General features: G+C 43.2%; 2 protein-coding genes across 6 annotated transcripts; both read left to right on the forward strand.

Moving 5' to 3' along the window:
* Positions 1-13,200: 13,200 nt before the first annotated feature.
* LOC147639735 (polypyrimidine tract-binding protein homolog 2-like) lies at positions 13,201-81,085 on the forward strand. Of its 5 annotated transcripts, none has more exons than XM_086773418.1 (11): positions 13,213-13,566; positions 45,424-45,633; positions 45,882-45,939; positions 46,491-46,553; positions 46,714-46,787; positions 46,895-46,990; positions 47,242-47,299; positions 47,409-47,513; positions 80,106-80,187; positions 80,264-80,376; positions 80,468-81,085. In XM_086773418.1, exons 2-11 carry the CDS (start codon positions 45,608-45,610, stop codon positions 80,969-80,971), a joined length of 1,179 nt encoding a protein of 392 aa, XP_086629544.1. In that variant the 5' UTR covers positions 13,213-13,566; positions 45,424-45,607; the 3' UTR covers positions 80,972-81,085. The 5 variants fall into 5 exon arrangements, with proteins under 5 accessions (XP_086629533.1, XP_086629551.1, XP_086629544.1 ...); XM_086773422.1 differs by having other exon boundaries at positions 45,885-45,939; XM_086773407.1 differs by lacking the exon at positions 45,882-45,939 and having other exon boundaries at positions 13,201-13,566.
* Positions 81,086-98,380: 17,295 nt separating this feature from the next.
* LOC147639736 (uncharacterized) lies at positions 98,381-100,296 on the forward strand. The gene has a single exon (XM_086773432.1). It carries the CDS (start codon positions 98,509-98,511, stop codon positions 99,892-99,894), a length of 1,386 nt encoding a protein of 461 aa, XP_086629558.1. The 5' UTR covers positions 98,381-98,508; the 3' UTR covers positions 99,895-100,296.
* Positions 100,297-120,850: the final 20,554 nt, after the last annotated feature.

Raw genomic sequence — 120,850 nt, forward strand, 5'->3', positions numbered from 1 at the left:
GTCTTCTCACATTACTGGAAGAGGCCATGGTGGTAAGAAAAGAGAAGAAGGGAAAAGAAAAGCTTGTTATTATTACAATAAAGGAGTGGAGAGGAGAGAAAGTTCAAGGTTTTTAGTGCAGCAATGGAAAGCTTAAAAGAGGGCTGGAGTTTGAGAATAGGCTTCCTAAACCTAGAGTAGACTAAAGAGGGATAGAGTTTCTGCAGCAATGGAGAGGGAGGGAGCTTGAGAGAGAGAGGAGCTTGCGGAGGGAGAGCTTGAGAGGGATGGAGTTTCAGCAGCAATGGAGAGCTTAGAAAAGGAAGAAGAGGGAGAGGGAGAGGGAGCTTGAGACGGAGGGAGTGCATGAGAGGTATGGAGTTTATGCAGCAATGGAGAGCTTAGAAGAGGAAGAAAGAGGTTCAAAATGAGCTTTCCAAACCTAGAGTATGTTGGGGGGAAGTTTGAGAGGGAAAATACACTTTTGGGAAAAAAAATTAAAATTTTTTAATTTTTAGGGTTTTTAATCTACGCGATTCTAGGTGGGGGGACCTCTAAGTTTGGGCCCAAGAGGTAGGGGGACAAGAGTAGTAATTAGGCCCCATTAGCAAACCAAAGCCTTGGGTGAGTCAGCATTATCCACTGGAGTTATCACTATACTAGATTAATTAGCTTTAGCCCTTGTGACTACCAGGATGTCTTAAACCTCTGTTAGCATGTCATCCAACTGCATCATGTTGGCGCTTAGTGGATTTTATTTTAATTGCATCAATTCCACCTATCTTTCCTCATCATGCTTTTTCTTCATGGCACATTCCACCTTGGTGTGCCTAGGCTGTTGGCAATAGTAGCATGTGAAGGTGGTAGATCCACCAACATGTCCTTGGTTTCTCCTTCCTGTGTAATTTTCGCGACCTTTGCTCCCATACCTTCCTATTCCCCGGGGTCTCCTTTCCACTCCTTCCATGCTGTTCATCATGGGGGTTCTATTTTTCATGCTGTACTTGCAGTTCCATGTACTATTATTATACATGTTACAAATGGTGCATGTGGTGGCACTGTGCATTTCTCCTTGAGGTGGCCTTCCTGTTTGCATTGAGAGTAGAACACATTTTGCGGAATTCTAAGCTTTTGCTCTTTTTTCATTTCTTGCATCAGCTACTTCACTTGTAGCACAAGTTCTCCGGGGCTCATTTTTGCCTTCACGGATTTCTTCTTTTTGTCCTTTCTTTTCTTCACTACACTGGGGTGTCCTATGAGATGTCGCTTGAATAATCCTCCTTAGTTTGTGACACTTTTCCTAGGCTTCCTCTTTTGCCCTTTTTCATTTCTTGCATCAGCTGCTTCACTTGTAGCACAAGTTCTTCGGGGCTCATTTTTGCCTTCACGGATTTCTTCTTTTTGTCCTTTCTTTTCTTCACTACACTTGGGTGTCCTATGAGATGTCGCTTGAATAATCCTCCTTAGTTTGTGACACTTTTCCTAGGCTTCCTCTTTTGCCTTCTTTCTTGGCTTCTTTTATTTTACCATTTTGGCCAGCTCAACCAGTTCCTCAAATGCCTCTTCAGTTTTAGTCTGCTTTGTGTTGACCACTACATGGATGTCCCGACTTAAGCCCTTGGACAAACCAATCTGCAACTATTTGCATCAAGGGTTGGGTTTGTTCTGCCACTCTCTGCCTCAAGCTTAGTAGTTTTGTCGCATAGTCTTCCACATCCATGTCTTCTTATCCGAGCTCTCTCATTTGATCCAAAGTTGGGTTGCAGACTGTCTTGCGGAATCTCCTCAGAAAAGCAGTCATGACCTCTTCATAAGTCTGGAAATGGTTGTCTTAGTATCTTGATATCCATTCCATGGCTCTGTCTTTGAAGGTGTTCATGAAAGCATCTCTACTACGGATTTCACTCAGCTCTGGCTCTTCCACATCCCGAGGTCTTGGCTACTTTCCAGTATTGCTCAAACCTCCCTTACATGCATATCTACATCTTCCCCTTTCTCTCTTGAGAACACCGAGAAATTTTTGGCTAATGATGCCATGGCTCCCTTGAACCTTTTCTGGGGATTTTGTGTTGTGGATGTTCTTCTGGATTTTGTTGCTCCACCCTTCTTGGGCTTCTTAGACCTGGATTGTGCACAGCTTCTAGCTCCTGGCACTCCTTTTCTTGGTCCAAATTATTCTTGAACCCTGAAACTCCCTCTTGCTCATGTGGTGTTGTGCATTATCTTCCTGGTTGGAACGGTGCGAGGCACTCCCAGTTGCGAGCTTCCTAGAGGGTTTCTTGGAAGGCATTACTTTTCTCCATTCTTAGGTTCACCATCATGCAAAAGGCATGCCTAAATCCATTCTTTGCTTGTTGGGTAGTGTGGCAAAAGGTTTTCCGTGCTAACCTTCCAAGAAAATTCCCTCCATGTTATGGCTTCTCCACAGGCTTGATATAGAGTCAATTGTGCAGAACCATAGTTTTCCTTTTCAGAGTTTCATTTTCCCCTGAAGGTGCAAAATGCTACTCAACGGAGATTTTTTTGCTTCGCCCACCACGGTATCCCACAAGGGAGAGTAGAGATCTTTTAACAGGAAGTTTTCCAATGGGTTTGCAATAGTAAATCCCCAGCAGGATTGCCAAGTGTTTCTCGCTGTTTTCCCTCTCATCAGAATGGCAAGACAGTAGTCCGAGGTAACAGACCAGTCAGGCAATGCCATGGGAGACATGTAGCCACCCGCCAGAGCTTTTGGATTCGAACACCAACGTTAGTGTGGTCATGGGGACACTCAGAACACCGCTCGGCATTGGAACTTCACACACTCATGCTCTGCTCTCACACCACCACATAACTCTCTCTCTCTCTCTCTCTCTCTCTCTCTCTCTCAAGTACACAACATGTTTCTTAAGACTAAGATACAACATTCCACTACAAAGATTACACAAAGATAAAGGGAAAAGCAACATTGCTCTTGTATTACTTCCAGAACCAATACAAGTTCACAATTGAGCAACTTCTCGACACAAGACTAAAAACATGCACTTCTACATTCTTCAGTTGGCTCTCTCTCTCTTTGCGCTGCTTGCCTTGTGCCATCTTTTTAAGCTCGGTCTTCTTGATCTTGGCAACAGCTACTCCGGTGGTTATAGCTTCCCATCTTCACACGTGCAGTATCAAGGTGGTGCTCATGATGTGGAAGGTGGTCAAACTGATCAAACTGAGTGCTCTATCGCCACTAAGTTGATGGGCGCTACCACTGAGCTATTGGGTGCAACACTCCCAAATCGCAAAAACGGCACACAATTTGTGCTCCCAAATGGCCAGAGCCTTCATGAACCCTACAAAGCCATTGCCTCGCTTAACACCCTCATTGTAAATGTAGCTCCACATGGTGAAACAACCACCCTTAGGGTCTGGGATAGATTTTCCCTTTAGCACAAACATGCAATGAAAGGGTGCCCTGTCTCCCACAGCTAGCCATAATCTTTTGCCATGGGAAATATGGGTCTCTTTGGGAAAACTTCCTCTTAAAACTGCCCATGCCAAAGTTCAATTGCATGGGAAATATGGGTCTCTTTGGGAAAACTTCCTCTTAAAACTGCCCATGCCAAAGTTCAATTTCATGGTGGACAACGCATACAAAGCCTTGGGTCCTTTACACAAATTGTACATACTATATCTAACCCATTGGATTGTAAGTTTTATATGGTTCCCAAAGGTGAAACAAAAGAAGCAGTTGTCCTCGGAGGAAGCTGGTCCAAAATGCTACAAGTACAATTCACTCCGCAGAGAACACAACCACCCTCAAGCTTCCCCAGGGCAAGGTAACGATGATCCTCTCGAACGGGGAGTGCATCGAGGCCAATCCTCTACCCCCACCAATTGCTCCACAAAGGGTATTCTCAAAACCCCCCACAATAACTGGTAAGTCTTCCACTGCCACTAAACTACCACCAGAACTCAACCCAGCAAGAATATGGATTGGACTCCCGACCGAGAATGGTCTACAATGGTGGCAACCCACATATATCCTATGGTCCACACCAATCTCAAATTCTTGGAGGCGTGGAAAGCTCTTGGAAAACCCACACTAACAAAAGAAGACACTTACATTCAAATATCACATGAAATGCATTTAATGAGTGTTGGTATTTCTTTCCTAAAATATCTATTGAAAATAACCAGTTGGAGTGCAGATTTCATGTTATAGATGCACGAGCACTCCAAGGCCGGATTATCATTGGAAAAGAGTGGATCGATGCCACTCACAAATCAATTGGTGGTAAAAAAACGGCCACCATGAAAATCAATGGCCAAAAGGCCACGGTCCTCTTGTGTCCCCAAAAGGAAATCATACACACCCTCGCCCCCGACTACCCTTCCCCCTCATGCCCCATCCTCATCACCAAAGTTTCCCCTGTGCCCACACCCCATGCCTCCAAAGCTAGTCGATCGACCACTGTCGACACCATCCAATGACATTCAAGCCTCGTCGCCGTCGACATTGCCCCTCAACTCTACAACCTTGACCACCCACACTACAAGCACCCCGACCTCATATCTTTATCATGACAATCAATGGTGGGTGCCCAAGAATCTTCTTGCTGCTCAAGGATTCTACAATGGCTACACATAACTATGGATCCCCAAATGGCCATTTCTAAAACCCAAGTGCAAAAAGTCAACTAAGCCAACAAAAATGAACGCTAAGCCAAAGCTTCAACGTTGGCTTGTCCCCGACCGCATGTTATGAGCACAAGGCTACTATGAAGGCAACACTCGCCTCTAGCTACCCAAGCATGCCGCCTGTGCTCATTCCCCATAGCAACTCCTCAGGAAGCCGCGACAAAATGTCCCACAACCATGAGTTAGGCAACCCCAAACTCAGAGGTAACCTCACAAATCTAGCCACATGGGCCCAAAACCCTCTTTAGGAGTGCTGACCAATAAACAAAAAAAAAAACAGAAAGAAAGAGAGTCTCTAGGTGATTAGGATCTAGGTTATTAGGACCACGAGGACACCTGTTGCCCTCGCCCATGCACAACACCTACAAATCTCACTGGGCTCTATCCTATGCGCACACACTATACAAAACTTCATCATTGACAGCCATCCAAGTACATCTCTAGATGGGGGGACCATGGTAGGCGTAAGCCTGGTCAATGGTCCTTGGATCTTCTTAATCACCCCTGCTTCACCTGAATAATTATGCTTTATGCCTAATCAGTCCTACCCTTAACTTCTTCTTCAACACCACATGTCTGGATCCTTTCCATCGAATACCACTCCTATCAACACAAGATCCCAGAGTTCCAATGAGACAGAAGAAGACAAAGCACAAAAAGAAACAGAGAGAACACCGCACCTTAATGACTCAATATCCATGGGAGCCAAGATACCCATTGCGGTGTCTTGACAAAGATGCTAGAGCTTCATGTACATTGACATCAACATATAGCATCTTGGAGCACAAGCAATCTTCATGTGTGTTGCCTCCTTGTCCCTCTCGAATTTCCCCCTCACCACTTGCTTGCTAACACTATTGTTTTACTAACCCCTCCTTAATAATACCACCTCCCACTTGGACACTGGTCAGTATTTTGTGCTAGTCTACTCATTCAACTCTCTGACTCCTCTAATGAGGATGTCCCACCCACAAAGGTGACAAAAAAGAAAAACACGAAAAATAATGGTGTGCGTAGGGTTAGGGTTTGGGAGTGATTAGTGCTAATCACTTGTTTCCTCTTGCTTCCTCTCTCTCTCTCTCTCTCTCTCTCTCTCTCTCTCTCTCTCTCTCTCTCTCTCTCTCTCTCTCTCTCTCTCTCTCTCTCTCGTGATTAGGCTAACCAATGGGATCCTCTTCCCCGTGGAGATCCCACATGATTTTTGCGAGAGAGCTTGCATCACCCGTTGGATTAGAGAAACTGCCTTGGTATGACAACGAGTACGGGAGGACGGCTGTGGTTGACGAGTGGCTATGGTAGAGGTCTTAAGCCTAGCTCGAGCTCGGTGGATAGGAAACCTCCCATGACATGTTAGGGTAGGTTTTCCTTAACAGGTTAAAAAACCATTACTAGCTATCCAAGCCCCAACCCCATTGGTTTCCCTAGAGCTTCTACATCACAAAATGTTACAAAACCATTGTTAGATATCCAAGCCCCAACCCCATTGGTTTCCCTAGAGCGACCCACTACGCAAGTACAAATTACCTTGCCACAACAAGTGTCAACTCCATTGCTCATCAATAGAGAACCCATAAGATCCATTCGGTCTTATGAAAGCCCTTTACTGCCATTAAAGCTAGATATTGACATGCCACAAGTCAGGAAGGGCACTCCTAGATCGCAAAAATCCGGGTGTGGTTGACGAGTGGCTATGGTACATATTGACATGCCACAACAAGCAACTGATGGAGCAAAGTTGGAAGGGATGGTTACAAAACATCTACAATACCTTTCGTAAATTTAAGGTATGATAGGAAGAAGGAAGGGGGGACTTTTGCTAATATCATTACTTTTACCCCCTACATTCTGCTCCCCGATAAATTTCATGTCCATATCAGGAGGGAGCCTATCAGAAAGCTAACCCATGACAATATAGCTTACACCAACATGTACAATAATATAGCACCTATACACATACTAAAAATCTGACTAACCATAAAAATAAAAAAGATGATGAGAAATAGCACATATCAAAATAAAAGAATGAAGTACGACTGTGTTGTTACTAAAGGCCGTGAGCATGGACTTTTTATGGATTGATACGAGTGACCCTATCCTGGAACCAAAATGTCTAGATTGGTACTATCAAGGGCAACTAAATATTCCTTCTTTCCAAACCCGGAATGTCTAGATTGGTACTATCAGGGAAACTAAGTATTCCTTCTTTCCAAACCCACTCATGATATTGTTATGTACCATTAGGGGAGAGATATTGTGAAGCCACCTTTGTGGACTTGTTCTACCTATAGTTTCATCCCCTTGTACCATGTTTTAGTTGTTTGTGAGTATCGTATGTTATCCATAGCATCCTACTTATGCTGATATTGTAGAACTTATTTTAGGCACTATGGTACATGACTCTTGCAGTCCATGGTAGGAGAGACTCCACAATAAAAAGATGATGTGAGTGTACTTTACCTAGTGGGAGGACCCTATCAAGTAAGGAATGCACACGAAGAGCTTTTAGAGCAGGGAGGAGGGACGCATTTACACTGCCATCCTATGAAATAAGTTACTAACTCTTTGTCCCTTTTGGAGCATGGTGGGTCATTTCCTAGATAGCTTCTAGCGGTAGCTACTTAGCTCACGTGTCTATAGTACCCATGCCATATCACAATAAGGATGCACTTAACCTATTGCCTCATAGACCAGAGAAGGCATGTATATTAGAATCAAACCGTGAGGATGATGAGCTTAGTGACATTGAGTTTGATTGTATGTAAATTTCAATTATTTTCCACAAGAACACCTTACTCGTTATACCATGTTGCTTTGCAGACCTTACAGCCCCTTCGTCATTTCCAATGCCAACATGCATCCAGCACACAACCTTGATGCATCTTCGTTGACATATTTTGAGGACAGAATCTGCATCAAGAAGAGGGCTATGTTAACCCTTGCCAGAGACCTCTATGGGGTCGATGTCAGCCGTCGTATCATTTTCACCACCTTTGGGCCATAGGTGACACCAAAACGGCTGGAATTCGCTTGAAAACCATGTATTGTATATTTTACATGTGTGCTCACCGCTTGTCTATTAAAGGCATACCACATGATTTTAGGAAGAGAGTACTATTTGTGGATTAGGTGTTTACACAAGCTAGAGTGGCCGAATGAGCCCTGGGACCTAATTTTTGACTTTGGCCGCCCAAGAGTGTAAACCCTAGCAGTAAGAGGCAAAATGTAACTCTCACAACTTATTCTTTTATTCAAATTCAATAAAGTTCTCTTCTTCTCTATCTACTATCTTATGCTATTAGTTGTTTTCTTGTTTGAGCTCTTATGTGTGCTTGCTTGCTTGCTTGCTTGCATGTAAGAGAGTGAGTGTGAGAGATTAAGTTGTGAGGAGGGTTGAGCTTCCCTTGGAGTGCGAAAAAGTAGAGCTTTTAGGTGCGGGTGCATGGGAACATGGGAACATCATCTCCTACGAGAATCCCAAGCAACAAAGTAGAGCTTTTAGGTGCAAGTGCATGGGAACATCATCTCCTACGAGAATCCCAGGCAACAAGCTTTCATGAGGTGAGTGACAGACCCCCATTGTGCATTTGTGTGTTAGGCCATGGTAATTTGGTTTCTCAATTGAGCTAATTTTACTCCTGAGTGTGGTTGGGCAAAGCCCCACGACATTGTATATATTCCAAACAACCAAAACACACGTGTTCAACCTTAGCTTTTCTATTGAACCAATCTTCATAAGGAGTGATGGTTTTCAAAGCTTTAGTGGGGCACCTATTCAACACATAGGTAGCACAAAGAACTACTTTATCCAAAACTTATGTGGAAGATATTAACTTTTAACCATGTATCTAACCATCTTGAGAGTCCTATTTCTTCTCTCAGCAACACCATTTTGCTATGGTGTATAAGGAGTTACGCATTGAAGCTTAATGCCTTTTTGTGCTAAAAAGATTTTGAAAGCATTAAACAAACATTCCCCTGCTCTATCTATATAGAGGGTTTGGAATTTTAAGCTAATCTCATTCTCAACCATACCAAGAAAGTGTTGAAAATGAGAAAATACCTCTGATTTTGCTTTCATGGAGCCAAATTTATTATAATCATCAATGGAGGTCACAAAGTAAAGATTATCTCCCAAAGACAAAGTCCGCATTAGAACACACACATCACTGTATATGAATTACAATTTGTCGTCAAGCTTTATTCATTGCATTCTTTGGAAAAGGTTGGCAGGAGAGTTTGCCAAGGATACATCCTTCGTCACAAATAGATCTGGGTGGGGGATCAAGTTGAGGTAGAACATCCTATGTTTCTATAAAAGCATTAAACCACCAATAGGTGTACAACCAAACCTAACAAACAAGCATCATCACATTTGTCATATACATGTCCAATTTGTACAAACCATGGTTGAGAGTTCTAGTAACCATAATTTTCCTATCATGTCACACAGTCAATGCATTTATCATCTGCAACTTTAACATTAAGACCCCCCATTGTTAGAGTGGAGACTGAAAGCAAATTCTTCTTTATACCTATGGAAAAAAAGTACATTTTGAAGACATAGATCCTTACTCCTAGCAGTAATAAGCCAAATCTCACCAATACCTTTACCTAAATAGAAGGCATTGTTAGCACACATAATAGTGTGACCAACCTACATAATTGTTGCGTGAGTCAGTTATCAGAGTCAGTTGTTGGAGTCAGCTATCGAAATTAGCTGTCGGAGTCAATTGTCGGAATCAGATCTTGTTCCACATTTATTCTCATGCATATCTAATTTTGGGAGGGCTCATTACTTAAACCCACATAATAGTTTAACTTAAGTTCAAAGAATTACTTATTGGCTCCAACTGACTTTGAGAAAGTAAACTCGAAAAAGAAGCAGGTTGTTGATTGTCAGCAACACGTCATTGACTATTAGCAATAGGTCATTGACTGTCATCAAGTAGCAGCAGGTCGTTGCTATCAGCACCAATAGATACATGTAACAACACATGTGGCGACTATCACAGCAGTAGGTCATTGGTTGATTCCACATTTGGATTGTAACTTGATACTAGTACGTTTGATCTCAAATGCCGACTAAAGTCACGCATCGATTAGAAGACAAGGTGGCGCATGGAGTTGACATGACGCGACGTAGACAGACGACACCGTGGGGTCAGAGAGACCTATGCTGGAGATACGCATAAGCAACCTGGTTGGATGAGTCAGCTGGGGGATGGAAAGATGTCCCACAATAGTTGTGGACACCCTAGTCAAGACAAATAGGGCACGTGGCCTTTGTGTGGCTGCAGTATAGGGAGCTTTACTGTTTGTAGAGCTGATGAAGAAGCCGGTGTGCATCGTGAAGTGTTGCGCAGCAGCAAATGTAAGTAGGGTATAGAAGAGTAGCGGAGTGGTGCGCCAATTGGCGAAGCAATGGTGACTAAGCTAGTCAATAGAAGTGGGCTCTACTATGGTGTCAAATAATGGATATGTGCACTAGTAGACGTAGGCACTTTGATGGCATGCAAACCACTGAGCGATGACAGTAAGAGCAGAAATGAGACGACATTAGATAACCTAGCTCTGATACCATGTTGAAGTTCATGGTGGATCAAAGACAAGCATTAGCATGGTGGATTAGGCCTAAGTATGCACTTAATTAAGTGATTAGTAAATAAGCAAATTAATTAGCAAATGACTAACATAATGATATAAAATGTGAGAGTTGTTTATTCATGAATGTGAGCCTCATTATATAGGCTTTGAGTACATGTGATTAGGTAACCCTAATCTTGCTTAAATCACTAAATGAGATGCTTCCACATTCTCTCCTTGATTCTAGCCCGTAAAGTGAGCTATCAACTAGCTATATTCTCTCCTTGATTCTAGCCCGTAAAGTGAGCTATCAACTAGCTATATTCTCTCATCCATGATCTCTCACCTACCTGATTCCCCATGAGTTAGTTCTACCTATTTGGATGAATCCTTTTGAGAGTTTACTGCTTGGTGATTACAAATTCGACCTTTGCACACATTTTGCCTAAGGTTATGCTTCATATATTATCCCTCACCCCCATGTATTCATCAATTTTATCCAACACCAGTTTTGTGTGGCAAGGTGTGTGATAATGTGGCGCACACTTTTGTGCGATGATGTGGCACACATTTTCTTAGTGTGTGTGGGTGATGACATGTATAGTATGTACGTGTATGTGATCCAAGTTTATAAAATGTGTGTGTGTATGCGATCCAGGTTTGTGTGGAGAGCAAACCAAGTCTCCTCCACTCTCCTCTTTTGTTCATCCTCAAACCCGTAGAAAAAGGACAGAGCGAAATTTTTGGAAGATGATCCTCTAGAGTAAGAAATTGAGGGATGGAGTCTTGGTGGCTACAAAAAAAGCTTAGTTTCTATGAAACCATGACCTTGGGGAGTCATGGGTACTCCACTTAATAGAAGTCTTTTTAATCCTTGGAGTGTGGCCCATTGAAAATAAGTTAACAAGGTTTGATCTGCACTAGAGGTTTGCTTAATCTATTGCTTGTCCTATTGTTGAACCAAGTTGGAGAGGCTTAACATTGGGGATGTGGGCCACTAGTCTAGGATGCTTTATAAGGTGCGCTCTATAAAAAGGAGACCTCTTAGTCATTAAGCTAGAACGCATTAGATATCTTTGCTGAGATCCCTTCGAGTTTGCTTTCCTAAAATACTGGATGTAGTGAAAGATGGACATCATTTTTCGACCAGTTTTTTCATCCCCCTCGTCAGTTAAGTGTTTGAGCTTGTCACATGGGTATTCACACTCTCATCGTCCAACTTGTCACATGGGTATTCACACTCTCATCACATGTGCAGGAGCAGACCTTGCATTGTGTATCACCTTTCCAAGTTTATCTGCCAAGGATGAGCATACATCATAGGTCTTCTGCTAGACATGCAAACTTGGTTTTATCAGCTGCAGCACTAATCCTTCTTGATTTAAATGGTCCTATCTCAGGAAGCATGCAAACTTGGTTTTATCAGCTGCAGCACTAATCCTTCATAGATCTAACCATCTACATAGACCACTTTTTAAGCTGAGTTTCTTGGCAAGCTTGGGGCTTTGTCTAGCCTTGGTTCACCATATGCATCTAGCTAGTGAGGCATCACCTTTGAAGGACCTCTGCCTCACCTAGCGTAGCTCTGGTAAACCTCTTTCCAATAGTCCACAATGCCTTGAGTCCTTATATACAACAATGGGGGGAAGTAGTAAGCCAGGCTCTCTAAACGAGCCTCTTCCACACTTGTCTGGCAATTCTTTTGATTGGGCAATGAGGTCTTACATGACATAACACCATGGCTAATCACCATATGGGTAGTAAGAGCTAAGCCATTTGGCTGGATACTGAGTCCTCCCTTGTCCTTTAGGGTGCGTACTTAGTAGTGGTAATACTCTTTTGATGAGGTGAGGACCATAGGAAAATTATGGACAACTTCTCGACCCAATCCCATGTAGTTTTGCTGAAAACGTAGATAGAAGCAACAAAAACCATGGAAGAGGAGAGCACACATTGTATAATTGTGATCTTCCCCATCGTAGAAAGCTGTGTCGAGTTCCAATATGTTAGCTTGGCCTACATCTTCTTAATGAACTAGTTAAACCTCTATTTAGCTGTGAGACACATCCATGCTTGACCCGGTTGAATCCATACTTAGTAGATCATGGCTCGTGATTAATCGAATATAGTAGTAATGCTTCGACTTTGGCCAGACTGTTGGCCATGTCGGAAGGCTCATAAAATTCATCGAACACCTGCACTAACTCGAGGGGGAATGTGTGTGGGAATGTCGACCACTAATTAGCTTGAGGGACCTCTAGAGTCCTACCATCAGGGTCAACCACTTCAGTAATGGCCCGTCTTGTTCTCTTTCCTTTAAAAACTCTAAAGAAAAATTTGGAAGGGCAGTTGCCTTCTTTTAGCCGTCTCGCCTTGGATCAAATTCTGGCTCCTTCCATCCTGAGTTTTTCTCCTTCCACTTAGGTGATCTTCAAGGGAAGAGAGTAGGGCCTTGACTATGTCATCCCCAGGGGATGAGATGGCCGCGCGCTATAGAGATAGGTTCTTCCTCAACTGCTCTAGCCTACCCTAAGTCTCTCTTCTACTCCTGGTCTCAGTTCTACCAGTTTTTTTACAGAAGTTCACGACTTAGCTGATGATGCATCAGTCCCATCACTCCTGAGAGGATCCTCCCGCACATGTCCAAACATGTTATCCTTGCATCCCTAAGTATCTTACATTTTGCATCGGTCCCATTGGTCATGAGAGGATCCTCCCAATGACCTTGTATATGCCCAAACATGTTTGACGCCTGCGTCCCTAAGTACATTTAGCATGTAAGGGGGAAGGCCTCATGAGCTAAGTTTCCAACCTTATATCTCACATTGAAGGATAAGGTTGTCCCTCAACAGAGCAATCTTGAAGGACAACCTTACATCCAAGGGGGAGATCCACCATCCTCCATTAATATGGAGCATCCGTCCATCATAAGATAACATATATAAGTTATAACACATCATCCATCATAAGCTATAACACATCTTACATTCAAAGTGGGGAGAGGCCATATCCATCCACACAAAGGAAATCAGTTTGGCCGTTGTGTTCGTAAATTCTTCTTCTTCTTCTTCTGCGGCTGCATTCCCAAGCCGCCACAACTTCAATCTCTGTTATCGCTTTGCTTAAAGATAGTAGCATTTGCTTCACACCATGACCTCCAGCGCAGGGCAGCCGCAGTTCCGGTACACGCAGCCCCCTTCCAAGGTCCTGCACCTGCGGAACCTGCCATGGGAGTGCAGCGAGGAAGAGCTCATCGAGCTCTGCAAGCCCTTCGGCAAAGTGGTCAACACCAAGTGCAACGTTGGCGCTAACCGCAACCAAGCTTTTGTCGAATTCGTATGTCCCTGTAACCCTAAACCTAATTTTCGTTATGTGAATCGCTAAATTTATTAACCCCATACCATGGAAAATAAAACTCGGGTTTTTTAGACAAGGAAACTGAGATTGGGGTTTCTCAGACATGGTAATTGAAACCGGGGCTTATTAGCATGTAAAATAATCATACGATTGGGCCGATGAAGTGAGAATGCCTTCTTTAAAACCCAGTTTTACACCCTTTCTTGGTGCAACGGACTGTTGGTCTGACTCTATGTCTTTGGTCTTTGCTTCACGGTTATGTAGTGTTATGTCAGGTTGTTTAAAGAACAGAGCCGCCCATCAGGTAGGGGCATCATGATGCCCTGTCATTGATGGACGTCCAACTCTCTAGCTATCCAGCCGGCAGGTGCAATGTCTGCAGGATGAGGCTCATCACCATTGACATAGCCCCACAGGCCCTTGGCAACCAACAAGTTCTTGACCATCAGCCAAAGGAATACATGTCCCGAGAGAGAGAGGGGAGAAAACCTCGTATGTGAGGGACTGCAACAAACAATGCTAAGCAAGCAGTGAAAATGAGGGAGGCAAGCCAGCTATATATATGCCAACATGAAGGTAGCCGACTAGGGAAAAGATCGTCCACGACTAGGGAAAAGTGCCCTAAGACTCCATAAAATGGGGATAAAATATGGGTAAAATAAGTGAGGGGTGACCAGCCCCTCAAGCTAACATGGTCAGCCCTAGAGGCTAAAATAGGACACCAAACATGAAGCCAGCAACCAGGAGATGATGTCTAACACCCCCTCTTAGCACCGGATGTTGAGTGAACTCCAAGAAGCCAGAGACGCCATCCTCGATCAAAGATGAAAGATTGCAGAAACAGGCACTAAGAAAGCTCCGCAAACAATCTCCTCGGCAACTCAGTTACAAAAGCAAAAGAACAAGCTGCCAGGTACACCGCTCCTTTGGAAGAAAACAATCATGTAGGCTATGACATGCTGCTCCAAATAATGGTTCCAAACCCAAGTGTAAGAACACTCTCCGAAGTCAAATGTCGTGTATCCAGTTTTGGAGAAGGTATGAAAAACCTCAAAACCAACCAAGATCAAATCCTGTAGATAATCAATCATGGGAGAAGCAAATTGCTCCTCACTAGAACCCTCAGAAGAAATAGAGTCAATCTGCTCCAACTCTGTACCAAGAGTAGCCAAATGTTGTACAAAAGCATCCTCTGAAAAGGTCTGCATCGCAAGATGTAAAGACTCTGTAGAAAAGATGGGGTCCATCTGCTCAAACTCCGTACCATGAGTTGCCCAAAGCTGTACATAAGCACACTCCATTGAGGTGGGCATCGCCAGATGAAAGGACTCCACATCCCTCTCTGAAAAAAGATGTCGTCGGACTGGTACAAGCCCAACTTGATTCTGATCCAAATCCAAAAGACTCTGGAAGTACCACTGTGCCCCAGGCACGGTTAGCAACCACTTATCCAAAGCATCCCACTGGGTCCAAAAGTCCATCCTCGAAAACAACAAACTTGCAAAACTGGCAGGGGAGAGGCATCCTCAGAAGCATCACAAAGAGAGACAGAGTTAGACTCCTCACAACGAGGAAGGGAAGCAAGAATATAAACTGCAGTGGTAACAAAGTCCTCAAAAGCATCACTGAGAGCAGAAGACTTGCTCAGGATCTTTGAAAAGATCACTGCGCTCCTCCAAAATCTATAAACTCCTGTCACATAAGAAAGTCTCCACAGATACAAAACAGCTCCCGAAACTGATCCTCAAGTGAAGTAGTTGGAGATAGGCCCCCTCCGAGTGTAGAAAATTCCTTTGGGAAGCAAAACGCAGACAAAACACTGCTGTCCAGCAAAAAACAACACTCCATCGCCAACAGAAGGCAAGGAACATGAAGAAACTGGGTAACTGTGTAGGCTAGGAACAAAACACAGGTATAGATGCTCCAAAATCAACAAAACGCTGACTGAAATCAGGAATTCAGTATTCTCCGCAAGTACCAAACTGCCACCAAAGCCACAATCCAAACAAGAAACCCCCTTTGCAAGTGATCTGTGTCCACCAAAGAAGAAAACGCAGCCGAACAAGAGGCTACAAACCTGAAAATTCAGGCCAACCAGTGTCCACACCTCCTATGAGGAGAAACGCTGAAGAGAAGGTACCTTCGGGTCCAACGGATGAAGCCCAGATGAAGGTAGAGCTACCAGCAGAATCAATTCAGAAAAACGCAGCAACCATGGCTGCAAATCTGAAAACGCAGAGGTATTCGGGGCAATAGAAAGGACAAAATCTGGAAACGCAGAAGAAATAGGTACACCCAAGTCTCAGATCAGTAAATCATTGGATCAGAATGGCAAGTTGAGTGCAGATTCAGGAGAGATTTTGGAGGATCCTGCTATGTATAGGCGTATAATAGGAAGTTTGATCTACTAAGGAGGAGTAGAGTAACAATGCATAAAACACTATTAAGCTTTTAAAAAGGGGGAGGCTTCTATTTATAGAAAAATGTAAGATTCCTCCCCCACCCCCTTTTTGATGTCTAGTATCTTTCCTTGTAATCAATCCCTCTTCAGAAATATAAAGACCTTGTTTCTAACTATTTTAACCTAGAGAGAGAAAATATTCTAGAGAGAGAATATTCAGATTTTGAATATTTTTGGATAGAAAAATATCTCTTATAATTAAGATGAATTCCCCTGAAACAGAAATTCAAAAAGAATTTTCCAATGTGCAATTGGAATTAATTGGAAATGTGAAAACCTATAGGAGAAAAAACGGAGCATGTAGGCTATTGCTGTCCTGCACAGATTAGGCGGCCAGCACTACACGGGGAGTAGATGCTTTTGAATACTGAAGACTTGTTGCAAAACTGCTGTAGACAACCACCTGTAGAAAAACACAGACAGGAGGAAGAGGAGGGAGCATCCAACATTGTAGATCACCGGTGCTCTAATACCATGATAGAATGTGCAACGGAAGAAGGGAAAGTGGAAACACAGGAGAGAGAGTGTCATGTGCACTCTGCACTGTAGTGCACGGTGACAAGCTGGCTCATCATCATTAGTGCAACATTGTACAGTAATAGCACCTTTTAGGATGATAATTGTCGTATGCTGTGACCCCATACGTAGGTCATTCTCAGCCTTAGACAGTCAGTCGGTCAGTCCAAGTCCCTTAACCCACTTGAAGAGATGCATTCATGCATGTAGAGTCAGTAGAAGCCTTAGAGTTTGCATCAGGACATGTGTGCATTTATGCATAGCATTCATTTCATATGCATGTAGGCTATCTAGACCATTGCAGAAGCCTTCAGATATCATCTAGCAGCCATTAGAATTTATCCAGTATTATTTCCATATGTTACAGCATTTATTGGGCATTTTTTACATCATTTATATATTTTTATTGGACGAGTGCAGTCGGCCAGCCCTGTAGCCAGCCGACCAGCATCCCATGTCCATATAAATAGCCCAGCATATTATCCATTTATTCATTCATAACTTATTCAGCCTTGAAGACCTCATCGCCTAGAGCCTTTAACACAAGGAGCATAAAGCGATTGCAGAATTCAGCACCTCATACCTCAGCGTTTTCCTCATCAGCATCAACGCTTGAGCAATTCAGCCTCTATGCAGTAAAACACAGCATCTACAGCATTCAGCCTTCAGTCCCCTTTGCGTTTTCAGCATACATACAGTTTTCAGCATTCATATCTTCATCGTTTTGCTACTGCCACTTGGTGAAGGTAAAACTCAGCATTCATATTCATTTACAACATTCATACATAGCCTAGAATAGTCCCAAACAACCCCTATCTCAGCCACAGATTTGCAGCCTTCCCTCATTCCATTGGAAAGAGTGCATAGGCTCGAGATTGGACATCATTGGTGTTTCTACAGCCGTGTACAGGTTAGCCCGACGCTTGGTCTTCCTAGATCTTGCATTTGGCTTATCGTCAGTCCAATAAAGCAATGCTATTCCAGTAACGGGCTAGGGGGCTCTTCAGTGGGTAATTCGGGACCCCATACGGTGTACAGTTTCTCTCTCTCTCTCTCTCTCTCTCTCTCTCTCTATCGCTTAAAGTTTGAAGTCTTAAAGTGGATTGCTAAACTCGCGAAACTCAAGATACAGAAGACGGTGTGAGCATTTGTGTGACAGGATCCTCAATTACGAATACTTCCGCTGTATGTTACAGAGAGTGAGAGAGAGAGATGGAGAGGAAACACAGGTGAGAACCTGCTCTCAATATCATCATCCAAAGGAATACATGTCCTGAGCAAGAGGGGAGAAAACCTCGTATGTGAGGGACTGCAGCAAACAATGCTAAGCAAACAGTGAAGAATGAGGGAGGCAAGCCAGCTATATAAATGCCAACATGAAGGCAGCCAACTAGGGAAAAGTACCCTAAGACTCCATAAAATGGGAATAAAATATGGGTAAAATAAGTGAGGGGTGACCAATCCCTCAAGCTAAGAGGTCAGCCCTAGAGGCTAAAATAAGACACCAAACATGAAGCCAGCAACAAGGAGATGATGTCTAACACATAATACTCCACAAGGAGTAATTTCTCCCATCATATTTATCCTCTTGGGATAAAACATCAAATACATCTTGTGGCATTCTTTGTCATTTTGCAAAATGCATAACGAACAAGAACCGAGAAGAGGCACAAGCATCTTGTATGCAACCCAAATATACGCTTATGTGCATTGCCAGGCACAATGAGCACAAACTGCCACCAATTGCAATCACATGTTCTTGTCTTGCGCAAACTTGTTTATGTGCACTTGCGAGGCACAATGAGCATAAACTGCCACCAAATGCAATCACATGTACTTACCCTCTGCAAACTTGCTGCAAGATATCGAAGGAAAGAGTGGAAAAAAGCCTCGATTTTACACTTACATATGTAATTTGTCGACACCGGAATAGTGTTGTGTGTAGATAGCCAATGTCGGGAAGTTTAGAACCCCAAAATAAAAAAAGCCCCAAATTTTGGTAACTTTTGCAACTTCGATTTTGTGTGTGTAGGTACAAAATGTGACTTCTCAACATTGTACGATCACCTCCAAAAAGGTTAAATTTTGCAGAGGTGATGTATAGAGTGTTGGTGTTGGACTGACACACACACACACACACACACACACACACACACACAAACCTGCACATTAGGGTTAGGTGCAAGAAGAAGAAGCTCACACAGAAATGAGAGAGAGAGAGAGAGAGAGAGAGAGAGAGAGAGAGAGAGCCAAGAGTGTGGTAGCCACAAAATGCAAGTCAACCCTTGCATGTGTCAGATCCATATAATATAGAAGTACAAAATATATTATGTGGAGTGTCCTTTCACACTTGATATCCAGGGGGAAAAACCACATGGGAAAAAGGTGCCCTTGGTTAAGCCCTATTCACACATAGCACTACCATAAGTGAATATATGCCTACAAATCCCCCTTGTAGTGAAAGTGTGAACCTGTACAAGGTAGCAAGTAGATCACTCTCTGTATGAGAGTAAGCCCAAAGCTTTGCGGAAAGCTTCAAACTTTTCTCGAGGTAAAGCCTTTGTGAATAGATCTGCAACATTATCTTATGGAGGGCAGTAAGATAAACTGATCTCCCCTGCATGTAACCTCTCTCCGACATAGTGATAATGAATCTTAATGTGCTTGGTACGTGCATGAAATACTGGATTTCGTGCCACGGCCATAGCACTCTGGCTATCAGTGAGAATGGTGGTGGGTGTCTGGTGACACTCACGAAGATCAGCCAATAATCTCCTCAACCATACACAATCTACTGTAGCTGTGAAGACTGTCCTGTACTCAGCCTCACAAGTAGATGTGGCAACTGAGGGTTGCTTTTTGCTCAACCAAGATATGCATGAACTACCAAGAAAAAAACAATTCCCACTGGTGGATTGCCCGGTATCGTAATCACTAGCCCAATCTGAATCACTGTATGCATAAAGCTGCAAGTTGCCCCCCCCCCCCCCGGGATAGAACAAACCAAGATCCAGGGTACCCTGAAGATAACGAAAAATGCGCTTGACAGCTTGCCAATGCTTTGTGCTTGGGCTGTGCATGAATTTGCTCAACAAAGACACCCCAAAAGATATGTCTGGCCTAGTGTTACACAAGTAAATGAGGCATCCCACTGCCTGGCTGTAAATGCCGGCCTCAAAAGGCTCTCCAATATCATGCATAGTAAGCCGTACACCTGGTTCTACTAGAGTAGAAATGGGCTTACATTCAGCCATGGAAAACCTTTTTAGCAAACTTTTTATGTGCTTAGTTTGCTGCATAACAATGCCATCATCTGTATGCATAAACTGTATGCCGAGATAGTAGTGTAAAGGCCCCAAATCTGACATATCAAATTCAGCTTTCAAATCTGAAATTTGTGCTTTGCTAGTACCTGTAATGAGCATGTCATCTACATACAAGATGACTGTGAGAATATCGCCACCGGTTTTCTTCACATACAATGTGCTTTCAGCTGGACTATTCACATAACCTTGGCTGGTTAGATGAGCATGTATTTTATTATACCAAGATCTTGGAGCTTGCTTTAACCCATACAATGCTGTATAACCTCCATACTTTATGTTCCTCACGAGGAACTACAAAACCAATGGGCTGATTTACATATACTTCCTCTTGTAAATCCCCATTTAAGAATGCAGTTTTGATGTCCAATTGATGCACTTTCCATCCTTTATGTGCAGCCAATGCAATCACTGATCTTATTGTGGTCATTCTCGAAGTAGGAGCAAAAGTCTCCTTCATAATCTATTCCCTTTCTCTGGGAGTAGCCTTTAGCCACAAGTCTTGCTTTGTACCTGTCAATAGTACCATCGGACTTCCTTTTGACTTTGTACACCCACTTTGTACCAATGACATGCTTGCCTTTAGGCGATTCCACAAGATCCCAAGTATTGTTCTTCATGATAGAAGAGATTTCAGCTTGCATAGCTTGCACCCAATGCTCATTCTCATGTGCTTCTTCATAAGAAGAAGGCTCTTCTGAATCAAAGAGACCACCCATGGCTAATGCAGACTCCCCATGATGCATATTCAATGCATGGCTGGAACTAGCCCTTGTTCTACTTGTGAGTGGAGCTGCAAGTTTACTTTCTTGCAAAGTTTTCAGCAACCATCTTGGCACTGACTTGGCTGTCTATGGCTGTTTGCTCTTCCCTGACAAGATCTTCCACTTCTTCCATTGAAGGGAGCTGAATGGCTGGCTGTTCCACATGTTCTACATGACGATTTTCTTGTGTAGGGGCTGGCTGATCTGAATCCCCCCTAATTGCAATGGGTAAAAGTCCATCAAACATGTCCTGTATGCTTGTATCATTACTTTTATACAAGCTGTACATGGGTTGTTCTGAATTTTCAGCAAATACCACATCTCTACTGACAAAAATCCTTCGTGTTGTTGGATTATAAAGACGGTATCCTTTGCTCTCATTGCTGTAGCCCACAAAAATGCATTTCATTGCTTTATCATCCAGCTTTGTTCGGAGTTGTTCTGGCACATGTGCATATGCCAAACACCCAAATGTACGCATATAATCCACTGTTGGCTTTCGACTATACCAAGCCTCAAATGGCTTTTGTTGGACACCTGTTCAACACATGAGTTGCACACATTATAGCTTCCATCCAAAAATTGTGAGGCAACTTTGTGCTTTCACCATGCATCTTGCCATCTCCATGAGAGATCTATTTTTCCTCTCAGCTACACCATTCTGCTGCGGTGTATAAGGCACAATACATTGGTGCTTGATGCCCTTTTGAAGCATATAATCCTTGAATGCATTTGACATGTATTCTCCACCTCTATCTGAGCAGAGTGTTTTGACTTTACATCCACACATATTTTCAGCCATTGCTACAAAGTGTCGAAAGCATGTAAACACCTTTGCTTTCGCTTTCAAAGGGTAAACCCAAGCAAACCTGGAGTAGTCATCAATGAATGTGACGAAGTAAAGATGCCCCCCTATGGATGGTGTCCGCATTGGACACATACATCACTATGTATGAGCTGTAATTTACTTTCAGCTCTAACAGCTCCATCTTTGGGGAATGGTTTTCGTTGCATCTTTCCCAAAATACACCCCTCACATACATGTCTTGTTGGAGACTCAAGAGGCGGCATATTATCAACCATATGATGCTTCTGCAAAAGCATCAAACTCCAAAAATTTACATGCCCAAAACGAGCATGCCATAGCTCTGCATCATGCATAGCAGGAGTGTGGGCAGCCACTGTATTTGCATCATAAGTATGCTTGTCATAGCTGTCCAGCTTATACAAGCCTTTGTATCGTGTTCGAGAAGTGACTATTTCATAACCCTTTGATGGGTCTTTTACCAAACACTTCCCATCTTTAAATTCGACCTTTAAACCTTGGTCATTTATGGCTGAGACGGAGAGCAGATTTTTCTTTATCCCTAGAACATACAATACATTTTTCATACATATATTGGCACCATTGGCTGCAATAAGTATGACATTGCCAATTCCCTTTACTGGATATGTGGTATGATCTGCACATGATACAGTGCGGCCATTTTAAGCATAAACCAAGTCCTGAAATACATCTTTGCATGAAGTGATGTGGCTCGAAGCACCACTATCAAAATACCATTGTCAGATGCAATGCAAGACATATCATTGTCTGAAGCACTTGGTGTGTAACTAGTGCATGTGATCCATCTAACTTGTCCTCTTGGGTGAGCACACCAAATACATCTGTAGCATTTTGAGCCATGTCAACAAAATATACCTGCAAGCAAACCAAGCACCAATGTGCACTACCAGGCAACCAAATGTCCTGTGTAAGTTTTTGCCTGCAAACTGAAGCAAGTGTAAACATGCACCAAATTGTCCAATTACACACAATGTGTATACATATGCGACAAATCGCAGCTATAATACCCAATTACATGCTCCAATCTGAAAAGCCCCAATTTTTATGCACTGCAATTGCTTCAATGTGCAGTTAATTGGCCAATTTTCACAAAAGCCCCAAATTTCTGCAAATGAAAGAGACCCAATTTACTGATTTTGACCTCAATTTGGAAAACCCCCAAATTGCAAGCAAAGCAACATGTCCAATTTTTCAATTTGGCATCAAATTGAGAAATCCCTCAAATTGCCTGAACCTTGGACCACCTGCAATTTTCAAATTTTCCTGGCAATCCCCCAAAACTTGTTGAACCTGGAGTAGAGTGCCTGCAAAGCTTTTCCCCCTTTTATTTATTTATTTATTTTGAATATTTAAATTTCCTGGAATACAAGTACCTGCTCGTGGAGGGATAGTACGGATGTGCAGGTGGAGGAGTTGCAGGCGAGAAGCAGAAGTTGGACGGGGACCATTGATGTCCAGGCGAATGAATTGCAGGCTGCACGATGCCCTGTCTGAGTAGAATTGCCGGGAGGTCAACGGCTGGGCAGAACTGTCAAGGCACAGTCGCCAGTTTGCAGGCGGGAATGAAGGCACAACATTGGGCGTTGGAGGTTGGCCGCTGCAGACGGTCGGAGTCAAGCGCAACCAGGAGCAGAGCAATCCGTGACAGACGGCGGCAGCTGAAGTCTGCGCAGGAGGCAGATGAGCCGACGGAGGTGGCCAGCGCGATGATGGAAGACGCGTTGGACGGAGCTGTTTGCCAGGCTGGAACAGGAGGGTTGGACCGCAAGAGGCGGCGGAGCCGTTGGGTGTGGTGTCATTGATTCGTTGGGCAGTGTCGCGGCCGTCTCTGGGCGTCTGAATGGGAGGTGCCGCCCGTGGGTTGAGCGGCGGTGGTCCTCTCCTCACTACTGCCGCCCAGAGGCAGTGGCTGAGACGGGCAGAACAGAGGCGGACGAAAACCGCCAACGGACGGACTGGTTCCGGCGACGGATCTGATTGACGGAATTCTACGGGCGACGGACGGACTGTTTCTGGCGACGGAATTTCACAATTGTCGGTTGGAAACTCACAGTTTGTTGCAGATTTCAGGGACAGAACTCCACAGGCAGCCCCCAGCTTTGATACCAATTGTTGGTGTTGGACTCACACACTCACACACACACAAACCTGCACATTAGGGTTAGGTGCAGGAAGAAGAAGCTCACACAGAAATGAGAGAGAGAGAGAGAGAGAGAGAGAGAGAGAGAGAGCCAAGAGTGTGGTAGCCACAAAATGCAAGTCAACCCTTGCATGTGTGTCACATCCATATAATATAGAAGTACAAAATATTATATGTGGAGTGTCCTTTCACACTTGATATCCAAGGGAAAAAACCACATGGGAAAAAGTGCCCTTGGTTAAGCCCTGTTCACACATAGCACTACCATAAGTGAGCATATGCCTACATAGAGGAGAGCAAACACATGTGTTGTTGTAAGGACTCCTCCGCAAGGATCGCCATCGCCTAATACATATATATAAATAAGGTCAGTACAAACAACATAGAAGGGTGCGGGCAAGCTCACCATCCAAGCGTAGCTTCCATCCGGAATCTCCCTCAAGCTAGGAGCTAAGGTTTCACTCCCACAGGTCAAAAAGAGTAATCCCCTCCGTTTGTGTATTCTAAAAGTGTTATTTTCATTCTATGCATAGAAAGATACATATTGGAAATATTTTTAGTATAAAAGCATTATTTTCATTAGAATTAATTTCTATACATTGAAAGACGCATATTGGAAATATTTTTATTATAAAAGTATTACTTTCATCAATATTGATTTTTATGCATAAAGTGATGCATAAAAGAATTTTTTTAATTATAAAAGCCATTTAGCCTTGGCGTCCCATACTACTAGAGCTTGCCTTAAGAGATCCTCGACAAAGACCGCTTGTGATCCGCCATGTTTATGGCAAGAGTAGAACTACTTTGATCCAAAGCTCAAACCAATAACAACCAATAACACTAAATAACCCATGGCCTCGCGTATATAGTGATGACTTAACTTTTTATGTGTGGCACCCATATTGGGGTAGGATGCAGCGAGTGTTTGGGATTTGTGCCGATTTAGAGTTGTAAACTTGTCAATATGAGATCTCGACAATGTCATCAAGAATCTAACTGCCACGATTTTCACCTAGAAATAGAGGTTGTGATTTGACAAATGTGCATTGTGTGCACTCTACAAAATACTTGGACTCTTTATCACCCAAGAGTTAAGCTTCAGAGGTTCTAATTAATTTCAATGGCTAAATGGTCGATATATAAATTTTGACTTAAAAATACTGGTGAATAATGTGTTTAAAATCATTGTGCGGTTTTGGGGTGGATATAGGTGGCTATGGCCATGTTCCTTCTATCAGTACTTGTCAACCCCTTTTGTAAAAACACAAAAGATCCCAACAAGAAGTACTTCCAAGTTTCCAACTCATTAGTTATGGATTCTTGAGAAATTATTGGAATGTCACATGTCCTCTGCATGGTAGTGCATGGTGATAAGATGGCTCATCATCAGTGCTTCACTGTACAGCAGTAGGATCCTTTAGGATATGATATTGTCGTATGCTGTGGCCCCATTGTAATCCTCAGTCCAGGATATGTCAGGCACGAGCTACGTAAGTCATTCCTTAGCATTAGAGTGTTAGTCAGTCGGTCAAGTCCCTTAACCCACTTGCAGAAATCATTCATGCATATAGAGTCAGTAGAAACCTTAGAGTTTGCATTAGAAAGCATTATGCATTTGCATAGCATTCATCCCATATGCATATATACATCATTGCAGAAGCATTAGAATATTATTCAGCATTATTGCACATTTTTACCGTATTTTCTAGCATTTTATATACAATATTTCAGCATTATTATCATTATTCTAGCATTTATTCCATGATAACAAGTCGTGTAGCATTTAGGATGCAGTCGGCCAGCTCTGTAGCCAGCCGACTAGCATCCAGCTCATATAAATAGCATCGCTTTGCTCATTCCATTCCATCTCATCAATAAAATAAAAGCGATTCAGTCCTCATCACTTGGGAGCATCATCACTTGACCATGTAGGCATTCATTATCAACAAACGCATCATCTACAAACAACCAAGGTGGAAAGCGCTTCAGCCCTTGCGTCTTCAGCCTCCAAGCAGTTTTCAGCATTCATCCATCACATCGTTTGCTCCAACAAGATAAACGCAGCATGTTCATTCATTCATAGTGCATATACTCAAAATCGAACAGTCCCAAAGCAGCCCATCTCTCAGCCACAGTTTGCAGCCCTTCTACATTCCCTTGGAAGAGTGCATTGGCATGGAGATTGGTCATCATTGGTGTTTGTACAGCCGTGTACAATTCAGCCCGACTCTTGGTCTTCCGAAGGTCTTGTGTTTGGCTTATCTACAGTCCAAAGTTAGTTACACAATAATTCTCTTCAAAGTAATAGAAGCAAATACTCCTAGCAATAGGAGGGGATCCTTCAGTGGGTAATTTGGGAACCAATAAGGTACACATCTCTCTCTCTCTCTCTCTCTCTCATCTCTTAAATTGTAAAGTGATAAAGTGAATTGCTAAAGACTCGCGAAACTCAAGATAAAGAAGGCGGTGTGAGACTTTGTGTGACAAGATCTTTCATCTTCGCATAATTCTGCTGCATGTTACATTGGTATCAGATTCAACTTGTCCGCACACACCGCATCCTAGCGTGAGAGCATCACATCAATAGGAAGACGTCTCCCTTGAAGGAGTCCATGCTCTTACACCACCCGCAGATGCCATGGCTCTACTTCGAGCACAAAACCAGCTTCTCATGGAGTGTCTCCAACTCTTGGAGGCTGTTGGGGAAAAGGCATTATGCCCACCCTTATAGTGTGTACAAGCCCATAAGTTTTATAGTACATAGTACACTTAGTACATTAAAAGTACTAAGTGCACTATGTGCACTAGAGCAAATATACATGTGTGATAGGGGAGTCACACACTCATACTTTGTGAGTTGACTTATCCACACATGTCTCTCTCTCTCTCTCTCTCCCTTCTTCTCTGTGTGTGTCTCCCACATGAAACCCTAACTGTTTCAGCTGAGCTTCTTTAGCTCCTTCAACTTGTATCAGAACTTGATCACCTCCCTCTTCTCACAGTCCCCTATTGATTACTCTATTGGTCGCTTCCTACTGGCCGTACCATCTGCACGTGATCACTCTGTTGTTGGTCGCATTGTCTATTGTGCGCCTGCTGGTCTTACTTAGCTGGTCGAACAGCCCTGTCTATTGCTGGTCGTACTGCCCTGGCTGCCCAACGTAGGCAGCCAACAGACCACGCAGCTGAGCCAGGCGTGCCCAACCACAACGTGGGCTGCTCAGCTGCTGCCCAGCAGCAGCCACGCTGCCCAACCAGGCAGCCAACAGCTGTTGCTCAGCCAAGCGCACAACAGCGCAGCAGCAGCATCCTAGCGCAGCCAGCTCCCAGCCTGCACAGCAGCAGCTCTCAGCTCGCAGCACCAAGTCCAGCAGCAGCAGCTCCCTTCAACAGCCGTATAACACACAGCAGCATCTGTAGCTGCACAGTAGCAGCAGCAGCACACGAGTCAGCAAATACGACGCCCTCCTTCTTGCAACAGAAATCAAGAAATTCAGTCTGCAAAATCGCAAGAAATCAGAAATTTCAGAGGTATTTGCTTCAATTTTGGGATTTGCATGTCCATTATCATCAATTGAGCAGGTACAGGTCCTAATGGCTCAGATTTGAGCACAATTGGTAACATTGGGTGACATTGGTCACATTCCGAGTCAATTGGCAGGAAATTGCGTGTTAACATTTGGGGCTTTTGATGTAATTGCGTGTTAACATTTGGGGCTTTTGATGTAATTGTGCCATTGGGCATTCATACATGCTGTATGATGTGAGCAATCTCACATTCGGGGCTAAATTGCAGGAAATTGGAGTGCAAATCAAAGGGCTTTTGTGCCAATTGGGTTGATTTGCATGCAGGCACTGGCATTTGATGCTTTGGGCAATGTGTTGATGCCTGTCAAGCACTCAATGTGCCAGTAAATCAAGGGGCTTTTATGTATTGGATGTATATGTGGCCAGGGGGAAGTATTGTGAAGACTCTGGATGCCTTCATGTGCATTAATGTACCATTCATGATCAGAAATTGATCTTGAATCAAGGGGCTTTTTCAAGATTTTGTGCTTGTTGAGCTTGGCAAAGCAGCAGGGAAGACTTTTATGCCTTGAACCCTCAGTAATCCACTTGCAGTCAAGGGGCTTTTGCCCAATTTCTGTCCGGGACTGTTGTATGCAGTGGTGGGGACTGTCAAGGTCTGATTTTCACTCATTTGGACAGCCAGGAGAGCATTTATTGCTATTGTACTTGCTGGTACAGATTTGGTACAACTTTGTACAAGTTTTGGCATGGCTGTACATTGATTTGAGTGAGGAAAAGGCTCATTTTCAGCTGCTGTAGTTGCCGGTACAGATTTGGTACATCATTGGTGAGCACTTAGTACTGTTGTACAGTATTTTGGAAGGGGAATAGAGCACATCTAAGGTGCTGTCATAAATCTGCAGCAACCAGATTTTGGTGATTTTATCACATTCAGTGGGAGGAGAGTTGCATTCGTGCTTCCGCAGTGGGAGATAAACTTTGGGAGAACAACTGTGTGCTTTGGTGCAGTGTTTGCACATCTTGCAGGGAGTTAGGCATTGACTGTGTCAAAGGTTGCATATTGCTATGGCAACCACAGGTGAGAGCTCTTCATTGCTTCACATCAAGAAGCTTGAAGGCTCACATAATTATGACATTTGGCAAACCCAGTGCTATAATGTGTTGCTCCAGAAGAAGCAGCACAAGCCCATCAAAGAAAGGGGTGTAATGCCCGCTTCTCTTATTGCTGAAGAATGGGAAGATATGGACGAGCTGGCAAGATCCACCATCATGTTGTCTGTGTCAGATTCTTTACTTTTCAGCATACGTGAAGAGAAGACAGCTTGGGGAATGTGGCAAAGATTGCAGGACTTGTATGCCTAGCAAAGTGCCTCAAGCAAAGTGTATTGGTTGAAGAAACTCATAGGTCTTCAAATGAAGGAATAGGCGTCTATGACAGCCCATCTAAATGAGTTTAATGGTGTTGTCAGCCAGGTGATCAATCAAAAGTTGGCAATGGACGATGAGTTCAAAGCCACCTTTCTCTTATGCACTTTGCCAGAGAGTTGGGACACATTCAGGACAGCCACTAGCAATTCAAATGCTATGCTGTCATATGCAGATGTGGAGGGTGCTCTCCTTCAAGAGGAGATGAACAGGAAGAACAACTCTGTTGGAAGATCCCAGCAAAGGGGTAAAAGCCAAGAACGGGGAAGGAGCAAGTCCCGCTCCAAAAAAGACTTGGAATGCCATTATTGTGGCAAGAAGGGACATTTCAAAAAGCAATGCTAGAAATGGAAGAATGATCAGAAGGAAAATGGCAAAGGCAAAGACAAAGACAAAGATGAAGCCGAAGATGCAAAGCCAAAGGACAAAAGTGGAGTCAAGATTGAAGAAGTCAATGTGTCACATGCAGGTGACAGTGAGGATGAAGTCCTATTCATGTCTTCACTTGATGCCCATTCACTCCATGCAGGAGATGGTCATGGTATGCACTCATGGATCATTGATTCAGGTGCCTCCTTTCATGTGACAGGTTGTAGAGACTTGTTTGTCAGGTATACTGCTGGCAATGAAGGAGTAGTTTATTTGGGTGACAACCATGCATGCCAGATTCTTGGCAGAGGTGATGTGAGGCTTGTGTTTTCAGATGGCTCACAGCTTATGCTCCATGATGTCAGGCATGTGCCTGAGATCAAGAAGAACGTGCTTTCTACTGGACAGCTTGATGATGCTGGTTATGTTACCACATTTGGTAGTGGAAAGTGGAAGATTAGTAAGGGCTCACTGGTTGTTGCCAGAGGCTCTAAGGTGGACACTCTTTACTTCATGCATGCTGGTGTTTGTTACCGAGCTGTCGGAACTCTCTATGTGGCATAGCCGGTTGGGACACATGAGTGTCAAAGGAATGGAGCAATTGTCTCGTTTTGGTTACTTGCCTTCTCTAAAGTTCTCAAGTTTTCAGTTTTGTGAGCATTGTATATATGGCAGGCAACTCCAGTGCCCCCACAAGAAAGCTCTTGGACAGAAAGATGCTCAGTTAGAGCTTGTGCATATAGATGTATGTGAGATGCCTCAGCTTTCTTTGGGAGAGGCAAAATATTTTGTGTCTTTTATTGATAATGCCACACGCAAGGTGTGGGTTTATCCTCTTCGTTTGAAGAGTGATACATTCTCAGTGTTTGAGAAGTTTGTTGCTCATGCTGAAAATCAAACTGGCAAAACACTGAAGGCTTTGCGTTCCGACAATGGTGGAGAGTATATGTCCAAACAGTTTCAGGACTTTTGTGATGCTAAAGGCATCAAGAGGGAGCTCTCTGCTCCTTATGATCCTCCACAAAACGGGACAGCAGAGAGGATGAACAGGACCATTCAGGAGAAGGTCCGTTCTATGTTGTGACATGCTGCGTTACCTCATGGTTTTTGGGCTGAAGCTGTTATGACAGCCGTTCATCTTATAAACAGGTCACCTAACACGAGGCTTGGTGGGAAAGTGCCAGAGGAAGTATGGACAGGGAAACCTCCGTCCTACAAGCACTTGAGAGTGTTTGGTTGCGTTGCGTACGTGCACATACGCAGGGAAATACGCACCAAACTTGATCCTAAGTCTCACAAATGCATATTCCTAGGATATGGTTGCAGAGGTGAAATGGGGTATAGACTTTGGGATCCAGTGAATAGAAAGATTATACGCAGCAATGATGTCATTTTTTGATGAAACATGCATGTATAAGGAGCCTGCAAGGCAACAGGAGCCTGGCAGAGTCATCTTTGATGATGATGGACATCATGGACAACAACCAAGGGCTGTAAATCAGCCATTACAGCAACAAAACCAGCCCTTAAATGGTGCTGAAAATGGTCCAAACGGACAGCCAGAGATGGCAGAAGATATCCGTATGGATATCCCACAGTTAGAGGAGATACCGGGCATGATCTTTCAACCTTATGGCATGGAACAAGAGCCACCAATAGGTGATATGCAGGCTGGACAGCAACCTGCAAATGATGATCATTGGGTACGGAGTTCCAGAAGACCCTCCAGACCCCCTGACAGGTTTGTTCCAGGGTTGACTACTTGATGCTCACTGACTGTGGGGAGCCCTCTTGTTATAAGGAGGCTTTACAGAGGGCAGACAAGGCTCTTTGGGAGCGTGCTATGAAGTCAGAGATGGATTCTCTGCACAAAAATGGAACATGGGAGTTGGTGCATTTGCCTACAGGCAAGAAGGTTTTGCCATGCAAGTGGGTTTACAGGCTCAAAGTTGCACCTGATGCAAAGCCAAGATACAAAGCCAGGTTAGTGGCTAAGGGCTTCAAGCAGGAATATGGTGTGGACTTTGATGAGATCTTCTCTCCAGTGGTCAAAATGACCACACTTAGAACTGTATTAGCTTTGGTTGCTCATGATGATCTGGATTTGATTCAGATGGATGTGAAGACTGCTTTTCTTCACGGTGATCTCCATGAGGAGATATATATGCAACAGCCAGAGGGTTATGCAGTGAATGGAAAGGAGAAGCTTGTATGCAAGCTGAAAAAGAGTCTTTATGGGCTCAAACAGGCACCAAGGGAATGGTATCATAAATTTGATACATTCATGAAATCCCAGGATTTCAGGAGGAGTGACATAGATCACTGCTTATACACCAAGAAAGCTTTGGATGGCAGTCTATTGATCCTCATCTTGTATGTTGATGATATGTTGATTGTCGGGAAATCTCGTAAAGAGATGGATGCCTTGAAGAAGAGGCTGCATCAGACCTTTGATATGAAGGATTTGGGTGATGCAAATCACATTTTGGGTATGCGGATACTTCGGGACAGAAATCAGCATGTGTTGTATTTGTCTCAGAAGGAATACATTGGCAAAGTTTTGCAGAGGTTCAATATGGAGGGGTGGAGGAAGACTAGTACTCCTTTGCCTCCATATGTGAAACTCAGTGCTATGGACAGCCCACAGTCGGATAGTGACAGGGCTGATATGGCCAAGATTCCGTGTGCTTCAGCTTGTGGCAGTCTCATGTATGCCATGGTTGCTACCAGGCCGGACATCGCATTTGCAGTGGGAGTGGTTATTAGATACATGGCCAACCCTGGCAAGAAGCATTGGGAAGCAGTGAAAAGATACCTGAAGGGCACACAGGATATGTGCATCTGCTTTGGCAAACAGGATGCATTAGTGCATGGTTACACGGATTCGGATTATGCCGGTCATCTAGATAACCGGAAGTCTACTACCAGTTATGTGTTTACATTCACAGGAGGTGCTGTATCATGGATATCCAGGATGCAGAAGTGCATTGCCTTATCTACTACAGAGGCCGAGTATATTGCAGCCACAGAGGCTTGCAAGGAGGCATTATGGCTATCTCGGTTAGTGGTTGATTTGGGTTATAGAGGGGATATTCCATTGTTGCATTGTGACAGTCAGAGTGCCATCCAGTTGGCAAAGAACCCTGTCTTTCATGCAAAGACGAAGCATGTGGATGTGAAGTATCACTTCATCAGAAAGGTGATAGAGGACAAGCTGATTCAGCTTGTCAAGATTCATACGGATGACAACCCGGCTGATCTGTTGACAAAGAGTTTGCCTCCAGAGCGGTTTGCTCATTGCAGACACTTGATGGGCATTGGATGAGGCCAGTTTCAGCCTTGATATGGCCTTGTATATTATCATGTACACGCTGATTTTTTCTTTTCCTTCACTTAAGGGCACATTGCCTTTAAGTGGGAGGTTGTTGGGGTAAAGGCATTATGCCCACCCTTATATTGTGTACAAGCCCATAAGTTTTATAGTACATAGTACACTTAGTACATTAAAAGTACTAAGTGCACTATGTGCACTAGAGCAAATATACATGTGTGATAGGGGAGTCACACACTCATACTTTGTGAGTTGACTCATCCCCACATGTCTCTCTCTCTCTCTCTCTCTCTCCCTTCTTCTCTGTGTGTGTGTCCCACATGAAAGCCTAACTGTTTCAGCTGAGCTTCTTTAGCTCCTTCAGAGGCGACAGTAGCAAAATCCACTCCTCCAGCTATCCCCGACTTCATCACCCTCTTCTTTCAGATGGAACAACAAAGACGAGAGGATGAGGCTAAATGGCGGGAAGAAAAAGCTTCTCTCATCTCTTAAATTGTGAAGCGATAAAGTGGATTGCTAAAGACTCGTGAAACTCATGATAAAGAAGGCGGTGTGAGACTTTGTGTGATAGGATCTTTCATCTACGCATAATTTCGTTGCATGTTACATAGCACATGGATTCTATGAAGGTAATGAAGATCTGTGGATCCCAAAGTGATCCAAAAGATCTCCTCAATTTCCCAAAGGAAGCAATCTCATCAACAAAGGCACAAATCTCCTCATCGTAAGATCCGTCAAAAACGGGTGTCTACATGCCTACTCATTGCTCAAGGGTTTTATGATGGTAATTTCACCATCTGAGTGCCTAAGGAAAAAATAGCCTTGCCCCATTGACTCTTGCATCAAGAAGAAGGGCACCCACATCAAAAATGGTGTGGTGGCCAAAGCAACAACAAGGAATGAACTGAACCGAAGTTGCTGCTCCAACAAACTATCCACGTGGAAACAAGACAAAAACTAGAACCTACTCTGGTTCTTAAAGAACATAAACCATCCTTCAATTCTCCTACTCATGGAATGGGAAACCTAAAATCACCGAGACAACTATCTGCTAACTGCAACATAATACTCATCCTTTCTAGGATGTGGTATCCCCTTGTACCTAGGGGATATTGTACCTCCCTCTCAGAGACTCCTAAAACTATGAGGCACCACAGATTGTGTCTCCCTAAAGCTATTAAACTGTTAGGGAATCTTAGGGTTTAACCCAACTCCTATGAAACACTTTAGCTATTGCTAGAACTATATGCTCAGGAGCGTCATAGGCAAACTCGGCCATAGGGATATACCTCTCGCAATAAAACGGTCGCTTGGAGCTGTATGCATAAAGCATAATCTCCAAAACTTGATCCATCCTCTTCGTATGCCCATCTGATCAAGGACGATACGAATAAAACCACGAGTCCATTGAATCTCCGGTTGTCTTGCAAGAGGAGCGTCGACAATCATAAGAGATCTCTCCTCTAATCTCGGCACAATTTGGCGCACAGACTATATCATCACAAAACAACAACCGGTTCTAAAAAAAGGTATTGACTACCTTCCTCGCTAACAAGTGGGATGACCCCTAAGTCCTGGTCTAAATCAATGGAGCTCCTTGCCTGGACCCATTGCTAGTACGGAATGAAATGCTCTTTGGTCTGACATAGCCCTCTCAAGAAATCATAGAAGTAAGCATCAAACTGCAGTGAAAGACTCACCTCCCAAGTTTAGCAACCTCATCCAAATTACCCTTCTGATTTTCTTGTGAAGTCGTGTAAACTTTGTCTATTGTAGGGTAACTACCTCGATAATGATAGGACATAACAAGGTTAGAAAAACTCTACATACTACAGATCCTAGCATCCCATACCACTAGGATACACACCATATTAAATCTCCTTGAGACTTCTAAAACTGAATTAGGGTGATCAATCCTTTCCCAATAGGTCTTGGTGCACTACACCTCCATGTCATGGTCCAACCTAGTAGTAAACCTCTAGAAGAAATAGTGAAATAATTCACACATGTCCACACATTCGACAACTCTCGTCCTAATGGAGGTCCCACAGAGAAATTTACCTCGTGATTAGTCCCAATTTTGAGATATTGTGACTACAGACTGACAATCTCGTCCTCCCCCAGCTGGCTGATTCTAAAAGATGCAATACTCACAGGTGGAGACCTTGGGATCCACTCAATCATATGATCATCCAACCATCCAACTAGAAGACCACAAACTAGCTCAACAGAGAAAACATCTTCGAAACTCCACACCGATGCTTCCTAATCCTATGTCCCCCAAACATTTAACTCAACCGTTATCAATCATAATTAACATCAGGTGAAAAGGTATAAAACACATTGAAACACTTCATAACAAATATTACAAAGTCTTGCTGAATTTACAAAATAGAAGATGGGACTGCAAAATCACTCTTCAAACATTCTTGAGCATTTTCCATTTCAAAGGACAAGATATGGGCCTTCCAATCTACACTAACGTCATGGTTGACCGTCTCCAATTTTTTTTGTCACAGTATGTATTTAACTCCCCTAACCTTGTTTTTATAAGTTAAAAAAAACACATGTGCTGCTTTCCACCGTAAAAAAAACAATAGGGCCGACTTTTATGATGCGCCAAGGTAAATATAGCCTCGACCACAGTGTTAAAAAACAAAAAACAGCCCTTGTGCTTTTTTAAAGGATATAGCACTACGCTTTCCTAAAAAGTAAACGCCCCTAAATTCACATGCATCCTCACTTGCTGTTACGGTCCTGCAACTGCCTTGCATGGGCCCTCTCCTCCTCGCGTACTGTCATGCTGTCGCCTTTGTTCTCTTGCCTCCCTGCTGTATGGCCAACAACCTTGACCTCTGTATGGCCAGCAGCCCCTGCGCCAGGCCTTTAGAACGGCCTGAACAGGCGGTTTTCCAGCCTACTGCTGTACAACCTGGCTGTTGGGGTAAAGGCATTATGCCCAGCCTTATAGTGTGTACAAGCCCATAAGTTTTATAGTACATAATACACTTAGTACATTAAAAGTACTAAGTGCACTAGAGCAAATATACATGTGTGATAGGGGAGTCACACACTCATACTTTGTGAGTTGACTTATCCCCACATGTCTCTCTCTCTCTCTCTCTCTCTCTCCCTTCTTCTCTGTGTGTGTCTCCCACATGAAACCCTAACTGTTTCAACTGAGCTTTTTTAGCTCCTTCAACTGGTATCAGAGCTTGATCACCTCCCTCTTCTCACAGTCCCCTGTTGATTACTCTACTGGTCGCTTCCTTTTGGCCGTACCATCTGCACGTGATCACCCTGCTGTTGGTCGCACTGTCTATTGTGCGCCTGCTGGTCTTACTTAGCTGCTCGAAGAGCCCTGTCTATTGCTGGTCGTACTGCCCTGGCTGCCCAGCATAGGCAGCCAACAGACCACGCAGCTGAGCCAGGCGTGCCTAACCACAGCGTGGGCTGCTCAGCTGTTGCCCAGCAGCAGCCACACGGGCAGCCAACAGCTATTGCTCAGCCAGGCGCACCACAGCGCAGCAGCAGCAGCATCATCATAGCGCAACCAGCTCCCAACCTGCACAGCAGCAGCTCTCAGGTCGCAGCACCAAGTCCAGCAGCAGCTCCCTTCAATAGCCGTACAGCACACAGCAGCATCCGTAGCTGCACAGCAGCAGCAGCAGCATACGAGTCAGCAAATACGACGCCCCCCTTTCCTGCAACAGAAATCAAGAAATTCAGTCTGCAAATCGCAAGTAATCAGAAATTTCAGAGGTATTTGCTTCAATTTTGGGATTTGCATGTCCATTATCATCAATTGAGCAGGTACAGGTCCTAATGGCTCAGATTTAAGCACAATTGGCAACATTGGGTGACATTGGTCACATTCCGGGTCAATTGGCAGGAAATTGGGTGTTAACATTTGGGGCTTTTGATGTAATTGTGCCATTGGGCATTCATACATGCTGTATGATGTGAGCAATCTCACATTTGGGGCTAAATTGCAGGAAATTGGAGTGCAAATCAAAGGGCTTTTGTGCCAATTGGGTTGATTTGCATGCAGGCACTGGCATTTGATGCTTTGGGCAATGTGTTGATGCCTGTCAAGCAATCAATGTGCCAGTAAATCAAGGGGCTTTTATGTATTCGATGTATATGTGGCCAGTGGCAAAGCAGCAGGGAAGACTTTTATGCCTTGAACCCTCAGTAAGCCACTTGCAGTCAAGGGGCTTTTGCCCAATTTCTGTCCGGGACTGTTGTATGCAGTGGTGGGGACTGTCAAGGTCTGATTTTCACTCATTTGGGCAGCCAGGAGAGCATTTATTGCTATTGTACTTGCTGGTACAGATTTGGTACAACTTTGTACAAGTTTTGGCATGGCTGTACATTGATTTGAGTGAGGAAAAGGCTCATTTTCAGCTGCTGTACTTGCCGGTACAGATTTGGTACATCATTGGTGAGCACTTAGTACTGTTGTACAGTATTTTGGAAGGGGAACAGAGCACATCTAAGGTGCTGTCATAAATCTGCAGCAACCAGATTTTGGTGATTTTATCACATTCAGTGGGAGGAGGGTTGCATTCGTGCTTCCGCAGTGGGAGATAAACTTTGGGAGAACAACTGTGAGCACTTTGTGTGCTTTGGTGCAGTGTTTGCACATCTTGCAGGGAGTCAGGCCTTGACTGTGTCAAAGGTTGCATATTGCTATGGCAACCATAGGTGAGAGCTCTTCATTGGCAAAGTTTTGCAGAGGTTCAATATGGAGGGGGGGAAGAAGACTAGTACTCCTTTGCCTCGATATGTGAAACTCAGTGCTCTGGACAGCCCACAGTCGGATAGTGACAGGGCTGATATGGCCAAGATTCTGTATGCTTCAGCTTGTGGCAGTCTCATGTATGCTATGGTTGCTACCAGGCCGGACATCGCATTTGCAGTGGGAGTGGTTATTAGATACATGGCCAACCCTGGCAAGAAGCATTGGGAAGCAGTGAAAGGTGTCATGAGATACCTGAAGGGCACACAGGATATGTGCATCTGCTTTGGTAAACAGGATGCATTAGTGCATGGTTACACGGATTCGGATTATGCCGGTCATCCAGATAACCGGAAGTCTACTACCAGTTATGTGTTTACATTCACAGGAGGTGCTGTATCATGGATATCCAGGATGCAGAAGTGCATTGCCTTATCTACTACAGAGGCCGAGTATATTGCAGCCACAGAGGCTTGCAAGGAGGCATTATGGCTATCTCGGTTAGTGGTTGATTTGGGTTATAGAGGGGATATTCCATTGTTGCATTGTGACAGTCAGAGTGCCATCCAGTTGGCAAAGAACCCTGTCTTTCATGCAAAGACGAAGCATGTGGATATGAAGTGTCACTTCATCAGAAAGGTGATAGAGAACAAGCTGATTCAGCTTGTCAAGATTCATACAGATGACAACCCGGCTGATCTGTTGACAAAGAGTTTGCCTCCAGAGCGGTTTGCTCATTGTAGACACTTGATGGGCATTGGATGAGGCCAGTTTCAGCCTTGATATGGCCTTGTATATTATCATGTACATGCTGGTTTTTTTTTCTTTTTCCTTCACTTAAGGGCACATTGCCTTTAAGTGGGAGGTTGTTGGGGTAAAGGCATTATGCCCACCCTTATATTGTGTACAAGCCCATAAGTTTTATAGTACATAGTACACTTAGTACATTAAAAGTACTAAGTGCACTATGTGCACTAGAGCAAATATACATGTGTGATAGGGGAGTCACACACTCATACTTTGTGAGTTGACTTATCCCCACATGCTATACATTGATGAGGTGGCTGACTTCATTACACGGGGAGGCGGAGATGGAGTTGATTTAGCAGGTACCTCAGTACATATTATGCTCTATGCTGATGATATTGTATTAGTGTCTGAGTCCCCAGGTGGTCTACAGGAGCATCTACATGCACTCCATGATTTCTGCACACAGAGGGGTCTTACTGTGAACCTTGGGAAAACCAAGGTTATGGTCTTTCATACATCGAGACAGGGCAGGAGTCAGCTGACATTCACTCTCGCAGGATGCCAGGTGGAGGTGGTGACATCATACGTGTACCTAGGGGTTACCTTCTCTGCAGCAGCCACACGCTTTACCATGGGTTCAGCAGCCAGAGCTAGATTGACACGGGGATATGCAGCATTGGCTATGCTAGAGAGACAGTGCCACCAGGCGCATTTTCAGGAGCCCCGGACGAAGGGGTGGCTATTTGACACATTAGTCACACCGGCATTGATGTATGGAGCAGCAGTATGGGCGCCAGGCCTTGCTACCCATTGGTGGACACAGATAGAGAGACCACAGGCCCTCATGATGGCACGCATGATACGCAGCAAACCGTCAGTACCTCATGACATTATCCGAGCAGAGTTTGCTGCGCCTCCTATGATGGTAGAGGCCATATTTCAGACTATATGCCTGCTAGACAGATTCAGAGAGATGCCACAGGACAGATTATCATACAGAGCTTTTCAGGCATCTAGACAGTTGGCTGAGGCAGGAGACAGAGGATCATGGTATGCACAGGTCACACATTGGTTCTCACAGCATGGCCTAGACATGGATCATCTACCACCATTCCAGTATGACAGGGATGCACCACATATCCGTCTCTCTCATAGTGAGAGGAACAGAGTATTGAGACAGGATCTATGGCAACTCTATACACGAGAGACATGGATATCGCCTACACAGCCTCTTCCACCGAAGATGCTATACTACAGAGATCACTTCATGAGTATCACTGATGATGGATTTATAGAGAGGCCTAGATACATGGAGGGCTTTTTACCACACGGCTCCCGAGTGGCTATTGGTCAGCTCAGAGTTTCATCACACCGATTGGAGATTGAGACTGGCAGAGCAGCACGGATCCCCCGAGAGGAGAGGGTATGCAGATTGTGCAGAGAGGAGGTGGAGAGTGAGGAGCATTATGTATGCAGATGCAGAGCATATACAGCCATCAGAGAGAGATATCCCATTCTATTCAAAGAGCCACATTCCCTACGCCAGATCTTTGAGGCAGCAGACCAGCGCATACTGGGGAGATACATTCTAGACATACAGCGCCACAGAGAGACATTATTACAGGCTCAGACAGCTCCAGAGGGGGGGCGACAGACACAGATTACTACATTTTTTCAGAGATCCATACCCCTCCCAGCCCCTACACGGCAGGGAATTACTCTCCAGAGAGCAGAGACACTTAGAGCCCGCAGGAGACAGAGGACACCTGGCTTTCGGACACCACGCCTATACCAGAGAGAGATGACAGAGATCAGAGCTCAGTTTCACAGAGAGGGTGCGGAGCGACTGGCTCGCTTCAGAGCACACCCAGGCATGTTCTTCAGGGAGCTGTGGACACCCCCTTCACTGATGTATACCATTTTATACCCCCAGTATGGTACAGGATGGAGCTAGCTAGGTTGCATATCATGATTGTATACTCCATGCATATAGCTTTGCATTCTCCTAGTAATAGAGCTCCATCCCCTGCACACCCAGATTCAGCTTTTTTTTATTCAGTACTTTTTCATTTTGTTGGGATGACAGAGGATACCCCATACATGTACTCCGATTTGTCTCATAGGCCGAGTTCGGTCTTTTGGAAGACGTTAATAAAATCTTTCTTTCTTTCTTTCTTTCTTTCTCTCTCTCTCCCTTCTTCTCTGTGTATGTCTCCCACATGAAACCCTAACTGTTTCAGCTGAGCTTCTTTAGCTCCTTCACTGGTCAGGTTGAAACAAGTGTTATATCCGCTTTGGTAAACTCTGGATCTTTAAAGAAGTCCATCATTGGTGTCCCTGCCTAGGAGGGACCTCATGTACCTGCCTAGGAGGGACTCCTATAGGTGCTTAGTGTACTTGCACAACCCTTCTAGCAAAAGCAAAAACGTTTATGCGGCATCTTTCCGACATTGGTTAGGAACATAAAATCTAGGGTTTCTGGAACAGCATAGCCTACATACCCTCTTGCACATCAACGCAACCTGCCCACCTCTCTCATCTAGAATCTCTCTCGAGCCAAGGGCCAAGGTTCCACTCCCACAAGCCAAGCCATTGAGCCTTGGCGTCCCATACCACCAGATTCTGTCCAAAGGCACCCTCGGCAAGACCGCTTGTGATCCGCCATGTCCATGGCAGGAGTATGACTACTCTTATCTAAGCTGAGACCAATAATAGTCAATAACAAGAAAAACCCATGGCCTCTCTTATATAGTGATAACTGTCGCCATAAATAACCATTCAATCATAAATAGTCAAATTCACATGGATTTATTAATAATTAACCCTAGCCACTTGTATTCGCTTGCTCTTTCCCTAATCTTAGGGTCTCCTAACCATGCGAGATTAAGCCCTAATACAAAGGATTAGTGTTAGGTATATAACACGTGTAGACGAAACTCGATCAGGGGCTTGGTCGTACAATTTACGAGCAGGTCATATGGTTTTGAAATTAGGGCTTGTTGATTTTGTGTCACATGCACCATGCACTGAGGTGCAGTGTATCAACAATGCTTTACTTATGTAGAAATTTAGTTCCATTTTTAGGAATATTTTTCGTGCCCCATGACCCTATTGTGAGCCCCAGCCCAGACATGTCAGGCACGAGCTATGTAGGTCAGGCTCGAGCCTTAGATGTCAAGTTCAATCCCTTAACCCACTTGGAGAACAAGCATTTAGGTCATCTAAGGATTAGGGCATGTGAAGTCAGTCCATTAGGTGCATACATAAAGCATACACAACCTTGGACATGGATAATCTCATCATTAGTCTTGGATTTGATAACGTTTTAGGGGAGATTTAGGGGCAAATTTAGAGCTGATTTTGCAGCCCAATAGGCTCTTGAAGTGCCCAAGACATACACGCATATATGGGACCCCCTTTTGGGCACAATTTGGACACAAAAGATGACTTTTTGGATGAAGTCTTAGGGGTTGGAAAGCAAAACTGATTGGATTGCGAATTTTCCTCTTCTCCCTATAAATAACCAAGCAACATACAACAGCATGTAAGCATAGGCCCATTGGCCAGTTCAACGGCCTTGCCTACTTATAGGGTAGCCCTTAGACCCACCCTAGGGGCCAAAGAGGCCCCATGGCCGAGCCCAAACATCCCATGGCGGGCTGGGCTGCCTGTCGGCCAGCCCATAAGGGGCTGGGCATGTAGTTGGCTAGCCCTACCAAGCTTGGGCAGCATGGTGGCCAGCATGAGATGCACCAAATTCTAACACCCCCTCTGCAGCTCAGTGTGTGCAAGAGTCTGAAGAAAATAAGCTGATAAAGATGCAACCATGGACCCTGCAGCACCGCGAATACTGGAATCACCTTGGAGAGAGCGCCCGCTAACCTGTTTCCTCGAAACAAAATGCCACCACGAACAGCAAAAAACTTTGCGTGGCTACGAATTCCCACACAAGGGTGTAGTGAACTCCAAGAATAGATGATGAGCTGCGGGACAAACTGCGCCCATAATCCCCAACAGTCGAAGGAAAACACACTACGTCCCAGAAGTCTCGAACAATGAACTCGGAACAGATCCAGTTCATAATCTTTGCTACGCAAGATAACAATGTCCTGCCCAATGTTTAATGCTTGGAACTTCGAATCATGGTCCCCATGCACTCCGTCCACAAGCCTCCTCTGGCTGGAAGCACATAGGGGAAACTGCATATATACTAGAGAAGTACACCATCTGGGTCCTCTTGAGCCGGAAGCGCCTTGGGAGCCCTAGAAGTGTTACTAGAAGAATTTGTATCACTGTCGTGTGTTGTGTCTTTGCCCTTGGCCTTGTCCTTCTTCTTGGACAAACAATCCTTGGACATATGTCTTCTTTTCTGGAAATTACGTAGTCAGAATTGTTGACAGATACCTTCACCTACCCTGGGAAATGAGGATGGACTCTTCCTTCAAAAGTAGGGAGCTAAGATCATCAAAATCCAACTGAGTGGATGTGACTTGGTACCGCAAAGATTGAGAAATCACGTCATAGTCCGGGTGAAGCTTGGTGAGGATGAGTGCAGCCGGTTGAGTAGAGGACATAGCAGCACCCATACCCAGTAACTGGTCATGGATAACCTTGGCCTTCATGAGGAACGACCCCATGGAACTGTTGGAATATGCAGCAGATATGAGACAAACTGCTGAGAGAATAATGTAGCAAGACACCATGAAGAGGATGAGCAAACACAAGAGAACCACTAGCCTGAAAAACGCAGGGCTGTGTGGAGAAAAGCAAACGCAGAAGAGAGAGTGAAGCTGTATGAACTCTGCAGTATGTACAAGATCCGGTACAATACCCAATACATACAAGTGTGGGGGGCAGGCCACCTATATATATGGCCCTGGGCTGCTGATTGGCCAGCCCAAAATAGGCCCGATAGCGGCCTTGAATGTTCACGACCAGAGAAAAGGGGAGTCAGCCAGATCACACTAGTCGTCCAACACTGAAAACAGTCAACAGCAGCACATCTATGGTCCCTTACATAACTTCTACTGACTTCTACCTTGTTGAAATGATGAATGAACTGATTGTGATGATGATGATGCTGATGCTGATGCTGATGCTGATGATGCTACTGCAAATGATATTGATGCTAATGTTGATGATTCTATTGCTAATGACATCGGTGGGTCACCTTTCGGACCTAATCATGTCTGTTGCTAGGCCTTTGGAACTAATATGAGAGCTTAATGATGTATTGGTTTTGAGTACATACCCTCAAGGAATGCTGCCCTCTAGCTTCGCGTGTTGCAGACCACTCCATCTGCTACCTTGTTGCATTCTTCTGTTGGATTTGTGCACCTCCTTGGGACTTATGCTTAGTGGCTGAACCTAAATGCTTTGATACCAATGTTGCATGCACGGAAGCCTTGCTAAACTGATCCATAGCACATATTTCCCATAAGGCTCATTTGAATTCAAGGTTCGGAAGGCCACATTTCAATGAGACTTCTTTGTCTCACCTCTTTTGGGGTGTGATATGATTCTAGGGAGTATGCACCCATTCCTAATTGGAGGCAAGACACTTTCACGATTGTTGATGGTGTTCTCGAGCTTGTCCTCATTCGCGGGGATAGGAGCATTCGAAGCATCCCACTCATCTCCCATATCCAAGCCCAAAGAGCCATCAAAAAAGGAGCCGAATGTGCTTTGATATATGTCAATAGCCAGCAAGCAGTCTGCTGTTCAACTAGCAACTTCTTTGAAGTGAAGGATGGAAGATCTCCTTGCACATAATCAAGATATTATATGTTGAGGGACGATCTCTCGTCCTAGCTCCCACCCAGTTGTCATGAGGATCATCGCATTGAGTTGGTCCCCGGGACAAAACCACACAGTCCCAATTACTCGGAGCTAGATTTATCCGGTCCTCCACCTCGCCCTTAACTGTACCTATTTTGTTTGTGCAAAAGAAAGACAAGTCTGCAAAATTATGCATGGACTATAGGGCACTTAGTAAGCTCATAGTTAAAAACAGGTTTCCAATGCCCAGGATTGAGTATATCCTTGAGCGACTCGGTGTTAAGTTCTTTTCAAACTTTATGGCTAACATTCCAAAAATAGCCTTTAGGATTGAACGAGGCCACTACAAGTTTGCGGTGATGCCATTTGAAACGTTCAACAAGATGATGTCTAGGATTTTTGTGGAGCTCATAGGAAAGTGTGTTTATCTTTTTAGATAATGTACTAATCCTTTTTGCCACTATGGAGCAGCATAAGCAGGATGTTGAAAAGGTCTTGCAACTATTACGGGACAATGAGCTCTTTATCAATGCAAAGAAGAGCGAGGTTGGAGTAGTAAAAATCCACTATGTGGGATATATATCATTAGAGCAAATGGGATTATTAGCCTTGATCTAGCAAAGGTAAGCAAAATTCTTGAATGGGAAGTTCCGAAGAATGCTCACGAGATCGGCTGTTTTGTATGTCTTTGTCAAGGTTACCACATGGACAAATTTTCCGAGCCTGCAACACCTCTCACAGGCTTGCTCAAGGGCGTGAAGTCGTGTCATCAAAAGGTGTCCGTTATGGGCAAAGCACTCAAGGCATTCCATGCAATGAAGAAAATCGTCTCCGAGTCTTTGGTTCTCAAGTTGGCTTCATGGGATGATCCTTGTGAGGTGATTATTGATGCTAGCAATTTAACCCCATAAGAGCTGTCCTTCGGCAGGAAGGGCGTCCAATGTCTTATTATAGCTGGGAATTGAATGAGGCAGCTTGGTGTAATTGTCGAATCTGCCTGCGTTGCTCCCTTTTTCTGAGCTACTTGTATGGTGCCTATTGAGCCCTGTTGTTGGGCTTTGCAGCCCATGTTAGTGCCCACACGGCTTGATGCTCCTGCTGTGCACCTTCGTTCTGTAGCTAGGCCACAGTTATCCTAGCTATAATTGTATAGCTGTTCTTATTCTAGCTCTTTGGCCTTTCATGGTAGCCCATGCTAGTGCCCACACGGCTCGATGCTCCTGCTGTGCGCCTTGGTTCTGTAGGTAGGTCACAATTATCCTAGCTATAATTGCATATTCAATCTTCACTAGGATGTTCTTATTCTAGCTCTCTGGCCTTTCATGTAGCTTTAGATATTTACTTCTTGTTTTAAATCATAAACTATAGAGAATGAAATCACAGTTATGGAAAAATTTCACAAAATGTGGGTTGCTTGCATCTCTTTCGCTAATGTGGTGTAGGGTTTACCAAGCCTGCTCCTGTCTTTATGATGACCAACAACGCTAAAAACCTCAGATATGTGAACTTGCTAGCTCATCGTCTAGTTATAGCTCCTGCTAGAGCACTCCATGATGCTGAGGCTTGACCACCATCAGACCTAGCTGTCTGTCCAAACGCTGGTGTCCCACACCAACATAGTGCATTATTTGAGTGTGGCTAGAGCTAGGCCAAGTCCTGGTTTGGGGCCCTTTACTCTTGGCAGGAACCCTGATTATGAGCAGTTCACTCACTTATACAGACATTGGGTCAATTATAAAATGCTTATCCTCAATTGTAAGGTATTCTATATTGTCTCTCTAATAAACAAGTAGTAGCCTAGTAATGAGTTCAGTCTTCTGGTGGTTTGTTTGTAATGGCATGGATTACGTCTTGCAGGGGGATCTGAACCAGGCTATCTCTATGGTTTCCTATTACGCCTCTTCGTCTGAACCAGCTCAGATCAGAGGAAAGACAGTGTATCTGCAGTACTCAAACAGGCAAGAAATTGTGAACAACAAGAGTTCTGGAGATGTTGCCAGCAATGTTCTCTTGGTAACATTCGAAGGTGTAGAAGCTGGCGATGTTAGCATTGATGTTTTGCACTTGGTAAGTCCGACATTTTGGTGTCCCTTAATGCATTGGATATGAACACAAGGGTTGCAATATGGGAGCCTATGTATGGGATGAAGCCCTAACACTTTTTTTTTGAGTGCTGCCTATCCAATAATGTAATTCGAAAGAGTAGCAAAGGAGAAGACAGTTCTTTAACAGGGTTTGTCTTGTCATTTTCAGTTTATAAGCAAGGGCTGTACTTCATGCTTGGCTTTTGTTTAACATACCGCTGCATGCATCAGCAGGTCCATGTTTCGGACACATCTTCGATGGCAGACTTCTTCATGGAAGGAAGCGCACGTGTGTTTGTTTCGTTCCCTTTCTGCTTAAACTCTCCTCTCAACCCTTTCCTGCTCCTAACCTTCCTCCATGAGAGTTGAGGTTGTCAGCATTGAATTTTTCTGAGTGATCTCTCCCCAAAACCCCTCTTAGCTTCACAGGAGCCTAAGATAGTTGATCTTTCACTGTTGAATTGTTGTTCTTTGGTGGATAGCATTAGCATGCGTGTTTGTTCAGTCTAGTCCTGTGCATGCAATGGTTAGAAAGTTGTGTCATGCTGCTTATCTGGTCTGGTTCTTGTGCTAAAAAATGTTCATACTTTGCTTAAGTATCTTGTTAGTAGCTTTCAGCCTTTCATTTTCTTTTCTCCATTTACACACTATTGTAGGTGCATTTTGCAGAGCCTTGCTGTTAAAATGGTTTTACAGCTATTGCTAGTATGGGCTTTTTGGTTGATATTTGAATCGAGAAATTATGTGTTTTGTTTTGTTTTTTTGGTGTTCATGATATGCAGCCTGAAAAACTCGAATAGATAAAATTTCTAACGGAAAATTGGACTTTTTTTGCTGCAGGTATTTTCAGCTTTTGGTTTTGTTCACAAGATAGCGACATTTGAGAAGACTGCAGGGTTTCAGGTCGGTCTTGTGTGATCATTATCTTCCGGTTCCTTTACACACGCTCCCCCCGTCCCCCCAAACCCAAAAAGAACTCTACAAAAAAGGAAAGCTCTTTTGTGCACACATGCAAAACAAATCAATTGTGTAACTTGTTGATGTGGCTACAATCAATCACCAGGCTCTTGTTCAATTTAGTGATGCGGATACTGCTTCATCTGCACGATCAGCTTTAGATGGCAGAAGTATTCCCAGGTATTGTGATGGAGAAAAATCCAATGAGTAAAATGCCTTAATGTCACGTTTTAATAATCTGAGTGTTATTCAAATTTGGAGGAATTGAAAAATCAAATTATTTTCAGGTATCTACTGCCAGATCATGTTGGGACTTGCCACCTGCACATTTCTTTTTCTGCCCATATGGATTTAACAGTGAAGTTTCAAAGCCATCGGAGCAGGTATCAATTCTGTTTCTACGAGTGTGTGTGTGTAGTTGCTCTGAGTGCACTTGCCTGCTTTTAAGTTTCTTTGAAGTCGGTTGTTTTTCCATCTTATAGATTCAAAAGAAACTGGATTTGGCATTATTTCATGCTTGCAAATTTCATTTACTTATGGCATTCTTCTATAGAGGACTCAAGCCTACTTTCAAAGTATGTGTGGATTATATTAATGGTTCTTCTTGATACACTTCGGTGTGTGTGACATGCAGGGACTACACAAATCCTTACTTACCTGTGGCTCCCTCTGCCATTGATGGCACTGGACAGGTTAAAAAAAGATGTTTTGTGATAGTCTTTATGTGTCACCTTTGGTGCTTTTGTGAACGCTATGATTTTCTAAGGTTGGGTTTATACTGACAATTTTTTGTCATTTTAGTTTGCTGTAGGAACAGATGGAAAGAAGAAGGAGCCAGAAAGCAATGTGCTGCTTGCATCGATAGAGAACATGCAGTACGAAGTGACCATTGAGGTGTTGCACACAGTAAGTGGCCATTGAGGTTCTGCTGTTCAATATGGCATTCATGTTTCTTGTACTACAATAATTCAAAAGGTCAAGCTGTCAGGAAATGATAATGATGCTGCATCCTGCTTTGTTGTCAATGTTGGTATGTGCAAGAGAATTGATGTCTCTCCCAGTCTTGTATCCCCACCTGAAACATGCACAAAGAGGATCACAAGACAACTTGAAGCAAGACATATGGAATGAAAAACTGTTGCAAACCAAAGTTACAAACTCATGGCGTCTGCCCACCCGTGCGCTCCAGCAAGGAGCTGCAGGGAGGTGTAATGAGAACAAATCCTCTAAAGGGGTGGATATATAATAATACAGGACCATTTTTATCCATGTTTTGACCTAGGCAGCTTAATGGGGGCCGACTGTATGTAGGCCTAGACCCAGAAGGATGAGGGTTGTGGACGGTTATGGATGGCTAGCCAGATGGTGAGGTGTTTACAGGAGTCAAGGTCGTGAGGGACCTACACCTTGACAGTTTACCGATGGCTAGATTATGGCCTGAATGGGAAACTGAGGTTGTGGACATGGTGGTATCTTTCGTCTCTGGTATACGGATTGAACTGGCCTGGCCCTAGGTTGGTCTGGAGGTTTGACCATGACATCCAAAGGGAGGTTTGGTTGAATCAAGGTCCAGCCTTTGGGGGAAATTGGCCCTTCCACCTTAGATTTGTGTGCTTAATGGAGGTTTTACATGGGATATGTTCTGGTGGCATGGGATGCCAGAACCTATGGCGCATGTAAGGTCTGTCTTGATCATGGCAATTCACCAGGGTTGTGTGAACCTTTAAGAATTCTGGTCAAGATGATTCTTGAGCCAGTTAGTGCTTTGACTGGATTCATCACTCTCTTTTCACCGACTTTGTGATGCTTTTTGCATGTCACGTGCACGCCCGTGGTGGCTAAACCTTAGCATGAACTGTCTTAATCCATGATGATTAGTATAGCAGTTAGGATAAGCATTCAGGTCACCAGCACAAGCATCTTGCTTAGCATTAGAATCATCATCATCAAGATCATCTACATCGCATCATCATCAACATCATCTGCAGCAGCATATCATCTTCATCACCAAGAGGGCTTGAGACCACTGTCGGCAAACCTGTGTCGGCAGCCAGCAGAGAGACCCAGGCAGCAGGCAGTTTAGCATCAGTAAAGGTCAGCCAGATGTGGGCAGGGCAGAGAGCAAAGCACAGCATTTAATGCCTTTTTCTCTGAATATTCCTTGTCCAATATTGGCCGACAGCAGTTCAGCTGCCAACCAGCACCTCAGGGACATATATGAACATTCAATCATTATTCAGTTATTCATCAAGTTATCATTCATCCATAAATCATCAGAACTCAGTCTTAATCATGTGTTAATCAGCATCAATGTTCTTAATTAGGCTTAGTGTCATGGCCCTGTGAAAATGGAGCAGGACAAGTGTGGGCATGGTGGTTGCAGAGTCAGAATATTTTATGATTCACATGGGGGGTGCCCGGACAGTGTTTAAGATGTGTGGACATCCCTAGGTGTGAAGGGGGAAACTAAAAACATTAAGTTTTAATGTTTATTGAAGTTTGCCCCTAGGCCTTAGTGGCCCTAGGAACTTATTTAAGTTGGGGCCCTAGGGATTAAATTGGGGAGGAGTTTTCTCTCTCTTCTCTCTCTCTCTTCCCTTTTTGGGGAATCGTGTAGTAAAAGGGGAGTTTCCCTCATGCGCTTGAGAACAATCGTGGAAAAGCTCAAGAGAAAGGAGAAGGCGACTGATTTGCTCTGTGCTGTAGCTGTTTTGCTGAGTAGAATCAGCCGTACAGCACTGTACGGCCAGAACTGGGCACACTCTCTCTCTCTCTTTCTCCTCTGTTGCTGGCGGCGCACAGAACTGCTGCTGGTTTGGCTGCGCAGAAGCCCAGTACAGGCTGTACAGACTGTTGTCCAGCAAGTACAACACTGTACGGCTGCCGTACAGTGTACGGTCAGCCAGGTACAGCAAGTACATCTGCTGCAGGCTGTGCAAACAGGTGCTGGACAGACCTGAATACTCTGATTCAGGCAGGTACAGAAGTGGACAGCAGGCTGTTTATGCAAGTACAACGCCTGGCACGTATCCCGAGGCGGTACAGACGGGTACTGTGCTGATTTTCAGATCTGTACTTTTCAAGGACAGCATAGGAGTGAGCATCAGGAGGAGGATACAGGCAAGAGCAAGCACACGTGTGAAGCAGGGTTGTGGATTCAAGTGCCTGCAGGCACAGATTGGTGCTGTTGCTTCCTCCAGTGTTGTTTCACGAGCTGAACTTGGTAAGCTCTGTTTCTGTTCATCTATCTCTCTTTCTATTGCTTGATGTCTGTTGCAGATATGTGTTATCTGGCTCCTTGTGAGAGGAGGAGTATAGCAGATTGACAAGAGATTAAGACAGAGATTGGACAGCACATGTATGTTTGAGCTGAGAAGATGTATCATGCTCTTGAGTTATGCCAGATGTATGCCCATGGCTGGCCTGCTTTGTGATCTTGGCTGATCAGAGGGAGGCACAGTGTGTTGCTTGAGGACACAGATCTGTGTGCATAGATCCTCTGTGCTGAGAAGGATTTGTGGGCCGTCAGATTGGACTTACAGGTGTAAACTCTTGGCTGGTCTTTGTGTTGTACTCAGCCATACATATTATTTTAATTGAATAAAGAAATACCGCAAGGGGCGCCAAGCTTTGGGGCCAACAGGTGTCGCTGTGTTTTCAGATTTGGGCACCCTAGCCCCAATCTGTGTTTGGTTTATCATCTAGACTACAAGTGGACGGGTGATTGCTCCTACTGCACTCTGGTTTCCTATCAGAGGCCGGTTTCAAGGTTCCGTCCCCGGGACCAATCATCAACTTTCTGAAGGGGGTGAGCTCGTGGTTGCTTTGGAGAAAGCCATCGCTGAAAATTCAGCAATCATGTCTGATACAGAGGAAGAGTACTTCTATCAAGAAGAAGAAGAACAAGAGACTTCTCCTGAAAGAGATGTATCTGAGGATATTTTTGCAGGAGAACAGGCTGCAGATGTTGAGCCTTATGAGGATGTAACATAGCCAGAAGATGTGCATGGTAAAGAGGATGATGATGCTCGGTTCAAAGATCGCTTGGCTAGTGTTATGGATACGTTTATGCAGCTCACACAGAGTGAGAGATTTGCTGAATTTTTGAGATCTCGCTCAGAGCCCCGCACAGAGCCCCAGAAAAAGAAGAAGAAGGTTCGTTCGAAGAATCTTTCTCAAGGTCATAGTGGTACCACTCCACAGGATCCATCTCCTGCCCAGTTTCCGAATATGCAGCATGCTTTTGGTGCTAACCCACAGAGTTCCTTCTATGGACAGCCACCTATTCCTCAGCAGAACATGCATCCAGGGTACTTTGGTGGTGGCTCGGTGTTTCAATCCATGACTGGGGGTTATCCTCAGGGAGGCATGGGTATGTATGGGCCTTTTGGAGCCAATTTTCAGCCTGGCATGCAAGGGAATATGTATGGTGGTATGCAGTCCGGTATGCAAGGAAATGTGTTTGCAGGCATGCAACCTGGGATGCAAGGCAATATGTTTGGTGGCATGCAGCCAGGTATGCAGCATGGAATGTTTGGAAACATGGCTGGGATGTATGGTATGCCTGGTGTTGGAATGGGAAATGTTGACCCAATGATGGGTATGAATGTTGGGGGCAGCAATCTTACAAAACCACTTCCATATGATAATCTAACGCCTATGGGAAAGGCGAAGGATTACAAGGAAGGGGGAGCTGCAGTGAAGTTTGACACTTTCAGTGGGGCCAAGGATAAATTGAAGGCACTTACCTTTTTACAGCAGTTTGATGCTGCTTTTTCTGGTGGGAATTACACAGAGTCCTCAAAGGTGAGGAAAGCTGCCACTTTTCTCAAGGGCAATGCTTTGCAGTGGTGGTCTACTCTTCTTTTGCAGGGCATAGCACCCACCACATGGGTCCAATTCAAACAGGTTTTCTCTTCCGTATGGCTCACATCTACATTTGAGGTGGATGTTATGACCGCATGGCACAAGCTGGATGCTTCAAAGTGTGATAGTTTGGAGGATTACAACAAGAAGTTTTGGGAAGCTCTACTCCCAGTGACTTCTTATCGTGCCGTGCCATTATCTGAGCAGGTTGAGAAGTATTGTTGTGGGCTGCCCAAGGAGGTACGAGATTACTGTATAAAGACAAGAGTAACGAACATGTCACAGATGATTGAAAATGCTATGACAGCTAATGCGTTACTCACAGGTGGTTCATCTGGGTTTAAAGGCAGTAAGAAATTGGGCAAGAAAGCTGAAAAATTTGGGCATGCTTCTCGTGATGCTAAAGGGTCTTCAGAGACAAAGTATAAGAAGTTGCCAATGCCCAAAAGGACTTCTGAGGAAAGACAGGCTTTGAGAGATGCTCAAAAGTGTTTTTACTGTACTGAAGAGGGGCATATGTCATTCAATTGTCCCAAAAGAACGTCCAAGAAGGACCCTGACAATAAAGGAGAGCCCAAGCCAAAGAAACAAAAGCCTTCTGCAGGCTTAGTTCCTGATCTTGTGGGTGAGCAGCTAAGTGGTGAAGCTACAGAGTTGTGCAGGGCATGGGGCAAAGTGAGAGATCAGAATGCTTTGATCTTCTTTGACACAGGTGCTAGAGCCAACTTCATTTCACCAGATTTGGCTGGCCGATTGGGGATTCGCGCAGAGGAGATGGGGCCGTTACATGAGGCAAATATGGCTTGTCCAGGGTATGCAGAACCCGTTACTCCTATCATTGGGAAGCTTCGGCTTCATTTGCAGGGTTATGTGGACAGCGAGGAGTTCTTCATCATGCCTTTGGATGGCTGTGATGTTTTGTTGGGGATGCCATGGTGCCACAGGGTACATGCGGTGGTGGATACTTACAATAGGAGAATTACTTTGACTCATAAAGGGAAAGAGCATGTATTGGATGTAAAACTCAAAGGGGAATCTGTTCCTATTGTATCCACTTCGGCGATTTCATCAGTAATGAAAAAGCATCTTTCCGCGTACTTGATTTATGTAAAGGATGCACAGGATGATGAGTCTAAGTCTAATTTGTCAATGTTAGATAAGGACAGGGCTGATTTCTTAAGTGAGTTTCAAGACTGTTTTTCCGAGTCATTGCCAGGAGAATTACCTCCTGAGAGGCCAGAAGATCATGCCATAGATCTGATTCCTGGTAGTACTCCACCGAATAGACCGCCGTATCGTGTTAGTGCAGCCCAACAGGAAGAGATTATGAGTCAGGTGCAGGAGCTATTGAATAAGGGGTTGATTCTGCCTAGCTCATCACCCTTTTGCTCACCTGTGCTCTTAGTGCAGAAGAAGGATGGTTCTTGGCGCATGTGTATTGATTACAGGGCGCTGAATAAGAATACCATCAAGAATCGATTCCCCATACCGAGGATCGATGACATCTTGGACCGCTTACAGGGCTCCACAGTTTTTAGTCGTATTGACTTGAAAAGCGGGTATCATCAGATACGCATTAGACCCGAGGATGTGCATAAGACAGCATTCCGAACCACATTTGGGTTGTATGAGTTCTTGGTTACGCCCTTTGGTTTAACGAATGCGCCTGCCACATTTAACAGAATGATGGACAGGATTTTCAGGCCTCATAGAGAGTTTGTGGGCACATTCTTTGATGATATGATTGTGCATTCACAAAATGAGGAAGAGCATAGAAGGCATTTGGCCATTGTGTTTGCAGAACTCAGAAACCATAGGTTGGTGGTTAATGGCAAGAAGAGTGAGTTTTTCTTGCAGGAGATACATTTCTTGGGGCATATTGTGTCTGGTCATGGAGTCCGTATGGATCCAGCAAAGGTGGAAGCAATACTTAATTGGCCAGCTTTGAGGACCGTGCATGATGTACGCAGTTTTCTAGGATTGTGTTCCTATTACAGGCGTTACATACGGCACTTTGCTGAAATTGCTTCACCTCTTCATGCTTTGACGAAGAAAGCAACTCCGTTTAGATGGGCTAATCGGGAAATTACAGCATTCAAAAAGCTCAAAGAAAAGCTTACTTCGGACCCAGTATTGGTGTTACTGGACCTCCGAAAAGCTTTTGTTGTCCAGTGTGATGCATGTGGAAGTAGCATTGGTGCAGTTCTCATGCAAGAGGGACATGTGATAGCCTATGAGAGTAGAGTTTTGCAAGATGCCGAGAAGCATTTGCAGGTGTATGAGAAAGAGATGTTGGCTGTAATTCACGCTCTTTCTACATGGAAACACTACTTGCTTGGGGCTGATTTCACTGTGCAGACAGATCATGCGATATTTCCTCACGCAGACTAAGCTTTCAGAGAAGCATATGCGTTGGGCAAACTTTTTGTCAATGTTTCACTTCCAGATTGTGCATGTGGAAGGCAAAAAGAATGTAGTGGCAGATGCTTTGTCACGCAAGCCACAGGTCTCTGCAGTTTCACTTGCTTATCATCATGAGCTTGATGAAATGAAAGAGCAATATGCCCATGATGAGGACTTTGAAAGGTTGTATGATCAGATGTCTGAGGGTCAGCGGCATGAGCATTACACTCTCAGAGATGGGTTTTTATTAATGCATGGCAGACTGTGTGTTACCAGGCCATTGCGACTCAAGGTTATGATTGAAAGTCATGCTCCACCGTATGCAGGTCATAGAGGTATTGACGCCACGGTAAAAGCAGTGGAGACTTTCTTTTATTGGCCAACCTTGAGAAGAGATGTTGATGCCTTTGTGAGGCAATGCATCGTATGTCAGAAGGTAAAGTTTGACCGTCAGAAGACACTAGGGTTATTACAGCCTTTACCTATTCCGGATAGACCTTGGGAGAGCATTGCCATGGATTTTGTATTTGATCTTCCACGGACACAAACGGGAAATGATGGCATCTGGACTATCATATGCAGGTTCAGTAAGCAGGCTCATTTCATTCCCGTGCGGAAGACAATTAAAGTGGATCATATGGTGAAGTTGTTCATGGCGAACATCTTCAAGTATCATGGCTTGCCTACGTCTATCATTAGTGACCGTGATCCACGGATGACGAGTTTGTTTTGGAGAGGGTTGTTTGACAACATGGGTACAACTCTCAAGTTTTCATCGTCATTTCATCCACAGACAGATGGTCAGTCAGAAGAGGCTAACTCTACAGTGTTGGATCTTCTCAAGTGTTATGTGTCAGAGCACAAGCAACAATGGGAAAAGTATCTTCCTTTGGTGGAGTTTGCATATAACAACACTGTACATAGCTCGACAGGCAAGGCGCCTTTTGAGATTGTAGAAGGAGGGAAGAAGGTACCACCCATTTTGCATACAAAGGATAAGATCTTTGAGGCTGATCAGTATGTGGAGAGCTTGGATGAAGCTTATCGGAGAGTTAAGTTGGCCCTCCAGAAAACTCAGCAGAAGCAAAAGAAAGCCGCAGACCGTCACAGACGTGATTTACAGTTTGCATTGGGTGATTGGGTTCTTTTGCGCTTTGAAAAGGCTAGACTCAAGAAGATGAAGGGTAAAGAGCGCTTATTCCCTAAGTTGAGCATGCGATATTATGGGCCTTTTCAGGTTTTGGAAAAGATTGGTGAGGTAACCTATCGACTGAAGTTACCAGATCACTGGAGGATTCACAATGCTTTTCACGTGAGTCTTCTTAGACCTTTCCGTGGGGATGTGCCTGAGGATGTATCAGATGAGGCTCAGCCGGAAGTTGAGGAACTTGATGAGGTTCTGATTCCAGAGCAGATACTGGCACATAAAGAAAGGAAGGTACGAGGTAAAGTTTCCCGTCGCTATCTTGTGAAGTTCAAGAACTATTCACCAATGGATGCGAAGTGGATGGAGGAAGGTGACTTAACAGATTCACCTCAGGTTTTGCAGCTTTATCTCGATGCCTTTGAGTTAGAGCCGACTCTTATTGTGGCTCATTCAGGTTCAGCAGAGCATGGGTCTGGAGCATTACCTGATGCTCAAGAGGGGGGTAGCACCTCCACTCCCTTGGTACAGACAGGCTCAGATGACATCTAGAGGTCGCTTGGTGCAGATTTTATCTCATCCGAAGGTACTGAGGCTGACAGTACATCTGTTTATGGGACTTCTATGATATATGTGTACTAGTCACATGGAGATTTTTGTGGATATGTATGGTTCATAGTGGTATACAACTTGGACTATTACTATGCCATTGGTTTGCAGTGAATGTTGATACATGTGTATGGCTCAGAGAGATTGGGACGCTGATCTTGCCATATTGTATATTTCACTTTGGACATTTTGATGCATCACCAGAATGCAATCGAGGACGCTTGCCATCTTTCAAGAGGGGGGTATGTCATGGCCCTGTGAAAATGGAGCAGGACAAGTGTGGGCATGGTGGTTGCAGAGTCAGAATATTTTATGATTCACATGGGGGGTGCCCGGACAGTGTTTAAGATGTGTGGACATCCCTAGGTGTGAAGGGGGAAACTAAAAACATTAAGTTTTAATGTTTATTGAAGTTTGCCCCTAGGCCTTAGTGGCCCTAGGAACTTATTTAAGTTGGGGCCCTAGGGATTAAATTGGGGAGGAGTTTTCTCTCTCTTCTCTCTCTCTCTTCCCTTTTTGGGGAATCGTGTAGTAAAAGGGGAGTTTCCCTCATGCGCTTGAGAACAATCGTGGAAAAGCTCAAGAGAAAGGAGAAGGCGACTGATTTGCTGTGTGCTGTAGCTGTTTTGCTGAGTAGAATCAGCCGTACAGCACTGTACGGCCAGAACTGGGCACACACTCTCTCTCTCTTTCTCCTCTGTTGCTGGCGGCGCACAGAACTGCTGCTGGTTTGGCTGCGCAGAAGCCCAGTACAGGCTGTACAGACTGTTGTCCAGCAAGTACAACACTGTACGGCTGCCGTACAGTGTACGGTCAGCCAGGTACAGCAAGTACATCTGCTGCAGGCTGCTGCAGGTGGTGCAAACAGGTGCTGGACAGACCTGAATACTCTGATTCAGGCAGGTACAGAAGTGGACAGCAGGCTGTTTATGCAAGTACAACGCCTGGCACGTATCCCGAGGCGGTACAGACGGGTACTGTGCTGATTTTCAGATCTGTACTTTTCAAGGACAGCATAGGAGTGAGCATCAGGAGGAGGATACAGGCAAGAGCAAGCACACGTGTGAAGCAGGGTTGTGGATTCAAGTGCCTGCAGGCACAGATTGGTGCTGTTGCTTCCTCCAGTGTTGTTTCACGAGCTGAACTTGGTAAGCTCTGTTTCTGTTCATCTATCTCTCTTTCTATTGCTTGATGTCTGTTGCAGATATGTGTTATCTGGCTCCTTGTGAGAGGAGGAGTATAGCAGATTGACAAGAGATTAAGATAGAGATTGGACAGCACATGTATGTTTGAGCTGAGAAGATGTATCATGCTCTTGAGTTATGCCAGATGTATGCCCATGGCTGGCCTGCTTTGTGATCTTGGCTGATCAGAGGGAGGCACAGTGTGTTGCTTGAGGACACAGATCTGTGTGCATAGATCCTCTGTGCTGAGAAGGATTTGTGGGCCGTCAGATTGGACTTACAGGTGTAAACTCTTGGCTGGTCTTTGTGTTGTACTCAGCCATACATATTATTTTAATTGAATAAAGAAATACCGCAAGGGGCGCCAAGCTTTGGGGCCAACAGGTGTCGCTGTGTTTTCAGATTTGGGCACTCTAGCTCCAATCTGTGTTTGGTTTATCATCTAGACTACAAGTGGACGGGTGATTGCTCCTACCGCACTCTGGTTTCCTATCAGAGGCCGGTTTCACTTAGGGCTGTGGATCAGTACAGCAAGGCTTCCACACATGCAACATTGTGTGAGGATCCCACAAAGTTCAGTGATGCTCCAAGGAAGGTGTAGTTCCATTGATGCATCTGGTGCTCCATAGGTGGATGGAAATACATGGAGCTTGTGTGTTTCTCTTCAGACACAGACACACAGTGGAGTGGGAGTGGAGTTTTATACTCGCCCCAGGGTTAGGCTGAAGGTTAAACCTTTGGCTAATGGAATTTTTTACTTTTGTGAGTAAGATCTTTTGTAGTCCCAAACATTCAATCAGTTGCGTCCTTAAGGAACAGCTCTTAGAGCTGGTTGGCAGGATCTCTTTGATTTGGGGACTTGTGGTACTATCTTGGGGAGTCTCTGAGTGTTGTTGAGATTCCAGTAACCAGTGACATGAAGAAGCTTATGTTGAAAAGCTTGCCTTAAGTTCACGCCCAATTTGGGGGGTGGAGAATAGCTTGAGCCAGTTTGTCTATGACAGTGGTCAAGATAGGCTATTGGAGAGCAAGTAGAATCCAGAAGTGCTTACTGTCTTCATTGTGGATTGTTGTGGAAATGCGTGACGACTCCAGGATATTGGATCTTGATGGCTATTTTACTGCTAGTTGACTTAGTGGAACTCACTGAGCGTGGGAGTGAGTTTTTGAGAGTAGTTTCTTATGAAGTAAGTTCCCACAATATTGGGTTGGAGATCAATTATCGTGTGGAGTATAATTTGCTATGGGGAAAGAGTGGAGTCCTAAAAAATTGATAGTTTTTTAAATAGACTAGACAAGAACCTCTCGTGTCTAGTCATATGACATGAGTCTAAAGTGGTGACATTGGATTCTTTTGGAGCTTGTAGCACTTAGTCGGCTTGTGATTGCTGACAAGGCACATAGACTTTATATAATATACTAATTTGTGCAGCGATGTAGTGCTTTACTATAGTTCAAAGGTTATTTTGAGGTTGTCTTCTAGAAGTTATTTGTGGTGCAAAATTAGCATTCGACTTTCTAGCTATGAATTTGAAGAATTCTGATTCTACTTGTTAACATTTAGTCCACCCTTATGATTTGGACACTGTCCGGTGAGCCTGGACTTATTCTACAAAGGATGTGAACGGGGAATTTTTCCAAGGTATGATGGGTTGGCAGGCAATATGTCACATACGGAAGCTCTGGGAGTCTTCTTTCAACCCTAAACACCATCCTGGAACAACCTGATGCAAAACGCAAGCAAGAGAGATGGAGAGAAGAGAGGGAGATAACTAAGTTACAATATATTCATAGAGTACAAAAAGGATGTTCATGTCTTGGCCAGGCTTTGGCTGCCATCAAAAGGTGGTAAGCACACCTAATTCTAAGCCTATTCTAGGACTCAGCCCATGGAGGATAGAATGATCTAAACCTTGAGCAAGTGTGTGGTTAGTTTACTTCTCGAGCATTCATTGACTTTTGTACTTTCCACGGCATACTGAGACAGTTTTCTACTTCCCACACTCCTCGGGTAGTAGAACAGAAGAACAGGACCGTGGTTGAGATGGCTTGATCTCTTCTTTCTCATTCTTAGCTTCCTCAAAAGTTTTGGGCTGAAGGAGTTAACACTGCTGTGTATATCAACTGGTCCCCCACAAAGGCGGTCGATGGGAAGACTCCAAAGGAGGCATATTCTGGGAGAAAGCCATCAGTTTCTCATTTCCATGTCTTTGGATGTGATGCTCATGTTCATGATCTCGATTCTCATCAGATGAAGTTTGACCTCAAATCCACCAAAATGATCTTCGTCGGCTACATCGAACACTCCAAAACCTTTCAACTTTGGGATCCCAACAAAGAGAAAGTTATATTATCTCGAGACGTGCCCTTTGAGGAAACCCCGAAGACTTCCAAATCCTCGGAATCACTAGCAGCTTCATGAACACCTTCCTTGGTTCCACCCTCACCATTGGTTCTGACCTCTCCTCCGTCTCCGCCGAGTACCTCTCTCCCTCCGTGGTGGCTGCACTCTACATTGCGGGATTCTGGAGTTCCTTCTCCGACCATTTATTAGTCTGGGATTGCTCCATCCGGATTGAGGAGATCTTCCAGATTACAACCCCAGAGTGCTGGCATGCTTACTGTTAATTTTGCATTGATGACTTCCTTGATGCATCATGCGAAGTGTCACCATTTGGCCGTCCATTTGGTCCATCTCCATTTCTGGTGTCACTTCTATGGGACTATTACTCCATAGAGCGTGTAGATTTGTGCCATGTTTACATGAGGCCAGGCCGATGTCTCTTGTGAAAGGGCTAGTTATTGTGTCACATGGATGGGAGCCAGTCTTGTGCCATCCATGTGTGACCACGATTGTATTATATGGACGGGAGCTTGTATCGTGCCACCCATGCATGGCCAGGACAATATCTTGTCCATGGGACTGCCACTCTATGGAAGGACCCGTGTTTGTATCGTGTCTTGCCTATGGAACTGTCACTCCATAGGAATGCCAAGATTTTCACATTCCGTCGTGCCAAATTCGTGCCCGACCAAAATGTCTTGTACAAGTTTCATGAAAGGGAGATTTCGTCCATTACATGTGCACGTGCATCCATCTTTGTATGTTCGATTTGTTTTCACGTGACTTGTTTTCGTGTAACTGCTTGCTATGTCATACCAGTGCACTGAAGGGGAACGGGGATGCTCCCAGTGTACCGTGGATGTGCCTGCATAGAGAACATCTTGGATAAAATTGATGGTTCAGCTTGTTTTAACCGCATCAATTTGAAGAGTGGTTATCACTAGATTCGATGCCTCGACATCATTTAACTGTATGATGGATAGGATCTTTCGAGCCCATCGTAAATTCACAAGTGTATTCTATGATGACATCTTGGTTTTCTCCAAGAATAAGCCAGAGCATAGGATTCACTTTGCCACAAAACTCTTCATAAATGCCAAGAAGAGTGAGTTTTTTCTCTCAGAGATGCACTATTTGGGGCACATTCTATCCAAGGAGGGTGTGAGAATGGATCTTGCTAAGGTCGAAATCATTCAGAATTGGCTAGAGTTACATAATGTGCATGAGGTCTGTAGCTTTCTTGGATTATGCTCATATTACAGGAGGTTCATAAAGCATTTTGCCAAGATTGCCTCACCATTATATGAGCTTACAAAGAAGAAAGCTACTTTCAAATGGACCGAGGATAAGCACGATGCCTTCTACCAACTCAAGGATGCTATCATATGTGGACCTGTATTGATCATTCCGGACTTGCAAAAGCGATTCACGGTGGAATGTGATGCTTGTGGGGATTAAATCAAGAGGGTCATGCAATGGCCTATGAGAGCCGTAGATTGCATGATGCAGAGATCCATATGGACATTTATGAGAAAGAGCTCTTGGCTGTAATTCATGCCTTGAAAATATGGAAGCATTATCTTCTTGGGTTTGAATTTATAGTCACCAATGTTTGAGGTACTTTCTATCTCAAACAAAGCTCTTGGAGAAGTAAATGAGAATGACAAATTTCCTTTCTATATTCCATTTTCAGATTGTGCACACTCCGGGAAAGAAGGTAGATGCCTCGTCCGAGAGGCCATATGTGGCTGCCATTTCAGTAGCCTCACATGGCGACTTGACTGCCATGCGTGATTTGTACCATTTGGATGCTGATTTTTGCTATATTTGGGCTAATTTTATGGCTGGTCACACACATGCCTATTATGTGATCAAAGAGGGTTATCTCATGAAGGATATGTCATGCGCACAGTGTGTATCTACCGTGTGCTACACGCACACAAGACTAACTTCGAGGTTTGGGGAAGCTTGGAGCTAGGCAGGCTGATTGGCGAGCTGAGTTAGGGATAGACGAACGGGCGGGTACCCAAGTATGGACGGGCGGGGGTCCAAGTGTGGACGCCCAATGACCGGCCAAGAGCCTATAAAAGGGTGGCCAAGGTTAGTCATTAGTCATATAGACTCTCGCGTGATTTGTGAGAGCTCTATGGTCTGGAGCTTGGATCTAGTGCAGACGTGCACCTGCTTTATGCAGCCGAGGCCAGCAGTAGTCTCGAGACCCGCGAGGGTAGCTTCGTGGCGGTATGGGACGTCACAAGGTAGAGATTGGTCGGCACATCCATCTAGTTAGCTCAGCTCATGGCTCGGTGGGGACAGCCAAGTCTGTGGGCTTGCCCATGGCTGTCATGGTTGGGAGGTGAGTCAGGCCTGCACCTCCTCCTTGTTTGTTTAATTTGTTTGCAGGTTTTGAGTCTTGTATCAGGAGCGTTCCACAAGGAGATCCGATGGGGATTTGACAGTGGTATCAGAGCGTGTCTCGTGAACGAGCAAGTCAGTAGGTAGAGAAGATGAGGTCGAAGATAGGTATGTGTTCAAGAAGCTTGCTGTTTTGTTTATGCATACTGCTGTTTTTTCAGATTAGTATGTGCTTTTTTCATCGTAGGAACCCGTGATGATGGGGATTGTGATCTGGAAAGAGTTATTTTGCTTGGCAAGAAGAAGGCTGGATGTGTTTGTGCAGTCGCATGAACAATTGTGAGAGAAAACAAAATAAAAGCATGTTCGCTTTTGTTTGAAAGAGAGAGAGAGAGAGCGAGAGAAGGGATCGCTGGCTAATTGTGGCTGCTGGTCACATGCTGCTGAACAGGTACAGTCGTTGCTGCCGATTGTTGTAGGCGGCCAGGCTACGCACGTGGCCAGGCCTACGTAGGCGGCCAGGCGTATAGACAGCTAGGCCTACGCAGGGGCCACGCCTACACAAGCAGCCGTGCGTAGGCGGCCAAGCCTAGGCGCAGGCAGTCGTGGACACCTAGGCGTCGGCACCTAGCCTCTAGAGATGGAGACACCAATCTTGTCAAAAGAGAAGAGAAACGGCGACCAAAGGCTGCTTCATATGGAGTCCGTCCGACACTGGATGAATGAGTGTCGTTGAAGATAGCCTAGACCAATGGAAGATAATGTTCCCATTTGGACTGCTAGTCATGACAATATGACTTGAGAACATCAAAGGCCAACTAGTTATAGATTTCTGTTTGGCCGTCTGTTTGTGGATGGAATGCACTAGATAATTGTAACTTAGTTCCAAAGTTTTCGAATAATGCCCTCTAGAAATGCAAGGTAAACTTGGAATCTCTATTTGAGGTGATGATACTAGGCATACCACAAATTGGGTACCAATGCTGGAGAAAAAGACGAGCTATATCCTCAGCTGTGGCCGTATGCTTGCATGGGATGATCCGCATGCTGCTCAGGCCTGCTCGCGCTTGCTCGCTTTGCTCCAGCCTCCGCCTGCAGCAGTGCTGCTTCAGTCTCTGCACTGTGCAGGCTGCACCCTAGTCCCTCCTATTTGCTACAGGCAGCAACCTGCTCAGTGCTCCCCCCTCTCTACTGCTCCCACAGGCCACCTCAGACCTGCCCCTTCTGCTCAGTGCCCCCGCCTCTGCCATCTGAAGCTGTGCTCCCGCCTTTTGCCTCTTCTACACCCAACTTTGCCCCATTTGCTCCTGAGTCTTGAAATGGGCCGAACTCCCGATCCAGTGAATGCACATGTAGAGAACCTAACTAATTACAATGAAAGTGGCCAATCCAGGTGGAGATGCAAATATTGTGGTGACATTTATATAGGGAAGGCTACCCGTATCAAAGCCCACTTGGCCGGGTTAAAGGGAAAGGGCATTGCTATATGCCCTAGAGTGCCCAAAGATTTGGTGAATCAGGTACGAGCACAGATGGCTGCAAAGTCTCAAGATGAGAGAGAGGAGTTGTCGGGCAGTGGTCAAGGTGTGACCAAAAGGGCAAAGGATCAAGAAGAGGAAAGTGAAGGATCGGGTCAAGTTGGGCAAGATGTGGCTTCAAGTTCGGTGCACATGCAAATACCTAAGTTGCCCATGGTGAATGCATTGAAGAGGGGGAGTGTGAAAGCAAGCATCCAAAAGCAAGCTGTGGCAGCAGCTACCACCAGGAAGATAACCAAATTGTTCATTCAATGTGCATTATCCTTCCACATATTGAAGACAAAGCGATGGAAAAGTTGCGTAAGGACAGTGAGTCGCATCGGCTATGTGTGGGAGGGACCTTCATACGAGGCCTTGCGCACTCATGAGCTTAGGAGAGAGCGTATGCAGGTAGAGGAGGACATACAACCCCTTAGAGCTACATGGGAGAAATATGGATGCACACTTCTATGTGATGGATGGTCAGATGTACGCAAAAGAAGTGTGTATAACATTTTGGTGTCCTCCTGCAAGGGCACTATGTTCTTAAAGGCTATCGATGTCTCTTTGCTAGGTACAGTGGTGATAGGGGAGTTCATTTGGAGACACTTGCGTGAGGCTGTGATGGAGATAGGCCCAGAGAATATAGTGCAAGTTATTACAGATAATGGCTCTAATTGTGTCAGTATGGGCCGTATGTTGCATGAGGAGTTCCCAAAAATTGTTTGGACTCCTTGTTCATCACATAGCTTGGATTTGTTGATGGAGGATGTGGGGAAGATGCCGTGGGTTGCCAAAGTGTTGGCCACTCCAAAGTTCATTGTCAAATTTGTCACAAAGAGTCCAAAGGTGCTGAACATCTTTAGAGTAGAGAGGGAGCTGCAGCTTTAAAAACCCTCCTCCACTAGATTTGCCTACATGTTTATTCTAGTTGACAGGGTACTAGGAGTTCGGGGCGGACTCTTGCGCACAATTGTTTCACGCGCATGGTTTGAGATGAATGAGGTGAAAGAAAGAAGGCCCAAATATGTGAAGTTTGAAACCATTATAATGGGAGATGAAGCCTTTTGGAAGAAGACTAAAGTGTTGGTGAGGATTCTACAGCCATTCTACAGTATCTTACGCATCACCGATATGGAGGGCAGCACACCTAGCTTATTGTATGAGTATATGGACAAGATCGGTGAATGCATTAACAAGGCACAAGGCTTGGAAGAAGAGGAGTAAGTACATTACTACATTGACTAGAAAGTTGTATCATTTATGCATAACACATTTAATGAATTTTATTGTTTTATGTATAGTGTTTTAATGAATCAATTAGGGCGACGGATCTTCGCAATGCGTGGCTCACTCGATGGGATTGGTTTCATAGACCAATTCATGTTGTAGCACATATCCTCCATCCTCTATGGAGAAAGGACAAGCAATTCTTATGTGAGGAGTTGGAGGATGGCTGGAGGGAGTGCATCGATGATTTGACTTGTAGAGATGTGCAGCAGTTGAGGATACTAGAGCAGGAGCGCCTACAGTTTCTGAATGCCACAGGAAAACACTTTGGGTCCCCCACTACTCGCCTACAAGAGTGCCAACTTGAGCTTGTGTCATGGTGGGAGAAATATGGCACTGGTACTCTCCATCTGGTAGGAACTTTGTTGCAACTTGCCTGTGATCCTAATTTCCTAAAGTGATGGAGTGTTAGTAAATTTTCCTCAACTTCTTGAATCTTCATTTATTGCAATCTAACATTCCAAGGATGCCCTCACGCTAGGATACGGCGTGTGGACAAGCTGAATGTGATACCAATGTAACATGCAGCGGAAGTATTCGTATTAGAGGATCTTGTCACACAAATGTTCACACCATCTTCTGTATCCTGAGTTTCGCGAGTTTAGCAATCCACTTTAAAGACTTCAAACTTTAAGAGATTTGAGAGAGAGAAATTGTACACCATATGGGGTCCCGAATTACCCTATTGACTTTGAAGAGACTGACGGTGTGACTGACGATAAGCCAAACGCAAGATCTCTGAAGACCAAGAGTCGGGCTGAACTGTACACGGCTGTAGAAGCACCAATGATGTCCAATCTCGAGCCTATGCACTCTTCCCAATGGAATGAGGAAGGGATGCAAAGCTGAGGCTGAGAGAGGGGCTGTTTGGGACTGTTCTTAAGCTATGTATGAATGTTGTAAATAAATATGAATGCTGCGTTTTACCTTCACCAAGTGGTTGGAGCAAAACGATGAATAGATGAATGCTGAAAACTGTATGGATGTAGAAAACACAAGGTTGAATGATGGCTGAATGCTGAAACTGCTACGTTTTGCTGATGTAGGGGGCTGAATGCTCATGCGTTGATGCGCCTAGGACTGTAGGATGAAAACGCTGAGGTATGAGTGCTGAAATCTGCAATCGCTTTATGCTCCTTGTGCTGAAGGCTCCAAGCGTTTGATTGGTCTATGCTGAATATGATGAATGAATGAATGAATACCATGTTGGGCTATTTATATGGGTCAGAGGAGCTAGTCGGTTGGCTACAAGGCTGGCCGATTGCTCATGTCCACATAAAATATATAAATGATGTATAAAATGCTGGAATTTGTGGGAAAAATACTAAAAAATTCTTGTTGGGTTTTATGCTGTGTATGCACCCAGAGGAGTGCTAGTGATCATCAGTAGGTTACTGGGGCACTTTTTACTTCAGTTAGTGGAGGTTTTTTCCCCCAGTTTAGTTCAGTTTCACTTATATGCAGTTTATAAGTGTTTTGGTCCACCCGGCACATTTATGGCCGGACATGTGAACACTTATCCTTTAGGGGTCACTATCATGTGGCTTGTACTTGATTTTTCTATCATTGAAGCATACAACAGTCGTGTTCACTCCTCCTCCTTGGTTTCCACGCCTGATTGCTTTCTGTAAACCCTAACCCTAACCCTAATCCTTGAGTGCCTTCAATTGGTATCAGAGCATTGAAGCTCTACACAGCCCTGCCCGTACACTGCCAAGCCTTTGCTGCATCTGCCCGTACAGAAAACGTACATTCAGTCTGCGCTGCCTGCATCGCCTTCAGAAGCTGTACCAACCCATACAGTCAAGCGAAGCCACCACCACCTGTGCGCCGTCAGATAACCTCTGCGCCTGCTGCCCGTACCTGGTCGCCTTCAGTCGGGTACTATAGTACGCCGCCTACAACTACTACACGTAGCCTTCAGTCGGGTACTATAGTACGCCGCCTACAACTACTACACGTAGCCTTCAGTCGGGTACATTACGCCGCCTACAACTCCTGTACGTCGCCTTCAGTCGGGTACAGCACGCCGCCTACAACCTCTGCGTTCGTGTACCAGCCAGTCTGCGCCACCTGCCCGTGCCTGGTCGCCTTCAGTCGGCCTTCAGACTGTACCTTCTGTGCGCATTCTGTACCTGCTGAGTACCTGTTCGCACTGTTCAGTACAGTGCTCCGTACAGTACCTTCATTCGCCGTACAGTCATATTTACCTGCACAGTACAACAGTCTACGAATCTGCACACTACAGTCAACTCATACCTATTGAAATCTCAGCTGGTAAGCATTACAAGTTTTGAGTTTTGGGCATTTTTATTTTCTCTGTGAAAATATACAGGCACAACAGGCAGATTTTCTAGCAAGAAAATATACAGGTTTTTTTGCACAGTTTGGGTGCAGCAAATTTGGGCATTTTTGGGGCATTTTGGCATTGTGTACGCCATTTGCTGCTCTACTCAGTCATTGGTGCATTGAGCTGCACATTCAGAGGATTGAGAGTGCAGGCAGATTTGGGTGAACTGTATTCAGTGGAGTACAGTTGTTATCAGGGTTTTTGCTATTGGGTTTTTTGGTAAACAGGTACAACATTGTGCGTAAAGCATAATGGCAAATCAACAGCAAAGTGATGTATTCACATATTTGTCTAAGGAAGACAAATTGGATGGCACGAACTACTCCTTGTGGAGTTTTATGCTGAAAAATGTGCTTGTGGCAAAAGGTCTTTGGGATTTTGTTAGTGGTGATGAACCACGTCCAGGTCCATTGGCTCCAGAGACTCCTCCCCAAGGGGGTGCTCGTGGACGAGGACAACAGGTACAGGCTCCAGGACAGCCATTGCCTGTTCAGAGAACAAATGCTCAAAAGACATGGGATGCCAGGGATGCACAAGCTTTGTCACTCATTGCATTGTCAGTACAGAGGTCCATTATACCTCATATTCGTTCAGCTGGCTCTTCACAGAATGCATGGGTGACTTTGGAGCAGATGTATGCTGCTCGTAATGAGGCTAGGATCTCATTTTTGAAAAGAGAGCTTGAAAATCAGAAAATGAATGAAGGAGATGATATGTCTAGCCACTTAAACAAGCTGCAGGACTTGAGAGAGCAACTCATCAATGTGGATGAGATTATTCCTGAGACACAGCTTGTGTCCACCATCTTGCACTCTTTGCCAAGATCTTACTTGGCTTTCCATACCTCTTTGAACCTCAGCATGAGGAATGCTGTTGAACCCCTCAAGTATCAGGAACTTGTTTCTCTCTTACTACAAGAGGAGCAAATGAGGAAGAATATGAATATGAACACAAATGCTGAACAAGCATTTACTACAGGTCAAAAGGGGAAAGGAAAATCTCAGCCAAAGAGTGCAAATCAAAATTCAGGTGATGGTGGTTCTTCACAGGATACCAAGAAAGGTGATGGACAGCCCAAGAAGAAGGGCAAATGTCATTACTGTAAGAAGCCAGGTCACTACATCACGGAATGTAGGAAGAGGATTGCCAAAGAGAAGGCAAAGGAAGCTGGGATGTCAGTTAATGATACTTCTAAAGCTCCTCCAGAGACTGCTTCTTTTGTTGAGGACAGGGATTACTGTTTTTATACATGCAGCTATGATGCCTCTTGGTCTTCGCAGGCACTCAGTTTGACAAAGCATGCATGTACTTGGTATTTTGATAGTGGTGCCTCAAAGCATATCACATCTCGCAGGGATTTGTTTAGTCATGTTGGCCCTGCCCCTGTTGGCAAAACTGTTCAGTGTGCCAACAATGCTTCATATCCAGTTCGTGGCATTGGGGAGATTCAGCTCACAGCCATTGATGGCTCCATTCTCCGCCTTACAGATGCCTTATATGTACCAGGGATAAAGAAGAATTTGTTGTCCATTTCTTCTTTAGCACATTGTGGAATGCAGGTCCACTTTGATGATGATAAATGCATGGTCAGAGACAAAGCTAATGCCTTGACCTTGATGCTTACTAGTACATTATGTCATGGACTTTATCAGTTGGATGCATTTCAGCCAGTGGATCAGTCTGCTTATCATGCATTCACTCTTACTCCAGCTATGGTTGATGCGGAGTTATGGCATGCTCGCATGGGGCATGTAAATTTTGGTAGTCTTATGCTTATGCAGCGACATAATATGTTTACAGATCTACCTCTCATGGAGAAGCCTCCAGATCACATTTGTGAAGGATGTATTTTGGGAAAAATGCACAGGTTTTCCTTCCCACGTGATCAGGCTCTAAGAGCAACTGCAAAGTTGCAACTTATACATAGTGATCTTTGTGGTCCCATGCAGACGAAGTCATTAGGTGGTTGCTTTTATTTTGCAACATTTATTGATGACTTCTCTCGTATATGCTGGGTCTATCCTTTGACACAGAAATCACAGGTATATGATGCATTTTTGGCCTTTGTAGCACTTGCTGAGACAGAGTCAGGATGCAAGGTGAAGACTCTCCGTTCTGACCGAGGGGGGGAATATATGTCACATGTGCTGAATTCCTTTCTTGGGAGTAGAGGTATAAAACATCAGTATACTACTCCTTACACTCCACAGCAGAATGGGGTTGCAGAAAGGAAAAATCGGTCACTCATGGAGATGGCCAGATGTATGCTAAAGGCAAAAAGACTACCACATATCTTTTGGGTGGAAGCAGTAATGTGTGCTTGTCATATTTTAAATCGATGTCCCACAAAGGCATTGGTTTCTATTACTCCTTTTGAGGCTTGGCATGGCCGCAAGCCTTCTGTATCGCATTTTCGTATCTTTGGGTGTCTTGCATATGCACACATACCCAAAGAGTTGAGGAGGAAGCTTGATGATAAAGCCACAAAATGCATTTTTGTTGGGTATAGCCGTGAGAGCAAGGGCTACAGGTTATATGACCCACTATCCAGGAAGATATTCATCAGTCGGGATGTGATTTTTGATGAAAAATCAGAAATATCCATGGCTGGTTATGAGGCAAATCAGGCTGAAAATGATGTGTTTGAAGGTCTACTACCCATGGAGTTTCATTCTACAGTTGGTGATCCAACTCATGAGGGTACTCGACAGCCAGCAAATGATGTAGGTGGTGCAGAAATTCAGCAGCCAAATGAGCCAGAAGCTGAACCAAATATGGGACAGTAGGCACCACAAGTCAGACATATACCTAGATGGTATTTGAGGACATTACAGGACAGCCATTTAGAGGGTCCTCTTGCTGATCGTACTCGTAGGGAGACAAGGACCAATGAGCATGCACACATCATGGATTTGAATCTGGTTATGGCAGCCAGTTTACAGGATGATGATGAGCCTGATTCATTTGTGGATGCACGAGATAATGTGCATTGGAACAAAGCCATGCAGGATGAGATTGATTCTATTAAAAAGAATCAAACATGGGATTTGGTTGATCAGCCCAAAGGCAAGAAAGCAATTGGTACTAAATGGGTCTATAAGTTGAAAAGACATGCAGATGGATCCATTGATAGGTACAAAGCCCGTCTAGTTGCAAAGGGCTATGCACAGAAAAAGGGCATTGATTATGAGGAGACATTTGCTCCTACATCCCGTATGTCGACACTTAGGTGTGTCATTGCATTGGCTGCACATCGTGGTTGGGTTGTTCACCAGTTGGACATAAAGACTGCATTCCTACATGGGGACCTCGAGGAGGAAGTTTATGTATTTCAGCCCATGGGATTTGCAGAACATGGTCATGAGGGGAAAGTATGCAGGCTGAAAAAGGCCTTGTATGGTTTGAAACAAGCTCCACGAGCTTGGTATGCAAAAATAGATGCTTTTCTACTCACTCAGGGATTTGTGAACAGTCCATCAGAGGCCACTTTGTATGTGAAGAAAGAAGAGACAGATCTGCTGGTCATCAGTCTTTATGTGGATGATCTCTTGCTCATGGGATCAAATGATGACAAAATTGCAGCTTTTAAGGAGATACTGCAACAGACATTTGACATGTCTGACTTGGGCCTTGTACATTACTATTTGGGCATACAGTTTGTGCAGGATAACAGAGGCATTGGGTTGTTGCAATCACGTTATGTTGCTAAACTTTTGGAGAAGTTTAAATTTCAGGATTGCAAGCCTATTAGTACTCCTATGGAGCCTGGGATGAAACTGTCACTACAAGATGACAGTGTTTCCTTTGATGCCACTACATATGCTCAGGCTGTTGGGTGCCTCATTTACTTGTGTAATACAAGGCCAGATATTCAGTATGCAGTCTCTCAGTTGAGCAGATTCATGCACAGCCCACGGTTGTCACATTGGCAAGCTGTGAAGCGTGTATTCCGTTATTTGCAGGGTACCTCGTCTCTTGGTTTGCTTTATCCTGAAGGGGGTGACATGCAGTTACATGCTTACAGTGATTCAGATTGGGCTGGTGATTTTGATACCAGACATTCCACTAGTGGAAATTGTTTCTTCCTTGGCGCTTCATGCATTTCTTGGCTAAGCAAGAAACAGACCACAGTGGCCACTTCGTCTTGTGAGGCAGAGTACAGAGCAGCCTACACTACTACTGTTGAGTGTGTTTGGCTGCGTCGTCTTATGACTGATATGGATATTTCAGTGGAGGAGCCTACACCTATCTATACTGATAGTCAGAGTGCCATTGCTGTGGCCAGGAATCCTGTGTTTCATGCTCGCACGAAACACATTGAGATTCACTATCATTTTGTTCGGGAGAGACTCCAGGCAGGAGATATCAGTCTGATCTACTGTCCTACAGATCAGAATGTGGCAGACATCTTCACCAAGGCATTACCACGTCCGAAATTTGAAGCATTCCGCAATGCTTTGAATTTGTTTCCTTTTGGTGGATGATGTACAGTGATCACATATCACTCCAGGGGGGTTTGTTGGGTTTTATGCTGTGTATGCACCCAGAGGAGTGCTAGTGATCATCAGTAGGTTACTGGGGCACTTTTTACTTCAGTTAGTGGAGGTTTTTTCCCCCAGTTTAGTTCAGTTTCACTTATATGCAGTTTATAAGTGTTTTGGTCCACCCGGCACATTTATGGCCGGACATGTGAACACTTATCCTTTAGGGGTCACTATCATGTGGCTTGTACTTGATTTTTCTATCATTGAAGCATACAACAGTCGTGTTCACTCCTCCTCCTTGGTTTCCACGCCTGATTGCTTTCTGTAAACCCTAACCCTAACCCTAATCCTTGAGTGTCTTCAATTCTTAGTAAATATTCTGATAAATACTAGATGATATCTAGGGTTTCTACAATGGTCTAGATGCAATGAATGAATGATATGCAATATGCAGAATGCTTTCTAATGCAAACCCTAAGGTTTCTACTGACTCTACATGCCTGAATGCATCTCTTCAAGTGGGTTAAGGGACTTGGACATACTGACTGACTTGCTATGGCTGAGAATGACCTACGTAGCTCGTGCTTGACTTATCCTGGACTAAGGATTACAATGGGGTCACAGGGTACGACAAATATCATCATGAAAGGTACTAATACTGATACAATGTTGCACTGATGATGATGAGCCAGCTTGTCACCATGCACTACAGTGCAGAGTGCATGTAACAATTATTGTGGGAATCCCTCGTGGTGGAAGAGCTCCGCTTGGACGAGCAGGACTTTTAGGCTAGAGTAGTTGCAGGCAGGCAGGGGTGCTAGTGATATGGGACACCAATCGGAGCGTGGATGACTCAATGTGATTCGACCTCAAGTTTGGGGGTGGCTCTGGAATGGAGCCTATGTCTGGGAGGTGAGCCACTAGCTACAATCCATTGTGGTCATTGATTCAGATTCGATCTGGGTTACTTATAACCTTATCAGGGTTTCCAAGTATATATTCCTTATGAGAAGCATTTCACCATCTGCTTCTTCTTCTTTCTAGAAGAAGAGGGGTTATTGGAGTCCTTCCCGTTCTTCACTTGATTTATTGACCCCGATTGTCGCCATCTGATCTCATAGATCCTTGATCCACGTCATGAGCTGCTCGTTTTCTTCTCCATCAAAAAGCTTCTCTGATGCTAGCTGATCCTCAAGGTTCTGTATCCTCGTTTGATTCGTTGTTTCATAGTGGTTCCGTAGAACCATCCAAGGCTTTGCCTGCAGTAGTCCGTATGCTGAATCAGAGTCATCACATAATATCAATGACACTATGCGTTCCTCCTCCTCCCCACCAAAGCAAGAGCTGGATCTGATGGTATTGTTTGCAATGGTTGTGTCGGATCCTGAGTTGGATGTGGCTTCACATCAGTCTGAGTAGGTGTCTCCCACAACTCATAAGAATCCAGAATGGACCTTACCTTGCACTTCGAGAGGGTATAGTTGGTTCGTCCCAGGTTCCCATTGTCGGGTCGTCGAATGGTGGTGGTTGAGCCCTTGTTGCTGCAGGTTGTGCCATTTCTCTAAATCTGCATCCAAAGAACCAGTTGTCCCCAAGCTTGTTTAGAGCGTGAGCTCTGATACTATTAGTTGCAAACCAAAGTTACATCGGGGTGAGGCAATATGTTGCCGGAAGGTTAAGAGACAGCTTAGGTGGCAGCATGCCAAGTAGGCTATATGGATGATATACCCAGATCAACCGGAACTAAGGGTAGAGAGAGATCTTCCCAGGACACATTGTCATGGGGTTGAGGGGCCTAAACGGGCGCCGAGATAACCATAAATGGCTTATTATTACTCTACTCAGGTGTGTTGTACAAGGTGATGGGAGAAGGAACCTGAATTAGGGTTAGGTTAGAGTTCATTCATGGGAGACATACACAGAGAAGCAAGAGAGAGAGAGAGAGTGAGTTGTGGGGATAAGTCAACTCATGAAAAGCATGAGTGTGTGACTCCCCTATCACACATGTATATTGCAATAGTACACATAGTGCACTTAGTACATTAAAAGTACTAAGTGTACTATGTACTATAACTTATGGGCTTGTACACACTATAAGGGTGGGCATAACGCCTTTACCCCAACAACCTCCCACTTAAAGGCAAAGTGCCCTTAAGTAAAGGAAAAGAAAAAATCAGCATGTACATGATAATATACAAGGCCATATCAAGGCTGAAAATGGCCTCATCCAATGCCCATCAAGTGTCTGCAATGAGCAAACCGCTCCGGAGGCAAACTCTTCGTCAACAGATCAGCCGGGTTGTCATCCGTGTGAATCTTAACAAGCTGAATTTGCTTGTTCTCTATCACGTCTCTGATGAAGTGATACTTCACATCCACATGCTTCGTCTTTGCATGAAAAACAGGGTTCTTTGCCAACTGAATGGCACTCTGACTGTCGCAATGCAACAATGGAATATCCCCTGTATAGCCCAAATCAACCACTAACCGAGATAGCCATAATGCCTCCTTGCAAGCCTCTGTGGCTGCAATATACTCGGCCTCTGTAGTAGATAAGGCAGTGCACTTCTGCATCCTGGATATCCATGACACAGCACCTCCTGTGAATGTAAATACATAACCGGTAGTAGACTTCCGGTTATCTGGATGACCGGCATAATCCGAATCCGTGTAACCATGCACTAATGCATCCTGTTTGCCAAAGCAAATGCACATATCCTGTGTGCCCTTCAGGTATCTCATGACACCTTTCACTGCTTCCCAATGCTTCTTGCCAGGGTTGGCCATGTATCTAGAAACCACTCCCACTGCAAATGCAATGTCCGGCCTAGTAGCAACCATGGCATACATGAGACTGCCACAAGCTGAAGCATACGGAATCTTGGCCATATCAGCCCTGTCTCTATCTGACTGTGGGCTGTCCATAGCACTGAGTTTCACATATGGAGGCAAAGGAGTACTAGCCTTCTTCCCCCCGTCCATATTGAACCTCTGCAAAACTTTGCCAATATATTCCTTCTGAGACAAATACAACACATGCTGATTTCTGTCCCGAAGTATCCGCATACCCAAGATGTGATTTGCATCACCCAGATCCTTCATATCAAAGGTCTCATGCAGCCTCTTTTTCAATGCATCCATCTCTTTACGAGATTTCCCGGCAATCAACATATCATCAACATACAAAATGAGAATCAAGAGACTGCCATCCAAAGCTTTCTTGGTGTACAAGCAGTGATCTATGTCACTTCTCCTGAATTTCTGAGATTTCATGAATGTATCAAATTTGTGATACCATTCCCTTGGTGCCTGTTTGAGCCCATAAAGACTCTTTTTCAGCTTGCATACAAGCTTCTCCTTTCCACTCACTGCATAACCCTCTGGCTGCTGCATATATATCTCTTCATGGAGATCACCGTGAAGAAAAGCAGTCTTCACATCCATCTGAATCAAGTCCAGATCATCATGTGCAACCAAAGCTAATACAGCTCTAAGTGTGGTCATTTTGACCACTGGAGAGAAGATCTCATCAAAGTCCACACCATATTCCTGCTTAAAGCCCTTAGCCACTAACCTGGCTTTGTATCTTGGCTTTGCATCTGGTGCAACTTTGAGCCTGTATACCCACTTGCATGGCAAAACCTTCTTGCCTGCAGGCAAATGCACCAACTTCCATGTTTCATTTTTATGCAGAGAATCCATCTCTGACTTCATGGCACGCTCCCATAGAGCTTTGTCTGCCCTCTGTAAAGCCTCTTTGTAACATGAGGGCTCCCCACAGTCAGTGAGCATCAAGTAGTCAACCCCTGGAACAAACCTGTCAGGGGCTCTGGAGGGTCTAGTGGACCTCCGTACCCAATGACCATCATTTGCAGGTTGCTGTCCAGCCTGCATATCACCCATTGGTGGCTCCTGTTCCATGCCATAAGGCTGAAATATCATGCCCGGTATCTCCTCCAACTGTGGTATATCCATAGGGATATCTTCTGCCATATCTGGCTGTCCATTTGGACCATTTTCAGCACCATTTAAGGGCTGGTTTTCCTGCTGTAATGGCTGATTTACAGCCCTTTGTTGTTGTCCATGATGTCCATCATCATCAAAGATGACTCTGCCAGGCTCCTGTTGCCTTGCAGGCTCCTTATACATGCATGTTTCATCAAAAATGACATCATTGCTGCGTATGATCTTTCTATTCATGGGATCCCAAAGTCTATACCCCATTTCACCTCTGTCACCATATCCTAGGAATATGCATTTATGAGACTTAGGATCAAGTTTGGTGCGCATTTCCCTGCGTATGTGCACGTACGCAACGCAACCAAACACTCTCAAGTGCTTGTATGACGGAGGCTTCCCTGTCCATACTTCTTCTGGCACTTTCCCACCAAGCCTCGTGTTAGGTGACCTGTTTATAAGGTGAACGGCTGTCATAACAGCTTCAGCCCAAAAACCATGAGGTAATGCAGCATGTGACAACATAGAACGGACCTTCTCCTGTATGGTCCTGTTCATCCTCTCTGCTGTCCCGTTTTGTGGAGGATCATAAGGAGTAGAGAGCTCCCTCTTGATGCCTTTAGCATCACAAAAGTCCTGAAACTGTTTGGACGTATACTCTCCACCATTGTCGGAACGCAAAGCCTTCAGTGTTTTGCCAGTTTGATTCTCAACAAGAGCAACAAACTTCTGAAACACTGAGAATGTATCACTCTTCAAGCGAAGAGGATAAACCCACACCTTGCGTGTGGCATCATCAATGAAAGACACAAAATATTTTGCCCCTCCCAAAGAAAGCTGAGGCATCTCACATACATCTGTATGCACAAGCTCTAACTGAGCATCTTTCTGTCCAAGAGCTTTCTTGTGGGGGCACTGTAGTTGCCTACCATATATACAATGCTCACAAAACTGAAAACTTGAAAACTTTAGAGAAGGCAAGTAACCCAAACGAGACAATTGCTCCATTCCCTTGACACTCATGTGTCCCAACCGGCTATGCCACATAGAGATTTCCGGCAGCTCGGTTGCATTTACATTAGCATGGTGACAAACACCTGCATGCATAAAGTAAAGAGTGTCCACCTTAGAGCCTCTGGCAACAACCAGTGAACCCTTACTAATTTTCCACTTTCCACTACCAAATGTGGTAACATAATCAGCATCATCAAGCTGTCCAGTAGAAAGCAGATTCTTCTTGATCTCAGGCACATGCCTGACATCATGGAGCATAAGCTGTGAGCCATCTGAAAACACAAGCCTCACATCACCTCTACCAAGAATCTTGCATGCATGGTTATCACCCAAATAAACCACTCCTTCATTGCCAGCAGTATACCTGACAAACAAGTCTCTGCAACCTGTGACATGAAAGGAGGCACCTGAATCAATGATCCATGAGTGCATACCATGACCACCTGTAAGAAGTGAATGGGCATCAAGTGAAGAAGTAAATAGGACCTCATCCTCACTGCCACCTGCATGTGACACATTGATTTCTTCAATCTTGACTCCACTTTTGCCCTTTGGCTTTACATCTTTGGCTTCATCTTTCTCTTTGTCTTTGCCTTTTCCCTTTTCCTTTTGATCATTTTTCCATTTGTAGCATTGCTTTTTAATGTGTCCCTTCTTGCCACAATAATGGCATTCCAAATCCTTTTTGGAGCGAGACTTGCTCCTTCCCCTTTCTTGGCTTTTCCCCCTTTGCTGGGATCTCCCACGTGCATTCATTGCATTGGACTTTCCAACAGAGTTGTTTTTCCTGTTCATCTCTTCTTGAAGAAGAGCACCCTCAACATCTGCATATGACAGCATAGCATTCGAATTGCTAGTGGCTGTCCTGAATGTGTCCCAACTCTCTGGCAAAGTGCATAACAGAAAAGTGGCTTTGAACTCATCGTCCATTGCCAACTTTTGATTAATGACTTGGCTGACAATACCATTAAACTCATTGAGATGGGCTGTCATAGATGCCCCTTCCTTCATCTGAAGACCTATGAGTTTCTTCAACCAATACACTTTGCTTGAGGCACTTTGCTGGGCATACAAGTCCTGCAATCTCTGCCACATTCCCCAAGCTGTCTTCTCTTCACGAATGCTGAAAAGTAAAGAGTCTGACACAGACAACATGATAGTTGATCTTGCCAGCTCATCCATATCTTCCCACTCTTCAGCAGTAAGAGAAGCGGGCATCACACCCCTTTCTTTGATAGGCTTGTGCTGCTTTTTCTGGAGCAACACATTGTAGCACTGGGTTTGCCAAATATCATAGTTCTGCGAGCCTTCAAGCTTCTTGATGTGAAGCAATGAAGAGCTCTCACCTGTGGTTGCCATAGCGATATGCAACCTGTCAATGCCTGACTCCCTGCAAATGTGCAAACACTGCACCAAAAGATGTGCAAACACTGCACCCAAAGCACACAAAGTGCTCACAAATGTTCTCCCAAGCTTTATCTCCCACTGCGGAAGCAAGAATGCAACTTTTCTCCCACTTTATGTGATGAAAACACCAAAATCTGGTTGCTGCAGATTTTGGACAGCACCTTAAATGTGCTCTTTTGCCCTTCCAAAGTACTGTACAACAGTACTAAGTGCTCACCAATGATGTACCAAACCTGTACCGGCAATTTCAGCAGCTGAATTTGAACCTTTTGATCACTCAAAACAGTGTACAGCCATGCCAAAACATGCACAAAGCTGTGCCAAATCTGTACCAACAGGTACAACAGCAATAAATGCTCTCCTGGCTGTCCAAATGAGTGAAAATCAGACTTTTACAGTCCTGTACACTGCATACAACAGTCCCGAACAGAAATTGGGCAAAAGCCCCTTGACTGCAAGCTGATTTTTGAGGATTCAAGGCATAAATGGCTTGCCTGCTGCTTTGCCAAGCTCAACAAGCATACGAACTTGAAAAGCCCCTTGATTTGAGATCAATTTCTGATCATGCATGGTACATTGGCGCACATGAAGGCATCCAGAGTGTTCACGATGCTTCCCCCTGGCCACATATACATCAAATACATGAAAGCCCCTTGATTTACAGGCACATTGAGTGCTTGTAAGGCATCAGCACATTATCCACAGCATCAAATGCGATTGCCTGCATGCAAATCAACCAAATCGGCACAAAAGCCCCTTGATTTGCACTGCAATTTGCTGCAATTTTGCCCAAATGTGCGATTTTTCACATCATACAGCATGTATGAGTGCTTAATTGCACAATTACATCAAAAGCCCCAAATTTCGACATCCAATTTCCTGCAAATTGATCCTGATTTGACAAATTTCCTGCAAATTGATCCTGATTGTGACCAATGTCACCCAATTTTTGCCAATTTTGCTCAAAAATTGAGCAATTCGGCGTCTGTATTCGCTCAATTAATGATTGCACCTGCTCAATTGCAAATCCCCAAAAAAAAATTGAGGCAAATACCTTGATTTCTGAATTTTGTTGCAGGAAACTGATGCAGAAAGGGGGAGGCAAAACTGATTCTGCTTGTGTTGATGGAGTTGGCTGCGCTGCAGATTTAGATCACCAGCTGAATGCACGGCGTTCTTCTATGCTCGCCTGCCTACCAGCTGCCACGCTCAGATGCAGAAGTGGCTGCCCCAGCCACGCTACAGCCAGGCCTGAGTATGGTCGTGTGCTGCCTCAGCCAGGCCTTGTTGCGAATGTTGATGCCACAACACATCTCACGCTTCGCCTCTTACGCTGAAGGGCCAGCAATCCTATGTGCCTTCTACGCCCAGCGCCAACACCTTCGCCAAGCGCTGGTGCCTTCGCTCGCTATTGGACCAGCCGACGCTACACGCCTTGTGTCAAGTCGTCCGACTACGCTCACGTATTGCTGCCTTCGCCGCTTGCGCTACACGCGTTGTGTGTTCGCCCGACTACGCTCCGCCTGGCTGCTGTTCGCTTCACTCGCCTAGCGCCTATACGCCCAGCGCTTATGCGCTTTGCCTTGCGACCAGTTGATGTAGGCGCCTGACATCTCCAGTTACCTTGCGACCAGTTGATGTAGGCGCTTTGCCTTGCGACCAGTTGAGAAACGAGCACCTGGCAGAAGCGTTTGCTTTGCTGCTGCCTTCGTTCACGCCCAGCACTCAGCTAACAGAGGTTTCTTTGCTCGATCAAACAGAGAGGACGGGTCTGCTCCAGCTCCAGCTCTGATACCAGTTGATGGGAGAAGGAACCTGAATTAGGGTTAGGTTAGAGTTCATTCATGGGAGACATACACAGAGAAGCAAGAGAGAGAGAGAGTGAGTTGTGGGGATAAGTCAACTCATGAAAAGCATGAGTGTGTGACTCCCCTATCACACATGTATATTGCAATAGTACACATAGTGCACTTAGTACATTAAAAGTACTAAGTGTACTATGTACTATAACTTATGGGCTTGTACACACTATAAGGGTGGGCATAACGCCTTTACCCCAACACAAGGAACTCTTGACCATCTAGATACATATTAATTTCCTTGGACGTAGATAGAGAGGTCACAAGCTCACCTCCCAGCCATAGCTTCTTTGAGAGCACCCCTGAGTGTAATCTTAGGGCGTGTCATACCACCCTCCAGGTGTTTAGCTTGAGCTAATCACCCCATCCTAGAGATCATCGTCAAAAAGCCTGAAAACTCAGGTATGTGTCTCTTGGAAACCAAAACCATAATGGCAGAAGCAATCAAAGCTATCATGATTGCCAACATCCATGGCTGAGTTTTAAATCTAGAGTTTTCAACATGATTCTAGATTGTCTAGCACTGTAGAAATCTCACCCTAGTGCAAGCACAACCAAGGTAGCTACAGAATCACATGAGAAAGTCCACGGTGCTAACAAAGATTTTCGAAGTTAATCCTCTCGACTCAGCTGTATCTCTCTAGATGCCAAGTAAAGACTCAAGTGGCTTTAGCTTTCAAGCTTAATGTTTTGGAGGTATGTATTGTCTTTGCAGATATTCTCAGCTTTTGGCACTGTCCAAAAGATAGCAATGTTTGAGAAAAATGCTGGTCTGCAAGCATTGATTCAATATTCTGGTAAGAGCATTTATTTTTTGTTCTTCGGTTAGTCAGCATGCAGTTTTCAAGATCTTACAAGCTTTCACCATTGCAGATGTCACCACTGCGGTAACTGCAAAGGAGGCATTGGAAGGTCACTGCATATATGAAGGCGGATTTTGTAAGCTCCATCTTTCGTACTCTCGCCATACTGATCTGAGTGTAAAGGTATTTTTAAATGGGGTTTTATCTGTGTTTTATTGGTCCTGTTGTGGGCAAATAATGTGTCCTAAACTGCCACTTATATTGCGTGGGCCAGGCTAACAATGATCGTAGCAGGGACTATACAAATCCCAATCCTGGTCTGATTCAAAGCCAACCATCAGTTCTTGGTCCGCAGCCATCTGGAGCTCCACCTGTTCTACCCATAGCTGGTGGCTTATCTGCTCCTGCAAATAGGATGGGAGGATTGGCTCAACAGAAAAACTGGGAAGTAGCAGGGAGCATGTCCAATATACCTATAGGTGGACCTGTGCCAAACTCCATGTACGGAGTTCCTTTTGCACCTTCGGCATCACTGGCATCTCCAGGAGGGATTTTATCTCATCAAGGTCACTCTTCGTTTGGTCCTTCGGGACTTTCTACTCCTCCACAGTCCATACACTCAGGGCCTTTGGCTCAAAGAGCAGGTCCCAGTTTTCAGTTTGGCCAGCCAGCTCTAAGTCCTGCATTTCAGCAATTTGGCCACCAACATCAATCATCATACTTGCCAGGGCCTGGATCAGTGCCACCTAATAATGGATCCTCAGCGTTTTATATGTAATATGATACTCTCACATCCTGGTCCCTCTGATGCAAACCGTCATGGCAAATGCAAAATAAGGGACTCTTATGGATTGGTTTTGGTTTTTATCATTGGAAGGATAGAGACTTCTATCACATGCGTTTTGATTATATGCGTCATTCAGGTGTGGATATTTAATGGGGCTCTTCTTGTGATCAAATTTTCAGGCTGATTGCAAATTTAAAGCTGCCATTGAGTTGCCCAGTTATTGTCTTGATGGAAGATAGCTGTAGGTTTTTGTTCTCATACATCTTGATTGCACAACTAACAAAGAAGCTTTGTTTGCCCATATCTGGCTAGTGCTGTAGTCAACTATTTGTCTTGAACTGATGCGTGTCATACAACTTGAAGAAGCTCAAGGCTGTATATTTGGGGTTGTACCCACTTGTGATATGGCAAAGCAACGCACTAAATCTAGAAAGGACTGACCAACTTTAGTCCACACACACAATTAAATGGAGCTCCTCTTGGTTCCAATGGATGAGAATCCTACAATGAACGTGTCTCAAGACCTTGTAGTTGACCTTTTCTTGTGGGCTTAGTTAGAGTTCGAAACCATTGGCTTGCTTTGCTTTCAAGGCAATGTTTGAACAAACAGGTTTTGGTGGGATTGTCAATCCTTCCCATGGTCTTTCAAATTTGATCAAATTTCTTTAGATGGGATATCTAGTTCTATCAAATTTGGTCATCATCCTTGAGATGTAGATTGGCTTTCTTTGAGGATATGGGAAAGGATAAACTCCAATCACATGTTAATTGACATTGTGCCAAGCCTTTCTAAGCCATCTAGTTTACTACCCAACAGCCATATGTACTATTAATAGTGGTGAGTTGTTACGTATGGAGCATTGGTTTTCGACATTGTCATGTTTTTGTCTACTAGGTCTATTGCCTCATGGAACACTCATCAAAGATGTAGTATCTAGACATATAAAGATGGTAATGAAGCCTCTTTCTCTTGAGACCGATCATAAATTGATCAATGAGGGATAAGTCTCTAAATTTGAAAATAGAAGAATGATCCTCAAGCTTTGCCTAATCTGTTATAGACGTTGGTCGCACATATTATGGACTAGCCTTTTCTTTTTCACATGAGAAATCGCCATGAAGATTTCGTTTGCTGATGTGGCATCCAGTGTCTGCACCATTCGATTTTTTTTCATTATGGAAGTTGAGGTGTCATGCTCCCAGTAGCCTGTTTGACGGCCAAGAAGGGGGCCTTGGTCGGCTCATTCTATGTAGGCTCCCGGTTGCTATCGATCGCCTAACCTGAAGAATGGCCCTCCCAAGGGCCATTCCCTACTCTATCCATAGCTCTTGATCTTGGAGAGGATGAGGGAATCAAAAAGTGGTTTTGTAGGTTTGAGAGAGGTTTTGAAAAAGGTGGTGGAGAAATAGCTTTGCCCAATGGATATGGTGCTTGTACTGTTGCCCAAAGGTATGGAAATCAACCTTTCACTTCACAATCAATTTTTGACAGTGTCTTAATTCTTTAGCTTTCCCGTGCAAGTATTCTTCCTTTGTTTGAAGCTTTAGTATTTGCGAAAAATCAAATCCTTTACCTTCTTCTTTTCTTTCAAATAATTGTGTAAAATTTGCTTTTGAATTTTTCTTCAAAAATCCTTCTCCTTGAGTGGTCCCCAATGCTCTGATACCACTCTTAGAACCTTTAGGACACTTGGAGAAGGAATTCTAATTCTCAAGCAAAAAAATTAGAGCATAGCATAGACTTGTACAAATTAAAAACATAAACTTTAATAAACAAGAGATATTGCAAATAAGAAAGAGATCACCATCACCACAAGATTGGGTTAAATCTCTCCTTGATGAGTGTGGTCCTTGTATCAGTCACCCATATTTATATGTATTAGAAAGCTTGCTTTTCAAAAAGATAACTCCAAAATATAAGCTCTTACAAAAATATAGCAAGCTACAAATATAAAGTCTTGGGCCTACCAAAAGTATAAAATACTTATTGGTATGTACAAAGATTTGAAGTCTTAGCCTTACAAAAATATTAATGCTAAAATATGAAACCATAAAAGGTGTTCATGTGTCTTCCAAAATATCTCATAGTGGTTCAATACATGTTTAACCTCTATAGGGACATCCATTATTTTATTTTGGATGCGTCTTTTATTTATATCATCTATCAATATTAATATGTTTAATTAGCTATGTGTGCTGGTACGATATTGTCAAGACTAATACGTTTAATCAGTTGTGTGCATTAACTAATATTATACTAGTGTACATAGCTGATTAAACACATTAATCTTGGTAGATGCTATAAATAAAAGGCACATTGAAAATAAAATAATAGACGTTCCCATAGAGGTTATGATATAGTCAGGATTAATGTATTTAATTAGTTGTGTATGCATTAACTAATATTATACTAGCACACAACTGATTAAACACATTAGTCCTGGTAGATGATATAAGTAAAAGACACATCCAAAATAAAATATCCCAAAATAAAATAATGGGCATTACCATAGAGGTTGTAAACACCATAGTGTGAACCTGACTATGTGAGCTAGTGCTATAACTCTAGTACACCAAAGTGGCTATCACACAACCTATAAACCACTGGCAGCATATTGTCCATAGTATCACCAAAGTATAGAAGCTATCACCCAGGCAAGCCATCAATGTCCATAGCACTAGTGGAGCTCAATATATCTCAACACTCCTCCTTGAGCTCAACTCCACACACTGCACTCTAAGTAAGATCCTAAACTTGTGAAGCTTCTTTACATGTCTTCGTGAAGATATGAGTTATGTGGATGACTTGATTATCACTAGTGATAGTTATGCTGACATACATGATGTTAGAAGGCTTTTGAAGGTAGAAGTTTGAGATGAAGGATTTGGGTGAGTTGCGGTATTTCTTGGGCATAAAGGTGGTGACATGGCATTTTTTTTTATCATAGAGGCAGTATGGCTTGGACATGTTGTCCAAGTACGATATGATAGGTTGTAAGCCTCTTTCAGTGCCATTGGAACATAACACAAAGATTTTCACAAATGCAGGTGAGCTTTTGGAGGACCGACACATATTGGGTAGCTTGATCCGTATGACCATTACTAGGCCAAACTTGAGCTATGTTGTTAGACTTGTAAGTCAATTTATGTAGGCTCATAGGAACCCGCACTTGGATGTGGCTAGATGGATTCTCCAATACATAAATTCCACAGTTGATTGTGGACTTTTCTATGAGCCTGGTACATAGATACAACTACATAGTACATAGATGAGACCGGAGGTCTACCAGTGGCTATATGTTTTCATTTAGGAGTGTTGTTTTGATTTGGAGCAATAAGAAACAATCAACAATTGCTTTTTCGAGTACAGGGGCAGAGTCCAAGGGTGCTACTATGGTAGCTTGTGAGGTAGCTTGGTTTCAGAAGCTACCGTGAGCCCGTGGATAGGGCAGTTGTCATTTATTATGAGACAACATGAGTAGCATACAGTTGACAGTAACCCAATATACCATGTTAGAATGAAGCACATTGAGGTGCAGCATCGCTTTGTGAGGGGGAAGATTCTAGTAGGTGATTTAGATCTGGTATACGTCAGCTCGGAGGATCAAGTGGCTGACATCTTCTCATGAAAGCATTGGGCACAGAGAAGCTCCACAGATTTAGGAGCGTACTTGGAGTACAATGTGTGGAGTTGAACTCGAGGGGGAGTGTTAAGATATCAAGCTCAACTAGTACTGCGAACATTAATGATCCACTTGGGTGATAGCAGCTACACTTATGTCACTGCCATGGTTGGTGAGATTATGGTTGCTATGCCGCTAGTGGATGACATGCTATGTGACACCCACTTTGGAGTACTAGAGTTATGGCATAGTTATAGTGCTAGCTCATATAGTCGAGTTCACACTATGGATGGATCATTGTGTATTATCGTAGGTGAGTACTTTTCCTTATAGTATGTACTCTTATCTTTTTAGTTATATATGGTTGTAGAGAAGAGAAGAAGATAGAAGAAAATTCAACCATCCATCTCTCTCTTGTGGCTTGATATCTCTTGTGTGTGTATGTTTGCTTGCAAGGAACTCGAGCTTTCCCTCTCCCTCGCATTCTCTTTAGGTGTCTTGCTTGAGAAACTAGGGCTTGGCCTTGTAGTTGCCATGGGGCTGACTCTACCACTCTAAGCCTAATCCGTTGACTAGATCTTCTGCCAACTTGTCCATGCTCATGTCCTTGACTAGGACTTTAGCTAGTGCTTCCTTTGCGGATTTTGACAATGCATCCCCTCTTGGTTTAGGTGGATGACTTCTACATCCTTGTCTTGGAAATTGTCTACTAGGTGTATTACCTCATAGGCAAAGATGTAGATATGGTCATGAAGCCTTTTGTTTTATGGAGATACTTAGTTCAACAATGTAGTCTCATGTTATCTCTCCTTCCTATTGCTTGAGGTTATAGATTTGTGCAATGGGGCTCCATCTTACACTATTAGGTAAAGAATCCCATAATGAATATGTGTTTCAAGACTATATAGCTAGCCCGAAACCACTAGCTTGGTTTGGCTTCAAGGAAAAGTTTGAATGAGGAGATCTTGGTGGGATCATCAATCCTTCCCATGAACTCACAAACTTATGCAAAATTATATAGGTACTAAATGGGATCTCTAGCTCCATTAAATTTGATAAGAGATGTTGATTGGCTTTTGTTTTTCCCACAACTCTGAGCTTCTAGGTGCTATGTTTGTGGCAACTCCTCTTCTCATTTCAAACGCCGTCCTGGGCATGTCTTCTACATATTCACAACGTGGTGGAACAGAAGGGAGTGGTTGTGCAAATCCTCTATTTTTTAGAGTTTAGAATTTCTTACCCCATGGGGTTGGACTGGGTGGTCCAATGGCACTTGTTCTATATTGCCCTGGCTTTGAGATTGTAGACTTGTTACAGATAAGGACAAGTTATGTGATGGATCCCTTAGGTTTGCGGCAGTCCCAATAGATATTGGCTCTTTACCCTTACTCGTGTTTCGTGTTCCTTGCCCAAATGGAGAGGAACTAGAACTTGGTTCTCTGGTGAAGAAGCTTCTATAATGGGCTCATGTAGAAAAAGTGTTACTCCTACTTGCACTGTCTTTGTGTTTGTTGTTGGGTGTTTTGTGGAATGTTTATCCTTATTAATGGTATGATAAAAGAGAGATGTCCCAACAATTGCCGTAATTATGGTTGTTAGGCTGCTTTTGTGGTCAAACCTAGCTCAAGATTGGCACTAAATGTTATGAAACATTGTAGCACCGGATATGGTTGGAGCACTTTTTGAGGGAACGAACCTTGAGGTTTGTGGTCCTAGTCATACTCCTCCACATTATAGCTTCACCAAAGATAGGGTGCTTTAATGCCCTTTTCACAAAGTTGATGTTCCTGTGTTTACAAAGCTAGTTGGTAAACTTGGGGCTCGGAGGATCGTGGCGGCTCTCCCATTTCCAAGGGTTATGGAGGATCGTGGCGGCTCTCCCATTTCCAAGGGTTATGTTGCTCATGTCTGTGTTTAAACCTCTCATTTCTTCCAAAGCTCTTGCTTGAGGTGGATCTAAAGAAGTGCTAGACCGAAGACTGGGTGGGTTTGAGGAAGTGTGGTTTGATGCACTATAATCGATTGATACATAAACCTAGTTAGAATGAGAGTCTAGGGGAAAAAAATCAAAAACCTAAAAAAACCTATTTTTTGTAGCTTGAGCAAAACAAGCGTGCCTTAAATCAGTTTCAAACCTACTTTAGGAAGCACTATAGAGACTATTTCACTTGAGTGAAACCTTTTATGCAAACCCAATTTGGACAAATTATTAGAAATGATAGTACAATTGATTACATGTAGCTCATGTCTCTAGGCTTACATTGTATAAATGCTCATAAGTGTGGGTTCACACCTCTAGACTTACGTATCTAGAATCACATCTATAGGCTCACACCTTTGTTTATATTAAATAGACTCACGTAGGTCTAATGAGATAGACTCATATCATGCATGGTGGGCTCATATTTGTCTCTAGGTTCATGCCTTTAGACTCATCTCTACAGGCTCACATAGATGTCGAATTTATATCTGTAAGCTCAGGTATTTTTTATATGAACTAGGTTTATAGATTTGATTTTTATAAAATAGTCCTATTTAGGCATTAACTTTCACGAAATAGGCCTATGATAGGGTTGGTGGTGAGAAATTATTATGTAACAATTGTACTTGATATCCTAATAATTGGAAATGATAAAAACTTTTAAAATATAGGTGGTATAGATTTTTACATGATAGGAAAATCCTTAAAGGACATGAGTAGGTATGTACTTACAAGTCTTTAAGAAATTTTAATTAGTTGGTACAATATTAGGTATACCTACCTCTTAAATTCAGGTCCATTGACTCATGCCTATTCCCTCATGCCTCTGTAATCCTGCCTTTCACCCTGTTTGCAAGTAGTCTTCTACCCTGTTATACTTTGGTTGGAGGTAGTGAAGGATTCATTTTTCTAAATCATGCACAACAACCATCCAAGATTATTTTTCCATTTCTTGTAGTTAGAGTAGCTTGTACGCGTATTCTTCTTTTTTCTCTTCTTCCCACCTTTTTTCTTTGCTGCTAACTCTGCCTCATCTCCTCCCAAGCTCACTTGAATGCTATGTGCCCGCTCGTGCTTCTCCTCGCTCGTGCTTCTCCTAGAGGTAGAGTCTAGCAAAATAATCCAAGTTGGGTTTTGACTCTGGCAGAATTAATTATTCAAGTTCACAAGGGTCATCTGAAACACAATGTGGTGCTGCTTAGCCTTGATGATGGGGGGGCAGAAGTGGGCTTTCCTTATTTTGGCTCTAGATGTTGTGCTCAACACATCTGGTTCCATCCCATATGGGCATGCTTGGGAGGGTGGCGGTATCTTCATGGACTTCAGTGGTGACATGTTCTTAAGGAGATGGAGAAGGTGGTGGTAGGCTACTTGGTACCTTGTCTGCTATACTTTCCTACCCTTTCATATGAGTTGGGGTTGAAGTTGCTGGAGAAATAGAGGTAGGTCACGGGGGGGTGGTCTTAACTCTCTTCTTCTTTATTGGCAAGGAGCTAAATTTGAGTTTGGCCATCAAATACTTTTTTTCTGCTGCTAAGACCACTAATGAATGCTCCTCCAATCCTTTCTACAAGGCCACTTTTTCTAGGGGAAACTCTTTTGGCTCTTGGGAGTGGCTATTTGGTAAAGGAATCTTGGTTGCATGGCTAAGTACTTACTGGCCACCTTGTGTACCATGTAGACCTTATGCATGTCCACCTTGTTGTACCTGTCAGATGGCTTTACCTGCATAATCATCACAGATTCCACCCTACAAGCCTTGGGATCTCGGAGAGCAAAAAATTCAGTAAGGCAGATCTCAGAGAAATCAAGTTTTTTTGAGAAGGGTGTGGGCTTGGTTCCAAAAGGCAAGTGTAGGGATTCTTGAATAAGCTTCTTCGTTATCAAGATTACTTTGTTTGACCCATCCATAATACAATGACTATTCCTCTCTTTTATCCCTATTGGTAATAAGAAGCCAAAAACTCGACGCAGAGCTGTGTTCACTTTGCATTGTACTACCTCTACTAGACTTTTGAGCCCTGTTTGGATCAGCTTCTCCTTCACTCAGCATCATTCCATCAATTCCATGCACCTTGGAGAGTGGTACTGATAGTCCACCTTATTATCCACCACCGTCTCGGTGTGACTAAGGATCATGGCGTGGCATTGGTTCATGAGTAGATTAAGGTAACTAGCCTTCTGATGGATGAGCTTGGTGGTTGCTTTTCCCTTTGTCTTCTTCTTTGGGGTTCTATCATCTGCCCCCTAACATCTGCCCCCTAAGGACAATGGACCTCAAGTCTTCATACAAGGGGTCGGTGTTCACATCTTTATCTGTGCAACGAGACTAAAAAATAAAAAAGTGTATAAGTCAACTAACTGACAAGAGAACCTTTTTCCCATGTTAGAATTCTGTGTTATTGGGTTGGAACTTCTAGTGCTAGACTATGATTTATATGTATAGGTATATATATATATATATATATATATATATATATGCGTATAAATATAAATATATGTATAGGTATATATATATGTATACATATAAATATGTGTATAAATATAAATATATGTATAGGTATATATATATGTATACATATAAATATGTGTATAGGTATATATAAATATGTAAAAGTGTGTGTGTGTGTGTGTGTATATATATATATATATATATATATATATATATATATATATAACTAAATCTAGTTTAACTAAACTAACCTCCTCTCTCTTCTCACCTTCTCTCTCTTCTCACCTCCTCTGTAAAGCTACTCTCTCTAAACCTAGTCACGCGTTTCAACTACTGCATTTCATTTGTGTTGCAGTGTTGATGAAACAAACAGTGCTGCTAGAAGCTCTAACTTTGACGATGTTTCGCCTCCATTGCAAGCAATGTTAGTATTTTCAAGATTTCTTATTTGATCATGTTACCCAAGAAGAATCATTAAAAATTAGCTATGTGGGTGTTTATGCACTACATCTAAGGTATGCAGATATTATGCACTACATCTAAGGTATGCAGATATTATGCTACATCTAAGGTACTCAGATATTATGCTACATCTAAGGTACTCAAGAGTATGATATCACTAATGGAGGTCAATTTGAAGCTATCCATCGAAGATGCCTTAGACCTTATGGATGACTTATATAGGAAACTGGTTAGCAGTCTTATCTTCTTGTGTAATACTAGACCAAACATCAGTTTTTCTATTGGTGTTCTCCAAAAAAGCATTAAGAATCATTCGAAAGCAAGTATGCACATGTTTATGCAGATATCCCTTAAGTTCATTTTGTATCTGAATCTTTAACGCAAATAGAACCATTTGATTCTACTCTTAGAAGAACACACAATAGTCCTGAGTCTTAGCAGAACACACTCTTGTTTTTCAATTGGTTAAAATAGTTTTTATTTTTGGCCATGGTTGTTGGATTTAACTATTATGGACCATTTTGCAGGTTCGAAAAAGGCCTCTCAACAAAAAGGAAGTAGGTCACAAAGAAGAGGATATTGTCACAATTGATGGAAATGGGTGCTCTCTCACTGTTCATGAGCCCAAACTAAAGGTGATGATTTTTTTTGCATCCACCACAAGCATGACCAAGCATCAAATGCGTACCATTGTCGCTCACAAGTTCAAAAGGACAACCAAAGTGTGTGATTATATTTTCAAAGAGGATTTTGGCTGTTGTCCTCGCATATGCCTTACATGTCGCTTTCGCTTCAACCCATTTGGTCACATAGTCAGTGGCCACAATAATATAGCGAGATTGTATGTTATGGGGACTGCTGCGCTAATTGGACCTACTCATCAGGAGTACAAAGGGTGTTAGGATACATCTAAGGTACTCAAGAGCATGATATTACCTATGCTACATGGGATTTCATCTCTTATCTTGCCACATCGCTAAACCACCTATGAAAACTATATATTCATAAGGTTTTACCACCCTAAGGTACTCAAGAGTATGATATTACCTATGCTACATGGGATTTCATCTCTTATCTTGCCACATCGCTAATGAAAACTATATATTCAGAAGGTTTTACAACCCTAGAGACTAAGGTCCTTGTTACTCAAGGCAAATAAGAGAAAGCCATGAACAAGACAAATCCAGGTCCAAAAGAGCGAGTTAGGTATGATGGAAATGTTTTGTTTAAGCTTCCGTATGCTAAACCCAGTGCAAGAACTATGGAAGTTGAGAATAAATTTGATGGGCATGTTTGGACCTAGGAGGTTACAAGTAATGTTATAAGATTTTGTGGGACAATAAGACAAAGAAAATGTTGTGGGCACTTGCAATGTGTGAACATGCTTTGCTTTAGATTGTAAAGGACTAAACAAAAGAATGAAATGCATTGGTAAGGACATTTGGCAAGGTGTGTCCAAGCGAAAAGAGTGTTGTGGGAACTTGCAATGTGTAAACATGCTCTGCTTTAGATTGTAAAGGACTAAACAAAAGAATGAAATGCATTTGTAAGGACGTTTGGAAAGGGTGTGTCCAAGCGGAAAGAGTGTTAAAAGCTATGGTAATAATAGATGCTATTCCTATTTAACTCCTCCTATATGTGCTTGATAGTTTATCCTTGCAAGCTTGTTTTGTGCTTCCCCTCATATGTAGTAGGGAAGAAAGTTACACGTACAGTGATTCAAGTGGGATATGCCATATGCATCATCCGGTGTTGACAAGGATAACATTGGAAATAAGTGAAGGAAAGAGTTGCCAAAATTGCTAAACATGATTTCTTAGGAAGACCAAAAGCAATGTAAAAGAAGTTGGCCAGAGACATTATCATGGAATCGAGAATATTTGATGGTGCTAGTACTAGCTATTTCAAGGCACTAGAGGATGATTTTTAGCTCTCTAGAATGATAGTTACATGGTCTACCTTGACATCTTCTTAGAATTCGTAGGGTAAAGAGATTAGTGGAATACTTTGCACATAGAGTATTCTTGGTGCAACCGCACAAGACATAAGGCAACGGTTCGTGGTATTATCTTTCTTGGTGTTGCACATGCGAAAGCCTTCGTGTACTTTTCGAATTTAGAATGAGCCTAGTCTCTTTGTATATGTGTATCACTCTTTTGGCAAACACGACTTAAAATGTGCTTTGTTTTTAGAAGTTATATTTTTGAAAAGCAAGTTTTTTCTAATACATATAAATATGGGTGAGTGGTATAAGGGCCACACTCATCCGAGGGGAGATTCAACCCAATCTTGTGTTGACATTGATTTCTACTCTATTGTCCGTCTTTCTTTATTTATTCAATTCTGTTTATTAAGGTTTATGCTTTTAGTTTGTGTAAGTATATGTTATGCTCTAATTTTTGTGTTGAGAAATTAGAATTCCTTCTCCAAGGGTCTTAAAGGTCTTCACAGAGACTTATATAGGAAACAAGTTGGTAGTCTTATCTTCTTGTGTAATATCAGACTAGACATCAATTTTTCTGTTGGTGTTTTGTGTAAGTTCTCCAACACTGATTGTGAGGACCAAGGATGGCCAGCAAAGAACCCTCAAGGTGGGTAAGTCTCTGACTCAAGAAGAGATAGAAGGATTCAAAGAGCTCTTAGAAAAGAACGTGGATGTGTTTGCTTGGTCATATGGAGACTTAAAAGGAATATCTCTAGAAATTTGCCAACACCACACTGACCTAGAACCTGATACCAAGCCAGCAGTAAGGCAGAGACAAAGGGAGGATGAATCCCAATTACTCAACCCTCATCAAGGCTTAACTTCTTAAGCTCCTAGAGGCATGGTTCATCTATCCTATGGCTAATAGTGAGTGGGTTTAACCCATTGTGGTAGTACCAAAGAAGAATGGGAAGTTGAGAATTTGTGTGGACTTTAGGAGGCTCAATGAAAAGACAAAGAAGGACCACTTCCCAATACCCTTCACTGACTAACTCTTAGATCTAGTGGGCTGGCCATGAGATGTATTCATTCTTGGATGGGTTTAGTGGGTACAACCAAGTTCCCATAACAGAAGAAGATAGAGCCAAGACCACTTTCACAATTGAATGGGGGACTTATGCTTATAAAGTGATAACTTTTGGGTTATGTAAGGCTCCTGCCACTTTCCAAAGAGTCATGATGGCTACCTTCCAAACCTTCCTCCATCATTTCATTGAAGTTTACTTGGATGACTTTTGCATCTTTGGGAGAGAAAAAAACCACTTTGAATATCTTAAACAATGCTTTGACAAGTGTAAAGATTATGGGATAGCCCTTAACCTAGAAAAATGTGTCTTTGGGGCATCCTCGGGAATCCTCTTAGGTCATGTGGTCTCCAATCAAGGCATAGAAAATTGACCCAGCCAAGGTGCAAAAGATAGCAGCTCTCACAGCTCCAACCTCGGGTTTCCTGGGCTTGGTGGGTTATTATAGTAGGTTTATTACACAGTTTGCAAAGAAGGCCACCCCTTTACATAAGCTCTTAAGTAAAGAAGCCCAATTTTGGTGGACACCTGAATGTCAGGAAGTTTTCTTGGAACTTAAAGAATGTGTAGTAAAGGCACCCATCCTCATACCCTTAGATTAGACCAAGGAGTTTCATGTGCACACAGATGCATCCATCGAAGCGTTAGGAGCAATCCTCTATTAAAAGGCCCTTTCCAAGATAGATCAACCTATCTATTATGCCAGCAGGAGAGTTTCTGATCAAGAAAGGAATTACACTATCACTGAGCTGGAATGCCTAGCCATGGTGTTTGCCTTGGAGAAGTTCCACCATTACCTTCTTGCCACCCATTTCAAGTTTCTTATGGATCATGAGGCTCAAACTTTTCTTCTCGACAAGCGAGATGTGAAGGGCTGAGCCATGAGGTGGATACTCTTGTTCCAAGAGTTTGATTTTGAAGTGGTCAGGGAAAGCTCATGTTCTTGCCCCACTAACCACTTGTCCCGAATCCCCATGATAAAGAAGAAGAGATCATAGATCCTAACTTGCCAAATGCATCTCTCTTTTTGGTAGAGACAACCATTCCATGGTATGCTAATATTGCTTACCGCATTGCCACCCAACAATTCCCCCTAGGATTCTCATCAAGGGAAAAGAAGAGGTTGTTATTGGAAGCAGCTTCTTACACCGTACTAGGTGGGGAACTTTACAAGAAAGGTAAAGATAGAATCTTAAGGAGATGTAAGGACAAAAGGGAAACCACCATTATCTTGAAAGCTTGCCACGATGAACCTTGTGGTGGACACTTTGCATGAGTAGATACTGCCAAGAAGATCCTCCTTGCCTAGTATTGGTGGAAAACCCTTCACAAAGATGCTTTTGGTTATTGTAAGAAATGTGATGCTTTCCAAAGGATGGATAAACCAACCAAAACAGGAGGCATGCCACTTATTCCCATCCTTCCCTTGAAGCCATTTGAAAAGTGGGACATGGACTTTGTGGATCCTTTTGAACCAACAAGAATAAGGTAAAACCAATACATCCTAGTATGCACAAACTATGTGACGAAGTGGTGTGAATCAAAGGCAATGAATACTGCTGCTAAGGAAAGCAATGTGGCCTTACGAGAATATCATTACAAGGTTTGGCAGTCCCTTGGAGCTAGTAAGTGATTGAGGATCCCACTTCATTTAACAATTTCATTGAAGAATTGTCCGAAGTGTATAAGATCTGTCACACATGAAGTATACTCCTTGCTACCCCCGAGTAGAAGTCACCAATAGGATCCTTTGTTCCATCCTTACCTAAACAATGGTAGCCCATAGGAGAGACTGGGATATCTGGCTGGTAGAGGCATTGTGGGCTTGCAGGATTGCACATAAGGTGACCACAGGGCAAACCCCTTTCCAATTGGTATATGGAATCGAAGCAATCTTCCCAGTAGATTTGAGTTACCTTCCCTTAGAGTAGATTTATCTGAAAGACTGGGAAAGCAAGAGTCAGTGAACCAAAGGCTACTACATTTAGAATGCTTGGACAAGATCTCAAGAACGCCCATGCAATGTATAGAGGCCACACATTTAAGAAGGAAAGCTTACCATGATGGGTTCCTCCAGCCAAAGGTGTTTAAAGAAGGTGAGCTTGTCCTTGCTTATGATTCCAAGTATGGCAAGTTCCCAAGGAAGCTACAACAAAGATGGATGGGACCGTTCAAAGTAGTTGAAGTGTTCCCTAAATGGAACCTTAGCAATCCAAGCAATGGATATCGAGTAAAGCAATTCCCCCCCCCCCCCAAAAGGGATCCTGACAATCAATGCTTCCTGGCAAGTCTCAAAAGAATAAGTACGTGATTGTTTACCTCCTAACCCTCCTAGAAATATTGGCTCTTTGGGCCATAGCACAATTTCATATGCAAAGTTTCCCCAAGGCCCCTCCAACACTTTGGGAAAGATTCCTTGTTCAGCCTATCCATTTTATTTTCTACAAGCTTATCTCCCTAGATAAGATTTTCTCAACCATTCCCTAGATTTTTCTAGCAAGTTGTTCACTCCTTACCTTAGATTCTCATCTTTCCAATTAACCTCTACACCCCTCTTCCATCCAACTATATAGAGAAAAGAAAAAGATAAAGAAAAAAAAGAGAAAAAAAAAAGAAAGATAAGAAAAAATTCTTGAAAAAAAATGATGAAGAAAAAAAGAAAAAGAAAAAAATCCCTTATGGGGAAAAAGGAGGTAACTCCCTCTTACAAGGAGCCTTGGCCATGTAAAAGGTGGAAACACCCTCTGGTTGGTCCCCCATCTTCCCATCTTGAGGACCCTGCCTTGGTTCCTCACTCCTGGGCAGGGATCCCTCATGAAAAATCCTCTTCAACAGTTGATTTCCACCTCCATGGGTAGTTTCTTTCCTTTTATTGCCTCCCTGGGTGGTCCCTCTTCTATCCTCTTCATCGAGTCTCCTTCCAACATTATGACCTTGTCAAATGAGTATCTTACCACCTTCTTGGGTGATTGTCTTCTCTCAATATTCAAAGACACCTCCCTTGGTGATTCTATCCTTATCCTCAACATCAAAAAGCCCTTCCAAGTATGTGTTGTAATACCCCATCCCTCCCTTGGTGCACATCATGTGAACCTCTTCCTCGAATCCCCTTCTTGCTTTAGTAACCTTTCCAAAGGTTTTGTCTTAAGTATATTTACCACCAACCATGGTTTACTATCTCCCTAGGTGGTTTCTGCCTTCATGTATCACCTCCCTGGGTTGTTCTTTTACCCAACCTCACTACCCCAATTCCATCCTTAGTGTCCCATTAGCTTCCGAGCACCCCTTTCAAGCTTTCTTAGTCTTCCTTGTTACCCTAGTTAGTCTTAATAAGCCTCCCTAGGATTATGAAGTTCCTTACTAGGTCCCAGCCATTATACCCACACTTTTCCTCTTACTTCCTCCTAGACCCCTTTTTCTTGATTACACCTCCTTGGGTGTTATTTTCTTAAAACCCTTACTAGTGTTTACCTCCCTGGGTAACACCCTTCCTTCCTTAGCCTCCAAATTTGTAGAAGCATAGCTCTCCTCTCAAGTATGAAGTTCCTTACTAGGTCCCAGCCATTATACCCACACTTTTCCTCTTACTTCCTCCTAGACCCCTTTTTCTTGATTACACCTCCTTGGGTGTTATTTTCTTAAAACCCTTACTAGTGTTTACCTCCCTGGGTAACACCCTTCCTTCCTTAGCCTCCAAATTTGTAGAAGCATAGCTCTCCTCTCAAGTGTGGGGATGCTCATGGTGGTTGCTTTCGATTACAATTCACCTCCCTGGTGATATTTTTCTCGACTCCGAATCAAAGGTTCACCTTCCCAGGTGATGCGTTGGTTACTCCTTTTGAGTTGTAGAGGCCTAGCTCCCCTCTCAAGTGTGGGGACGCTTACGAGGGTTCTTGCCCAAGTGTTCCATTGAAGCTTGAGGCTGGATAAGAAAGTGTCCTTGATGATGAATGCAGAATTAAAGTACAAGGTATTTGCTGCCTTAGCAAGGATGAAGACTAATACGCAAAGATCTATCCAACAACGGAATCTAACGATATGGTGGAGATTTAAGAAGCCGCTCACCCCAACTCTCCTTTATTATTGTATTGTTTATGTAGTAAAGGAAGTGAAAAGTGATTTTGCATTGGCGTATGTTTGTACCCCTCCTTTCCACCTCATCACAAGCTCCCTTGCTTGTCCTTTTCGTAATGATCAAACAACCCTTGTCCGCCCTTGGAACCCTTGCCAACACAGAAATTAGCCGACCATTGTAACTTTGTCTAATGTGAAACCTTGTTTGTCAATTCCCATGGATCCAACACATGCTAATATACATCATCCCAAGAGGTTTTTCAATGTTGGACCCTTCACCCCCTCTTGGGCCCCCAAAACACTCCTAAAATGGCTTATTTTTCCCTGTACTCATAGCCTTTGTGATTTTTGCTTCATCTATTGATGGTTCTTCCTAGTGCAATGTACTTGTGTTGAGGAGAGAATTCTATCCCAACAAGTTCAAACGAGTGTGTTCACACTTGAAAAACCACTTCCTAAACAGCTTTTTGGCCGCCCGTTGTTGTGACTTTATCCCATGTGAAACTAATTTTGACATTACTCATGGGTCCCATACACCTTCTTTCCTTGCCCACTCCAACCCTATGGTAATCAGATGTCCGTTACCCCTCTCAGGCACCCTAAAAGTCCTTAAAATTCTCCTTTTATGATTATTATATTGCCAATTTGACATTGCCCAAGTGTTACAGTTGTGTCCTTGTATTCCCTTAGGCGAGGGTTTCTCATTTCGAGTTCTCCTTCTATTTATTTTCCTCTCAATAAACCACCAACAAAAAAATAAATTAATTATTAAAAAGCAAGACAAAAGTCAAAAAAACAAACAAACAAATAAAGACTCTAAAAGAAAAGAATAAAACATAAACAAAAAAAAAAACCAAAGCTAATAACAAAAACAAGTGAAAATTTTTATTTTAAAAACACACAAAAAACCTGCGAGAGAAGGCTCAAAGCCGCCTCACAGCTGGGTAGGTCACGCCTTAGACAAGGCCACACATCTATCAACTAAGCGCCTGACCATACCTTAGGCGCCTCCGGAGGTATTATCAAAGAGCCATGGCCTTTGCATCGGCATGAGCGTCAAGTAACACAGGCAACCATAAGGTTGGTGCCTTACCCCCGCAACTATAGACCACAAGGTCTTAAAGACCCTTGTGAGGTGAGATCCACTGCCACCATGCACTGAAGATTGCACGCACAAATCTTGACCATCCATATTCAAAAGTAAACTTGGTTGAGTAAACTACATAACGTCGAAAAATAGCACGTGATAATGGCTTGAAACCACATGGACTCATTCCTTAAAGGTATAGTGTAGTGGTAAGATGTTTCCAATGGTGACCCAAGGCCTAGAGTTCATATCCTCTTTTGCACATAACATCTTGTTCCAAATTTTTCTAAGTAGTCCCAAACCCCAAATTCACCCTCACCCCATGATGTAAACTACAAAGTAAACTATGATTTGCTGAGTAAACTAGGAAATAAACATAATAAACTAGAAAGTAAACTATGATCGCTTGTAGTAATCTATAAAGTAAACTATAAAATAAACTAAGATAGAATTTTCTCAGTTTACTTTGTAGTTTATTTGGCGTAGTTTACCCGACCGAGTTTACCAAGCTGACAGTCCAAAAAAGGCGTCGTGATTTAGATCAAAATCATCTATTGATCTCACCTGACAAGGGTCTTTAAGATCCATGGAGTGTGACAAGGGTATTTAAGACCCCATGGTGGCGGGGCCTACCTAGCTGAGATGAAAAAGTACAATAGTGGGCACAACCTACTTTAGTGTATAATACCTTGGTGCTCCGGAGCGTCATTTTCGGATGGGGGGATACATGGAAGCTTCCAGCTCCCAAGTCGGTGTAGGAGTCAAGCGTGTGTCTCGTGGGTGTTGCTGCTGCTTGAGTTGAGGGCGTGCTTGGAGGAGAGAGGTCCAAGTCTGGCAACCATGGAGCCTGCAGCCGAGCTTCGGCTCAAGGGCAATGCCTGTTTCCAGCAAGGCGTCTCGCCGCAGCTAGCCCCCTGCATCCGCCTGTCCAGGCTGCAATCCGCCCGTGCCCTCTACCTGCGCGCCCTCGAAGCCTCCCTTACCCACCAAGACAAGGCTGCCGCCTGCAAGAACCTGGGCGCCGCCCACCTCGAATTGGCCAAGCTGGGCTCCCTTTTCCCGGACCAAATCAACCCCTTGTTCTATCTCTCCCGCAGCGCCTCCTACTTCTGTGAAGCTCTCAACCATGGCCACATCGCCTCCAACCCCCCCGAATGGATCTCCGGCATCGAAGATAATCTAGCAGAGATCGCAAAGCTCGTAGTGAACCAGGCCTCCAAAGCCTCACAAGGTGAATCAAGCAAACAACGATTCTTCAGATCTGATGCTTTCGAGACCCTGCTCAACCTCTGCAGCAGCTTGTCCAAGGTCAAGCCCCAAGCAGCAAGCAACGCTATCGCCATATCTTACACGGGGCAAGCTGGCTGCCTTCTCGATCTCGCCCTCAAAGCCATAGAAAACCTGCGCAGCTCGCCCTCCAGCGTCGAAGAGTGCTTGCAGGACTTTCAGAGATGCCAGTCTCTACTCCAAGTGGCAGAAGAGGCCGCTCCATCATGGCAAAACCCTGGCTTACAGGAGATGCGGCATCGCATCGCATCAGGTCAGAGGTTCTGCGAATGCATTCAAGCAATCAGAGCAGGGGCCAAATTCGCCAAGCAAGCCAACGAGTCAACAAACCCCTCTCAGAAGATCGATTATGGCTTAGGTGCCATTGATATGTACAAGGAGGCAGAAGCCAATGCAAGAGGCTTAGATATGGAAGCTCAAGCCATTGCCCTCATCTCTGTGGGCAAGGTTTATGAAGAAATTCTGAGGTCACCATTGCAGGCCATGGCCCATTACAGCAGAGCACTAGAGATGAATCTCAAGGATGAGGATCTATGTGCCAGGACCAAGGCCGTTCTACACAAGCTGGAGCTCCAAGCTGCTAGAGATGGAGAAGGTGAAGCAGACAGACGGAAACGCAAACTTAGAGATGAGTTGAAAGGGGACTTGGGTGAAATCCAGAGACAGTTTAGCAGGCTTGATGCCATGGGATTTCTCAACTTCATTTACACCACCCACCCTCCATTGAAACCTGATGAGGATTTTACCAGGGCATTGCAAGCACCAGATGCTTCTAATGGTGGTGGTAGTGCAAGGCTGTTGGTTAGGAAAGCCATTCGCCTTTACCACCCTGATGCCAATGCTTCCACAGATGACAAGTGGAGGGTTGTTGCGGAGGAGATCACCAAGTGTCTCCTGCTTAAATACAACTCTTTCAAGGCTGCTCCAGCAACAAATTAAGTGGTAACGTATTAACCCAGCTGTACATTATCTTTATTTGTCTATGAGAGTATTAGAGAGAGAGAGAGAGAGATCCTTAGAATATTGATGAAGTGCTAAGACAGACCATAACGAGCTATGATACAGTTGAACCTAAGAGCTCATGTAAATTATCCCTGTTTTTGAGAGAGAGAGAGAGAGAGAGAGAGAGAGATTCTTAGGATATCGATGAAGTGCTCATTGAGACCAGAAAGAGCTATGATGGAGTTTAATCTAAGAGTATATCATTGAATATATTGAAATGCTTAGAGATCTTCTGGTAGATTCTACACTTCAAACTTGTCACCTCTCTCATGTATGTATGTACAAACAAATGTATTTTTGGCATTGTCCCTTATTTATATAAAAAAAGTATTTTGGTCTTATTTGTGTTATTTGTATTCGCAAATTTTGTTTTGTTTTGAATTTATATTTTCACTCTCCTTGTGTTAGGGATGATTTTTATTTATTTATTATGGCTTTTTTAAATTATTACAAACCAATTAACTGTTTTTTTTTCAAGAAAAAAGGGACGATTGGATTATATTAGATATAACAAGAGAAAGGAAAAAAGACATAATGCTTTTTACTTGAAGAGGCATAACTTATGCATGATAACATTATCAATAGGTCTCTATTCTAGATATTTCTCTGAGCTTCAAAGGACAGATAAGAGGATCTTGGTCAGTTGGTCAAACTATAGAGAAAAGCCTTGTAACTATGTTTTGGGCGTCTTGAGTCGCTTACTCTTGGGCAACCTAGTGGAAAAAAGCTTGGAATTATAAAAGCCAATTTCTCTTGTTTATAACTCATCCTCCCATTTGTGCAAGAAAAATAGAGTGTTCTCTCTCTCTCTCTCTCTCTCAACTCTAATCTAGTATGTGGTGTGTGCTTAGGATTAGGGTTTGGGAGTGCTAATCACTTGTTCTCTTTTTCTTCTCGCTTGTTCGAGTAATGAGGCTTCCATCACGATCATCTTCTGCAATCCCACATGATCTTCGCGAGAGAGGTTGCACTACCCATTGGATTAGAGCAACCGCCTCAGTGTGACAACGAATGCGAGAGGAGGGCGGTGATGAGCGGTTACAGCGGAGCTCTTGAGTCTAGCTCAAGCTTGGCGGATTGGCAACTTCTCACGACACATTAGGGTGAGTTTAACAACCATGGATGCTTAGAGTGGAACACTAGACTGGGGCTCATAAGGGAATAGTTATTACTACTCCAAGTTCTACACCTGCTATATAGATATGCCCACATGGCATCCAAGTGTCGGATGTATGTGACATCTCTTTTTGCTTAACTTGACAGAAGCCTCCAAATAGTCTATCAATAATGTCGGATAATCTTCAAAGAAGTTCTTGTCAAGCCACATCGTTTCATGTGTTCCTTGGTATTAAAACTTGAGGAATTGTCTTTCTTTTCGGTCGAAGAGCCATGCTTAAAACGATGTAAGAGTATCTGTTCTAGAACCATAACTTCAGCTTCATCCTAATGCAATTGTTAAGAGCTAGAGAGAACCAGATTGAGTCCAGATGAAGAACTCTCCCAAATCTTGTCGGAGAGTGATATTTTTCTCTTACATCTATTCGAGGCTTTCGAGAGAGCTTTCACTAGAGGGTTGCCATAGGGCTCGATAGCGATAGGGCTAAAGAAGAGGGCCATTGGCGTAATGTCCTTCTATCTTCAGCAACTTACCATTCCGAATCTGCTAATAAGCCTGTTAAGAAGAATGGCCCAATCTTCCTCATTGTTTTGAAGACTTTTTATTACTTGTTTGGCTACCATTTTGTCTACAACATCTACAATGTTTGGAACTCCTAGGCCTCCTTTGTTCTTTGGAAGCATGCAAGCTTGCCAAGCAACTTTACACCTTTGCATCCCTTGACCATAGGAAATTCCTACACATGGCTTCTAGGCATTTGATCTCCCTTGCTAAGGGTCTCCAGCAAGAGAGAGAGAGAATATAGTACCTGGGAAGAAGATATGTTAGAGAACAAGCAAAGACCATGTTGGTATTCTTTCCACTGGTCCAACTTCCTTTGTACCTTGGACATAACCCACAGCCATCTTCGGTGTAGAGTGACTCCAAAGCCCATAGGGATGCCCAAAAGACGAAAAATGAAGCCGCCTCCTTGGATGACTTTGCACCCCACCATCGAGGGGGGGTCTTTTAGCATAGTTTTTATTCATGTTTTTTCATGATTGATTACCGATACTAGCACTAGGGTAGAGGCATCCCCAAAAGGTTTTTATTGAACCCTCATCATGATGGACCAGGCTATTTTTGTCATCTGCAAACTGTTGGAGACACATTTGGCGTTTTTCTTATGACAGTTCTATTCCTTTTAAAGTTCCTTTTTCCGTGGCATCTTGATTAACGGTAATGTCCTTGGGCCCTTTATTTTGTGGATAAGTTTTATCACCCCCTCATTGATGGAGAATGGTAAGGAGGCAAAGGCCACTAACTCTTGCCATACCTTCAGAAGGAGGCTTAAAAGGAGGGGCTTGGGTGTTCGGAAAGGAAGAGTTGGACTGTAAGACCACCAAGCGTTGGGTTTTTTCCCTGGTTTTAGGAAATCTATAGCCTCACCTAGTTCTTCCACTGTAATTTCCTCATCTGGGGTTGCAACTACCCCTGAAGGCACTATTCTTTTCTCTACACTATGAGATCGCCATGCCCTTTGAGTTCCATAACACAACACTCCCACTTCAGCACGCTTGCCTTCTCGACCCTGCACACACAGCAAGAAAACCAAGATTCCCTGGGGATCTATGGCGAGAGCTACCCAGCAGGGCCTTCGCATGGCCCCAAAAGCAAAGCCCCACCACAAAAATGCATGAAACTGAGGGAGGGGATACAACTGGGCGAAGCCGTTCTACATGAGAGACGTGGAGACCACTCTTTTGAAGAAGGAGGTGCTGAAGAAACTCCCACAAATGGTCAAAGGAGTGATCCCAACATATGCAGGGCAGATGCAATCAATCTTATATGGAGGAGATTGTGGACGAGATTCCCCTGGTTCCATCTTGTTCAAGACTAGCAGAAAAACATATTAGGCAAGAGTCTTGATTAGTGCTATGGCCCTCACCCTCCAGCCAAAGTGCTGAGAGCATGGAGAACTCTCACAAGAGAGAAAAAGTATGCAAAGATACAGGAGTTGGAAAGATTGATAGATGAAGGTAATCAAGGCTACCAAGAAGGCTTACTAAGGAAAAAGGATGACCTAAAGAGGGAAGAAGAAATTAGTTGCCAACACTTGAATCTTTTCTTGAGAGAGTGGTGGGAGGGGAAGGTAGATTGGCCCACTAAGAAAATGTTGAAGCTAAAAGGATCACTATTGGGCACTGATGTGGGGATGCCGTAGTATCTAGTCCATACTATGCATACTGGAGTTGATAGTTATATGGTCTTGTGGGTTGACTACCATGAGTATATAACATGCACGTTCTTAAAAGGTGAATTTGGGCATGTTCTTGGATTCATCTAGGTATATATATGAAAGGATCACATTAGCAATATCCACCACAAGAAATAGTAGATGTACAAAGGAAATAGAGTAATTGATAATTTATTGAACCAAAGGCAAAAACTCGTGTAGAGCTCGTAACACATCAAAGGCAAGTGTTACACACACGTTTTGTTGCAAGAACTACTTTCTAATCATTCATGTAGCTCTTAGCACATTAATCAAAGATGATGTGTCATAGAAGTGCTTTAGCAAGGAATCATCTACATATAGCATATGAAGAAGGATCCATAGTGGTGATGCACCACAAACAAACACAACATCAAAAATCTCTCACAAACACAAACATCAAAAATCTATTTCTTATGTTTTGGATAACAAACTTGTGCATTGTTCAAATTTCACTCATGAGAGCTACATGACCATTTGAGAACATGAATCAACCTAAGCATAATTGTTGCGTAACCATAAATTAACTTTTTGGAATCTACAATTTGTGATCTACACTCTCATGGAGCAGTGCTTCATATTTGACGACTTTGTCCATTCAATGGTGTGTACTAAAGCCACGTTAGCTACAGGTGCAATTTCTTACACTACACATTCACCTTTTCTTGCTCTTGACAATATAAAACCTCTCATTTATTGTGTCTCCATCTCCATCAGCATTAGTTATCAATAATGCTACCCCCTCCTCCTTATTTTGTGTGGTGGAAAAAAAGCATTGGCTTCATCCAAGGTCATTGCCTTGTGTGCAAATGGTAAGGTCCACTTTATATGAAAGTGTAGAACATTAAACTCATCTTTCTCAAGGGTAGTAAAATAGAATCAATATATTGGCCAATAAAATCTTATCTAAAAATGTAAGCATTATCATGTCTAGCTCTCTAGAATTTCCTATGTAAGAATTTAACATATTAGGTTGTTAAAAAATTAACTATAGACGTTTTTATATGGTTTGTTGCTCAATTATCAAGATGTCACTAGATATTTATGTGTGACATATATGCATATTTTAGGGCTAATCTTTTTGTCCAACCATTTTGAGAAACTCTTTAGATTGTTCACATTAGTCCAAGCATTTTGAAAATCCCTTTAGATTAGACATTAGGCTATTATTAGCTCATATGTTTTTCTTTTGCAGGTGCTACTACAAAGGCAATTTCTTTTTTTCCTAAAATGTAGCATTAGGCTTGCTCCTTTGGGATTAGACACCTAGTGCAAAGTCCATTGCTTTGCATCACTAATTCCAAAGCTCCACCAAGTTAGACACCTAGTGTAAATCTAGTGTAAATCAATTGCTTTGCATCACCAATTCGAAAACTCTAGTCTATACTGACTCAATGCCTATAAAATTCAAAGAAAAAAGGATCACAGCTTCGTTCTTCTAATGTTTGAAAGGAGGAGCACTACCCCTCTAAAAGGTGTTTCACATGATCAAGACACCCTTATAGTAAAAGTAGGGTCTTTTATGGGACCTTTCATAACACAAATGGTTTAATTTGAAGTTGGATTAGAAAAAGTGCTAGCTAATAGGATGTTGCTTGCACACCAATCTAAGATTAATATTCCCCAAACTTTTTTATGTCAAATCTTCTTATTGGATCCTTAGAAAGTGGGTGGTGAGTGGTGAGATAAACACCTTGTTGTATGAAAAAAAACCATGGTTAATTTGTAATTTTTGCATATCGCATATCCTAAGTTGACTCAATTGCTCCAAAAAGTTGATCACAAGCTTTCCAAAAAATAAGAAAACTAAAAAAGTGTGTTCAGACTACTATGAAAAAGTTGAGTAATTTTGAAATCTCTATTTTCATTCCAAAATGGCTTTAATCCCCGTCTCCCTAAACCATCTTCCTAATTACCTTCCTCACTTCGCTCAACTCCTTGAGATTCATTAAATCTTTGCTCTAGTTATCTCTCTCATCTTCAAAAGCTTTGTTGAATCTTTGCTCTAATTATCTCCCTCATTTCTCTTATCTATGTCAGCACTTCTAATCCTTTCTCCCTAATACACTACTCAAGTACGATTAGCTAAAAACATTCTTAAATATTTCAATAGCATCATAAATATTGCACACCTAAGAAAAAAAACCTCTAATACATCACATAGCACTTTGGGTCAATCACACTATGGAGACATTATAGACATATCAAAATGCACAAACAAAACAATGTTTCTTGGATCATAACCAACATAGCTTGTACACATTACACAATTTAGACTCTTTGGGCCACAAAAGATGATCCCATATCTTGATGTATACCACTCTAGCCAAATATATGCAACAAACTTTTGATATACAACTCTAGCCAAACACATGCAAGTTAGCTTTCTTATTCTATTATCACCATCTTACCCTTGACATATACATCAAACCCTGTAGGCAGCTCTAATAATGCTACACAATTGGGTAAAATACAAGGAAACAACCTTGTAAGATGTGAAGGATCTTTGAAGTAGGGTGGTTTTCACACCACCATTGCCATGGATATGGGATCAATTCTTGTGACATTAATGGTGGGTTTTCTTCCCCACCAATGCATGTGGTGGTCTATATTGTTTGCCGCATTCGTGGACCATGGCCACCCTTAGTCTATAAAAACATTCGAAGATGCTATCTTCATGTAATTGAATCTTAAGACATACACACGTGCATACTTGGTGCTTCATTTTATTTAATAATTTGTTGTGTTTATTCCGCCACCTTCAACAATTGAGATGGTCCTATCATATCATTATCCATGTATGGTGTTTGCTCACCCTCTTTGATCAAAGATGCATCAAAGAAGGTCTAGGTGTCTTTGGTCACACCTTCAGATCACTTTAAAATACTTCAGGTCTAGGTGTCTTTGGTCACACCTTCAGCTCACTTTAAAATACTTCAAACTTGGCATTCAAGGGCGTATGTTGCTTGTCTCAAACCTTGGAAAGCTTTCTTTATTTCCAATGTGCATGGTTTTTTTGTACTTTACTCAGCCTATCAAGCTAAGTAATTGACCTTTCTAATACCCAATTGGCAAGAAGCTAACATTTCATGCAAATAGCAATTGCAATGTATTGATCTTTCTTAATACACAATGGGCAAGCAATCAACATTTCATGCAAATAGCAATTGCATCGTATGTATTAGAGAACGCCTCTTTGTTTTGATAAATTGTGAGCTGAATATAGAAAGCATGTACATAAAATAAGTGATTGAATGCTCACTTTTGGTGGTATCAAACTTGAGGGTCTTGACTTTCTCAAGTTTTATCATGTACTTAACTTAATGGCATAATTCATTACTGCCTATTGTTAGCAGAAGCATTGCATGATCCAAATGGCATTACCTTGTCAGCATACATCCCCAATTTTATGATAAAAGCATTTTTTTCTTATCAAATGAAGTCATCAGCACTTGGTTGTAGCTATTGAATCCATCCAAAGAGGAGTACATATATGGCAATCTATAGCATCAAGAAGTAGAACAACATTCTAAATTGCAATGGAAATGGCTTTTTCTTTTTCCAATCATTCAACTTTTTATAGTCTACTTACACTTTCTTGTTGAGAGTTTTTTTGGGTACGTCAACAACCTAACTATCAACATGCCACAATTTCCACATGGGACTTTGACCCCCTAGCTACTTGACTACCTGACAGAATACAATGTAAATATACTCTTAATTTTCTTTAATATACTCTTAATCCACACTAAGCATGATTAGTCTTTTAACTAGTTACACGAAATGCGCTTGAGCTACTCAAGCAAAAATTTTCACAAGTTGATTGAAATGGAACAAGGAATTTAAGGTTTATGTAGACCACGTTTGATGTAGCCATGGGATACATTCTCACTGAGTTAGGGCTAGACAACAAGGCTAGTTACTCTCTTTCCTCTTGGGGTTTATCATGGCGGTTGCACCCTTGCCCCCTAAAAGGGAGCTACAAGGTTCGAATCAACCCACACCCATAGTAGAAAGTGATGGTCCAAGGTTCGAATCAACTGACACCCATAGTACAAAGTGATAGTATGAAAATTGAGTACCCTCCAGTACCCTCCAAAAGGGTGGGTGGGAGGCTACATCCATGGTTTTTGTGTGTGGGGGGGGGAGAGGGGGGGGTTTGAGGTGGACTTGGAGCATGTAGTATCAAATAATATCAATGTTGCCTTACGGGAGGGTGTGAATGCACGATGATCATGTGGCCATTTGCATTGGAGGGTGTGAATGGCATTTACCTAGATGAAATGGATGGTCTTTAAGGGGGAGCATGCCCTCTATAGCCCACAATTGTCAGATACACTTGGCTGAGATCTTAGTGTCTAAGATCCAAAGTAGTGGGGATGGTGGATACATAGTAGTGTGGCAGCAGTGGCATTTAGTCCACGCCGTTCTCTTAGTGAAAGATCACGGGCCCTAGTAGAGGTGCCCGAGGTAACTCAATAGATTGCCAATCCGTTCATTTTGTGAAAGCTAATAATTTTTGGGCAATCCAAAAGGCAATGGCATTGGGACTCTTGGAGGAGGACACTGCAATTGGTCACTCACCCTGCATCTACTATGGTAAACGAGGCTCCTCTAGTTTGGGCGACAAGTCAGGTAAGAGGGATATCTTCTTGGGATGGACACTGCTCTACAAGTGCTTCCAAAAATTGAAGAGGATGTGAGAAGAGAAACTATGGGCTACCTCTTTTGTCAGGAAGTGGCAAGAGCATCCTCTCGTAGCGACTAGATATCATTCCACAAGAATCCCTTTTAAGAAACACATACGCACGCACATAGTGCACACACAGGAGACACGTGCATTCCCATGTGCCACAGAGAATGGACACGTAAGCAGTAGATGCAGGTGGAGCGCGGTCAAACTAGACCATTGAAACTTGAATCTATCCGACATCTTCTCACTGACCGTAGTCCACTAGTGAGTTCTTTTTGTCAGAGATTCACTACTTGGGCCATATAGTGTCAAAGGAAGGGGTCAAGATGACCCAGATAAGGTCAAGGCTATTATGGAATGGCCATATAGTGTCCAAGGAAGGGGTCAAGATGGACCCAGATAAGGTCAAGGCTATTATGGAATGGCCACAGTTCACTAGTGTGCATGACAGTTAAGGAAAAACTATCAAGAGAAACCCATTGCCTTTCTAAACTCTCAATTAACTACTCTATTTGCTAAGGCTATGCATGTGCAAGAATGTTTATCCCATTCCCAAACACTATGCATCAAGCTTAGAAGAAGCTATTTCTTTGGCTCTAGAAGAGAACATGGAGGAGATTGAATAGCTTAAACATATTGGCTCATAACCTTCCGAGTTGGTTTTGAGGAAATGCTATGACAAGGAGGTTGCCTAGCTCAAGGCTTGAGCCCCATGGTCAAGGACCAATTAAAAAAGCCTTATGGCTGCCCCTATTGCTGGCTGATAGGGACATGTTGCCCCTATATATTGTCGACTACCCCATATAGAGGGTCAAGGCTGTTAATAGCCCTTGACCAAGCCTCTGATAGAGCCATGGCTAGCCATGAGCATGCCATCTTAACCTAAATGCTGTCTAATGCAAGACCTACTACTAAGGCTGACTTCTACATGCACTATCTAATGAATTCTCCAAGTGGGTTAAGAGGACTGATTCTCAGCTGAACTCTATGGCTCAGAGACTGATCTATGTAGCTCCTGTCTGATTGTCCCTATATTGAGGGCTCATAATGGGGTCACGATGTATGGTGAATATTCCTATAAAAGGTACTACTTCTGTATAAAATGTTGCACTGATGTGATTAATGCTAATGTGTCATTGTGTACCCCAATGTAGGGTGCATGTGACATTCCCTTCTTAACTTGGTAGTAGGTTCAGGGCTTCCAAGTAGTTGACCAACCCATTGGGGGTACTCTAGAAAGAACTCTTTGTTGGAATTAGGGTTGCAGGAAAGCACACAAAGCTTGGAGAAGAAGAAGAAAGAATGCACACAACACACAATGTATTAGATTGTGTCAATGTACAAAAGATAAGTTAGCCCTAGAATGATGGGCGTATATACAAGCCAGGGGAAAAAACCTCCTAAAGAGGGAAAAAGTGCCCCGGCGGTCCTAAGTGTGTTCACACACATCACTGCCTATATATATGGAAACAAATCCCCCCTGAGAGTGATGGTGTGAACGAGAGCTGGCACTCATGTATAGGGAAGTGGTATAAAATTGTTGTATTCTTCGACCAGAACCATGCTTCCATATGTGGAGGAGAATTTTCTCTGGCTTTATGACTTAAGCTTCGTCGATCATATTTGGTTATTTCTCTATGACTTCAGCTTTGTCGATCATATCTAGTTGTTTCTCTTCTGATATATCCTACAATGCTAGACCTACATATGGCTTCCACCAAGAAACATGAAAGACATTGTGCATAGTCCAACTTTCCAGCTACTTTAACTTTAAAGAGACATCACTTAACTTGAATAATGGGAAATGGGCCAAAACTTCAGAATGAAAGCTTGGGACCGCTTGCCCACTTGCTTTAGCCATTGCTTCATGATACAGAGATATACCCAATCCCCTTAATTAAAGTTGATGCCTCACTTGGATTTGTTGGCTTGTTGAGTATATGCTTCCTAAGCTTTGGCAAGGCGCTCCTTAACTGACTCCAGATTTGAATGCCCAATGGAGATTTTCAGTGATAGTAGAGGCACACAATTATAAATGATGTAATTGCAAATCTTTTTGCAAGGTACAAAAATGTTTCATAGGAAATCATGTGCTTGCTATGCTAGGGCCAATGGATAGGTAGAGAGCACAAATAAGGTATTAGCTAAGGTACTCCTCCAAGTAGAGAGCACAAATAAGATATTAGCTAAGGCACCGCTCAAGGTGTGCAATGAGCATGTAGCACAGTGGGATCAAGCACTTTTGGGAATATTATGGGCATATAGAACAGCTTATAAAGCCACCACTCATCAGCACACACCATTTCAACTTGCATTTGGGGTAGAGGCAATGATGCCTTTTGTATACTTTGGTTGTGTGGGAAGGGTTGGAGAAAGCCACATCTTAGACTATGAATCCACTAAAGTGCATAGATTAGGAAGTTTGGATAAGCTGGATGAGACCAAGAGCATAGCAGCTTGGGCAACAGAAGTGGAGCAAAGGAGAAGAAAGGCCTGGCATGATCATCATCTTTAGTTTGGTGAGGGTGATTTGGTTCTTATGTATGACTCAAGGTATCTCAAGCACAAACCCACGTTGGTTTATGGGTGGAAACGTCAATTCAAAGGGTTACGGGTTCTACCTCAAGTAGCAATGAAGTTGATTACTTTGGATGGCCATAAGGTCGTTCAGTTAATGGCTTAAGCCATAAATTGTGCCGAGCTGACGCTTTTCAAGCTCTCTAAACACCCTCCAACTTATCAGATTCTATCTCTAGCCTCTCTTGACTCGTTCTCTTTCGTCCAAACCCTCTCTCTCTCTCTCTCTCTCTCTCTCTCTCTCTCTCTCTCTCTCTCTATTGTAAGTCTTAAAAACCTTCCTGCATAGTGGTATGCTTGATCTCTTTCTTGCTTTGGCTTATTCTCTCTCTCTCTCTCTCTCTCTCTCTCTCTCTCTCTCTCTCTCTCTCTCTTTGAAACCCTCTCTCTCACTATATTATGCACCTAAGGTTAATTTTTAGGCCCTTAAACCCTTTCTCTCTCTTAATTTGACTCCTATCTCTACCTTAACATTGTGTCTTCTTTTAAAGGAGTTGCCATATCTTCTCTCAACCCCTAAACTACTCTCTTTTGCCCCAGGTTAGCACACCTCACTCCATTTATCTTCCATTGGCCCTTCTCTCATTAACTTCTAAGAAAGCTTCTCCTTATGGGTCGTCTAGGTACAAGGGCAAGAGAAAAGGAGGTGGCACTCAAAGGTTCCAAACTCTTCAGGTGTACAAGTACAAAGTTCTTGTGAGACCATGGATCTCTAGCCTTGGGACTGCTAGCTTCTCATGGTGCATGTTATCTTCTTCTACTTCAAGATGCTCAAGTGCTCGCATATTATACATATATATAGAAGAATACTTTACCTACAAAGAGATCAGAGCATCGTTGCATTGGTCTAATCCCTGGTAGTTCTCCTCCTAATTGTCCTCTCTACAAGGTGAGTGCTATGCAACAGGAAGAGATCGTGACACAGATCAACAACCTTTTTGAGAAGATGTTGATCTGGCCAATCTCTGCACCATATTGTTCACGTGTATTATTTGTTCAAAAGAAAGATGTCTTTTATATGATGGTTATGGATTATAGAGCCTTGAATAGGATAACCATTAGGAATTCCTTGCATTGACGATATAATTGACAAACTTAAGGGAGTGGCATGCTTCAACCGTATAGACCTTAGGAGTGGTTATCGTCAGATCAAGATGTGCACAAGACTGCTTTTAGAACATCTTTTGGATTTACGAATATTTGGTGGTGCCGCTTGGTCTCACAAATGATCCAAACACTTTTAATAGGATGATGGATTGGCCACATAGTAGTTCATTGGAACTTTCTTGATGATAGCATTATGTTCTCAAAGAACGAGGTTGAGCATAAAGAGCATCTTGCCATTGTTCTTTATGAGTTGATGAAGCATAAACTCTATATCAATGGTGGTAAGAAGAGTAAAGTCTTTTTATCAAAGATTCACTATTTGGGGCATATTGTTTCAAAGGATGGTGTTCGCAAGGATCCTGCAAAGATCCAAGCCATCAGGATTGGCCCAAGTCAAGCATGGTACATGAGGTGAGAAACTTCATTGGGTTGTGTTCTTACTATCAGAGACTTTACTTTTCTTACCTCTTCATTTCATGATTTAACGAGGAAGAGAGAAATGTTTAGATGGACAGATGTGGAAAGAGATTATTTCCAAAAGCTAAAGGATGCAATCATTTAAGGACCTATACTTATCATTCCACATTTGTACAAACTTGTTGTCGTGGAGTGTGATAATTCATGGTCCAAATTGATCATCAGAGCCTAAGACACTTTCTTAATCATTCTATGTTGTCAAAAGAGCATCTAAGGTGGGCAAGCTTCTTGTCCATGTTTCATTTTCAGATTTTGCATACTCTGAGCAAAAACAATGTGGTGGCAAATGCTTTTGTCCAGAACACCTCAGGTACATGGTGACCACTTCCTATCACTAGTATGTAGGATATATTTGCTTTGCGAATACAGATTTATAGAGGGTACACATGTTCTAGAGAGTACCTGAAAGCACACAACCTAAGGTGGGTCCCACCAATCAATGGTGATTTGTGCATTTTAAAGTTTCTTGCTACGTATAGCTCGATAAGTTGGCATATGCCATGAAGTGAAATCCCAAGCAAAGAACATTGGAAGGACTGAAGTGGGGCCCACTAGTTGACAAAAATGAGTACGTGGGTCGCCCCGTGTCTGGTATAGCCAGGCAATTGTGCTGACCAAACCAAAGCATAGTGTGAAAGTATCAACTTACCAACCTATCTACCAACCCACTACATGGGAATGTAAAAATATCCTAACGGGTCTTAGTGAAGGATCTTGAATCTTGTAATAACCAAGCGTAGGTAGTTAGAGAAATAGGTAGGCATCTTGTATCTTTGGAGAGAGAACAATCTATCATTCATCTAGTATCTTGAGTCTTGGAGGATGTACCTTGTGCAGAGTGCTCTTGTTGTTCTTGCAGTAGGATGTGAGCCAGGGTTGGGAGAGTAGTGTGGTTGTGCACCAAGTAAGCAGGGGAGTAGAGTAGCTTAGTGTAGCCACTTGGTGCAAGTTAATGCATCCACTCCATTCTAGTCATCACCTCTTGTTTTGTAGGGCAAGTAAATGCATCCACTCCATTCTGATCATTACCTCTTGCAGGGAAAATAGCCCAGAGGGAACCATTTCCTTAAATATACTTGTGGGTTCAACATTCTTTATCATGTGTGTGCTCAGTAAGTGTGCCGTGAAAAGCATGTGTAGTCTTAAGTTTATGTGCACTATATGCGAAGTGGTAGAGTGAGCATGTTTGTGTAAGTCTTATGTTTGTCATTTTCTCAGTATTTGTGTGCATACTGAGTGAGTTTTATGGAAAGCATGTGCAGTATGGGGTTTATGTTCATTATGTGCAATGGTTGAGTGAGTTTGATGAAGTGAATACGTAAGTCTTGTGATGCATTTTTTATGGTAGGCTATGAGCACTGCACACCTAGGTAACCCATAGGTATATAAAAATTTGGTGATCATGATGGGACCCTCAAAGTGAAGCAAGAGGGTCCAAGTGCTAATTTCTTGTGCTCATCTTGGGTCTTGAAAAATTCTTGATGAATGCTTTGGTCCATACTTGAGTTTGTTCTCCAATTCTATGCAATAGAGCTAGCATGTAATAATTTATACATGAATTGCTATCTTCAAACAACTCAGGACAAAGTTTGGGAGGAAAAACTTGTTTATGTCCACCTTTGTTGTATCTTTAGGCTAGCAGATAGAGTTATCTTTAATACTATGAGTTTGGATACTCAAGGGATAGGTATTCTAGCACATACTTTAGGGATATCCAAGTTGTAACATTTGAAACATTTCAACCTTTCTTGAACCTTATCAACAGGCTACCATTCTCTTTTGATGAATATAATAGAAGAGCAGTAGAAACTTGGAGGAGAGGAGAGAACTTGGATGAAATTACATGTAGGGATGATTCAGGTAGTTATGTGCGTAGATGGGAAGCCTACCAATTGGAAGGAGGTCAAGAACTAGGGAATATTTGGGGTGAGTGGGTCTTGAGGATGAAGATAGTAATCAAGATAGTTGGGTAGGGTGGGTAGAAAAAAGAGGTGAGCAAGAAGACAATTACAGTTGGGGACACCTAGGAATTGGTGAATGACTCCAAAAACTTGATCTGCAAGAAGTGTTTCTCCACTTATGCAACCTTTCATTCATAGTAGGAGAATAAGGAGATCTTCAAGTGTGCCACCCACTCAAGCTTCTCTACCACCCACACAAGCTTTGTCTACTGCCACCCACAAAGCCTTCACTAAATCTTAACACACAGAGCAACCAACAAAAGTGGGTAGTGCAACCACATGAGAAGGAGTCAACCCACCAAACCATGGAGGTTTGCCACCAGTGGGCCAAGATCAAGATTAAGCCTAGGCTCAAACAGACCTAGTAAGTCCACCGCCGGTTGGTTGGGCAACATCAACAAGAAGTACCCATTCAAGGTGGAGCTCCTCAAGGTGAACCTTTGGCTACTATACTCAGTAAAGTAAGTGATAAGCTGCCTACTTTTAGAGGAACATCATTGGAAGATTCACATGATCACATCTATAAATTTATCAATGCTTGCAAAATTAGAGGGTTGGAAAGAGAAGATGCCTATCTTGTTCTATTTCCCTCAACTCTAGAAGGAGTTGACAAGTGGTACAATCAAAATCAAGCCCAATACTTTAGCACCTGGGATAACTTAAGGGATGGATTCTTGAGGAACATCATTGGAAGATGCACATGATCACATCTACAAATTTATCAATGCTTGCAAAGTTAGAAGGTTGGAAAGAGAAGATGCATATCTTGTGTTATTTCCCTTGACTTCAAAAGAAGGAGCTGGAAAGTGGTACAGTCAACATCAAGCCCAATACTTCACCACCTAGTATAACTTAAGGGATGGATTTTTTAGGACCTTTCAACCTGGAAACTATTGAAAACATGGATCGAGCTCCATAGTGACAAGATAACTACCTAATAAGATACTAATCCTACACTAATAACCATGCTAATCTAAGGTGGATAGAAATGAAGAAAACTCATCATGTGTGTGTGCTCTAATTAAAGTTTAGAAATGGATTTTTGAGGACTTTCAACCTGGAAGCTGTTGAAAACATGGATCGAGCTCTCCTAGTAATAAGATAACTACCTAACGAGATAATAATCCTACACTAATAACCACGCTAATCTAAGGTGGATATAAATTAACAAAACTCGTTTATGAGTGTGTGTGTGTTTGTGTGCTTTTTAAAGTTTAGACTCAAGTTCAATTAGGTTACAAGATCAAAGCTTGTACTCGTAGAAATACTTGAGATGTTGTGCTTGCTTGATTTCATTACTTGAAAATGACCCCTTTCATATGAGAGGAGCACATCCTGACTTTGTTAGCTTATGTGAGAGAATTCTTACTTGCTCGTGTGGTAGCATACTATACACACTCACTCTCTACATCTATCTTATGCTTAATAGCACCACATTTCTCAACACCCCCCTTGGTGCCATATTTCTTAGGCTACTGGAAGGTGGTTGGATGTGAGGTTTACAAATACTTCACCCCCCTTTAATGTAGGTGGTAGGTGGATTGACATTTGGACTTGGAACTTCTCCCCTGTGGGTGCTTAATTGGAGTTCTCCTTGTTTGATAAATAATCCTTGGTGTTGACTTCATGCTTGTTCTTTAATGTCGATGTCGATATCATAGTAGTTTCTTTGGTTGCTATGACTCCACTTCTTTGTTCTTTAATGTCGATGTCGATGTCATAGTAGTTTCTTTGGTTGCTATGACTCCACTTCTTTGTTCTTCTTGTCGATGATGTCCTAGCTTGTTAGAGTGTCCTTCTTCTTTGGTTGCTATGACCTTGACTCCACTTCTTTGTTCTTCTTGGTGATGATGTCCTAGCTTATTGGAGTGTCCAAAATTTGGCATTATCTTCTTCATTATGCCTTTGGTGTAGACTTTGTCTTTACCAATCATGCTTGATATTTTTTTATTGATGCTTTGCTGCTTCATCTTTGAATGCTTTTGATGCTTCATTGCATATGCTTTCATTTGTAGGTGGTGTCATGCATGTGGCTCCCTTATGCTTATGCACTTGTGAATTTTTGCTATGTATGATTTACGAAGGATGTATCCCTTTCCCAAATGTGCTTCCACGGTACCAAATGTTTGCCATTTGCAAAGGTTTAACCAATTGAGCTTCAAAGCTTCAATGGCACTCTCTAATTGCTTACAACTTTGTGGTTCAATATGATTTTGGCTTTCAATGATTTGATTCAATCTTGGTGCAACAATTAGAGTGCAACAGTGAGATTAGGATGCAATGAGAAAAGTAATTTTGTGTGCAATGCAAGATTTAATGATTAAGAAAGGGAAGAATAATAGAAATTGTCAAAATTGGAAATTTTTGCATAACTGTAATTTCTTACAAACCTGATATCTCTTACATTTCGAGTCCAATTATACTCAAAAATTGTGGGCTAATAGAATATGTGTTTTACAACTTTGTAGAAGAAGTTTCTGCTGATTCTGCACCATTTTGGAGAACCAAGGCTTTCTTTGGGCACTTATTTTCAGCAACCACTCTTAAGCTTATTACTCACTAAATATGAGCAATTAGTGGCTACAAATATACAGAGAGCTTAGAAATGAAGTGTATAAGGTGTCCCTAAAAGGAGTTGGATAATGACTTTGGGATTGGGAGATCAGAGCACTGAAATTTTGACCACAAGAGGGAAGAAATAGATAAGATGAGATTAGTAATCCTAATGGCATAGGTTAGTGCTAATAATGTGAAGAAATGCTAAACTAACCTAGGAGAGCAAGACCCAGGCTGTGATACCATGCTAAAAATATAGATCAAGCTCTCCTAATGATAAGACAACTACCTAATGAGACACTTATCACCATGCTAACTTGAGGTGGATAGAAATGAAAACTCATTATGAGTGTGTGTGTGCTAATTAAAGTTTAGATTCAAGTTCAGTTAGGTTACAAGATCAAAGCTTATACTCATAAAAGGACTTAACTTGTTGTGCTTGATTCCATGGCTTGAAAATGCCCCCTTTTATATGAGGGGAGTACATCCTGGCTTTGTTAGCTCTTAAGGGAGAATTCTTCCTTGCTCATGTGGCAACATACTATACACACTCAATCCCTACCTCTATCTTGTGCTTAATGGCACCACATTTCTCAACAGGAACTTCCATGACATGATAGTTCAAGAAATTTATAATCTTCAAATACAAAGTGGGGAGATTATGCCAGAGCTTGCACAAGGGCCAAAGCATCGGTTTCTAGCTAGCTTCCGACCCAGGTGACTTTATGCTCACACAGTGGGTCATGATGAGGGACCTTCCATATACAACGCAACAAAAGTGAGACAATGAAGCCAATTGTAGCTCTAGAAGAGTTCCAAGAGGTCGCCACACAATTGGAGAATGCTTTAAGAATGGCTAAGAAAGAAGCAATGAACAAGATGACCTTTGCCGGCACCCATCTCTACCACACTCAGTCGACATAGTTTCCTTTGCGAAGGGCAAGAAATCCAAGAATTGAAGGTGTAAAAAGAAAGGAATGAATAGGAAGAGACGATCAAGCAGCTTAAGAAAGAGGTAGAAGATCTTAGAGTACATGATCAAAGAGTGGGGGCTTGGTGCACCACCTACCACTCTACATGTCGCTTCAGATTGCCCACAAAGGAAGTATTGCTCTTTTTGTGAAAAATCTAGTCATGATGCAAGTTAATGCTACTTCATGAAGTGTTTTAGGAAGATGAAACACATTTAGAGCATGGGAGAATGACACTTAATAGAAGATTACATAGTGACACCCACACCAAGGCCTACCACATGCACCCCAAGCACACACCAGAGTCTACCTCTACCCACACCGTGCATGTATGATCCACCCACAGTTCCAATGGTGTACCGAGAGAGAATTCCATCCTCCTTTACTGCCTTCCAAGATTTAGGGTCCTCTCTTGTTCTTGTCTGGTACTATGCTTGGCTCTTCCTCTCCTTGTAGGGGTCTTCTTTATTCTTCGTTGTTGCTTTGGGGCTTGAGTTTGCTCTTGCTTGTGCTTTGCTAGACTCTTGCATCCTTTGTCTATGGGTTGTTGATTTGGGGACTAGAGTTTGCTATTTCTTGTGCTTTGCGAGCGTCTTGTATCCTTTGTTTGTTGATGGTCACAATGCCCTTTCTTTGGGGGTTTCCTTCTCTTGTCTTGGTAGCCCCCTTCCCCTCCCTTTCACTTTCTTTCTTCTCTAACTTTCTACTTCCTCTCTCCTCCTATGTTTTCTTCTTTCTCCTTAATTTTTCTCTTTTCTGCCTTTCTTATGTTTTCTCCTTAATCCTTCTCTCCCTTCTCTCTCTTCACTTCTTCTTCTTCTTCTTGACTAGGCATGCAAGCCTTCTCTCTCTGTGTGGGTTAGGTGTCGGGTCGGGTGTGTGTGTGTGAAGCATGTGCATGTGGCTAGAGGGAGTAGAGAAGTGAGAGAAGTTGTGGGAAGTAGGAGAGAGAGCAAGGTTGTGGGGAGGATTTTACCTCGAGGGTGGTGAAGGCATGATGTTGGCATTGATTGTGCATGAAGGCTGAGGGCGGGGAGGGAGTTTGATTGCTTTCATGATTGGCATGAGGGCCACACATTACCTAGCACTGAAGTCCTTGTGCCTTCACGATGCCATCCTGACCTCCTTCCTATCGTTAGATGGCCCCTTTAGTGTCTCTCTAGCTAGATCTTATAGGTGTATTGATAGAGCCACATATCAGGGTGGTCTTGCCTACTTCTACTCTGTTGAGTCATCCCAATGTGACGGGCTTTTGGTGAGGCACATGGAGGCCCTCTTGCCCTTACCAATCTATCACTCTACACTATTGGAGCCATTTAACGAGCCTCTGGCAGATGGAGTCTCTGCTGGAACTTGCCTCCTCTTCCTTGCTTTTATAGGCGAGCGTACCTAGGAAGGTCTAATGTGCCGCCTCCTTTGTGCTTTTGCCCTCTCCTAAGCCTTTTCTCCAAGTTTATGTGTGCAGGATCCCTTCTCATCTGTCTCTCCTCATTGCTCTTGATTGATGTGCCAATTTCTCATCACAATAGCACCTATTTCCTTTATCAAAAGGGGCCTCCATGACCTTGTTGTTGCTGCTCGGAGCCATAGGTTGCTCTTGTCTCCTTTTTGGAAATTAAAAAAACCCTTCATCTTTTTCTCTCGATCATAAAGTACTCTTTCTTTTCTCTTTTTCTCTTGATACAAGGCAGCCATCCTTTAGGGACACTCGACTGCCTTATTTTGATAATGAAGCCATCAAGGTTTCCCTCTCTCCTCCTCCTTGTAAGACCTGGATGCTCTCTCTCTCTCTCTCTCTCTCTCTCTCTCTCTCTCTCTCTCACACACACACACACACACACACACACACACACACACACACTTCCTTATGTGAAGAAGAGAAAAGAAAGCAATCCTTAGATTCTCACTCCACATTCTTTAGTAAAAACACTAAAGCTCGTCTTCTCTGACTCTCCACCTAACACACCAAGAGTCATAGAAAATTTCCCTCTTCTCACTCTCTCCCATGTGAAGATAGAGGCAAAGATGGACAAGCATCACACAACTAGGATCTCCTTCCTATGTAGACCCTCTCTCTCAACCTCTTTGTGCAAGCCAATCATTCATCATGCTAAACCCAATCATGAAGCAACAAACCAAGATCTCAAAAGAGCTCTTGGTGAATGCACCAATGTTTGGCCTCACATTTGGAGGCATCCATGACTCCAACACATACAAACGCATGTCTAGTCACTATTAAAAGAAGTTCAATAGTGTATAGACATGCACAAACACTTAAACATGACACATAAACATCACCAAAACAAGCCCCATGGCATCTATAGCATCAAAATGTCACATACGAAGGATCCCTTAGAGCGAGCTACATGCATACAAGCTAGGAAAAATCACTAAAACTCAAGCCCCATGGGCATGCGTACACTCTTGTGTGCTCTTATGCTCTTCTTCTCCATATCTAGGCTCTTAAAATGGCCCATATAAAGAAAAAGACCAAAATGAACTTGAAGTCACTTACTACATTCACACCCATGCGTCCAAATGTAAGTGGTCACTCGTTTGAGACTCCATTTTAGACCAAGCTTCCACACATGTCCAGGCATTTGTCTTTGCCCTCTTTGGCATCACCTAGGTCCATGTCCATCCTCTTGTGTGTAACACCGTAATGGTCCTCGTTTGACCTATTCCCATGCACCTTGTGCATTCACTTGTACTCTATTAGACACGCTTTTAAGGACCAAAATAATTCAATCCAACATGGATGTAGATGGAATGATCTATATTGTTGAAGTGGTAAAAAATCACGAGCATTTATGTGCTCTCTTAATAACTTATGAAATATTTAACTCTCTCTCTCTCTCTCTCTTTATAATCATTTGTGACTAGGATTGGCACTATGGAAGTGTGGAGTAGGTCAACTTAATAATCAACAATTAGCATCAGAGTAAGGCTTTCCATTTTTTTTTTTTGTGTTTGTGGTTTTTGTACCTCTCATCTTGCTCTTAGTGTTGGCTTTTGTTGGTCAAACTCAGTTGGGCAAGTGTTGCCATGTTGTTTCGCGTGATTGTTGGTTGGAGCTTTGGGGTCGGATCTTGTATTACTGCTCCAAGGAGATCTCAGGTGTAGGAGATTATGTTGGTGTTGAAGTTGAGCTATCATTGTGGTTATTTATGGTGTATTGAT

This window comes from Cibotium barometz, chromosome 3 (genome assembly GCF_041138505.1).
Source record: "Cibotium barometz isolate CiBa-2024 chromosome 3, ASM4113850v1, whole genome shotgun sequence".
In the NCBI taxonomy this organism is placed as follows: Eukaryota; Viridiplantae; Streptophyta; class Polypodiopsida; order Cyatheales; family Cibotiaceae; genus Cibotium; species Cibotium barometz.

Coding starts and splice junctions, on each gene's coding strand:
- LOC147639735 (XM_086773407.1), top strand. CDS start 13,381: ATGACCTCCAGCGCAGGGCAGCCGCAGTTCCGGTACACGCAGCCCCCT. Junction 47,514..80,105: donor CCATTGAGGTGTTGCACACA/GTAAGTGGCCAT, acceptor TTGTCTTTGCAG/ATATTCTCAGCTTTTGGCAC. Junction 80,377..80,467: donor ATACTGATCTGAGTGTAAAG/GTATTTTTAAAT, acceptor TGCGTGGGCCAG/GCTAACAATGATCGTAGCAG.
- LOC147639736 (XM_086773432.1), top strand. CDS start 98,509: ATGGAGCCTGCAGCCGAGCTTCGGCTCAAGGGCAATGCCTGTTTCCAG.